The sequence below is a fragment of the Peromyscus eremicus genome, unplaced genomic scaffold (genome assembly GCF_949786415.1).
Source record: "Peromyscus eremicus unplaced genomic scaffold, PerEre_H2_v1 PerEre#2#chr22_unloc_1, whole genome shotgun sequence".
In the NCBI taxonomy this organism is placed as follows: Eukaryota; Metazoa; Chordata; class Mammalia; order Rodentia; family Cricetidae; genus Peromyscus; species Peromyscus eremicus.
Genome location: NW_026734286.1, coordinates 6305271 through 6431325, shown reverse-complemented (window position 1 = coordinate 6431325; position 126055 = coordinate 6305271). Strand labels below are relative to the sequence as shown.

General features: G+C 55.3%; 5 protein-coding genes across 13 annotated transcripts; 1 reads left to right on the top strand and 4 right to left on the bottom strand.

Annotated features, from left to right (window-relative positions):
* Positions 1-25126: 25126 nt before the first annotated feature.
* On the bottom strand, positions 25127-26402 carry Znrf4 (zinc and ring finger 4). Its single transcript, XM_059251941.1, is given in 5 exon segments — positions 25127-25742; positions 25744-25821; positions 25823-25888; positions 25890-26033; positions 26035-26402. Coding segments are annotated over 5 exon segments (984 nt in total). The 5' UTR covers positions 26194-26402; the 3' UTR covers positions 25127-25205.
* Positions 26403-56160: 29758 nt separating this feature from the next.
* On the bottom strand, positions 56161-60067 carry Tincr (TINCR ubiquitin domain containing). 4 transcript variants are annotated; one of them, XM_059251858.1, is made up of 4 exons: positions 59780-60067; positions 58099-58218; positions 57131-57257; positions 56161-56631 (listed from the first exon to the last, which is right to left on the bottom strand). In XM_059251858.1, exon 1 carries the CDS (start codon positions 60065-60067, stop codon positions 59804-59806), a length of 264 nt encoding a protein of 87 aa, XP_059107841.1. In that variant the 3' UTR covers positions 56161-56631; positions 57131-57257; positions 58099-58218; positions 59780-59803. The 4 variants fall into 4 exon arrangements, with proteins under 4 accessions (XP_059107841.1, XP_059107840.1, XP_059107839.1 ...); XM_059251857.1 differs by lacking the exon at positions 56161-56631 and having other exon boundaries at positions 57059-57257; XM_059251856.1 differs by lacking the exons at positions 56161-56631; positions 57131-57257 and adding an exon at positions 57322-57624.
* An 8575-nt stretch (positions 60068-68642) lies between these two features.
* On the bottom strand, positions 68643-90739 carry LOC131900839 (scaffold attachment factor B2-like). Of its 5 annotated transcripts, none has more exons than XM_059252180.1 (21): positions 90371-90739; positions 89136-89223; positions 85056-85120; positions 84773-84979; positions 83943-84002; positions 82765-82795; positions 81290-81926; positions 80833-80882; positions 80026-80126; positions 77455-77604; positions 77265-77374; positions 75077-75204; positions 73812-73903; positions 72504-72643; positions 71993-72283; positions 71434-71571; positions 70821-70863; positions 70147-70280; positions 69274-69389; positions 69131-69197; positions 68643-68956 (listed from the first exon to the last, which is right to left on the bottom strand). In XM_059252180.1, the coding sequence occupies exons 1-21, from the start codon at positions 90539-90541 to the stop codon at positions 68812-68814; spliced, it is 2964 nt and encodes a 987-aa protein (XP_059108163.1). In that variant the 5' UTR covers positions 90542-90739; the 3' UTR covers positions 68643-68811. The 5 variants fall into 5 exon arrangements, with proteins under 5 accessions (XP_059108163.1, XP_059108165.1, XP_059108164.1 ...); XM_059252182.1 differs by having other exon boundaries at positions 82765-82792; XM_059252181.1 differs by having other exon boundaries at positions 72504-72640; positions 90371-90735.
* Positions 90740-91207: 468 nt separating this feature from the next.
* On the top strand, positions 91208-118999 carry LOC131900395 (scaffold attachment factor B1). 2 transcript variants are annotated; one of them, XM_059251624.1, is made up of 21 exons: positions 91208-91573; positions 94991-95075; positions 102158-102222; positions 102304-102510; positions 104003-104065; positions 106118-106145; positions 107016-107601; positions 108021-108070; positions 108594-108688; positions 114180-114329; positions 114406-114488; positions 114649-114788; positions 114871-114959; positions 115951-116057; positions 116442-116732; positions 117060-117197; positions 117304-117346; positions 118056-118171; positions 118281-118381; positions 118518-118584; positions 118687-118999. In XM_059251624.1, exons 1-21 carry the CDS (start codon positions 91385-91387, stop codon positions 118814-118816), a joined length of 2823 nt encoding a protein of 940 aa, XP_059107607.1. In that variant the 5' UTR covers positions 91208-91384; the 3' UTR covers positions 118817-118999. The 2 variants fall into 2 exon arrangements, with proteins under 2 accessions (XP_059107607.1, XP_059107606.1); XM_059251623.1 differs by having other exon boundaries at positions 118275-118381.
* Positions 119000-120586: 1587 nt separating this feature from the next.
* Micos13 (mitochondrial contact site and cristae organizing system subunit 13) lies at positions 120587-122351 on the bottom strand. The gene is made up of 4 exons (XM_059251846.1): positions 122106-122351; positions 121447-121624; positions 121228-121282; positions 120587-120811 (listed from the first exon to the last, which is right to left on the bottom strand). Exons 1-4 carry the CDS (start codon positions 122132-122134, stop codon positions 120714-120716), a joined length of 360 nt encoding a protein of 119 aa, XP_059107829.1. The 5' UTR covers positions 122135-122351; the 3' UTR covers positions 120587-120713.
* Between the last annotated feature and the right edge of the window lie 3704 nt (positions 122352-126055).

Sequence of the window (126055 nt, the reverse complement as noted above, 5' to 3'; positions counted from 1 at the left end):
GAAGTTTTAAAATTTCACTATCTGCACGCCCCGGCATACAGTAAGTGCTCAGTGAATGCGGGCTCTTTGGAGGCAGCGGAGACTAGTTCCTGTGTTCCTGTACGCTGCAGGCCCATTTCGAGAATGTTCTCACCCACAAAAGCTAAGGAGACCGTGGGACTTGCTGCACAGAGGGAGGTGGGGCTCACACTGGGTCCCACTCTTCTCCCCTGCAGCTTCCTTCCCAGATCCCACCTCAGAACAGTTTCCTGTATCTGGAATGCTCTCTGCCTACTTGACACATCTGGTCAAGGCAGACAGGCGTTCCTTCCCCACCAGGAACCCCCTCATCACTCACAGCACCTAGGACTGCAGCCCTCAGGTGAATCTGGCCCCTGGCTTGTTTTTAAAAATAAAGTTTTTTTTTTATAATTTTTTTAAACTTTATTTTATGTGCATTGGTGTGAGGATGTCAGATCCTCTGGAACTGGAATTACAGACAGCTGTGAGCTGCCATGTGGGTGCTGGGAATTGAACCCGGGTCCTCTGGAAGAGCAGCCAGTGCTCCCAACCGCTGGGCTATCTCTCCAGCCCCTAAAAATAAAGTTTTATTGACACACAACCCTGTTGTTTTTCTGCAGCCGGTGGCTGCTTTCAGAGAATGTCACAGATGGGGTGGGAGGGTAGGGTGTTCTAGAAACATCTCCTTTGCTAGTTGACCTCTCTGTCCATGGAACTTGAGCTGACCCATGTGATGGACTGAGACCAGGTCTCACCTGGCCCCTGCCCCAGGCTGGTGACATTTCAAGTTTATCAGTCCCTGAAGTCCGTTAATCGTCAGAACCAAGTGATTAGCGTGGCTTTATGTATATGGCCCCAAGTCTAATTGTCCAGACCATGGTGGAAAGTGTTTTAATGTCACCCCGCACATCATTATATACGGTTCGTGGTCACCTGGCAGCTGTGGTCTCCCGGCTCGGCTGGGGTCCTAGAGAGCAGCACGGGAGCCTGAAGTCACAGCCCGTTCTTGGGGACAATGTCCAGTGGGGATGTTTTCTCCAGAGTTGCAAATCCTGGCTGTAGAGTGTCACATTGTGCTCAGAAAGTCTCTCTCTGCTGCTTCTGGGGCCATGGAAGGCGGGCACTGCGGGATGCTAGGATTTGGTAAGATAGAAGAGCTTTTTGGTGTTTTATTTGCTCTGTTTTCCTTAAGATGGGATCTCACAGCATAGCCCTAGCTAGCCGGGAACTCACTATGTAGACCAGGCTAGCCTTGAACTCAGAGATCTGCCTGCCTTGGTTTATTTCGAGGGTCTCTCACTCCTCAGGCCAGTGAGGTCCAGGGACTCACCCTCCTGTCTCCTCTGCAGTGTTGGGGTTGGATGTCTACTGCACCCAGCTTTTTACATGGGTTCTGAGGGTTTGAACTCGGCCCTCACACTTTACCCAGTGATCCATCTCCCTAGCCTCAAGGTTGTACCGACTGGAAACCCATGAAAGAATTGGAGTGAAGCGTTTGCTAGAAATTCCTTCAGAGGACAGAGAGCGAGCACCTGTGAGCAGGAGGCCGACCCGCGCTGCAGCCTGGAATCTGAGAGTGTTTTTGTTACACAGGCTGTCATGGCCTCACTGACTACTACACATCTCCACAAACAGCCCATGCACCCCCAGAGGTTGGTTCCCTCCTGCTGGGTGCAGCAGCAAAAGCGGGGACCCACACTCTTGGGCTCGGTTCTGTGGACACAGCGCAGAGCTCTAGAAACTGGAGAGGTTCCTGTGTGTTCCCTGGTAAATCACCGGGAAAGCGGCAGAGCAAAAACAGCTGGGGAGTCGAGTGACAAGCTCCTCCGCCCCCCCCACACCCGCCCCCGCCCCCGGGCCTTTGCACAGCTGCTGAGTCCAGCGACTGCCACCTTGCTCCCTTTCTATCTGACCCTCACAGCCACCGGCAGAAACTTTTACCGCTATTTTGTTCACTGTCTGGTCCTGGGACTGTGTCTGGTATACAGTCGGTGCTCAGTACCTGGATGGATCAAAGACAGAAGAAGGAGAAGGTTGCTGGGTTCTGGGGCCAGGTCTGCCCCCAACCCTGCTGCGGGCTTTTCTGTCAGCAACAAGCTGCTGCTGTGGCGCTGCCTGACAGATGTCCCCGGGATGGAACTTCTGGGCTACATGTGGCTGGCAGCTGGAGGGAGCCAGAATGGCGGGATGCCCAGCGATGACGTCCGCACCGTGACACCCCACGACCACGCAGACCCTGCTTTTCCCCGCTGACCCCTAGCCCGGGCCACGCGGCCATAGTGGATGGCTCGTGTCCCGCATCAGGTGCAGCCTCGGGGCCTTTGCTGAGCCACACCCCGGCCATCTTGATGTTTTTGGGGGTGGGGAGCACAGAGTCTAGCTGAGTAGCCCAGGCTAGCCCTGGTCCTACTGTCTCCCCAGACTCCAGTGCCAGATAAAGGTTCTAGAAGCAAGAGAGGTCACCTGGAGGCCCAGACTGTTCCTGAGCGTCTGAGATTTGAGGGTATAGGGGGCGTGGCTTAGGGTCCCCTAGACAAACTCTCCTTTGAGGCAGTTTTATCCGGTCCCTGGGCCTCCTGGGAGCCAAGGAGTTAAAACCGAGATTCCCATCCAAACCTTGGAGGGAGATGCGGGGCCCTAGCAGTGACCCCCTGGGCTGACCTTTGCTGGCAGCAAGCTCAGCCAATGAGGAAGCGCAGCGGGTGCCGAGGAAACAGTTGCCATGACACCGGGAGCCGCTGGTCCCTGGAAAGGCTTGGTCCGAGGGTGAGGGGCTGGGGGGTTGTGGGGGAGGGTGCCTGCTGCGTAACCATGGCAACCCTGCAGCCTTCGGGCAGCCCATTCCCCCACGAATACCAATGCTCTGCCTTGACTCAGATGGGGAAACTGAGGCCCAGGGACACCTGTCACTTCCTGCTACCTGCTCTGGGTTACGCTCCTGGGATAAAAACCCACCCTCGGTGTGTGCCAATGTCAGAGAGCCCCGCGGGGGACTTGGGGGACCGATCTGAGCCCTTGAGGGTTAGCTGGGGCAATCCCAGAGGGCTTCATGATGGAGGTACCTCCACAACCCTCCCTGGGGGCTGCGAGGTCCCAGCTGGGGCCACGTTCGCACCCACCGACTTCTCCCCACGGATGCTCCAGCTGGGTGGTGGTGCACACCTTTAATCTCAGCACGCAGGAGGCAGAGGCCAGCCTAGTCTACAGAGAGAGATCCAGGACAGCCTGGGCTACACAGTGAGACTCTCAAACGAACTAAATGAATACCAAAACTTGCAAACGGCCACTCCAGTCCCTTCCGGCTCATCCGAATCCTCCCATCCTGCCAACCATCCTCTCCCCACAGTGCAGCAACAAGAAGGGTCACCTCCTCCGCCCCCCGCCCCAGGCCTGGGACAGCACGTGCAAAGGCTCTGAAAGCACAGTGGGACACAGCGGGGACTCACATGTCCAGTGGCAGGACGCAGGCCGAGTGGGTGGTGTGGGACACGAGGGGACATGGAGCGGCTCTCGTGCTCAGACTCACGTTTTGTGCTAACGGCCCTGATAAGTCAGGCAGGTATCGTATCCGCCTCTGTCAGGGTGTCTGCTCCGGCTGTGACCCAAGACCGACCAAGGGCGACAATGACATGACAACTGAGATGCTGGGGGCTCCCTGGTCAAGAGTGCCCGAGGCTCTTTGCAGAAACCCTGAGTTCGAGTCCTGACACCCGCCTTGGGCTGCTCACAATCGCCTGAGATGGGAGCTTTGCATGCGGAGCCTCTGGCTTCCGCGGGCGCCCCCGTCACAGATGTAGTTAAAAACAAAGTTTTTAAAACCTGGATGATAATCACCATTATTTCCTGCGGAGAAGTCTCAGCCAGGGTTTCCAGAAGTTTCTGTCTTCAGGACCGGCTGACTCCATGAGCCAACACCATGTGCCCCTCGTCGTGTGGGGTGGCCTCTGGGTAGTGGCAATCCTCCTGTCCCAGCCTCCCCAGTGCTGAGAAGCAGAAATTGATCTTTTGACTGTTTATGGCTTATCCTGGTCAGCTTGGCCCAGGTCACATGGTCACCCTGAACCAATCATGGTGATATTCCTGCTAATCACCGTAGGGTGGAATCAGACCAGGATCTGGAAGGAACAGAAGTTTTCCCAGCAGTGGTCAGTCAATATTTGTCACTTGCATAAATAGCCAGAGCCTGGAACTTCAGCTCAGTATAGAAGGCTGTGTGACATTCAGACAGTGTCCTGCCCTCTCTGTTTCTCCATTATCAGAACAAGAGAGCAGAGAGAATCTGATTAGATGAGACATAGTGCTTAGAGGCCTGTGGGGGTCGCTGCCTCTTTCCCAGCCCAACCCAGCCCAGCTTCTTCAGTGTGAGATGGAGTGAACAAGCAGATGTGGTCCTCATGCCCATTTCCTGGATGAGGCAACTGAGGTATGGAAAGGCCAGGTTTTCTGGGTCGAAAGCTGGGTTTTCATGGACTCACTGTGCACCATGAAGCTGCTTCTCGCTCTGGAGCCAGAGATGGGCCGGGAGGGGGGAGCCAGAAACCCCCTAGTCCTGACTCACCAGCCTGGGTCACTCTGTGCCTGGTTCACACATCTGTTCCATGGGGGGGGGGGTGCTTCTTCATCTCCATGGCAACCGTGTTGTCGCCTTTCTGACTAGGGCTGAGTGACAGCCGTGGGGACCAGATGAAGTCCCTCACCGCCCACGCCAGGAGGAGGGGGGGAGACCTCTCATCACATGGTGGGCTTCCCGAGACAGATGGGTCCTGAAGGAGAGAGCGCTTTGGGTGCATTTCATAGCGCCTACTGTGTGCCCTGGGGTGGTACACAGTATGTGCTAGATAATGCTTAGGAAGGGATGGGGGGCAGGAGATTGTGGGAAATGCTTCTCGCCAGCCACTGCCAGCATCACCTCTTATCAGTCAAATAACCACCCAGGCCATCAGCACCTCACTATCACTCACTCTCACCTCTCCCCAGATATGGAAGGAGGGCTGGAGGGGGCTGGAGGGGGCTGGAGGGGGCTGGAGGGGGCTGGAGGGCTGGAGGGGGCTGGAGGGGGCTGGAGGGGGCTGAAGGGGGCTGGAGGGGGCTGGAGGGGGCTGGAGGGGGCTGGAGGGGGCTGGAGGGGGCTGGAGGGGGCTGGAGGGCTGGAGGGGGCTGGAGGGGGCTGGAGGGGGCTGAAGGGGGCTGGAGGGGGCTGGAGGGGGCTGGAGGGGGCTGGAGGGGGCTGGAGGGGGCTGGAGGGGGCTGGAGGGGGCTGGAGGGGGTTGGAGGGAGCTGGGGGGCTGGAGGGGGCTGGAGGGGGGACTAGAAGGTGGCTGGAGGGGGCTGGAGGGGGGACTAGAGGGGGGCTGGAGGGGGCTGGAGGGAGGTTGGAGAGGGACTAGAGGGGGCTGGAGGGGGGCTGGAGGAGGCTGGAGGGGGCACTAGAGGGGGGCTAGAGGGGGGACTAGAAGGTGGCTGGAGGGGGGACTAGAAGAGGGCTGGAGGGGGGACTAGAAGGTGACTGGAGGGGGCTGGAGGGGGGACTAGAAGGTGACTGGAGGGGGCTGGAGGAAGGTTGGAGAGGAACTGGAGGGGGCTGGAGGGGACTGGAGGGGGCTGGAGGGAACTGGAGGGGGCTGGAGGGGGGACTAGAAGGGGGCTGGAGGGAGGACTAGAAGAGGGCTGGAGGGGGGACTAGAAGATGACTGGAGGGGGCTGGAGGGGGGACTAGAAGGGGGCTGGAGGGGGGACTAGAAGGTGACTGGAGGGGGCTGGAGGGAGGTTGGAGAGGGACTGGAGGGGGCTGGAGGGGGACTGGAGAGGGACTGGAGGGGGCTGGAGGGGGCTGGAGGGGGCGGGATTCCTGCCTCATGCCCTACCCCAACTGATGGCTGAGAGTCTCACAGAAGAATTTTCCCAGGACCAGAGCTGCTCAAAACTGACTGCTTGCTGTCTGTGGGAATGAGGTTCCCATCACAGGGGCAGGGCAACACCTAAGCCTGGGGGATGACAAGGAGGGCCAGTGTGTCCCCTGTGTGAGGCTGACACTTGAGGCTGCAGAAACAGACCATACATGGTGACATGAGGACTTGTCTCCTGCTCAATGGGGTGACGTTCAGTAGGACCGCCAGTGTGACAGGGTACTGGCCAGTGGCAGAGACTTGAGGGTGAGGGAGACATACCATGTGAACGAGTATGTTCCCGCAGAGGGAGAGTGGGGCGAGAGGAGCCAGGGGCTTCCCAAGCAGAGAGCCCTGTACCCCAAATTGCTCAAAACCCTGTGGTCTGTGGCCTCAGCCTAAGGACAACACAGTCATATGTGAGAGCGATTCTCTCCCTGGTACACACACACACACACACACACACACACACACACACACACACCGGGCAGAGAGGAAGTGTGACTTCCCAAGGGCATTGCATAGCAGTGTCACGTGACTGCAAAGTAGGGCCCACCTGGTGGCACTGGGTTCTGAGATGGAGTCTGTATCAGCCTCACTTTACTCAACAGTAAAGAGGGGGCAGAGCTCCCTGGCATGGGTGACAGTGAGTGGCTGCCCGTGATGCTGAGGGACTGGGACCACGTGCCAAGGGTTGTGCCTGACCCAGGTGTGCAGTGTGGAGCCATTGGGGACGGGGCTCCATCCAGTCTCTAGTGTGTGCAGTATAGCTGGGGGTCCTGGAAGCCCCGTGTGTCCCCTGCTTCCTGGTGGCCTTGAAAGGGGTTTTCCCTGCCCAAAGTCAGCTCCCAGCTGATGCAGGAGAATTCCTGGGTTGACACAGTCCAACTGCTCAGCCTTTGTGACTCATTCCAGCTCAGTGGCTTCCTCTCTGCCCAAGTCTGTCTGTCTGTCAGTCTGTCTGTCTGTTCTGTCGGTCCCTTCCTGATGCTCAAAGCTCCGTGCTCTTCTATATGCATCCTCAGGGAAGGGGAAATCTCAAACTCCGCTCATCCACCCCACCTCAACCAGTTTGCTAAGATTAGTTGAGACGCAGAAGGTCATGGAGCCAGTTGCCTGCCCAACTTCCCCTGTGCCTCAGTGTCCCTGTGGTGTGAGGTGTGGCCCATCCCCATGGCTCTGATTCCTGAGGACCCATCTCCATTCCGCACCAAAATAAAACCCTCATTAGCCCCTAAACACCTGCAAGAAGGAACATGAGGAGTGTGAATAATTTATTTTGTGAGTAATTTTAATATTTTATAATAACTGTGTTGAGCCCTTTGGTTGTGTGTCTGTGTGAGTGGTGTCAAGACAGAGTCAGCACCAGGTCCAGCCACCACAACAACTGCCAATGGGCTCAGGTGACAGGTTTCTGAGAGAGAACCTGGGAGCTCAGGCCACTGGATGAGGGGAGACAGACTGAGTCCTTCAAATGCACCAGGCGATAGTGAGCAATGGCTGCACTAAGACATACCAAAGCCATTTATGTTCATCCATTCATTCACTGTCTAAAAGCCCTTGTTGCATTTAAATCAAGGTCTAGCCGGGCGGTGGTGGCGCACGCCTTTAATCCCAGCACTCGGGAGGCAGAGCCAGGCGGATCTCTGTGAGTTCGAGGCCAGCCTGCGCTACCAAGTGAGTTCTAGGAAAGGCGCAAAGCTACACAGAGAAACCCTGTCTCGAAAAAACAAAAAAAAAAAAACAAAAAACAAATCAAGGTCTAATTTCTAGGGCTGGGAAGTTCAGAGGTAGACCCCTTTCCCGGCATGCTCAAAGCCTGGATTCTATCTTTAACTTAAAAAATATCAGCAGACCTGGTTGCATTTCTATCATCCCAGTACTTGGGGGGTGGAGGCAGGAAGATCAAGAGTTCAAGGTCCATTCTTGGCTATGTAGCAAGTTCAAAGCCAGCCTGGGCTATATGAGACTCTGTTTCAAAAACCACAAATGAAACATAAACAAAAACTTTCCCACCATTCCAGTCACACAAACTGCCCTGCTGTCCTCCTGGTGCACAAGTGCATTCTGCCCCAAGACTTCTGCACTTGAATCACCCTCCAACCCTAGCTCCTTCGGTGACAAGTCCTCGAATCACATTCCACCTCCATATCTTATCATGGTGAAAGCTGAAGAAATGGTGACCAGTAGGAGGCTGTGCTTGGCAGGGAGCACCATGTGGGCAAGGATTTGGTGCCAAGAGCTAGAGACTGAATCAGCTGAATTCCAGGATGAGCAGGTGGAGGGGTGGGCAGGGCTGAGAGAAACAGTTTTGGGGGAGATGGTGATAGGAGAGAGGTGAGAGGCTGTGGGAAAAGGCTAGCGGGTGGAGAGACAACAGAAAGAGGCCAGGCTTGGGAGGTCTCAGGGATTGAGATGAGTAATTTGGGCACTGTCCTGGGAAAAAGGGCATGGGCCCATTCCCTGTGTCCCCACATGGTTGGACTATGTTTCATCTTTCCTGACACGGCTAACTCCATGCGGCTGAGTTTTCTGTGCTCCCTTAATGATCACCAGTTCAATTTCTTCCCTCCTGAGGATCTCCTCATGGCCCACACTCCATCACATAGCCCAGGCTGACCTTGAATACAGAAGACCTGACACCCACCAATAATCCTCCCCCATCTCACAGAGTCAAATCGCCTGGGGTGTGACAGACTAGCCATGGAATGCACTCCCGAGATTCTGTGATCTTGGGTGTGATCATGTGATATGATCTGGCCAATTGGATGTGGGTAAGAGTCATAGCATTTTTTTTCCCCACGTGGGATCTGTCTTCATCTCCTGCGGCTGCAGCGGCCAATTCTCACAAACATAGTGGCTTTGAATAACACATTTCTTATCTTAGACTTCTGGAGGCTGGAACTTTAAAATGTGTTGGGAGCAATGTTTTCTGAAGCTCCAAGGGAGTAATGTTCCTTGTATTTTCCAACTTTGAGGTTCTGCCTATGGTGATGGGTTTAGAGTCCCTAAGCAAGCTGATCTCTGGGATGTTTTATTCTAGGGTGGGAACCTACAGCCTCCTAGTTGCCAGGTAAACTCAGTGCCAGCTAATATCTCTGCCTTGGCTGCTCTTTGGTCCTCTTGCCTCCCTGTGATGTCACTGGGCCACCACATACTCCAGGATGGCTTCTTGTCTCAAGAAGTGGTATAAAAACCCCTCCTTCCTTGTGAGGTGATGTTGTCATGAGTTGGAGATATCAGGATGTGGATATCTTTGAGGGATCATGACTCAGCTGACATGGGAATGTTAACAGTAGGGGGGGGGTTGTCCCAAGCCACCATTCCCATATACCTGCTGACACAGGTGATCCCCTGTGCCCCGGAAGACCAAGCCATAGATAGGATAGAAAGAATTGAAGGTGGAGGATGGAATCTGTGGCTTTGGGCCCTTATGCGGTATTGTAGTTGAGATGTTGAAAATGCACCAAGGGCACAAATGTTAGTGGCTTGGTGTCCAACCCATGACATTATTGTAAGGTGGGGGTGAGTGACAGGAAGGTAGGTCACTGCTCTTGAAGGGGGTTGTAGAATCCCATTACTGTCTCATCTCCCTTCTTCTCGTCTGTCCTTCTGTCTTTCTCTTTCTCTCTCTCCCCCCTCTCCACCCATGTCCTGACTCTCATGAAGTAATCAGCTCTCCCCATCACATTTTTCTGTAATGATTCATGGCCTCTCCACACACCCAAAACAACATGACTGACTGACCATAGACTAGAACCTCCGAGACTGTGAACCAAGATAAACAAACTTCCCTCTTTCTAAACTGAGTATCTCAAGCATTTTGTCACAGCAACGGAAAGCTGACAGACGTGTGAACACCCAGTTGGTGCCAAGCTTGGAGGTAGAGTAGCAATTTAACAGAAAAAAAAGCCAACTTCCCTGGCCTTGTGCAAGCCACCAAGCACAGGTGTGCACACCTGCCACCCAGCCCTCAGGAAACAGAGGCAGAAGGACTGTGATTCTGAGCCCAACCTAGCCAGGCAAGGTGAGCCTCTCTCATGAAACCAAGAACAGATGCTATTCTGTGGTTATCCCGTTGCCTGGAATCTCCCAGTGAGGGGCTGTGGGGCTGGCTGGGGTCTGAGTTTGCCCAGCCCTGTGATGACAGCACGTCTCAGTGCCTTCTGTGTGCTGTGCGTATACCCTGTCCTGTGATGCTGTCTCCTAAGTGGTGTCTGAACAATGCTTTCTTTCCTCCTTGCCAGGATTTCTATTGCCTTGTTTTTTTCCTTTGAGCTTTTTGACAGGTGCATAGTAATCCCTCCTTGTGGTCTCCATTCCCACCAATCCTGTTCACAGTGGTGGGGCTTGTATCTCTGTCTGTCATTCTGCATGTGTTTCTAACCTCCCCTGGCGGTTTCCAGGCTCCTCCTTCTTGGAGGTGCGATTTGTGAACCTGTGCTCCTGGTTCATCTTCATCAGGGGTTCTATATTTTCACTATGGTCACCCCAGAGACCAAATTCGGGTTTCACGCTTACTGCCAAGCGCCTTGCTTGTGGGGCCACTTCTCAGTTCTTGTTTTCAGTTTGTATATTTGCTTTTAGTTTTGACTTCAGATCTTACTACACAGTCAGGCTGGCCTGGAACTGACCATCCTTCTGCCTCAGCCCCAAGGGCTGGGATGACAGGTATGGCCCCCACCACACCCAGGTGTGAAATGTAACCTTAGTAGACTTCTCCCAGGACCACGAGAGCCCATGAAAGCTCTTGTGTGGGAGCAGGCTGTGAAACAGAGCCATATTGTCCACGAGGACCTCCCTCCAAGCCTCAGTTTCCCCAACAGTAAGCCAGCTGAGGCCGCAGGATGTCAAATGGCTCTTCAAGCCTCAGCGCCCAGCGCCCGGTCCCCACTAGATCCAGGGACAATGACTCAAAAGCAACCACGAGGCTCGGAAGGCGAAATCGGGTCATTTGTTCAATTCCGGTCGCCCTCCTTCATACATAACTGTACCCAGAGCACTTTCCGAAAATCTAATTGAAAGTAAATAGCACGGGAACAATTTTGGGTGATAAAACCGGCGATTCCAGAGCTTCTTCAAGTGGTATTTATCCTCCCCTCTCACTAATGGCTCCAGCCACCTCCACAGGTTATTAAGTGATGCACTTGCTTAACCTGCCTGGGGCCGAGACCCACCTGGCGCTGATTGGCCCCCGTGAAGCCATGCAGCCCCCCCCCCCCCCCCCCGCCACCAACGCTTCTTTCAATGACTATAAATCAAAACGCTTCCCATTCTGTACTGAAAACGCTTAAACTTTGTGTTTTACCAACATCACTGTCCCAGAACCAGGCTGAACTTTCTTTGACACCCCAGGGATGGAAGGGAAGGTTTACTGGGGAAATGGGGCCAGGAGATGGTCAGTTTCCAGAATGGAGAAATGGAGAATCAGACGAGGAATTCTGCTTGTCTGGGGTCCACAGGATTGCAGCTCTACTGAGTTTTCATTGTCTGTGTTTTCCCTCTGCTAAATCAGGCCCGGGCACACCAGGCAGGCACTGGGCCACTGAGCCATGTCCCCAGCCCTTGCTTTCGTGAGACAGTGGCTCATGCTTCCCTGGAACTCACCATCCACCTGCCTCAGCCCCCTGAGTGCCAGCATGGCCGTTATACAGGTTGGAATCTTGCCTTTTTCTTTTCTTTACTGTGACACCCACTCGGACCTCACTTTCAGAGTGCACACTGATCACCTCTGCGCTTGGGAGGTGGAGGCAGGAGAGTTAGCTGTTTAAAGCCAGCCTGGGCTACATAGTCCCCAGAGTGCAGAACAAACCTAAATAAAGGAATGAATGAATGACAGTTCAGATGTGGGCCCAAGTGTCCAGCAGAATCCTGGCTGGTCAGGTGCCTGTGGCCACTGTCCTGGGCTGCAACACGATTGTGCAGTGACCGCAGGGAAGTGGACATTTCTTGAAGCAAAACTAAGTGAGACCTCCCAGGTGACTGAAGGCCCCACAGAGGCAAAGCGCTCCATCAAAAATAAATCGCCTGATTACCATAACGTATGCAAATGTATGCTAATGTGACAGCTATTAAAAGACTCCAAATGTCATCGAGGGAAAACACACCGGGTCCAGGCTGATGGGAGTGGGGGAAGGGAGGAGAGCCTGGAGTCGAAAGGTAAAGGAAGGTCGGGGTGTCCGAGGTTGGACCACAGGGGTCCCATGGACACACTGGCACATGCACATAGTAGCCATTCCCAGTGTACTGGAGGCCCCAGAGCTCAGCTTGGGGAGGATGAGGGCTCAGCCCCTGGAAGCCCCACCGCAAACCTTGGTCCCCTTGCCAAGGAGGTGGCACTTGCCTGTCATCTTGTCCACCTTTGGCCACACTAAGACTTTGACAGACAGACAGTGGGTATTTGATGGCACAGGGTCAGTGAATGTATTTCCAGGGATGAAAACTAAGGAGCTGGGAGGGTGAGTGGCTTGGCCCAGGTCACACAACAGGGAAGCAAAACTATACACATCTTTTGCCACCTGGGCATAGCCCAGCCAGGACTACCTGGATATTTTCTTTCAAACTTCCCCTCGTCCTGAAATCTGGAACCTGTTATAAAGGATGTTGTTGGCTGTGAATGAAAAGCTAAACTCACAGATGGAAGCGGAAATGAATTCAAAGGAAATAAACATGTGTGTTGGCGATCTACACAGATACGGGTGCCTCCGATGAGGAGGATTCATCGATTCATTCATGTTATTGACACAGCTTCTTCTGTAGACAAGGCTGGTGCTGAACTGAGGGACCCCCGAGCCTCAGCCTCCCAAAGGGTGGGACAAGTGTGTGTCAGCACACGTTGCTGGGACTCACTCAGTCCAAAAGAGAGTCTGGGTGGTAGAGAGGATCAGGAGGCTGATTAGAACATGAAGATATTCTTCTTATAAAAAATTCATGAGGGCTGGAGAGATGGTTCAGAGGTTAAGAGCACTGGCTGCCCTTCCAGAGGACCTGAGTTCAATTCCCAGCAACCACATGGTGGCTTACAACTATCTGTAATGAGATCTGGTGCCCTCTTCTGGAGTGCAGTCATACATTCAGGCAGAACACTGTATAAAAATAAATTGATTAACTTAAAAAAAAAAACGAAAGAAAGAAAAGTCTGGTACACATCAGAATTTTACATTGTCAGTAACCGTGACAATTAACTACAGATCACATACCCACCCATCCACTCATCCACTCATCCATCCATCCACCCACCCATCCATCCATCCACCTACCCATCCATCCACCCACCCACTCACCCACCCACTCATCCATCCATCCATCCATCCATCATCCACCCACCCACCCACCCATCCACCCACCCATCAGTCCATCCGTCCATCAGTCCATCCGTCTGCCTGCCTGTGTTCACCATTCTTCTAATACAATCCACCTCTGCTATAACTCAACATCACTCTCTACTGTGGAGCCACAGCTGTGACTTCCACACCCATGTCCCATCTTGAAACTTCTTAGCCTGTGAACCATTCGCCATCCCTTGAGAGACATCACGAGATATCCCCTCATCGTTTCTGTGTGGCAAAGGCCACTCTTCTGACAATTCCCCGCCTCTTCCTTCTACACCTTCTGGGAGTGAGGTCCAGTGCTGCTGTTACTGGGGAACCTCACAACCCTGACCCCCTTTCCTCTCTGCATCCAGCACCCCTCTGAGCAGGGCAGATGAGCAGCCAAACTGTGAGCAAATGCAGGAGGAGAGTTGTGACTTCCAGGCTGACCCAGGCATTTTCCCGAAATTTCAGTTTGAAGGTGGAGGAGGGCCCTGCTCCCCTCATCTTCCTCCCGCCACTAATCACTGAACCCTACCGCTCTTGGACTGTTTCTTGTTAGGTTCACATGGGTCTTACTGGTCTGGGACATGTGACCCAGAAGGATTCAGACAGACAGATATTTGAAGAGCTTCAAGGTCTGACCTTATTGAGGGCTGCTGAGGATGAAAGGAAGTACAGCCTCCACCGCCTCCTCCTCCTCTTCCTCCCCTCCTCCACTTCCTGCTCTTCCTTCTGCTCCTGCTCCTCCTCATTGCCTTCTTCTCCACCTCCTCCTTTATTTATTGCTAATCTCCCGCCTTTAATTTGGGCCTGAGATATTCAAGCTCAAAGCTTGGATCTGTTAGGAGCATGCATCTTACCCTGGCCCGGTCTGTACATGCTTAGCCACAACCCTCCCTCCAGCCCCCCTGACATCTCCTTCCGGGTGACTCCCAGGGACCGTGACCTGACCCCAGCACAGCCCTTTCCCCCCAGTCCCACCTCAGCTCCTCTTTGTGTCCTCACCCACAGTAGCACCATGAAAAGAAGACTTCTGATCTCTCCTACCCCCTCCGGGTTCCACGGCCACCACAAGGGTGGATCCCGCTCAGACAAAACACCCTCTTCCCAGGCATCCTGATGGCCTCCAGGCATCCACACAGCAGCCAGAAGGATCAATCCATCTTCAGTGAATCCTGACCTTCCCCTCTCTCCCTCCACATGTCTCTATGGCTCCCTTGTGCCCTCAACAGAAAGCATAAACTTCTTGCTCTTTTCAACATGCCTTACAAGCTCATGACTCCATTCTTCCCACCCCACCTTTACTCACCTCCCTGCACCTAATGCTTCTTGAGCCTTAACTGCCCCCCTTGGAGGAACCTCCCGTCCCGACAGCAATCATTAGGAAGGAGTGACCTCCACAGCAAAAAAACAAGCAGCCTGGCACCTTACAGTCCAGACCGTAGAGTGCTGGCAATGTGTCCCTGAGCTCCAGGAAGATGAAGGCTGGTCTGTCTGTTAACTAATGTCCCCAGACCACAAAAGCTCCATTTCCTCCTCTACCTCCTCCTCCACCTCCTCTTCCATCCCCTCCCCCTCCATCTCCTCTCCATCTCTTCCTCCATCTCCTCTCCATTTCCTCCTCCTCCATCTCCTCCTCCATCACCTCCATTTCCTCCTCCTCCATCTCCTCCTCCTCCATCTCCTCTATCTCCTCCCCCTCCATCTCCTCCTCCATCACCTCCATCTCCTCCTCCTCCATCACCTCCTCCTCCATCTCCTCTCCATCACCTCCTCCTCCATCTCCTCTATCTCCTCCTCCTCCATCTCCTCCTCCATCGCTTCCTCCATCTCCATCAGCTCTTCCATCTCCTCCTCCTCCATCTCCTCCTCCATCTCCATCTCCTCCATCTCCTCCTCCCCATCTCCTCCCCCATCTCCTCTCCAATTTCCTCCTCCATCTCCTCCCCCACTCCTCCCCAGCCCTAAGTAAGGACTCAATCTGTTAAATGGAGAGACAACTGACTGTGGGACGCAGAGGTCTCATGAGGCTGCTCTGTGTTGCAGACCCCTGGTCAAGGCCAGGCTGCTCAGAGTGGTCCGGCCACTGGGGGAGGCTGGACCACGGCCGTCCATCTGTCCCTGTCAGAGGGTTCCCGAAAAAGAACTGCACTGCTGGGCTTGTCTGTGTTGCTGGAGCCCACACTGGAGAGGAGTTTCCTTTGCCCCTGCTCCTGTCAGCTGGAACCCCGTCTCCTGCAAAAGGCAACATTTGTGCTGTGTATTAATTGCCTGGGTTTTTTTTTTTTTAGACATGAGATGCTGTCTGAAGCATGCGAGTGAGTGTGTGTTTAATGGCTTTCTCATTTGGAGATTTGGCCAGATAGCTTTTTGAAGAAAGTCTGCCGAGCGCCTGAGACAGAGAGAAAATTCCACCAGCTTCCTCACACCCCCGCCCTCATCCATCACCAACGCTCTGCAGATCGAAAACACAGGCATCGATTGGACAAGTTTCAATCACAGCCGAAAGGCAGGGCGAGGCCTCTTCCTATTTCTGGAGGGCTGGGGTCTGAGCTGGAGGGAGCGATGGGGACGGTGGTCCTCCATGGGAGGACGGTGGTCCTGAGGAGCACGGGAGGAGTGTCAGCTCGGTGCTGTGTGGCAGACTGGGTTCATGAGGACGTGAGGCTCTGGTGGCCGGTGGTCCATGGCAAAAGATGTTTTAATCATATGTGTGTGTGAACATGAGCGCAGTTCCCGAGGAGGCCAGAACAGGGCGTCGAATCCCCTGGAGCTGGAGTTACAGAAGGTTGTGAGCCACTTTGTGGGTGCTGGGAACCGAACCAGGGTCCTTTGAGAGAGCAGAAACAGAACTGGGAGACACCTTTAACCTTTGGTTAAACCCGCTCTTGGGAGGCAGAGGCAGGCAGATCGCCGAGTTCGAGGCCAGCCTGGTCTACAGAGCGAGTTCCAGGACAGCCAGGGCTACACAGAGAAACCCTGTCTCAGAAAAACAAACAACGAAACAACAGGTAATAGAATTATTATATGAGGGTTGGAGAGATGGCTCAGAGGTTAAGAACACTGGCTGTTCTTTCAGAGGTCCTGAGTTCAATTCCCAGCACCCACATGGTGGCTCACAACCATCTGTAATGAGATCTGGCTCCCTCTTCTGGCCTGCAGGGATACATGCAAACAGAACACTGTATACATAATAAATAAATCTTTTTTTGTTTTTGTTTTTGTTTTTGTTTTTGTTTTTGTTTTTGTTTTTCGAGACAGGGTTTCTCTGTGTAGCTTTGCGCCTCTCCTGGAACTCACTTGGTAGCCCAGGCTGGCCTCGAACTCACAGAGATCCGCCTGGCTCTGCCTCCCGAGTGCTGGGATTAAAGGCGTGCGCCACCACCGCCCGGCAAGTAAATAAATCTTAAAAAAAAAAAAAAAAGAATTATTATATGAACCAACGGTTCCACCTTTTAGGTGTTGACCGTCAGTGATGGAACACAGCTGTTGTAACAGATGTGCTGCAACATTCACAATAGTAAACAGCTAGAAACACCTTGCACACAAATGACTGTGTGAGCATGATATGGCCCATTATATAGTGAAATATTATTCAGCCATGAAAAGGACAGAAGATATGACATGTGCTACAATTTGGATGAGCCTTGAGGGTTTCATATTCAGTGGCAGAACCTCATAGAGAAGCCCTGTCTTGAAAATCCAATATACATAGTGTGGGGGTGGTTTAAAGATATTTATTTATTCTGTACATTGGGGTTTTGCCTACATGTATGTCTGTGTGAGGATGCCATATCCCCTGCAACTGGAGTTACAGACAATTAGCTGCCATGTGGGTGCTGGGTATTGAACCCGGGTCCTCTGGAAGATCAGCCAGTGCTCTTAACCTCTGAGCCATCTCTCCAGCCCCTGTGTGGGGCAATTTGAATGAGAACAGCCCCCATTGGCTCATATATTTTTAAAGCATGGTCTCCAAGTAATAGAACTGTGTGGGAAGGATTAGGAGGGGTGGCCTTGTTAGAGGAGGTGTGCCACTGAGGGAGGGCTTTGAGGGTTCAAGAGCCCACAGCAGGCCCAGTGTCTCTGTCTGGTGCCAACAGAGAAGGATTTAGCTCTCAGCTACTGCTCCAACACCAGCCTGTCTGCTCCCCACCATGGAGAACATGGACGAGGCCTGTGAAACTGTAAGCAAGCCTCCGGTTAAATGCTTCCTTATAAAAGGGTTGCCATGGTCAGGGTGTCTCATCACAGCTGTAGAACAGTGACTAATACACTACGACCCAACTTATAGAAAGGTGAGGGTCTGGGGGCTGAGAGGGACGATAGGAAGTCATCGCTTAAATGAGAGTTAGAAGCAAAGCCAGGTGGCGGAAGTCTGTAATACCAGCTACTTAGAAGGCTGAGGCAGGAGGATCATAAGTTCAAGAAGAATGTAGGCAACTCAGTGAGGCGCCATCTTAAAGTAACATTGAGGGGCAGGAGAGTTAGCACAGCAGTTATAAGCACCGGCTAAGGACCTGGGTTCGATTCCCAGCCCCCACAGAGCGGCTCACAACTGTCTGTTACTCCAGTTCCAGGAAACCTGAAGCCCCTCTTCTGGCCTCTGTGGGAACCAGGTATGTGTATGGGGCACAGACATACACATGGAAAAAAACACCCACCCGCTAAATTTAAATTCAAAGAGCTGGGGATGTGGTCACCGGTGGAGCCCCGCCTAGAATCCCCCAGTGAGGGTTAGGGCCCCTTGATGCTAATATGGCTGGGCCGTCTGAGATGAGGTCCCTCCCCGTAAAGTCGGAAGAAGTGAGTGTTGCCTGGGTTCATCCACTCACCTTCCAGATGCCTGGATCTCCCCATTCGACCTGGGGCCCTGACCTTTGGAGTGCCTGCACTAAGTACGAGCCCAGATCCCCAAGAGGGACTCCACTCTCCTTTCTCGGTACAAAGAGGCACACGCAGTAAACCCCCTCGCTGTCCGCGTCCTTGGCCTTCTCCACGTGCTGTGGTTCACACCGGGCAGATGTAACACCTGCTTTTAAATTCAATTAAGTCAGCCTCCGTTCTGCGTCTGGAATACATTACCAGCCCGAGACAGCAGGGAGGGGGAAAGGCAGAAAACGCAACACAGGCCTATTTAGAGATTTCCCTCTAAACGGATTTTAATTCTCTCGATTTATCAGAGTTCCGCCGAGCTGGTGACAAGTCCGTGAGCATCTGCAAACCCGGCTCCAGCCACGTGGACAGGGATGTGGCGCAGCTCCCGACCGGCTGAGCGGCCTGCCATCGCTGGCTCTCAGAGCGAGTCTCACACACCTGATGTGATCCAGCTGTGTGCCCCCTCTCAGCATCAGTATGCGCGTCAGTAAAATGGGAACAAGGACCACAGGAGATCCCGAAGGACAAAGGCCTGGGCTGGTCAGCCGCGTCCAAGGTCCACTCTGAGCAATGTCTCAGGGCGCAGTGAATGCTGGGTAGACTGGAAAGGTGAAGATGATGGTCGTGGTGGTGATGGTGGTGATGATGGTGGTGATGATGGTGGTGATGGTGATTGTGGTGATAATTGTGATTGATGATGGTGATGGTGGTGATGGTGATCGTGGTAGTGATGGTGATGGTGATGATGGTGGTGGTTTGGTGATGGTGGTGATTTGGTGATTGTGATGCTAACGGTGATGATGATGCATGTTAAGGGCACCAAGACACTGAACAAGTAACAAGGCCAGACAGGTCAAGGGGAACACCAGATGCCCAAAGAATCTGACTCTTTTCCACAAGCCTGAACCTGTCTGTACTGCTCCAGTCCTGAGCCATGGAAGAGCAGTGCCAAGTTCATGGCTCCAGAGCAGACTCTGGTGTCCCTCTCTTGGGGACGCTTGGAAGCACTTGTCTTAAACAGGGGCCGTAGGGGAGACCCTGCCACTTGTCACCCCAAGTTCAGACAGAACGTAGCAGACAGCCACTTCTGCGTCACACCTACGTCAACTGCCCGTGTCCATCACACACGTGGGGAGACAGGCTTGCGAGCCAAGAAGAGGCCACAGGCCGGGGTCTGGCCTCACTCTAGCCTCTGTGGAGGAGCATCCCTGTGGGGTCTCGCTCTCCTGCCACACGGATGTGGGAGAAGTGGGGACCCCTGTGCTCCGAGGCCCACATGGGACACTGGGGCTCCTGGGACAGGGTTAGTCTTCATTAACTCCTGAAGAGAGGACTTTCCTACCCCAACTGGAAAGGGGCTTAGGAAGAGGGTGTAATGACGTCTGGGGCTTCAGGACACTGGGAGGACAGACAGGAGGACACAGAGCTCGCTGGGAGTCAGGTCAACCCTCAAGCTCCAGAAGCGGTGACGGACCGAGTCGGGATGACAGCGGAGGGCGCTGAGTGGAGGGCGCACAGGGACTAGTGAGGACGCGTCCCTCGGTGCGGACTTTTGAAGCTAAGTCAGGACGTGTGCGAAAGGAGTGTGCCTGGGCGGGCGCTGGGGAGTTGCCCGCGGGGGCTTCAAAGACGGTGGCCCGCGGGGACAGGCGCAGCTGCAGGACAGCAGAGCCTTGCGCAGGCTTGCCCGAGGCTGGGGTTGGCAGGGCTGGGCTTGGAGACGAATTGGAAGTCACTGTGCAGACGAATGTCAGTGGCTGGTGCTCCGGGACGGGAGCCAGAACCTAGAGTGGTCACACACAAGCTGGACTCCACGGAGGACAGTCGGCTTTGTGGGAAACAGGGAGCCAGGGAGGGTTCAGGGCAGACACGTAACCACACCGAAGCCGTACCCCAGCTCAGGCTAGGACACGGCTGCACCTGGGAGGCTTGGGGAGGGTCTAGGATGAATAGCCGCTGAGGCTGGCATGGCGGCATCGCAGGGGTGCATGTGACTCAGTAGTCACGGCAGCCGCCACGGGCAGCACTGAGTCAGCCGCACTGTCGCCTGCAGCGGCTTACTCATCAGTTTGGCCCGGAGCACGGAGAGCTGCAGCCCCACTCATGTTCACGGGGAGGGGGCCCACGACCTACTTCCTCCACCACAGGGAGCAGAGCACGTCTGCACCGTCATCTACTTCCTGTGACCACGAGTCAACTCGCCCCCTCCTCTACCCACAGCCCTCCACTGCTCCTTCAGACCAAAGGCCGGAAGCCCGCGAGGCTCTCTCCACCCTGCCCTGCACCTCCTGCCTCTTTCCCTGCCACATCCACTCCACAGGCCTCCTCCCTGCTCCTCTAATTGTTAGGCTCTGTCCTGCCCCGGGGCCTTTGCACAGCTGCATCCCCTGCCCCGGGGCCTTTGCACAGCTGTATCCCCTGCCCCGGGGCCTTTGCACAGCTGCATCCCCTGCCCCGGGGCCTTTGCACAGCTGCATCCCCTGCCACTGCCCCGGGGCCTTTGCACAGCTGCATCCCCTGCCCCTGCCCTGGGGCCTTTGCACAGCTGCATCCCCTGCCCCAGGCACAGTCTCCAACGTAAGGTGTGACTGGGGCCAGGGTGTCTCCAAGCAGAATTTGGGACCACAGGGGCAAGGAGCGGGGTTCTAGAACCTCCCGCACGCTAAGCTCCTTTCTGAGCTGGAGGAGGGGCGCCCACATCTCCCTCTGGCCCCCAAAGCTGCCCGCAGAGGCCTCGGAAGTCTGCGCAGGCGCTGTGGTGATTCAGCCGCCGCAGGGACTCGCAGCCAATGGACGTGCTTCGCGATGAGGTAATGCCGGGATCCGCGTCCTGATTCGTCGCTGTCAGGTCACAGGCTTGTCCTCCGGGGCGGGACTCGCCGCTTTGCAGAAGGGGTTGCACGGATCTCTCCAGAAAGAAGCGCTTCTAATTTTTAAGTTCTGAGTTTCTGAGGCCAGGTGTCCGGTAGCCCAGGCTAGCCTCGGGAGCACGGTGGAGTCCAGCCTGGCCTGGAACCCCTGACCCTCCTGCCTCCGCCTCTCTCGGGTGTGCTGGATGACACGTGTGCGCCGTTATGCAGCACCTACTGTGTGCCCGCTCACCACCCGTGCCGCCACGCCCCACACACTTATTGAGCGCCTGTGGTGCGTCAGTCTGACACCTACGTGGCATGCAGTGCCCAGACTGCCAAGTGCGCATTTTGTTTTCTGCTTTTTATTTTGTCTTTAAAATTGGTTTATTTTGTACTTTATTCCACTTAAAAATTTTTTATTAGTATTATTTATTGGGGCTGGGGGCATGTGCTCCACCGCTCACTTGTGGAGGTCAGAGGTCTCTCGTCCCACCTTGTCATGGGATCGAACTCAGGTCGGCAGGCTTCACGCACTGAGCCATCTTGCCAGCCTTCATTTTATTTTTTTTAAACGACTCTCAATTATTTTTATGCTTTGTTTTAGATTTATTTTTATTTTCTTTCATTTCATTTTGAATGAACACACTTTCCTATCGTAGGCCAGGCTGACCTTGAACTCATGACAATCCTCCTGCCTCAGCTTTTCCAGAGTGCGGAACACAGGTGTAAGTCACCGTGGAGGCCAGGGTAGGCAAAGTGAAAGATCCGGCCACCTCTATGGCGCAAAATTTTAGGAAGCAGTGAATCTCGCGGGGCTAGTCCTGAGGTTTGTCTCTCCTTGGTCTGTGACAGGGGGTGGGACCCCTGGCCCTGCTGGGCAATCGCCGGCCACTGGCTCCGGGCTGGCCCTCGGGTTCATTCATTTCTTCACTTTTTGGGTCTTTCTGGCTTTGTTTTTGTTTTGAGACAGGGTCTCCCTGTGTAGACCAGGCTGGCCTCGAACTCCCGGAGATCCTCCTGCCTCTGCCTCACAACCTGCCTGGCTCTTTCACTGTTTTTTTGAGGCAGGATGTCACACAGCCCAGGCTGGCCTCGAAGTCTGTACGCAGCAGCCGTGACTCAGCCCTTATGACCCTCCACGGGTGTCCTGTGAGCTCCAGAACGCTCTGCCCACTCAGCCTCCACGCACATACGTGGGGCCAAGAGGGATTTGCATCCTGGAACTCGGTGCAGCACCCCCGGGTCTGCTAAGGGCGTGAGTAAAGCCCTGTGAAGCTCATTCCTTTTTGACAACTGCATCGTATTCCGACGCACGGGCAGAGCTGATGCTGGGTGGGGTAGACCCGCGCACACTGTGTTGCGGGAGCAGCCGCTGGTCATGGTTTCACACGTGAAGAAACTGCCCCCCACCCCCCACCCCCCACCCCCCACCCCCGCTGCGTCCGCAGCAAAGGCAGCGTTTAAGGACTCGGATGGGGCCGCTGCAGAAGCTCAGAGCCGCTGAGGAGGGAGGGAGACAGAGACAGGAGAGACACCGAGACAGAGACAGGAGAGACACCGAGGCGGAGCGCCTCCCGGGTGCTCCCCTCGGGCCAAGCTTGATCCCCGGCACCCTTGCCCCCCACAGTGCCCGCGCACAGTAGGTCCTCAGTACTCGGAAACAGGAAAGCGCGGCCCCGCCCCCCTTAATTATCCCGTTGACAAGATCAGGAGAGGACGGCTCCCTTCAGCGACGCTGACAGCTAATTTGTGGGAAGTTTAATTACAGGCGGCGTTAATTAACTGGCAAAGCGCCGGGCGAGGACGGCGGCCATCTGCTCCGAGCATGTCCTCCCCTTCTGGGCCTGGCTGGGGGCTGGGGGAGCGCGGGAGGAGGGGGAGGGAGGGAGGGCGGGCAGGGGAGGAGCCGGGAGGAGGGCGGGGGAGGAGCCGGGAGGAGGGACGGGGGGAGGAGCCGGGAGGAGGGACGGGGGGAGGAGGAGGGGGGTGGGAGGAGGGACGGGGAGGAGGAGGGACGGGGGAGGAGGAGGAGGGACGGGGGAGGAGGAGGGACGGGGGAGGAGGGACGGGGGAGGAGGGGGGGGGGGAGGAGGGACAGGAGGGAGGAGGGACGGGGGAGGAGGGACGGGGGGAGGAGGGACGGGGGAGGAGGCGGGGGGGGGGGGGGGAGGAGGGACAGGAGGGAGGAGGGACGGGGGAGGAGGGACGGGGGAGGGAGGAGGGGGTGGGAGGACGGACGGGGGGAGGAGGAGGGACGGGGGGAGGAGGAGGGACGGGGGGAGGAGGAGGGGGTGGGAGGAGGGGGTGGGAGGAGGGGGTGGGAGGAGGAGGACGGGGGGGAGGAGGGACGGGGAGGAGGAGGGGGTGGGAGGAGGGGGTGGGAGGAGGGACGGGGGGAGGAGGAGGGGGTGGGAGGAGGGGGTGGAGAAGGGACGGGGGGGGAGGAGGGACGGGGGGAGGAGGAGGGGGTGGGAGGAGGGGGTGGGAGGAGGGACGGGGGAGGAGGGACGGGGGGAGGAGGGACGGGGGGGGGAGGAGGAGGGGGTGGGAGGAGGGACGGGGGAGGAGGGACGGGGGAGGAGGGACGGGGGAGGAGGGACGGGGGAGGAGGGACGGGGGGAGGAGGGACGGGGGGAGGAGGGACGGGGGGGGGGAGGAGGAGGGACGGGGGGGGGGAGGAGGGATGGGGGGAGGAGAGACGGTGGGAGGAGGGGTGAGGGGGTCGGGTGAGTGCTTGGCCTGCACCGGATCTGACTGGACCCCGAAGGGAGAGGTCCTGGACCGGAAGCACCCCAGAGCTGCCCGCCCGGGTCCTTTGCACACGCTGCGTGCCCAGACCCCCGGGGCCCCGCAGCCCCTGGCACCCAAGCCTGGATCCCCGAAATCCGGGGTGCGCGCCTGTCCGCGTAGACCGGGTCTGGGTAGCCTTGGCACCCAGTTCAAAGCCGGCTCCCTTCTGCTTCTGCGCCCGAGGTCCAGCAGCAGCCCGGGAGACTCAGTTTCCCTTCGGCACGGGTGTCCTGGGACCCCGGGTGGAATGAGCGACGCCTGTGCCCGGAAGGCTGCCCGTGGTGCGCGGCCAGCACGCTCTGCAAAGCCTCAGTTTCCCAAACCCCTGCCCCTCCGCAGGCGGACACAGATGGCGCCGCCTGGCCGGGCAGGAAGGGGCCCCCGCCGGAGCCGGGGTGGGGAGCTGGCACCGGCGCCCCGGCAGCTGGGACTCTTGGCAGCCGGTGGCAGCCGGAGGCGGCTGGACATGCGCCCGGGCTGGGGTGGGGGACCCCACTCACAGGGGGAGGGGAACCCCGTGTGCACTCGCCGGGACCTCCAGGACGGCGGTCACCTAGTCAACAAATGCCGGCCGCTCTCCCAGGCCTTTGCACATACTGTGAAAAACCATCCTTAGACTGGGTGAGGCAGGTGTCACTGCTGAGCCCATTTTACAGATGGGGACACTGAGGCTCAGGGAGGCGAAACGGTGGAGTAGACTGCCTGGCCTTGGCCTCAGGATGCAGCTGTTCAAAGGGTCCCTCCCCCCAACACCCTGTCCCCCCCCCCCCCCCCCCGTGCCCCCAGGTAGGACGGGAAGTGGCCATGCTGGGTGTGGGGGCGTGGCTATGCTGGGGCGGGGCAAAACGAGTACTAGTTATGCTTGCCAGGGGGTGGCTGTGGTGGGGATGGGGCGAGGCTACGCTGAAGATGGGCGTGGCTACGCTGAAGATGGGCGTGGCTGCGCTGAAGATGGGCGTGGCTGCACTGAAGATGGGCGTGGCTGCGCTTGACGGGGAGAGGCTGTGCTGGGGCGGGACGGGACAGGGCGTGGCTATGCCAGGGCGGGAATGCAGGGCGTGGTTATTCTGGGGCGGGGCGGGGCCATGATTAATGAATGGACGGGGCAGGACGGGGCGTGGCTATGCCGGGGCGGGGATGGGGCGTGGTCATTCTGGGGCGGGGCAGGATAGGGCGTGGCTATGCCGGGATGAGGGGCGTGGTTATTCTGGGGCGGGGCGGGGCAGGGCGTGGCTATGCTGGGGTGAGGGGCGTGGTTATTCTGGGGCGGGGCAGGACAGGGCGTGGCTATGCCGGGGGGGAGGGGCGTGGTTATTCTGGGGCGGGGCGGGGCGGGGCAGGACGGGGCGCGGCTCTTCCGGGGCGGGCCCCCGGCGGCTGGATCACCCAGCGCAGTGCGGGACAGCGGGAATCAGATCCAAACACACTTTATTGGGCACTACCCACCCGCACCCCTTTCCTAATGTCTGCCCCTCCCGCACCAGCTGGGGTCAGGAGGGCTCGTAGGTCTCTTCTGACGGCTCCACGTTCTCGGCCATCCCCAGGGACGTGGTGCTGCTGCAGCGACGGCAGGGGACTGTCCGGGCTAGCAGCTCGAGCCTGCGGGAGCGCAGCCGGGCCTGGATGGCCCAGATGGGTGGGCAGTGTTCGGGCAGGGGTGGATCGTCGCCGCCCACGCTGCTGTCCGTGGAGCCGTCGTGCGTGCTGGCCACCGACTGCTTGCACAGGGGGCAGGAGCGCCGGGCGGCGCGCGAGAACCAGGGGTCGATGCAGCGGCAGTGGTACGCATGCGCGCACGGCAGGATCTTGAGCCGCTCCCCTTCTTCGTAGTCGTCCAGGCAGATGGCGCACAGGTCGCTGAGGCGCGTGAACGTACGCACCTGCGCCTTCTGGCACGTCTGCGTCTTCACCGTGGTGCCCCGGCTCCCCCAACCCCGGATCCACGGCCACAGCTGCCTCAACACGAACAGCGTGGACGCGGCCAGGGCCAGGGCTCGAACGAGCGCCCAGGACGCTGCCACCGCGGGGGTGACACTCGGGGTCCGGACAGGGTCCCCCGTGGGGCAGCAGGACGCGCGCTGGCCGGTCGCAGCGCACGGTCACCTCCCAGGTCGTCGTACACGCGCAGCTGCCCTGGGTCCTCAGTGCGCGCGGAGGCTGCTGTGGTTCCAGCCCCTCAGCGCGCGCCGCCCCGCGCGTTCCCACTTGCATCCCAGGGGCCGGACCAGCACGAGTGGGTCCAGTGAGTTGTTGTCGGGCCCAGGGCTGTCGATGGCGAGGCAGGCGTCGGCCGGCCTGGCCACCAGCAGGTAGCTGCGGTGCGCCCTGGGGGTCCAAGGGGACCCCGAGTAGCGCCGGGAGCTCCGAGAAGTCCACGGAGCTCAGGTTAACCTGCGCGTCCGCGGACGACGGGGACAGGACCAGCCAGAGGGCCACCAGGGCCACCGGGGCTACTCGGGCCCACGCCGACCGCGCCATGGCCGCCCCTACCTCCAGCTGTCGCGCGCCGCCGAGTCCCGCGTGGGACGGCACGGGAGCCCCTCGGGCATCTCCGGAGCCACCCGGGGAGCCGGTGGCGGGGGTGGGAGCGGCGCCTGCTGTGGCCAGACTCAGGGCCTCAAGCGGAAGTGGCTCCTGGGGACAGCGCAGCCCACCTGGTGTCCAGGAGACCAGCTCTGAGGATGACACCTCCAGGTTCTAGAGGCTGCCGACCTCTGTGACGTCAGTGTCACGCATGCCCAAGAACACTCCGCTGTGCGGACTCCTGGCTGATGGAGCATTACTTAACCCCGACTAAGGTCATTACCAAAAGAGCCCAGGAGATGTGCGCATGTGACATCAGTTCCTGAAAGGAGAAACTGGCATCCGGGCACAAGGGTAGAGACCAGGGCCTTGAGGCACAGGAAAGAGCTCCACAAGGAATTCTTGGGGTTCCCTGCTGTTCCGTCCACAGCACAGCCGCTCAGCCACCCCAGGGAGGAGGAATCTTGTCGTGTCGTCCCCCCCCCCACAGGCCCCATGTCAGTCCTTGGCTCATGTGATGGCCACAGGGACTCAGGGCTCAGATTGAGCCCTGCTCAGCGTCTCCACCTCAAAGGACGAACAGAACAAGCCAGGAGATAGGAGCTTGTATTTTGGTGAGGGGACACACCCTCCCACTCACACAGATACTAAGAAGGAGCCCCACTCTGGGCACCTTAGAGACGGATCCGGATCCGCTCTCGGGCGTTGGCACCAGTGGGCCATCATCTCCACCGCCAGCGTCACTTTGCGGCTATGGAGAATGGATGCGCTACAGCAGAGGACTTGGGGAGATCTTCAAGAAAACTGAAACTACAAGGTGCTGCCTCTGCCTCCCTCAAACCCGAAGACTGGCTCCCCACCTGCTGTGCCACCCTTGGGAAGGGCCTGCCCCCCTGGCCCTTGCTCTCTCCCCTCCTGTGACAACATTTGCCTTGTCCTCCATCGTGAGTCTAGCAGAGTGGGGTGCAGGGAGGGGTTCAGGTCTTCCCTTGAGGGGGAAGCATGTGACCAGCGCTGGCCAATCAGAGCTCTGGCCTGCATGGCACGAGGACACGTGACCAGAATGGTGTGGCCCAGGTAATGTCTGGTGCGGTGTGACTGAAGTTCGGAGACGGGGGCGGTGCCCAGCCTCTGCTCGGGTGGGAAGGAAGTGGGACTCGCTCCTGTCCCAGCGTCGCCGCCCGCCAGCCTTCCCAGCCAGTCCCGCAGGACTGTGACGCAGTCTGATGAGAAAGAGGGAGGCCGGTGGGCCTGTGTGGTTGGTTATTTGTCATTTTCTTGGTTTTGTGAGACAGGGTCTCACTACGTAAGCCCAGGCTGGCCCAGAACTCAGCGATCCTCCTGCCTCTGCCTCCCAAGTGCTGAGGTTAAAGGCGTGGGCACCAGGCTGGATTGTCTCTGGTTCATGGCGTCATAGGGTCCGTCCCAGAGGTGGACGGATCCGAGAGAGAGAAAAGACGGGGTGTGGTGGGGCACACCTGTCACCCCCAGCACGCAGGAAGCTGAGGCAGGAGCATTGCCTGGAGTTCAAAGCCAGCGTGTATAGTCAGGCCTTCCCTGTTGCAGAGAGAGAGACAAAGAGAGTGGGACAGAGGGGAAGAGGAATCTGGGGTCCCACGAGCCCCTTCTCAAGGACACCCCCCAACCTACAGCCCTCCCTTCAGGCCCCGCCCCTTTAAGCCACCTGCCAATAATCCCCGGCCCCACCCCGGCCGACAACACCTGGGCCCCATCTCTCACCTCTCGCACATGACTGACAGCGGTTTCTGGGAGAGCTCGTATTGTGCATAAACTGCACAGCAGCCCCAAGCCGGGCACCGTGACACCTGTCAATCATCGTATTGCTGTCTGGACTCCGTAACCCAGGAAGTCACAGCAATCCTGTTGCCTCACACTCGTGCTTACAAGAGCAGGCTGACGTTGACCTTAGAGCCCCTGGCCCTCCCCACACACCACTCATTCCGAGGCAGGGCCTTGATCGTGGCTGGGCCGCCCTGCGAGGCCCAGGGACCTCAGTGCTGGGTGCGAGTTCTGGGGATTCGAACCCAGGTCCCTGAACTTGTGGGAATCACACAGTGGCTTGTGAGGACATGTGTATGCACACTGATGCTAGGCAGAGCCCAGCGCTTGACAAATTGCACCTGGGGACACTGAGTCACTCTGAGCCCCCGGACTCCTGACCAGGCGGCTTCCATCTCACACACACTCCTTATTGGACTCCAGCTGTTTGCAGTCACAGGCACCCAGGGGACCAGTAACCTTAACAGTTACTGGGAGGCCACAGGGCGAGTCTCTCTGACAGGAAGAACACGGAGGTAATGGGAAACTGAGGCAGTATCAAAAAGGGATGAGTCTCTTCAGGTGAGGACAAACTGTTCTTAGAGCCCCCAAGAGACTCTCAGGAAATGTGAACTCTGTGTGTGCAAAGGTCCTGGGGTCCAGCCCAGCACCACCAAGAAAAGGGCACAGAATCACTTGCATGCCAAGCACTGGGAAAGCTGAGGCAGAAGGATTGCTGTGAGTTCCAGACCAGTCTGGGCTGCAGATGGAGACCCTGTCTTTAAAAAAACAAAACAAAACAGGTGACTTGTGGTGAAGTAGAGGCCCAGCTGCTTGGCCATCTGGCCGCCCTGCTGCGATCGGGAGGGGGGCGGCAACCAAGCACTAGTTCCTGTAAGTTTAAAATTATTTCACAACAGAACACTTTTAAATGCAGAAATCTTCAGAGGGGGGAAAAACAGGGGAAAAGCAGCTGGAACTCGGAGTGGGGAGGGCTGTCAATCAGAGGAAAAGATCGGGGAGTCACAAGTGAAATCACCTCTGCCTGCTCCATTGGTCAGAAGCAAATTCACTCCTGCTCACACTCACGGGGAGGGGGCACAGGAACTGAGGGCCACAGCGCCACTTTGGGGTCTACAAGAGAAAGGATGTGTCTTCCAATGGACCTTGGCCCTGACGGGTGTCTAGGAGGAAAGACGAAGGAGGGAAACTGAGGGGCTGAGGGAGACTGGAGGGGGCAAGAGAGGGGAAAGACATTGACTCTATACTCTGTGGGTGGCTCCCCCCCACCCCCAGCCTCGCATCCCACAAGAAAGGCCAACCAAGGAGTCCCCCGTGTGGAGCACAGACGTCCTCAGGCCATGGACAACCGCAGAGGCAGAACTCCGCAGGGAGGAATCCCCAAGATGCTGCCCCCAAGCACAAGACGGGTGTGCGGTGACAAGTTCCATCTGCACAGCCAAGGGCCAAGGACCTCCTGGTACTTAATAGAGAAGTAATAAACTGGGACGTGGCTGGAGGGAACTACAAGGCAGCGGTGGGACCACAAGCCAAGGCAACCAGGCATAGCGCCACTCAACCCAGCTCTGGAGAGGCTGAGGCAGGGGGATCCGGCGTTCAAGGCCAGCCTGGCCCCACTTCCCATGTTTGTGCTTCAATGCTTTCCATCTACTCCTAGTGAGATGTGATTATCTTCCCTGAGAAACACACTTGGGGAACTGAGGCACCCACCACATAAGCAGCTTTGCCAAAGTAGTACTAGTTAGGAGGTCAAATTGGTTTGGTTTGTTTTTTTTGTTTTTCAAGACAGGGCCTTTCTGTGTAGTTTTGGTTCCTGTCCTGGAACTCACTCTGTAGACCAGGCTGGCCTCGAACTCACAGAGATTCGCCTGGCTCTGCCTCCCAAGTGCTGGGATTAAAGGCGTACGCCGCCACCACCCGGCTAGGAGGTCAAATTTCAAGAGTCAGGCATGGTTCCTCACATTATGTCCAAACTGAACTTTGCAGCCCAAAACTACGTGGAGGACACCAAGCAACCTATCGGCTCCCCCACTGGGGATGCTGGGAATGAGATGAAATTTGGGCAGAGCCACGCCCACAGCCCCTCACTGGAGGGATTCTAGGCGGGGCTTCACCCTGACCACGCCCCCAGCCCCCGGGAGGCTGCGGGAGGATTGGGGTCAGACGATCTCAGAACAAAGCTGGAAGAAGCGCTCTGCCCCTCCCCCCAACCCTCTGGGAAAGGCGCCAATTAAGAGCAAATCAATTAAGCAAACTGTGCTCTGGCTTTGCCCTTAGCACTCTGCCCTCAGCCTCCCAGACTGAAAGCGAATGCATCTGCGGTCAGAGCTGAGGAAGGATCAGGACTCTCCAGACAAAGCTCTCACTGGCCCCTGGGACGTGGAGCCGGTTACGTGATCCGAGAGTGGAGGGGGAACCTGTGAGGAAACACTGGAGGAGCCAGTCTGCTCCTGAGGACCAGCTACCGCGTGACAGGAGTGTGAGCAGCGACATGGGAAAAGAAGGCTATAATTTGCCCATTTTACACGTCAATCAGGCACCCGAAGTCGCTGTGGCTTTTGTGTCATGCTGTCTGGGCGATTTGATATTTGAAAAAGGAAAGATGAAAATTCAAGCTCCCGCCGGGCGGTGGTGGCGCACGCCTTTAATCCCAGCACTCGGGAGGCAGAGGCAGGCGGATCTCTGTGAGTTCAAGGCCAGCCTGGTCTACAGAGCGAGTACCAGGACAGCCAGGACTGTTATATAGAGAAACCTTGTCTCAGAAAATCAAAAAAGAAAAGAAAATTCAAGCTCCCCGTGTGGGGCTCAAAATCGACAGCCATCTCTCCCCAGGGCCTCTGCAGGGAGCCTGGAACACAGCAGACTCTGGAGAAGTGAGCAATTGGATCCAGCCATTCCTGAAATCGCTATGCCAGGGGATTTCCCAATTGCAACCTGGGTATTGACGTTCATAGCTCCTTGGAGGCGATTTTTTTTTTTTTTTTTTTTTTTTTTTTTGGTTTTTCGAGACAGGGTTTCCCTGTGTAGCTTTGCACCTTTCCTGGAACTCGCTTTGGAGACTAGGCTGGCCTCGAACTCACAGAGATCCGACTGCCTCTGCCTCCTGAGTGCTGGGATTAAAGGCGTGCGCCACCACCGCCCGGCTGCCTTGGAGGCGATTTTAAGACACAGATATATCCGAACCATGACATACCCAAGGACAGTGACAGACTCATGCAACAGTATCCACGTTTCAGTGAAATCCAGCTGGCCTGAGGCCAGGAGAGCAAGTGCAGGCTCACGATTGCATGCCAAAGAGATGTTTGTTACCCAGCAGAAGCTGACTGTTACATCCACACACCCTAAGACTGCCTTTCCTGGCTTTTGTGATCAGTTGGATTACAAGGGGCTGCAGGACTGGATGTGGTCAACAGGAAATGACCTGTGTCACTTGCGTGTCATATTCCTGGAGTCAGGTGGTGTGGGCTAGACCAAAGCACCATGGTGAACATGCTAATGTGGGTGAGAAGGGAGCCCATGCTGTTAGCCCCGGAGACATGGGCCAGTTTGTTACAGCAGCAAAACTGAGCTGGTACTAACTGAAGATGGATCTTGCTCTGTAGCTCAAGCTGGCTCAGGATGAGTAATCCACCGGCCTCAGTCTCCCGAGTGCCAGGATGACTCACAAACACCAGCATGGCCGCCATGATGCTAAGTCTCCGAGTATTGCACTCCTTGTCCCCACACACTGACACTAGCACTAGCCACATTTTACAGACGGGAAAACGGGGTTCCAAAGCAGAGACACCACCCCCCCCCCAGTCGCTCTACTGAGTTCCAGCTGGGCCCTCCCTGTCCCAAGGCCTGGAACCAACACCCGGCACCCTCACCACCAGTCCGAACTCTAGAAGACCACTGAGTCGCAGACACCCTGGTCCCTGGCCCAGCTCCGGGGGAACCTGTTCGGTAGAAAGTCTTATAAACATGCACCCCGCGTCAACACCAGGATGACTGCCGAACCCTTGACTCGGGTAATTAGAAGCATTCTGGGACGCCCTGCTTGATTAAAAGCACATCATCCCTTCAGAATAAAAATTCGGGAGCAAATTGCTTTTGTTGCTACCACGATGCTATTTTAAACCCACTAATAAAGCCCATCACTCGGCTGTCACAGTACGCCCTGGACCAGCCATTTGCATGGCTCCTGCATGGCTGTTGACTGCTGTCCCCGGCATCTGCACAGCCTGGAGAGGCTCTGTCAGGCTGTCACACCCGGAGAGGCCCTCACTGGCCTCAAGGTGACCCCCATCTGCCCCTGGGACCGCAGAGATGACTGAGTGGGGGAAGTGTCTGGCATGCGCGTGTGAGGCCCTGAGTTCAAAGCGCCAGCACCAACGTTAAAAAGGACAAACGTGGTGAGGTGTACTTTGTGATCCCAGTGCTGCGGATGGGGGACGAACATCCTTGGGGCTCATGGCCAGCTAGCTTAGCCACCTTAGGTTAGACCTTCTCTCAAAAACACGGGCGACTAACAACTTAGGACGACGCCAGATGATGACATCTGCTTTGTGGTCCCAGTCAGGTATACCATGTATCCGTGATCCCCAGATCATACTGAGTCCTTACTCAGTCTGTCTCCACCTACTAACTCCTCCCTTTCTCCTGCTCTCTCCTCCTACACCTTCTAGCCCCAAGTACCTCACAGCAGCTGGTCCCCACATTCAAATTCCCCAAAGCCTGTGTCACTGGGAACCAAGTCCACGCCTGACTCGCTCCACATGCTGCCATCCAGGGTTCTCAGAGACGCTGTGACCCACAGTTGCCTCTTCCCTTATACTGCACAGCAATCAGTCTGACTGCCTGTGCTGTTCATGTCTCTTCCCATGCCAGACATGAAGCCTGTGGGAAGGTGGGACAGAAATGCATTGTTCACAGAGGTGTGGCCAGAGCCAGCACCAATGACATGAACATAGGGGGATATGTGCTGATGGATGGATGACACATGAGTAAGGAGACAGATGAATGGGTGGAAGGATGGGTGGATGGGTAGGTGGATAGATGGGTGAATGGATAGCTGGATAGATAGGTGGGTAGATGAGTGGGTAGATGGATGGATGGATGGATGGATGGATGGATGGATGTGAGGGGGGATGGATTGGTGAGTAGATGTGTAGATAGGTGGTGGATGAAGGAATGGGTAGGTGGATGGACAAGTGGATGGATGGATAGATGGATGGGTAGTTGGAAGGACAGATGGATGCATGGGAAGTTACATGAATAGTGGATGGATGGGAAGGTGGGTGGGTGGGTCAGTTGGTGAATGGGTGGGTGGGTGAGTGAATGATTTGATGAAAGGGTGAGTGGGTAGATGGGTATACACAGAGGGTGATATGTAGGCAGATGGATGGGATGAGTGGATGGATGGTAGTGGAGTGTAGTGGATGGGTGGATAGTTGGATGGAATGATGTATGGGTAGAGGAATGGATAGATGTGTGGGTGGGTGGATGGTTGGATTGATGGCTGGATGGATAGGAGGATGGATGGATTGGTAGACATATGAGTGTATGGATGAGTGGAGAGGTGGATAAATGGAGAGGTAGATGGATATAGACAGATGGTTAGGTAGATGGAGGGATGAATGTATGGATGGGTCAATGGATAGGTGGATAAGTGGATGAAAGGATGTGTGGGTGAATGGATGGATGGGTGAGTAGTCAGAGTGATTGGTGGGTGCAGGGGTGGATGTGTGGATGAATGTGTGCATACATGAATGGACAGATGGATGGATGGATGGTGGGGATTGGAAGATTGGTTGTTTGGTGGATGGGTGCATGGATGGATGGATAGGTGAATGGATGGATGGATCATTGATGGGTGGGTGAATGGATGGATAGATGAACAGATGGGTGGATAGGTTAATGGGTGGATGGATGGGTGAATGTGTGGAAGGATTGGTAATGAGTGGATGGTTGGAGAGGTGGATGGATCAATAGAAGAGTAGATGCATGGGTGGATGGGTGGGTGGATGGGTGGATGAATGGATAAGTGGGTGGATGAGTGGATGTTTGCATAAATGAGGGGAAGGATGGGTGGATGGATGGTTGTGTGGTTGGTGTATTGGTTAATGGATGTATAGGTGGGTGGATGGATGGATGGATGGATGGATGGATGGATGAGAGGATGAAATGGAAGGAAAAATATGTGGGTGGGTGAAATGATAAGTGGATAAATAGGTGGATGAATGGATGTTTGGATAGATGGATGTGTGGGTGGGTGAATGATATGTGGTTGGGTGGGTGGACACATGGATAGGTGGATAGGTGTTTGGGTAAATGGAAGGATGGATGGATAGGTGGTTGGATGGACTGGTGGAGGGATGGGTAGATGGGTGAGTGGATGTATGGTTGGGTAGATTCTTGGTGGGTGGATTGATAAATGGATAGACGGATGGGTGGGTGCATGGGTAGATTGGTGAATAAATGGATAGATGGATGGAGGGATGAATGAACAGATGGATGAGTGGAAGGATGCATGGTGAATGGATGGATAAATGGGTGGGTGGACAGATGGATGGGTGGGTAGACTGATGGATGGGAGAGTGGATCGAAGGGTGGGTGGGTCAGTTGATGAATGGGTGGGTGGGTGATTGCATGGATAGATAGGTGATCAGATGGGTGAATGGATTGATAGGAGGATGGGTGGATAGATGGGTGGAAGGAATGAAGGATGGATGGATGGATGGATGGATGGATGGATGGATGGATGGACAGATGGATGGACAGATGGATGGATGCATGCATGGTTGGTTGGGACAATGGATTTGTGGATGGATTGGCTAGCTGGATAGATAGGTAGGTAGATGGCCAGATGGTTGGATGGGTGATTAGATGGATGGATGGATGGATGGATGGATGGATGGATGGATGGATGGATGGATGGATCAATGAGTGGAATTATGGGTGGATGGGTAGGTGGATAGGTGAGTGGGAGGCTGCAAAGTTGGAAGGGTTGTGGGAGGGTGTGTAGATGGATAGATGTGTGGATGGTTCAATGAGTGGATGGATGTGTTGATGGGTGCATGGATGGGTGAATGAGTGGAAGAGTGGGTGGATGAATGAATGGATGGATAGATTGGTGGATGCTGGAAATGATGGATGGATGGGTGAGTGGATGTGTGGATAGGTGGTGGATTAACAGATGGGTAGGTGGATAGACAGATCAATGGGTGGGCTGTTGGATGGATAGATGGATGGGTGGATGGGTGGTTTATGGATGGGTGTACAGATGGACAGATGATGCTTGGATGGCAAGGTGAGTGGGTTGGTTGATGAATGGGTGGGTGGGTGATTGGGTTGATGAGAATGTGGGTGAATAGATGGATATATAGAGGGTGAATGGGTAGGTGGATAGATAGGTAGATGGGTGGGTGGATGAGTGGATAGATGGACGGAATGATGGATGGATGGATGGATGGATGGATGGATGGATGGATGGATGGATGGATGGGTAGATGGATGGGTAGATGGATGGGTGATTGGATGGATGGGTGATTGGTGGGTGGGGAGGTGGATATGTGAATGAATGGGTGGGTGGATGAATGGGCAGATTGCTGTGGGATGTTCTGTATGGCAAATGTGTTGCTCTGATTGGTCAATAAATAAATCACTGATTAGCCAGTGGCCAGGCAGGAAGTATAGGCGGGACAAGGAGGAGAATAAAGCTGGGAAGTGGAACGCTGAGTCAGAGAGTCACTGCCAGCCGCCACCATGACAAACAGCATGTGAAGATGCCGGTAAGCCACGAGCCATTTGGCAAGGTATAGATTTATAGAAATGGATTAATTTAAGATATAAGAACAGTTAGCAAGAAGCCTGCCACAGCCATACAGTTTGTAACCAATATAAGTCTCTGTGTTTACTTGGTTGGGTCTGAGCAGCTGTGAGACTAGAGGGTGAGAGAGATTTGTCCTGACTGTGGGCCAGGCAGGAAAACTCTAGCTACAGCAGATGGATGTATAACTGGATAGATGGATGGATGAGTGGATGGGTGATTGGCAGCTCAGTGGTTTGGTGGATGGGTGTGTAGATGGATGGATGAGTGGATGGATGGATGGATGGATGAATGGGTGGATGGAAGGATGGGTGGATGGGTGGATAGGTCAGTAGGTGGATGGATAGATGGGTAGATAAGTTGATGGGTGGATGGATGGATGGATGGATGGATGGATAAGTGGGTAGATGAGTGAATATTTGCATAAATGAGGGAAGAATGGGTGGATGAATGCATGATCAATGAATGGGTGGCTGAATGGATGGGTGGGTAAATGGGTGGATGGATGGCTGTGATGTTGGCGTATGGGAAAATGCATGGGTGGGTCAGTTGATGAATGCATGGGGGTGACTGGGTTGATGGGGTGGGTGGATGGATGGAAGTGGAGTGGGTGGATGAGTGGATGGGTGAATAGATGGGTGGAATGACAGGTGGTGGATGGATGGATGGATGACGGATGCTTGGGTGGGTGGATGGGTGGATGGGTACATGGATGGATGAGTGGATGGATGGATGGATGGATGAATGGGTGGATGGAAGGATGGGTGGATGGGTGGATAGGTCAGTAGGTGGATGGATAGATGGGTAGATAAGTTGATGGGTGGATGGATGGATGGATGGATGGATGGATAAGTGGGTAGATGAGTGAATATTTGCATAAATGAGGGAAGAATGGGTGGATGAATGCATGATCAATGAATGGGTGGCTGAATGGATGGGTGGGTAAATGGGTGGATGGATGGCTGTGATGTTGGCGTATGGGAAAATGCATGGGTGGGTCAGTTGATGAATGCATGGGGGTGACTGGGTTGATGGGGTGGGTGGATGGATGGAAGTGGAGTGGGTGGATGAGTGGATGGGTGAATAGATGGGTGGAATGACAGGTGGTGGATGGATGGATGGATGACGGATGCTTGGGTGGGTGGATGGGTGGATGGGTACATGGATGGAAGGATGGATGGATGCATAAGTGAGTGGATGAGTGCATGTTTGGATAAATGAGAGGAAGGATGGGTGGATGGATGATCAATGGATGGGTGGCTGAATGGACGGGAGGGTAGATGGTGGATGGATGGTTGAGTGGTTGGGTGAATGGGTGAGTGGATGGATAGGTGGAAGGATGGATGAATGGGTGAGTAGGTGGATGGACAGATGTTTGGATGGATAGTTGGATAGGTTGTAGTGGGTAGCTGTTCCAGCTTTGACCTTGAAACACTGCCCCTAGAGTGACAGCAGGTAACTGCCACACCTGCCTATGACCTGCCTCTGCCCCTGGGGTGTGGCTGAGAGGGAGCCCCTTAAGACTCGAGGTGTGTTCGTGTCTGACCCCTTCTGGATACCTCGTGGTCCTGGGAGCTGGATGGGACACCAAGCCAGAGCTCTCCGCTCGATGATACCTCATCTTTCCCTGATCCTGTAACAAATCCCTATTGGATGTAAGTTATCCCAGAAATGAACCTCTCTTGATTACCAGATAAATTACGTGGAAATTAAATTGCCTCGTTAATTACAGTAAAAATGGATGGTGGATGGATGGATGGATGGATGGATGGATGGGTGGGTGGATGGATGGATGGATGGGTGGACGGATGGATGGATGGGTGGGTGGATGGATGGGTAGGTGGATGGATGGATGGATGGATGGATGGGTGGATGGATGGATAGGTGGATGGATGGATGGATGGGTGGATGGATGGATGGATGGATGGGTGGATGGATGGATAGGTGGATGGATGGATGGATGGATGGATGGATGGATGGATGGATGGATGGATGGGTGGATGGATGGATGGATGTGTGGGTTGGGTGAATCAATGGTGTCAAAATCGTGAAAGAGTTCAGTATCTTGTGGAACTACAGTTGACATCCTGTCTCCAGTGTAAATTCAGTGAAGTCAATATGTGATTCTCCTCAATTACAGATTCCCCTTTATTTGGTTCCCGTGTCTTTCTGTGAGGTTCGCCATGTTTTAAAATGTTTAAATTGCCTCCAAGGGTGGAAAATGAATGGGAGCCGTTTACAATAGTGAGTCAAGATTTTTTTTTTTTTTTTTTTTTTTGGTTTTTTTGAGACAGGGTTTCTCTGTGTAGCTTTGCGCCTTTCCTGGAACTCGCTTTGGAGACCAGGCTGGCCCCGAACTCACAGAGATGCGCCTGGCTCTGCCTCCCGAGTGCTGGGATTAAAGGCGTGCGCCACCACCGCCCGGCAGTGAGTCAAGATTTTAAAACATGGAGATGCTTTAACTGAACAAAATTATATCAAAGAATCGTAATATCCTGCCAGTTCATTTGGAAATTGTGGTTCCAGATGGCAGAGTCTTGGCATAGAGCTTGTCGACCCTAGGATCACTTCCCCACACCCTCTAGAGCCCAGGATGCCCCACACGTTCGGACTGATTTCACCTCCACTTAGTGACAGTCCGTGTGAGTGACAGTCCGTGACTCTGGACTGAAATATTAAAGCATTTCGGATGCTTTGGTAACTCCCGGGGACCCAGGTCCACATCGCTCATCTTTCAACTGCAGACACCTCACCCCAACCTCGGGTCACACTACGCAGTCCTTCTGCACCTCCACATGCACAGACAAAGTAGAGTTCCTGGGTCCCCACAAACCCCAGGCCACTGAGCCGGAGTCTGGGAGGCTCTAGGGACTGGGAAGCCTGGCCTGGGTGAAGGGAGTGGGGGCCCCAGGGCACTTGGAGAGCCTTTTTGTGACTATTGGACCGCTTCTATTCAAAACTCTGAATTCCACCTTCCACTGTCTGCATTCCTTGTGGGGGAGAAATCCCTTTCTACCCAAAGGCGGTGTCTTTGTTCAGTCTTTTCTTGTTCTGTTGAACCTTCATCTAATCGCTTCCTCCCCGCACTGCTGGGAGGAGCGAAGCAGAGAATAAATAAATACAGAGGAGCAAAAGGAAAAAGGAGGAGGAAAAAAAAAAAAAAGCTGCAGAAGGCGCTTCGCCGGGAGAGGGATTTCGCCTGCCAAGTGGAGATAGGGACAAAGAGGGACGCGACGCTGCACCGGGCCGCATTGAGATATCCAGAAAAACAAGTTTATTCGGTTTTGCGCGTCCCCGACTGGCAGATGCTCGTGAGCCGGTGCCAAAGAGAGGCGTCCGGTCCTCCGGTGCCGGTGCCGGGGCGTGGGAAGAGCAGCGGGGGGAAAGGAGGTGCTGAGGCCGCCGGGGGTGAGGGGCAGCTCACTGTGTGACCTTCAGAAGTTGTCAGCCGTCTCTGTACCGTGATGCTTAGTCGCTTTTCTGTAGGGTTCGGGGGTGGGACTGGGCAGGATGAGGGAGATGAGGCCCTCGTCCTGTCGCAGCGCTGGTGGGCTGGCCAGGGTCCACAGAAAACTGAAGTCACTAAATCCCAATTGAGGTAGGGACAGGAGGATGCCCGGGTGCCACAGCTGCCGGCTTGTTTGGGAACATTTAACTTGTAGAAGTCTCCAGGCCTCGGCACCCACAAATGGAGGCAACTAATCCATCGGCAATGACGAGATTTATTTTGAAATATTAATCCAAAGTGCTTCAGAGGCGAGCCGCATCCAACCAGCAACAGGCGTGCATTAGCCGCCTACTGTGTGGCAGGCCCTAGTTCAGACCCTGAGCGCAGCAAGCACTTCAATAACTAAACAAGGGATTTGGGACCAAAAGTTCGTTTGGAGGTTCTAATGCAGGGGGAATGGGGTGTTCTAAACTGGGATGGGTAAGCCTGAGAGAAATGCAGGAAGACGCAAGTCGTGCAAAGACCTAGGCAGAGGACACAGCCGTGCAAGGGCCCTGGGGCAGGAGGGAGCCGGCGTGTTGAAGCACAGAGGCCTGTGTGGCTGAAGAAGAGAGAGGGACAAGGGTGAAGGGCAGAGGAGGGAGGGAGGAGGGTTGGCGCTGGAAGGGCAGAGTCCTGGGAGCTGCAGCGAGGACTTGGGCTTTGTCGTGGAGAATCATCTGTGTGCCCTCAACAGTCTTGGGCGGAGCCTGGAGTCAGAGAGAGGAAATTCGGGGCATCCTATGTCCCATTTATAATATGACCACAGTCATCCTTGAATCATTGAGAGCATCCGTTATTCACTCAATACACACTACCCTGACGCCATTTTGAAATTATTCTAAACTGAATTCCATTCTAGACTGACCACAGCCTCAGTTTGGAACTTGACCTCAAACTCCAAAACAGTTCTGACTTCCCAGACTGACTCCCAAGGAATGACTATGCTGCTGAGCCCAGACTGAGTCTCAGGACCAACAAGGCCACAGCTAGGGTCTGAGCACTGACCTTGGGTGTGACCCCTGGAGCCTCAGTTTCCACATCCATCTCTAGGGACAGTCAGTCTTCCCCAGCCCCATTCTGCCACCTGTAAACCTTGAGAAATGCTGAATGTCACCCAGGGCCAGCCTTGCCTGAGGGCAGGGATCTCCCTCACCCCCACCCAGGACCAGAGCTTTTGCGGGGGCTCTGGCGGGTTCTGGCCAGCAGCTGGAGGCCTTGAAGGCTGGAGCCTGAGGCCCCACCAGACACAGTCTCTTGCCCAGCAGGGGCCGCATTAACCGCTCAAAACCCATTCTGGGAAATTAGACCGGAGGCCTCTTCCACAATCACGGGTCATTCTTGTCTGTGCCTCCCAAGCATTCCCGCTGAGATGACAGCCTAGCAGCGGTCTGGGGGGACACAGGAGGATTGGGGGATCCCAGCCGGCCGGCCGGCACAGGACAAGGGCTGCCTCCGAGTCACTGCAAATTGTCAAGACTTTCTGGATCCCAGCATCCTGTGTCACTCTCAACAAGTCCAGGTGTCCAAAGACAGGGATAGCAAGAAGAGAGTCATCTCTGCCAGGCCTCGGTTTTGTGGGCTTCCTCAGTGGCCGAAAGCCTGCGTGGCTCAGGAGAGACAGGGCCAGGTCCACATTGATTTTAGAACAGGAGCGGCTGCAGGTTTGAGCTGATCCAGCATGGTCAAGCCACCACAGAGAACCAGGATTCGCTTCTGAACTCCCAGTGCCCACTTCCCACCCCAAGCTCTGCATTTCATCAATGAGACGAGGGACCAGGGTCATCCCTGCTTACACAGTGAGTTCCAGGCCAGCCTAGTCTACATGAGACCCTGTCTCCAAACAACAAATAAATCACATCCTCCACCAGTCTTCCCATATTCCTGGCACATGTGTCTCCATCCTTTATAGCTGTGGGGATAGGTTCAGAGAGGGAGATTGTATTTCCTAACACCTCAGCACACAGCATCACCAGTGGCTGGGTCAGCTGCACCAACAAACCCCGATGTGGCCGGGGGAAGCTCCTTGATGGCACTGAGAATTCTGCGGAGTCGTCCCTCCCTGCACTGAATTGGGGTTGACCCGTGGGACTAAATGAATGTGGCACAAAGGACAAGAAGGACTAAGGCTGAACCATACAAGGCTCTCCAACTTCCTCTTCATTCTCCCTCAGATCAACACTCCTAAGTCATCTGGAACCCATGTTGGAAGAACATTTAGGCCGCATCAGGTAGAGAGAGCGGTCAGTCACCTCAAGAGCGAGGGTGCACTGCTTCCTCTCACCAGGGACACCCCATTGCCTGACAGAGCAAGAGTGCAATGCCTCTTCTCACCACTAGGGACACCTAATTGCCCCATATAACAAGGGTGCAATATCACAGTTTACCACTAGGGGTGCCCAGTTGCCCCATAGAGCAAGGGTGCAATGTCTCCTCTCACCACTAGGGGTGCCTGATTGCACCGTAGAGTGAGGGTGCAATCCACCACTCACCCACGGGGAGGCGCCTGCACTTCAGTCTGATAAAGCCATGCTTCTGCCGGTTGGGCTCCACGGTTGAGCGGGGTCCCAACGCAATCTCCAGGTCACATGGCTCCAGACTGACACTTTGACACCTGACTACTTTGTGGAAGATTCCATGCAAGACTCACCCAGCTAACCCAGTCCCAGGCTCCTGACCCCCAAAACAATGAGAGGAATAAGTTTAACTTTTTTTTTTTTTTTACTTATGTATTTATTTTTTACACGTTTGGGTAATTCACTCAGCCATAAAAACTGGCAGGAGCGCTGGGTGTGGGAGGATCAGGAGTTGAAGGTGAGTCTGCCCTACAGAGAAAGGGCCTGTCTTAAGGATGGCTACCCACAGGCTGAGTTCCCAGCACCTGAGTTCCCAGCACAGGACAGCTCACCACCATGGGGATGCAATGCCTTCTTCTGGCCTTCCTAGGAACTGCAGTCATGAGCAAACAATACAAAATCTAAAATAAAATTTAATGATGTAAGGGGGCTGGAGAGATGGCTCAGAGGTTAGAGCACTGACTGCTCTTCCAGAGGTCCTGAGTTCAATTCCCAGCAACCACACGGTGGCTCACAACCATCTGTAATGAGATCTGGCGCCCTCTTCTGGCCTGCAGTCATACATGCTGTATACATAATAAATAAATAAATCTTTAAAAAATTTTTTTAATGATTTAAAAACTGCCGTAGGCAGAGGCAAGTGGATCTCTGTGAGTTCAAGCCAGCCTAGTCTACAGAGCGAGTTCCAGGACAGCCAGGGCTACCCAGAGAAACCCTGTCTCAAACAAACAAACAAACAAACAAACAAACAAACAGATTTAAAAATTAAGCGAGGGTGGTACTGGTGGTGATGGTGGTGGTACTGGTGGAGGATCAGGCCCCCAGACTGGCTTCGCATCCTCTGTACAGAAGTCTCCACTGAACTGGTCTCTGTGGGGTGTCCCAGCCCCTGTGGGGTGCTGGGCCCACTCTGGCCGCAGTTCTTACCTGATTGCAGACTCAGTTTCCCTGCCTTTCGGGCCCTCCCCACACAGTGCAGACCCGCATGGGACACCCTGACAGTCCTGCCCACCCCCAGGCCCCACCCCCGCTGGACCCTGGCAGACCAGGAAAATGAGATTAACTGCGGGGTATTGGCCACCTGAAGGACGGCGTATTGATCTCCACGGCTTGAAAATATTAAATGATATCGTGTTTTGTTATTAAAATGCTGCCCAAGCAATTCCGTAATGGAAGGAGTCGGCCAAGGTCCAGGAAGTCCCCGGCCCGCGGCGGCCACTGGGGTGGGAGACAGGGGTGGGCCGTGTCATGAGGAAAGGCTCCAGAAAGCGCTGCGACTTATCAAGCCCTTATCAACTACGGCCACCTCGGGTGTGCAATCAGCTCACCTGGACTCCACGTGGGGGTGGGTTCAGCGGGGCCGCAAGGCAAGGCGGGGATGGGACGCAGTGGGCGGGACAGGAGTGGCATCCTGAGTCAGCGTGGGAGTCAGGGTGTAGCAAGCCTTGCCAAGGGGGATGGGGTGTATGTGTGCTGGGTGTTCATACATACCCGGGTCCCTAAGAGACAGCTGGAGGGATCACACATTCTGGGTGCTCTGGAGAAAGGCTGCACCAGAGAAGCCCTCACTTCCGGGAACTGAGTATGCAAATAAGGTCCAGAAACCTGTGAGGGTCTGGGGGCGTGGTCAGGGTGGAGCCCCGCCTAGAATCCCCCAGTGAGGGGCTGGGGTGTGGTCAGGGTGGAGCCCCGCCTAGAATCCCCCAGTGAGGGTCTGGGGGCGTGGTCAGGGTGGAGCCCCGCCTAGAATCCCCCAGTGAGGGTCTGGGGGCGTGGTCAGGGTGGAGCCCCGCCTAGAATCCCCCAGTGAGGGGCTGAGGGCGTGGTCAGGGTGGAGCCCCGCCTAGAATCCCCCAGTGAGGGGCTGGGGGCGTGGTCAGGGTGGAGCCCCGCCTAGAATCCCCCAGTGAGGGGCGGGGGGCGTGGTCAAGGGTATTGTCTTGCCAACATTCAGAAGGTCCAGGGTTCCACAGCCCGATGTTTAAACACTCATACAAAGGTTCAAAGCAGGAGGTTGGACACTTCCAAACCGTGAAGATGGCACCTTGCTTTCAGAGATCGACAGGTACAATTTTTTTTCTTTGGTATAGTGTGGTGTGGGAAGTCTCCAGTGACAGACAGATGTGGGTTCAAAGGTCCCTGCCCCTCCCCCAATTCCATCTCTTCTTTGCTGTGTTGCTGTGTGACTTGAGAAAAAGATCTTTACCCCTCTGGGCCTCATTCTCCAGCACAGTGAAATGGGTACAATCTCAGGGTATCTACACAAGGCTCCCAGGATGAGGAAGGGAGTTGTGGGCACTTGGGGCTTTCCAAAGCAAGGGAGGGAGAGAAGAAAACCAGGGACCGGGGCTGGAGAGATGGCTCAGAGGTGAAGAGCACTGGCTGCTCTTCCAGAAGCCCTGAGTTCAATTCCCAGCAACCACATGGTGGCTCACAGCCATCTATAATGAGATCTGGTGCCCTCTTCTGGCATTCACCAAACATGCAGGCAGACAGAACACTGTGTACATAATAAATTAATAAATCTTAAGAAGAAGAAGAAGGAGGAGGAGGAGGAGGAGGAAGAAGAAGAAGAAGAAGAAGAAGAAGAAGAAGAAGAAGAAGAAGAAGAAGACCAGGGACTGAAAGCGGAAAGGGGGCCGGATCTCCAAGTGTAAGGCCTGTGCAGCTGGGATTGCCCTGAAGCGGGTGCAGCATTTGCACAGCGCACAACCCTGGCGCCTGGCTGTGCCTAGTGCCCGTGACGGCCCTGGCTGAAGATGAAATCAGTTTTCCTGCTCTGAGCCCTGTGTTTGTCATGGTCACTGGCGAGACGGAGGCGGTGGGGTGTGGGGAAAAACGTACCCTGCCCTTTCCTGAGACGTGCCTGAAAGGAAGGTCCTGTGCTGTGATGGCCGGAGGGGGCTGGGGGGACCTGGGTGTTCTCAGAGTCTCTGAGCCAGATAACCAGGACCGTGCCAGCTTTTCATCCGGGCGTGTGAACTGGAGTGCCCATGTTCGCTTGGAAAGCACTTTCCCCACCCAACTCTCTCCTCGCTCCAGACGCCGCCATCTTTGTTTCTTTGGGGGGACCCTCTCTGGGGTGACTTGGTTCGGTCACCTCCAGCTTCCCCCAGAAGCCAGGAAAGAAACGCTGGACCTGAAAGGGTGGACAATGTCCCGGGGGGATACAGCAAGCCGGGGACCTGGGGACGCAGCCAGGGTTGAGTCAGTCCATGTCAAATTGGGGAAGGGTAGGTAAGCTCCTCCTGGGGGAGGGAGGGGAGCAGAAAGATCAGGCCCTGGACACCCCTCCCTGGGGAGCCTTGACACCCTGCTAAGGGTCCTGAGATTAGAGGCCATTGCTCTGAGCCTGGCCTCCGGGGTCGGGGTGCTTCAGGCCTCTCAGGAAGCAGGATGAGGGACCTGCGGCGGGAGGCGGGGATGCTAGAGATGGCCACACTGTGCACGTAGCCCTCAGCCCCACCTGCCTCCAGGGCAAGCCGCCTTGCAGCCCAGTGGGCCCTGCCACTCCACCGATTCCCTTCCAATCTCAGTGACTTTGAATGTATTTGAGACTTCAAAGGAACATTCCGGCGTGCTGGCGGAGCTTGGATACCTCTCTAGCTGGGGTGCTCACTAGCTCTCCACAGTCCCCCTGCAACTGTTGCCAATCTCCTCCCCCATAGAAAGTGTGGCTGTGATGACTCTCTTATGGGGTGTGTGAGAGTCTGTTTGTCTGTCTGTCTCTGGGGACTTGCCTGCTGATCACGAGGGAACATGTGTACTCTGTGAACAGGGTGCCTTTGGGATGGGGGGGGGTCTCTGAGGCAGGAACTGTCTCTCACTGTCTCTGACCTTCCCTCTAGGTCTGTCTCTGGCCCCCCCTCCCTTCTTTTCTGTCCCCCTGTCTGGAGCAGTTAAAAGTCACAAAGACACAGGAGCTGCTTCTCACAGGAAAGCAAATTGCCCACACCCCGCGATCTTGTAATTGAATCTGCAGGCGGCCTGGATGGAATCAAGCAAGGGCTGGAAGGCGGGGACAGAGCAGTTGAGAGGGGCCGTTGCCAGGGGGGTGCTGGGTTCTGTGCAGCAGTGAGGAGTCTGTGATATCACTGTCCCCAAATCTCGGCTGGTCACAAAATGGTGTCAGTACAGACACAGTATTCATCACCCATTCCAGCCCACAATGGCACCAAACCACCTCTTAATGAGGAGAGCCGGCTTCCTCTCCATCCCTGGCTGGGTAAACAAACATCACTCAGCATCAGCAACACTCTGAGGAACAAAGTCAACACCTTCAAATTCTTCTATACATGCATAAAGACAACCATTCATTCCTTATCAGAGACCCCACACCTGGAAATGCCACACCAACGGCCTCTCCAGCTAGACACCAACACACACACACACACATTCACCCACCCACCCACCCGCTGACCCATTCATCCACCCATCCACCCACCCATCCATCCATCCATCCATCCATCCATCCACCATCCATCCACCATCCATCCATCCACCATCTATCCATCCATCCACTCACTCAATCGTCCATTCATCCATCCATCCTCCCACCCACCCATCCATCCATCCACCACCCATCCATTCATCCACCCACTCACTCAATCACCCATTTATCTATCTGTCCACCCATCCATTCACTCATCCATTCATCCACCCATCCACTTATCCATCCACCCACCCATCCATCCACCCATCCATCCATCCACCATCCATCCATCCATCCACCCACTCATCCATCCATCCACCATCCATCCATCCATCCACCCACTCATCCATCCATCCACCATCCATCCATCCATCCACCCACTCATCCATCCATCCACCATCCATCCATCCATCCATCCATCCATCCATCTACTCACTCAATCGTCCATTCATCCATCTATCCACCCATCCGTCCACTCATCCATCCATCCACCCATTCATCCATCCATCCATCCATCCATCCATCCATCCATCCATCCACTCACCCAATCGTCCATTCATCCATCTATCCACCCATCCTTCCACTCATCCATCCATCCATCCATCCATCCATCCATCCATCCACTCACCCAATCGTCCATTCATCCATCTATCCACCCATCCGTCCACTCATCCATCCATCCATCCACTTATCCACCCACCCACCCATCCCCCCATGCCCCATCCATCTTCCATTCAAGCAGTGTCTTCTGCAGACCCTGTCCATCACCTGAGCCACTCCCCTCTGGGCTGGGTTCTTAGACAAACAGGCCCGAGGCTCAGCTAATGAACTCTCGTGGGCTAAGAGCATGCATGTTAACCCCCCCCCCAGCCATCCCACCATCACAAAGCACCAGCTGCCCCCTCTTAGATTAGTCCTGGGGCACAGTTCTTGCAGGAGTATATGATAGGCAATGGAGCTGCATGGTAAGGGGAGTCACTGCCCTGTGGAGGGGACCCGGGACGGGGAGCAGGCTGGATGGAATTGTCGGCTTCAGCTTTGAGGTCTCTGTGCACAGTGTGGGAGAGTAAGTAAGAGAGGGAAGGGGGTCCGGCCAGTGGAAGGAGAGCAGCACTGAGTCATAGCCACCTGGAGTGCAATGGAGCCCAAGGAGGGAGACCCCAAGCCCAGGACAAAGAGACATGGGAAGGGTGGCCACAGCTGCCTCTTGTTCAGGTGGAGAAGTTATGGTGGGTCTTGGGATGAGGGCGTCCCGACTTCTAGCCCAGGATCCAAGATGATCCTCTGCACTCATTTCTCACCTCAGAGCCCCTGTGGATGCCTGAAGCAGTGGCCTGCAAAGCAGCCTTCTGACCCCAGCCTGCTCAGCTTCCTGGGGCTCCCTGACCAGGCCACAAGCCCCTATAACAGTCTGGATGCTCTCAATCGAGAAATGAGGGCATTTGGCCTACATGACTCAGCCAGGATTTCAGCTTGTTCCGGCCTCCTGCAGACAAAGCCATCAACTGCGGCAGCCAATGTTTATGAGCCACCCTGGGAGGAAGACACAGCCCAGAAGAGATCTCTGAGAAGAATTTTCCAGGCAAAGGACATGGCAAGTACAAAGGCCCTGAGGCAGGGTGTCATTACTACAGGGCAAAAGGCCACCCCAGACCACGCCCCCAGCCCCTGACTGGGGGATTCTAGGCGGGGCTCCACCCTGACCACGCCCCCAGCCCCTCACTGGGGATTCTAGGCGGGGCTCCACCCTGACCACGCCCCCAGCCCCTGACTGGGGGATTCTAGGCGGGGCTCCACCCTGACCACGCCCCCAGCCCCTCACTGGGGGATTCTAGGCGGGGCTCCACCCTGACCACGCCCCCAGCCCCTCCCTGGGGGGTTCTATTATACCACCAGAGGCAACAACCTCTTCAGGATCCCCGGCTAACTCTCTCAGTCTTGTCTCCTCCATTCAGATGGGAGCTTTCTCCCTCCTGCCTGTTCTTCCCACCCAGGCTTCCAGGACGGACAGCAGTGCTTGGCACACTGAGTATGGTTGAATGAATGAGACAGGGAACAGCTGTCTTGCCCATCTCTCCAGAGGCCTGCTAGGGAGGTGGTGCCAGGACCCTGGGGTCAGGTCCTGTTGATCCCTGTAATTCTCTTTAAGTTGGGGGCGGGAGTCTCCAGGACCCAGCTGCAGGAATTAAGAGGTGGAGCCACACTCCCCTTCCCACCACCACCCCCACCAGCTGGCCCAGGGACCAGACAGCAAGAGGCTTATTTGCATATGCAGGTAATTGGTTTTGCAAATAGATCTGGTTCTTGAAGTTTGTAGATTAGCCATAAATACATCTCCAGATGAGAGAGAAAGGTCACGGATGAATAAAAGAACAATTAAACTTTCTGGAGATTATTAAACTAAACAGAATCCTGGCACAGGGCAGCCGTGGTGTGGGGAAGGTGGAGGAGGTGTGGGATGCGGACTCTGCAGGGCCTGGGTGGAGTGGGACATCGGGGTGACCTTCAGGACAGCAAGGCACCCCATTTCTCTGGAGAATCCTCATGCCTGAAGAGGAAATGGATGTTAATTTTGAAGCTAACCAGGGCTACATGGCAAGACTCTGTCTCACAAAGAAAAACAGAAACAAAACAGGCTGGGAATGCGGCTCCCTGAGGAGAGCACTCTCCTGCACCCAGGAGGCCCTGGGTTCCAGCAGATCAGGAGGGCATCCTGGGCTACATACAGACTTCTAGGCCAACCTGGGCTACACTGGACCTGTCTCACAATGACTTCTCCAGACTGTGTGCCCAGAGCAAGCTTGACGGACACCTGACCACATCTGGGGAACGCTCCAGTCAGATGGAGTCCCGTTTTGAAGTGGGAATCTCATCTCACAGGGTGGTGATTCAGTGTGGCGACCAGCACGGCCCTGGAGCGCTGCCGGTACCTCCTGGGTCATCCTGGGCTCTTCGCTGTGGGTGAGCGACACAGACATTTTCTGTTTCAAGAGGCAGAAGCAGGGCTGAGGCCTTGCCAGATACCAGGGTAGAAGGGAACGGAAGGCAGAAGGTGGTTGGGCAGGAGGGAGAAATAGCAGAGATTCAGTGGAAATGGGCACCCACACCCCACTCCCATTTTCCACCCACCAGTAGGGAAGGGAGTCAGAAGGGCTGTGGAGGGAGGGCAGGAGAGACTTAGTGTGGTCAGACAGCTGTGAGGAAGGGAATGTTGGAGCAAAGACCTAAATAATGTAGAGGGAGCCATGGGGGGGGCACCCATGCAAAGGCCCCCAGGCCAGGATGGAGCCTCTAACTCCCAGAAGTCGGGGTAAGTAAGATGCACCCAGGATCCAGTCCCCACTTTGTCTTTTGAGATTAGTGAAGACTACATTTCCCAGCCTCCCTTGCAGTGAGAGGTCATTTGACTGCGGACAATTGAACTAGAGAAGGAACAGTGCCCACAGCCCTTTAACCTCCAAAGACGCCGCAGACGAGTCTCCCTTTAACGTTTCTGGTTTTGCTTCCCCCGCCACCAACAAGCTACGACGGTGGCCATGATGGCAGGAGCTGGGCAGCCGTTGTGTGCCCTAAGGTGCAAGTTGGGAGCTGAGAATCAGAGCCTGGGCCCTGTGTCATTTTGGAGTGTGGAGTCACGGGACACGGGAGCTGGGACTTGTCTGTCAGTTAGACTGTGGCATTATGGGTACCTGCACCAACAGTTGCAAATACCCAAGGATTCTGAGCTCTTCTGACGCTCATAGTTTGAATTCTAGAAATCCCTCTTCCCCGCTGCACTGCTGTTGATTTTTTTTTTTTTAAAGACTTTTATTTATTTATTATTTATACAATGTTCTGCCTGCATGTATGCCTGCAGGCCAGAAGAGGGCATCAGATCTCATTACAGATGGTTGTGAGCCACCATGTGGTTGCTGGGAATTGAACTCAGGACCTCTGGAAGAGCAGCCAGTGCTCTTAACCTCTGAGCCATCTCTCCAGCCCGATTTTTTTTTTTTTTTTTAACAATATTGTGCAGGTTCTCTAGGTGGAAAAGGGACCAGAGAGGTGAGTCACTTGCCTAAGGTCACACAGCCAAGCCATCACCTGCAAACTTGCTCCAGTGACTGCCTGGTTCTGGTGGCATGGAGCTCAGTGCTTAGAGCGCTGGTGGGCGCGAGCAAGTCCCGGGTCCCACCCCCAGCACTGACTAAGTAGGCAATGGTGGCACTCAGAGGGTGGAGGCAGTTGGATCAGGAGTTCAGGGTCATCCTCGGCTACACAGTGGCCTTCGTGGCCAGCCTGGGCTGCATAATACCCTGTCTGAAAGTGAAACGAAGTCCGCCGCTATTTCTCCCAGCGGAACCATTTTTCAGGCACAGTGTTGGTTCCACATTATTAAGCTAAGTATTGTGTGCCAAGTCCTACTCAGAGGAGCCAGGCCCGGGACTCTCGGACTCAGTAGAGACCCGCAATCAGCTGTGGTGAGGGGGGACAGCCAGGACAGCAGAGCCGGTCAGCTATGGGCAGAGCATCACGGGAAGGAGAGGGAGCCGGCAGCGGCGGGGCGGGGACCGTCGCCGACCTGTCCCCTAGGCGGGGAGGGCAGCCAAAGCCCGGCTGAGGAGCCCCGTGGGGCGCGCGCTATTTTTAGCGACTGCTCCTCAGGACGCCTAATCGCTCCGGCCCGGCCCCTGCCAGGTTCCCATGGAAACACTGGGTACCGATGCGTCCTGGTGTCCCCGTCTGCAGCCGCCAACCCCGGGTCACAGCCTGGAAAGGCGCCAGGCCTCTCAGAGCTGTGCAGCCCAGGCGTGGCTCGGGCCCTCTCTGGGCCTCGGAGATGGAGCTGCCCCATGCGCACTGAGCTGAGTCCCCCCCCCACACACACACACATTTGCTAGCTGCTCAGGTGCGACCTGGGACTGAAACATGGCCAGCCAGAGGCGACCGACCTCACATGCCTCTCCCACCTCAGGGGCGCTCTCAGTCCTGAGAGACAGGACTGATTTCAGACAAGTTTGGAGCACCCACTGTGCGCTAGTTAGTGCCCCAAGTGTCTTTGCAATTTATTTATTTATAATTGTTCATATTGGGACAGGGTATGTCTACATAGCCCAGGCTGGCCTCAAACTCAGAGATCCTTCTGCCTCTGCCTCCTGCTGAGATGAAAGCTGTGCACAACTACCTTGCCCTTTTGTCTTTTATGGAGCTAACAGCTCGTTAGGAACATGGCTGCTCTTGGTCCCCACATCCTGTGACTCCAGCTTAGTGGACCCAATGCCCTCTTCTGGCCTCCATGGGTAACTACACCCACAGTGCACACCCCACAAGCAGACACACCTGTGATCTACACAGACTAAACCTTCTACATGGTTTCATCTCTTTGATTTATTGTGTGTGAGGGTGAGGCCACACGGGATCTGTCCTGTCCCTTCCCGCCTCTGTCCCTGGCTCCTCGGTACCTGCTGCTGACACACTCCCCTGTCACCCAGCCAACTCCAGGGTGGAAGCCCCACCTGCTGACCTACCTGTACGTGTAACACACTGGTCACATGACCCGTGTGTGTGTGTGTGTGTGTGTGTGTGTGTGTGTGTGTGTGTGCAGATGGGAGGGGGGAATGTGTCCCTCAGCTCACAGCATTGTCCCCAGCCCCCCACGTCCCCTGAAAAGATGCCCCATAGTTGGAGGATACATACCTCCACCTGGCAGCCACCTCTGAGCACACTGGCCAGGAGCAGAGGGTCCAGGTCTCCGCCCTCCCCTACAGCTGTCATTAGCTCAGGATGAATTAAACATGAGGTCTGTCTGTGCAGCGTCTGGGACACTGTAATTGTCCCCTGGCAGCTGGCAGAGGACAGGCTGGGCAGGAGCTTTGAGTGGGGACACAGTGGGGCAGGGTTCCCGCCAGCCACAGCATCCTCATTTTCCATTTAATTATCATGTGTCTGGAGGTCAGAGGAAGACCTGCAGAAGTCAGGTCTCCTTCCATGGTGCCGGTCCGGGGATCGAACTCAGGTCGTCAGGCTTGGTGGCAAGCCCCCACTCAGCCATCTTGCTGATCCTGGTGTGTCTCAGACAGGTGGCCATGTGTGTGTCCTCAGGGTGGCCTGGGGCCTGTGGAAGGCTGAGGACTCTGGTGATGTTGATGACGGGAAGCTGCGGCTTCTACCCCAGGTGGCCCTTTAAGTGTACCCTGAGGGTACAGAGCCTGGGGCTCAACCCACAGGCTTCTGGCCCCCTTGAAGTCTTTGTGAGGTAAATAAATTTGAGAGTATAGACATTTAAATAAATATGTAACCGGTAAGAGGCCATCTATACAGCCTGGTGGCCATGGCAACAGGACCAGGTGCTTAATTTTTTTATTATGTTTTTATTCATGTATTTGTGCCTTTGTGTGCGTGTGTGCGTGTGTGTGTGTGTGTGTGTGTGTGTGTGTGTGTGTGTGTGTGCGCGCGCGCGTGCCTGTGACCAGTCATCAGGGTCATGGTGCCTCATTTTCCCCATCTGCACTATGTCAGGGATGGGGTTGTGATTCAACAAGCAAGGGAGCAGAGACAGTGTCGTCCCCCCCCCAGGGCCCCAGCTGGCCCGCTGCTTCAGTGGCTGCCCTGTAACATGGAGGAGGAAAGCCTGTGACTCCAGGCCCCGGCCACAGCGGGTATTTTATGTGTCTAGGATCCCAGCCCCGACCTGAAGGACGCCCCCTCGTCACACACACACACACACACACACACACACACACACACACACACACACACATGCTTTCCATCCCTTAGGATCCAGACCCCCTGCCCCAGAGGGGCTGCTGTGGCTCCAGCACAGGGAACAGACCACTGCATTCCCGGCTGAACAGGAGCCTGAGTCCAGCCGCCTCCCTGGCTCTGTCTCAACTTTTTTGTTTGTTTGTTTCTTTTTTCCAAGACAGAGTTTCTCTGTGTAGTTTTGGAGCCTGTCCTGGAACTCACTCTGTAGCCCAGGCTGGCCTCGAACTCACAGAGATCTGCCTGCCTCTGCCTCCCGAGTGCTGGGATTAAAGGCGTGCGCCGCCGCCGCCCGGCGCTGTCTCAACTTTTAAACAATCTCAAGTTCAAACCCACCCTGTTCAGAAACATAGACCCTGGAGTTAGCCAAGTTCTTGCAAAATGTGGTGATCACAGCCCCTCACTACTGTTGGGATGAAATAAGAAGCGTTTAGCTGCTGGGTGCAAATTCAGCACTCAGAGACGGCTCAGCCGGGGCTTGGGGCCAAGCCCGATGGCCTGAGTTCAATCCCTGGGCCCGACTCCTGCAGGCTCCTGACCTCCACCTCCCTCCACTGAGAACGAGACTTGCTTTCCTGGAAAGAGATAGGGAAGAGAAGATAGAGGTAAGAGATGGGGGACGTGCACATGATGATAGGACAAATGGGGAGCCCAGTGGTTAACTCTGCCGGCTTCCACTGCAGCCACAGACGGCTGTGGTGTCCGTCACGGGGGTGGGGGTGGGAGGAGGGGGGGCCTCCAACAGGCCAGACCATCCTGCCCCAGGACCTTGGCATGTGCTGACTTCGCTGTTTTCCCTTCTAGATATTTTCCCTAGATCCTTCTCTGCTCTCCAGACACGTACCACATACATCCCGCCTGCTTCTTTTAAAATTTTGGCTTTGGGCTGGAGAGAATGGCTCAGAGGTTAGGAGCACAGGCTGTTCTTCCAGAGGTCCTGAGTTCAATTCCCAGCAACCACAGGGTGGCTCACAACCATCTGAGATATGGCGCCCTCTTCTGGCCTGCAGTATACATGCAGGCAGAACACTGCATACATCTAACTAACTAACTAAATTTTGGCTTTTTTAGGGTCTCAGAAGTGCAGGCTGACCTCGAACTCACAGAGATCCGCCTCCTTCTGTATCCTGAGTGCTGGCATTAAGATATGAGCCATCATGCCCTCGCCTCTAAATCCTTATAACTCAGACTGACCTTTGACCAGAGCCCCCCTCAATGAGGATACAGAAGTTCAGAGAAAAATTACAGCCACACGGGATCTTTTTGATCAAAATTTTGATCCCAGCACTCGAGAGACAGATGCAGGAGGATCTCTGTGAGTTCAAGGCCAGCCTGGTCTACACAGTGAGTTCCAGGGACAACCTGGACTACAGAGTGAGACCTCTCCAAAAAAAAAAAAGTTTTAACTGAGGGACCATGAACCATTTGGGAACCTCCCCCCAAAAGTGCTTTTGAAGATAAGGGATAAAAGCCCAGGCTTGGGTTCCCCTCAGTCACGATCCTGAGGCAGAATTGTTGCCCGTTTGAGGCCAGCTTGGCCTACAGTTACAACCCTGTATCAAAAAGAACAACAACAATAAAAACTGAACACAAAGGAAAAGAAAAATGTGAAAGGCAGGGGTTAAAGAGCAGAGCAAATTGTGCAAAGGTCCTGTGGCCCCAAAAGAGGCTCAGTGTGTGAGGGGCGGCGAGAGCTTAGACCGGGCAGAAGAGCGAGGTTTAGGCTGGGTGTCTCTCAAGATTAGGCCGGACTGCAAACCCCAAAGGAGGCGTGGGTGTGGCCTCCAAGAAGGGGCCCCGCCCTGACCACGCCCCCAGCCCCTCGCTGTTTGGCTCGAACTGTTTGGGGGGCACCCAGGCAGGGGGATCGGGATCTGTCCCTGGTGCCTGTGGTGTGACACCTTGCACACCCTTGGTGCAGTGGGAAGGGGCTTGGACCTGCCTAGGCTCAGTGTGCTGGGCTCTGCTGACTCCCCATGGGAGACCTCGATTTGGGGGATGTGGGGATGCGGGGTGGCTTGGGAGAGAGGGATGGGGGATGGAAGAAGGGAGGGGGGTCTGTGGATAGCATGAAGAGTGAGTAGAAAATTTCTTAATAAAGGAAAAAAAAAAAAAGATTAGGCCCGACTACAAATCCCAGAGGGGTGGGGGTGGCCTCCAAGAAGGGGCTCCGCCCTGACCACACCCCCAGCCCCTCACTGGGGGATTCTGGGCGGGGCTCCACCCTGACCACGCCCCCAGCCCCTCACTGGGGGATTCTAGGCGGGGCTCCACCCTGACCACGCCCCCAGCCCCTCACTGGGGGATTCTAGGCGGGGCTCCACCCTGACCACGCCCCCAGCCCCTCACTGGGGGATTCTAGGCGGGGCTCCACCCTGACCACGCCCCCAGCCCCTCACTGGGGGATTCTAGGCGGGGCTCCACCCTGACCACGCCCCAGCCCCTCACTGGGGGATTCTAGGCGGGGCTCCACCCTGACCACGCCCCAGCCCCTCACTGGGGGATTCTAGGCGGGGCTCCACCCTGACCACGCCCCCAACCCCTCACTGGGGGATTCTAGGCGGGGCTCCACCCTGACCACGCCCAGTTCTCTAGTTTTTGAAAACTGCACAGATGACGCTCAGGTACAGAAGCAGAGGGACGCGCTTGGACGGGCCGCTGTCCCTGGCAGCCCAGCTGGGTCTCCAGCAAATGCTCCGACCTCAGAGGGAGCACCGTGGGATCCGCCCCTCCTCCCCCCCACTGTCGGGACCCAGCGTGGGTGGGCCCCACGGCGGGAGTCGGCCCCTCCCTGGATGCCACAGGCCTCAGTGAGACCAGAGAGGCTGCCAAGTCTCATGGAAACTTCCTGCCCCAGCCAGGGCTTGCTGGCTGGGTGGGGCCTGAGGCCTGCCAGGCCCTGGAGGGAGAGTGGGCAGCTGTCCGGGTCACCAGCCCGGGAGCCGTGGGGGATGATGGTACAAAGACATCGGGAAGGGAGCTGTCACCGCAGGGACCACCTGCTTGTCTTTTATTTGATACACGTTCAAAATGCCCCCTGCACCTAGAACCCAGACTGGATGACCTTGGAGTGAGTTCACCCAGGTGGAATGCGCCCGACACCACCTAGTCTCATGACTCAGGCCTAGGACCGGAGCACAGTGCTGGCATATCAGGGCCCAGAGGGAACTGGGGGCTATTATTGGAGTATCAGGAATGGCTCTGTAAAAATGGGGCACTGAAAGTAGGCCTTTGTAGGATAAATAGGAGTTTGAAAAAAAAAAAAAAAAAGCAGAAGGGCCTGTGGGCAGAATTCAGGGAGACCTCAGGAGGAAAGGAAGAAGGATGAACTTGTGGGCCGTACACACTCAGCAGCCCGACCCTCAACACCTCCTGGGATGACTGCAAGCCGCCACAGGCCTGGGGCCTCCTCGGCTGTCACTTTTCTCTGTGGGTCACAAGTCCTGTCCAAAGTGGCTTCTGATGACTGTTGGAGAGGGGCCACATGCTTTCCAAACTGTGGCTTTGGGACCTCAAGCCAGACCCAGGGCCTCCGTGGGCCTGGGTTCTACAAAAACAAGATGCGGGTGGCCAATCGTGCTGTTTGTTTACACGCAGGACAGGCTGGGAGGCCTTGGATCAAAGATGGGAAGAGGAGGAGGGAGGGAGGGAGGGAGGAGGGGAGAGGAGGGAGGAGAGCAGAGGAGGGAGGCTGCTGGACGGGCACCAGGGGACAGGCCCTACATTATCATTTCTGAACATGCCAAGGCTGTCAGGCTTAAGGAATGAGTGGTGATTTGCATGCAATTTGCATGCAATTTGCATAGTGTTTGTTAAATGTCAAAAAATGCTTTCTCTTGCCCCCAAGCCAGCCCTCCCCCCCACACACACACCATCTCTCCCTGTGGCTAGGGCCAAGGAAACCCACGGGGACTGCAGCTTCCCCCCACAGTCGAGCAATGGAGACTGGGGAGGCAGAGAGGAGCCCAGACCCCCCCCCCCCCGGGCCTGGCGCAGCTGCACGTGCCCAGCAACCCAGCTCCCCAAGGCCAACATTCAGTCCCCACCTGCCCAGCTCTGCACCCTGAGCCCTGTACGACTCTTAATTAAAACGCAGTTTCCTTCTGGGCTCACCGTGCAGTCCGCAGCACCAGGGGGCACACGAAGGCCCAGCACGGCACCCCAACACCGAGGCTGCGGAGCAGAGCAGCCACAGTATGTGTCAGATTTTGCACATGCGTGGGGTCACCAAGGACACCCCCCCCCCCCCCCCGATCAGAGTCTCCTTGGTCAGGAACCCAGCAGATCCTCCTGGAGCCGGGGTTGTTCCCAGCTGGAGCCCTGTGGGTCCCCAAAGAAGGAACTGCATCTGTTGACTGGAGGGCTTCCTGGATGCGGGGGTGGCAGAAGATCCAGGTGGTGGAGGCTCCCGGGAGAGGGGGAGGGTTCCAAGGCCACGGAGAAACCATAAGTCTCCTCGCTGGAGGGCTGGATGACGGCATCTGGGAGGCAGTGGGCATCAGCAGGGCCGGGGTGTCGCATCTACCTGGGAGCCCAGCACCTGGATCCGCAAGGGACATGTGGTCCCGGGGATGAGAACCAGCAGCTCTCAGGCCAATGGCTCTTCTTCCCTTCCCCCAGTGGCCTGGATCTGGGCATGTAAGGCGAGTGTAGTGGTCACCCATGACCCTGGACCGCTTCTCCTGTAGACAGCCAGAGTGCTTGCAGCCCCTTGGTGGATGCCCCAGGAATTGCAGTGCAGCTGCCTTAGCGCACCCTGGTGGCTGTGACAGGAATTGCAGGCCGAGCACACGCGGACACTGCCACCCAAGCGTGGTCAGCCTAGGCCTGCATCCCGGGAAGGAGGCCAGAGGGGAGCAGGGAATTTCTCAAGGTCACACAGGAAGTTGGGGGCAACAGTGCTGATGCAGCGTTAGGAAGTGGGAGAGTGATGACAGTGTGTCCATCCTACAGGCCCTCAGTTTCCCCCCCTGTGGATTCCACCATGTCTAAGGCCCCCATTTGAGCGGCTTACCGGGAATAAGGCTGGGTTCCCAGGAAGAGAGAGCTGTGGTTCCCTCTGGCCCAGCTTGCTCCCTCAGCCAGCACCTTGCGTTCCCAAAATCATGGCTCCATCTCCTCCAGCCCCAACTACCTGAGGGGCAGACAGAAAGACTCGAGGTGAGGACTACAGCACCCATCGCTCGGCTTCCAGGCCTTTCCAGCTAGCCCAGGGCCCAGTGTCTTCGTACCCGTGGGGACCCCCAGGACCCCTGGCCCCACTAGAGACACTCTGAGCAGTCTCCCCACCGGGTTGTGACAGGCTCGAATGCGCAGCGGCCCCCAGGGCTGCTGGCCCAGCCCACCTCCAAGGTGAACAGACAGACACTGAATGAGAGATGGAGACAGACAGACAGATGGACACATGAAGAAACATGGCGGGGGTTGGGGGGGGCGGTGCAGAGAGACAGAGACCAGGCAGGACGGAGAGAGACATGCAAAAACAGAGACAAGGACACAGAGAGGAGGGCAGAAAGGGGAGTCGCCAGGGCCACCGCTGGAGCCAGCACCACAGACCACAGAGCTAATGAGGTAGAGAGGAAGAGGACCTGGCTACCGGGGTCCCCCTCACCCCGTCCCTGAGCCACCACCACCCCACCAGGACATCCTCCATAAGCCAGAGCCCATGATCCCAGGCCCTCTCCAGGACCCCAGCTCAGGTCCCCAGCTCAGGTGCTCACCCAGGTCCCCAGCTCAGGCTCTCTCCCAGGTCCCCAGCTCAGGTGCTCACCCAGGTCCCCAGCTCAGGTGCTCACCCAGGTCCCCAGCTCAGGCCCTCTCCCAGGACCCCAGCTCAGGTGCTCACCCAGGTCCCCAGCTCAGGTGCTCACCCAGGTCCCCAGCTCAGGCTCTCTCCCAGGTCCCCAGCTCAGGTGCTCACCCAGGTCCCCAGCTCAGGTGCTCACCCAGGACCCCAGCTCAGGCTCTCTCCCAGGACCCCAGCTCAGGTGCTCTCCCAGGACCCCAGCTCAGGTGCTCACCCAGGACCCCAGCTCAGGTGCTCACCCAGGTCCCCAGCTCCGGCCCTCTCCCAGGTCCCCAGCTCAGGCCCTCTCCCAGGACCCCAGCTCAGGTGCTCTCCCAGGTCCCCAGCTCAGGTGCTCACCCAGGTCCCCAGCTCCGGCCCTCTCCCAGGTCCCCAGCTCAGGTGCTCTCCCAGGACCCCAGCTCAGGTGCTCACCCAGGTCCCCAGCTCAGGCCCTCTCCCAGGTCCCCAGCTCAGGCCCTCTCCCAGGTCCCCAGCTCAGGTGCTCACCCAGGACCCCAGCTCAGGTGCTCACCCAGGTCCCCAGCTCAGGTGCTCTCCCAGGACCCCAGCTCAGGTGCTCACCCAGGTCCCCAGCTCAGGCCCTCTCCCAGGACCCCAGCTCAGGTGCTCACCCAGGTCCCCAGCTCAGGTGCTCACCCAGGACCCCAGCTCAGGCCCTCTCCCAGGTCCCCAGCTCAGGTGCTCACCCAGGACCCCAGCTCAGGCCCTCTCCCAGGACCCCAGCTCAGGTGCTCACCCAGGTCCCCAGCTCAGGTGCTCACCCAGGACCCCAGCTCAGGCCCTCTCCCAGGTCCCCAGCTCAGGTGCTCACCCAGGACCCCAGCTCAGGCCCTCTCCCAGGACCCCAGCTCAGGTGCTCACCCAGGACCCCAGCTCAGGTGCTCACCCAGGTCCTTGCCCAGGTCCCTGGTCACCTGGGGTCGCTGAGCAGCAGCAAGACGGAGCCGTCCTGCAGGCGCGCCTCCCGCACCGTCTGGTGGTCGGGCAGCGGCCTAGCGTTGTAGTAGAAGGTTCTGCGCCACGAGCTCACGCCCTGGCCCACTAGCTGCGCGCGCAGGTCGCTCAGCGTGTCGCGGGGCCGCACGGTCAGCGGCAGCAGTAACGCCTCGTCGGCCAAGTGCACCTTGATGTGGTAGCGCTTCCAGCGCGACAGCCCGCGACGCAGCCCCTCCATGGCCGCCGCCAGCCCGAGACTCCGCAGGCCAGCACCTACCTGCCAGACCGGCTGGGCCACCCGCCCCCGCCCCTCCGCCCCTTGCAGGCACGCCCTGCCGCGGGAGCATCCCACCGGGTGGGTGGGAGGAGGGGGGGGCGGTGACGTTGGCTGGCCCAGCCCTGGCCTCCACGGCAACCTTTCCCCCTGTGCACAGCATGCACGCGCAAAGGCCCTGGGGCAGAGAATGTAAGCTATGTAAAGACCCCAGAGCAGGAGGGGTCCTGGTGAGTTGGAGGAGCTGGGAGTTGGCCCTTGTTGCTGGAGAGGAGGGAGCAAGGCCAGAGAGAAGAGGGAAGCAGGGCGGGCCGTGTGCCCACCCATTACCAGAGCTTTCTCCCTAATGGGCACTGCACTGGCTGTGGGCTGGTGGGCCCCAGAGAAACCTCAGTCTCGGGCCTTTGCCGTCCGTGGTCCTCTAGCCGGGGACAGGGGACAGATTCTCCAGCCTATGTGGTCATGGCCTGAGTAGGGGGGACAGACCCCAGACGGGTTTGGGCTGGGAGAACGTCATTCACGTGGCCATAAAAACTAGGTCTTCAGGGGGTGGCTAAGAGTTCACAATCCCATTTGCCCACGGTCACTACCCAACATAGTTCGGCAGGGGCCCGGTGGGGAGGCGGAGGCCCTGCCTCCTGATCCGCACGGCCGATTTGGAGGTGCTGTCACCTCAGGGCGCTTACACAAGCACACCTCTTCCCCTGCCCTCCCCCGGACAGGATGGAGCAGTTTGTCCTCTGACACACTAACTCTGGGCCTTGTCCCCGGCAATCCTGTTTCTTCCCAAGTCTCAGTCCACTGGTGCCTTGTAAGACGATGTTGTCACAGGACTTCTGACGCACACTCACCCAGGAATGGCTGTCGAGAGAACATTCTAGAAGGTGTTAAATTTGACTCCACAGAGAAAAACAAAGAAAACATTCTAAAAATTCAGCACAAGTGACATTTTGGTGGCCCAGCCTTTAATCCCAGTACTTGGGAGGTAGAGGCAGGGAGATCCCTGTGAGTTTGAGGACAGCCTGGGCTACAGAGTGAGATCCTGACTGCCCCCTCCACCCCCCCAAAAAAGCAAGGAGACTACACAGGAAAAGCATAGATCTTTTTTTTTCCAGCTTTGTGTGTAAATATTTTAAAAATCCTTTAGCTTGGAATGCTTTTATATTTACAGGGAAGTCACAAACAGCACAGGGGACCTTTCCTACCCTAGTCTCCCCATAATGACCTTATATTAACAGTGTGCTTTAAGCATACATCTCAGAGTGCGTGTAGGATGACATTAAATCCAGGAGCCTTTAATTAAAAGATTAATAACTGACAACACATAAATATAAAACACCTGTCCACAAACACTTCACACAGGAAAACAGGAACTAAAGCCAATGAAAACTCCCAACAGTCAACAGACAAAGGCTGACTTCCACAGTATATAAACAGCTTCTGGAAATCAACAAGAACCAACGATAGATTTAAAAAATGAATAGAAGACATAAAATGTTTATGAAAAGGTCATTCATATCTTCTATGTAAAACTTGGGATGGAATCCAAGACTGGGCATATCATAGGAAAATGGCAACCCTGACCACGCCCCCAGCCTCTCACTGGGGATTCCAGGCGGGGCTCCACCCTGACCACGCCCCCAGCCCCTCACTGGGGGATTCTAGGCGGGGCTCCACCCTGACCACGCCCCCAGCCCCTCATTGGGGGATTCTAGGTGGGGCTCCACCCTGACCACGCCCCCAGCCCCTCACTGGGGATTCTAGGCGGGGCTCCACCCTGACCACGCCCCAGCCCCTCACTGGGATTTTCTAGGCGGGGCTCCACCCTGACCACGCCCCCAGCCCCTCACTGGGATTTTCTAGGCGGGGCTCCGCCCTGACCACGCCCCCAGCCCCTCACTGGGGAGTCTAGGTGGCGGGGGTGGGGGAGGCTCCTGCAACCCAAACCAGCAAATTCCACCAGCGCTGGTGCTGGTCCTCTTCGCCTTGCCACTTCAGGAAGCTCACCCAGTCACTGGGCTGAGGATCCTGGCTCAGATAGCTGTGTGGTCCCTGTGTGGACAGTCAGACCAGGGCACAATGCACCAACTGAGCTATGAACATTCAACCTGCAGCGCGGGAAGACGGCGTCCTAGCAGGGGCAGTTGGTGGGTGGCTGGCTCCATCTGCGGGACCAGGTCCCCATGGCCCCACCCATCACCCACAGGCTGAGCTCTTGAGTGTCACGCATCACACCTGTGGGCACCCACTGGTTACAGCCAGGGCCAGAGCCATGGGGCTGCAGCAAGTGGAGGCCACCTGAGCTGAGACGGGCCAGGTGGTTGTGGCCCGAGGGCTCTGTGCTTTGACTCTTTGGAGAGATCATGGCTTTTTGTTCTGACCCAGGCAATGTCAGGAAACTCAGAGAATCTCTGAAAAGCCAGACAGGCTCAGGTCCCAGCACTGCTGAAAGGGCCAGCTCTCATCTGGTAGGGACATTTGAATTTGCTTTTCTAAAAGTCACTTAAATAGTTCACCCCTTTTTCCATTGTACTGTTGTTGGTTCTTATTGATTCACAGGCACTTTTTACATGTGAAGGAAAGCAGTCTGTCAGGCCTTGGATAATTATCTTTGTTGACATTCTCTACCTTGAGAATGCTCACTGCTCATGTTGAATGTTGTAGCACCCCAGGGTGCTACATGTATAACACAGTTTTGTTGTGGTGTTTGTTGAAAGAGGGTCTCATGATGTTGTTCAGGCTAGCCTCAAACTTACGGCCTCTGCTTCAGTCTCCCCAGTGCTGGGAGACAGACTCCCACTACCTCTGCCTTACGCCTTTTCCTCCCTCTTCCCCTCCATATATATCCATCTGGATAATAGCCATGTGGCCCTGGCTAGCCTGGAACTCACAGATCCTTCTGCCTCTGCCTCCCGAGTGCTGGGAGGCATGTGCCACCATGCTGGGCTTTTTCCTAATTTAGAAAATTACATTTATGGTCCTGGAGAGATGATTCTGTGGTTAGGAGCACTGACTGCTCTTCCAGAGGACCTGGGTTCAATTCTCAGCACCCACATGGCAGCTCACAACTGTCTGTAACTCCATTTCCAGGGGATCTGACACCTTCACACCAATGCACACGAAATAAATTTAAATAAATTTTAAAAATTACATTTACTTCTTGTGTGCGTGTATGTGTCCCTGTGTGAATGTGTGTGTGCGTGTGTCTGTGTGTGTGTCCCTGTGTGAATGTGTGTGTGCATGTGTGTCTGTGTGTGTGTGAACCTATGGGAATGTGTGTGTGCGTGTGTCTGTGTGTGTGTCCCTGTGTGAATGTATGTGTGTGTGTGTGTCTCTGTGTGTGTGTCCCTGTGTGAATGTGTGTATGTCTCTGTGTGTGTGTGTGTCCCTGTGTGAATGTGTGTGTGCGTGTGTGTGTGTGTGTGTGTGTGTGTGTGTGTGTATGTGTGTGTGTGCTTATGAAGTCAGAGAAGTCCCTGTGGGATGGAATTCGCGTTGTCAGGCTTGGTTGCTGAGAACTTTTCCTCACAGAGCCAGCCCAATGCCTCCCCTCATTTGTTATTATGATTATTGTTATTTTGAGGGGGGGGGCTTCATGTAGCCCAGGCTGGCCTCAAACTTGTGATGTAGCCAAGGATGGACAGAAACTCTGGATTCTGAGGCCCAAACCTTGTTGGATCCCAGGGCCTCCAGAGACCTTGGGTACAGGGGAGGACCCATGCCAGCTGCTACCGAGGTCACAGGGCCTCAGGCAGTGGGGACCCCTTGGCACAGTGCGGCTCTCGGGCACCACCTGGTGGCGATGTGGGGCAGAATCGGTAGGCCAGAAAACTAGGGTTCCCCCACCCCACCCCACCCCACCCCTAGCCACTGGTCTGCGCCTGTGAGTCTCCCTTCTACTTGTATATTTGACAGTGGGGGATAGTTTTGCTGTTACACAACCCCAGCCCACACCTGTTTTTTAAGGCAGGGTTTCCCTCCGGGGCCCAGGTCAGATCTTGGGCGTGTAGATCCTGAGATCTGAGGCTGCCCAGGGAGCTTACCTTTGCTCCTCAACATTGGGTCCCTGACCCTGGCAAGGCAGTGCCACAGAGAAGACATGGGAAACCTTTCAGTCTTTCCCCTCCAGGGCTGAAGGCTGTGGGTCCCTGGAGTCTGCAGGTCTGCACCCTAGTCTTGCACATTTCTGCTTGCTCCGTTCCTCTATAATCCTGTACTGTCTTTCCTAGAGGTTCCTGCATATGCTGTTCCCTCTCTGGGAATACTGTTCCTGCTGGTCACCTCCAGGAAGGCAACCAGCAGATGTCCTAGTCACTGACATGTTCCCAGTGCACAAGAAGCATTTGGGAGTTAATGACAGAAAGTGGGAACAGAGGGGAGCATGTGGGCCTGGGTTTCCCCTTCTCAGGGGATCCCAGCTCAGGGTCACTCCAGTGACCTCAGGAACCAGGAACTGGAGACACTGTGAAAGCCACTCTACTGGTTTCATTCCAGAGAACTCTAAACGCTCGCTCATGCCTGGGGAATGACCAGTGCCTCCTGAAGCACACATGAAGCTCACATCATTTCCCTGGCTCCTGGTGGCTTCTCAGTCCCCATGGGGTGGGTGTGATGGGTCTAGAAGATGAGACACCTTTAATGCCACCACGGGCAGCAGAGCCCCAGGGGCTGGAGACAAGGCGTCGCTTTAAAGATTGCTGACATGACATTACAGATTACAGCAGTGTGGAGACCCTGACTAAGAACACCTGCTTGAGCAAAGAGACAGGAGGTGTGAGCAGGAGCCACCGTTGCTGGATAGGGTGGCCCGGAATCCACAACCCTGACTTACAGCCTTCCGAGGTCAGCGCCCCCGCCCCCCCCAGCCATCGGGGAAGCTCTCTCCCACAGCAGATGGGAACTAACGGACCCACAGCAGGACAAGGTGCAGAACGTGAGATTTCGGGCACTCAGTCATAAATGGGAGTTCTCCACCACACCTCAGAAAACTATGGCACGAGGAGGCGGGAAAATCTCCAAGAAAACTGTCTTCCAGACACAACAGGACCGACTGACACACGTATGAACTCCGCAAGAACGGCGGCACACTCAGGGAAGAGGACTGGCGCTCCCACCCACGAAAGAAGCTGTCTCCAACTGACACCCGCAGAGAAGGAAAAGCGGTCTCTTCAGTGAAGTGTACTGGGTTTATTAACCACGCCTCGGGGCAGGCCCCATGCCCAGTAGTTGGCCAGTGCAAAACGAACCTAATGGTATTATTTTGCTTTGCTTGGGATTTTTTTTTTTTTTTTTTTTTTTTTTTTGGCTTATTGGTCGTTTACTTGTACATTTTGGTTTTTAACTTTGTGGTTTTTCTCTGTGCCTGGTATTAAAAAAAAAAAAAAAAGGTTCAGCAGGTAGGGAGAAGGGGAGGATCCAAGGGATGGAAAACCATGGTCAAAATATATTGTATGAAAAACTTAAGTTTCAGCTGGGCGGTGGTGCTGCACATCCCAGCACTCGGGGCAGAGGCAGGCAGATGTCTGTGAGTTCCAGGACAGCCAGAGCTACACAGAGAAACTTTGTTTCAATTTAAAAAAAAAGAATAGGGGCTGGAGAGATGGCTCAGAGGTTAAGAGCACTGCTTGCTCTTCCAAAGGTCCTGAGTTCAATTCCCAGCAACCACATGGTGGCTCACAACCATCTGTAATGAGATCTGGTGCCCTCTTCTGGCCTGCAGGGATAATGCAGACAGAATACTGTATACATAATAAATCCTTAAAAAAGTAACTTGAGGCAGGGGCCATGGTCAGGGGTGGAGCCCCACCTAGAATCCCCCAGTGAGGGGCTGGGGGCGTGGTCAGGGTGGAGCCCCATCTGGAATCCACCAGTGAGGGGCTAGGGGCGTGGTCAGGGTAGAACCCCGCCTAGAATCCCCCAGTGAGGGGCTGGGGGCGTGGTCAGGGTGGAGCCCCGCCTAGAATCCCCCAGTGAGGGTCTGGGGGCGTGGTCAGGGTGGAGCCCCGCCTAGAATCTCCCAGTGAGGGTCTGGGGGCGTGGTCAGGGTGGAGCCCCGCCTAGAATCCCCCAGTGAGGGCCTGGGGGCGTGGTCAGGGTGGAGCCCCGCCTAGAATCTCCCAGTGAGGGGCTGGGGGCGTGGTCAGGGTGGAGCCCTGCCTAGAACCCCTTAGTTGAGGGTCTGGGGACATGGTCAGGGGGTAGAGTGACAGACAGATATCTGGAAAGGGGTAGGCATGAAGAAGCTGAGACCAGGAACAAGGTGATGCAGGTCAATTCCATAAAGAACTGTGGATACAGCAAGCTCAAGGGGCAGGTTCATGAATACTTGTTCCAAACCAGGTGACATTTGTTTTTGGCCAGGGGATCCAGCCTGTTTGAACGGAAACAGGGATTGGGTCATGTGACTGGTTTCCTGGGAGCGTGTGTGTCACCAGCCTGAGTGACCAGTGTTAACTGATTTTGGTGTCCCTGAGGGCTGTGACACACTTGTCTGTGTCACTAGCCAGTGACTGACCTGACCAGTGTTGTCAGGTGTCTTTTTTTTTTTTTTTTTTTTGTTTGGTTTTTCGAGACAGGGTTTCTCTGTGTAGCTTTGGTGCCTGTCCTGGATCTCACTCTGTAGCTCAGGCTGGCCTCGAACTCACAGAGATCCACCTGGCTCTGCTTCCCGAGTGCTGGGATTAAAGGCGTGCGCCACCACCGCCCGGCCTAGGTGTCTTCTTTTGTCCTGAACTTGTAGTCCAGGCTGGCCTTTGAACTCCAGCGTGTGCCACCACACCCAGGGATCACATGTCTTAAAAGTGGACTGTACAAGGTGTCACACAAGGGCAAAATGTCCCCTCTGCTTCAAGGTACCTCATCATGACCCCACACCTGGGGCAGGTGACGGGATGGGGGTGGGCAGGGCTTACAGGATACAGGCACAGGTCAGCCCAGCACGTCTGCTTCTCAGCATTTATTAAGCACCTGCTGTATTTGAGGCACCATAGGCCTTTTGTGCAGTGTAACAAGTCCTCCAGCAAGCAGGACAGGTGTAGTGACACACACTGTAGGAGGGCAGGGTTGTGAGTTCGAGGCCAGCTGTCCTACATGGAGGGTGGGCCCCTTCAACATTACCCCAAACATGAAGTTTGCCACCTTAGGACAAGACTGAGGCAGGAAGCTCATTCTCAAGCTCGGGTAGCCACTCCTATCACGCCATCTCCTGGATTCCATCTGTCTCAGCACAACAAACCAATATCCACGGTCCACAAATCCTCTCCCAACTCCCAGCACCCACAATGCCGCTTTCTTTCTGTGGGGGAGGCTGCGGTGTTCAGCAGCAGGCCCTGCCGTGTGCACCTGTGTCTGGCTTCCCACTGAGCACTGTGGGCTCAACGTCTGCTGTCCTATCTGGTTGAGGCAGGGTCTCCCGGCTAGCCCAGGCTGGCCTGAACAGCTGGTGCTGGGATGACATGGGAACTAACACTGCCTAGAGCAGGACTGCTCATGCGCTCAGCAGCCCCCAGTACAACAAGGAGCACATCCCACCTTCCTCCCCACTCTTTAATAGAGCTGAGCCAAGGCTAGCCCAGCCATTCCAGGGGACCAAATACAGCCTTGGGGACAGACCATGCCAGGCCAAGGTCTGGTGTAGCAATGCAGGGTGCCCACGTGAGCAGAGCCAAGTGAAAGGGGAGTGCTGGCCTGAGATGTAGTGGCAAGATGGGCTCTGGCAGGCTAAGGGACACAGAGGTGGGCTTGGTGCCACCCAGCACTGGAGGGTGGACACAGGACAGATGGGATCCTGGCCTCAGAAATGGTCCAAGGCAGGCTTGGATGCCTTATTTTGGCTCCGAGAACCCAGTGACTTCCCAGCCAGCGTGTGGTGGGGTCAACTGCTCAGGAAAACCTGATCCAACAACCCTCAGCCACCACACAGGGACCTCTCAACCCTGTTCCACAGCACGGGGGTTTGGATACTCTCACACCTGAGCTGAGAGGGGTGGGGAGGGATGTGGAGGAGGGTGGTCCTTCAGCCAGAGCCTGGCTGGCAGTGCCTGACCGGGCACCTAGTTCCTGCCCCCATCAGACTGTGGCTTTTCAAGGAGGCTGCTGGGAAAGGCAGCTCGGGTTTCTGTACCAGGCCTAGATGAGGAAAGGCAGCTGGGGGCGCTGCAGCTGCTCCCTCCCCAATGCCACAGCCCTTCACCACCACACCCTGTCCCTCAAACCCTGTTTGCGGCCACCCCTGCAGGCCCTGGGGCTCTCAGGCACTGCAGGCCAGCTACCACGGACACCTCAACAGCGGTTGACAAAGAAAACTCCCAGCAGCCCAGATACGGCCTGCCAAGGGACCCTGTCACCCCACCCTCACGGCCAGAGGCAGGTCTGCAACAGAGCGCCCCCGGCTTAGATTCCAATTCCGCCACGACTGAGCTGAGGGGCAGACGATCTCGACCCTGAGCACGGGCCAAGTGTGGGGACACAGCTGTAGCAGAGGAGCTGGGCAGGGTGGAATGGGCCATTGGAGGGTATGGAATGCCTGACAACAGAAACCTTGTCTTACAAACGGCAGAATAGGACTGTGTTTATTAAAAACACCAGGAGAGTGAGTTCACATTGACACGTAGCAGAACCTGTGACTGCTGGCGGCGCCCCAAGTGTGAGGTGGATTGGGCCACAGCCTCTGCCTGTGTGGAACAGCAGGGTTTGGTCTAGAGCAGGGCTCAGTAGCGGCGGGTGAAGTGGGGGTGAAGGTGGGGGTGGAGGACTCTGCCACTCTGGTCCTGGCTGGTCACACCACCATCTTCTAATCCACCAGCGGGCACCACGTGGCCCTGGGAATGTCCACCGTGTACAAAGCTGCTTTGCCTAGAACAAAGGTAGATGGTCTGCAAGGGTCATGCCTGGTGCCCACAAGGTGCCACCCTGCAGAGCCCAGGGCCCTGTACAGTTCACTCAGAACACCAGAGCAGCCAGTGTGCACTCATGCAGAGGGAGGGAGAGAGGAAGGAGGGGACAGTGGTTGGCACTGCAGCTTCTTACCCAGCCATGCCACCCCGGCCTGCTGCCACATGTGCATGCCCAGATCCTGCAAGGGCCCGCTCAGCACCTGCAAGAGACCGCTCTGTGGGCTCTGCCTGCACTGTGGACCCAGTGTCCACCCGCCCCTTGTAGCCGCCTGGTACCTCGCCACCGTATGTGCTCATGGCCTGTTGTGTTTGTGTCCGCAGCACCGTGCCAGGTGGGAACCTGCTGCTGCTCCTCCAGCTGTGAGCGGTGCTCTGCCCAGTCTCTGCCGACCCTTTGCCAACAGAAGGAGACAACGGCTATCCCCACTCGCTTCCATCACAGCAGAAATATGTGAGCCCAACTGCAGGGCGCCTTCAAAGATGGGCCAGAGGTGGGCAAGGAGGATGCCAGGCACCATCAGGGAAAGGACAGTCACCACCAAGGCAGCCACACAGTAAGGCCACAAGAAGCCACGGTGGTCCTGGCCAGGCCAGGGGTCCACACTTGGGCCTACCCACTACGTGGGAACACGCTGACACAGACACATGGGCGCACATGCTGGCAACATGACCCACAGCTGAAAGGGGGCACAGCACTCCTTGCTTTCACGGCCCAGTGGGGAGAAAGTGGCAGTGTGCACAGTATGAAATTCTGGGGTGGACAGGAGCACCACCCCAAAACACACCCCAGCATGGAGGGGATCCCAAGGACAGTGTTCAGTGAGATCCAGACAAAAAGGGTCACAAGTGTGTGAGCATATGTCTGCAAGACGGGAAGCATCCGGGATGGGGAATCCAACCAGAAAGGTGGATTTGTGGGTGCAAGGTCCGGGTGGGTGAAGCGCAGGCTGCTGTGGCATGGGCTTTTCAGTTTAAACACTAACATGGGCTCCAGTGAGGGACTGCAATCAGACAGTGTTGGAAGCCAGTCCGTGCTCCACCTCAAACCACCTAAGCCCGAGTGCTCCTGCTGGGGTGGAGATTCCCACCCTTCCAGGGGGTCCCCTTGTCAGCAGCTCATCCCAGGCTCCTCCTGCAGAGGACACTTACCTGGGGGGAGGCGGCAGCCCTTGGCCTTCGTTCCCCTTCTTGTCGAGGCTGTAGCCACGCCAGCTGTCCCGGGAGTAGTCCCAACCGTGATGCTCGAGGGAGCCTCCATGGCTGTGGTGGTCATCTAGGTAGTGCTGCAGCAGGGCACGGGAGAGACGGGGGTCTTTCCTGGTCCCATGCACACACAGGGCCCAGCTTCAATATTCCATCGAGCCTCTGCTCCCACCGAGCTAAAGCCCGTGTACCCGAGACAAGGCCGGGTGGCCAACGTGCCCACCAGGAAGCTCTGCAGGGCTAGCATGGCAGCTCAGCCTGTGCACACCCCACCAAAGGTCTCCTGTTGACGAAGGAACGCTCTGGGGACCCCAGGAGACCGGCTGTTTTCAAAGCCCTGTCCTGACCCAAGTCCACCCCGCAGGACCTCACCTCCTCCCTGGAGACTCAGGGGCCACGCTGTATTCTCATGGCACCCAGCACCAGCACCCGGCTCAACCGGAGGGCCACAGCCTGGACCCTCCTCCCCATGGGCTGCAAAGCTGCCACTGCCACGGAGGTCCCCAGAGCAAAGACACTAGGCTCCCCAGCAAGTGGCCACTGAGCCGCTGACAGTCTCTACCGGGGAACTCAGAACGGAGCAGCTGCCCCTTCCTTCCCCCTACAGCAGGGCCACTCACCTGCCCATCGAGGTCCTCCATTCTTGGTCTGGACCCATCTCTCCTGCAAAGGGAACAGGGCGCTGGTGTGGCCGAGTGTAGGAGTGGGTGGAGTCAGAAGTCTCTGCCCCCCCCCCCCCCCCAGCACCTGTGTGCTAGGACACAACACCAGGGCTGGAGTGGTAGGTGGAAGGCTTTTCTCTGGAGGTGGGAGTGAGGGCAGAACAGGGGGCAATGGGAGAGCTGCCCTGCACCTACAATGGGCAGGAGTGAGATGGTCTGGAATACAGACAGCCTGGGAAGTCTGAGGAACAGCCCTGACAAGACCCCAGAAAAGAAGGGGACTGCAGTGTGGTGGCAGCCCCAGGAGTGCAAGGTCAGCGACCTCTTACCCCTTACAACTTGCTTCCTCCTCTAGAATATCCAGGCCAAACAACTGGCCCAACCTGAGATCCTCTGGGAGGCATGAGGCCTTGGTAGTCAGGTCACTGAGGGTTGGGCACGGGGTGCCTGGGGTTCCCCAGTGACACCTGCAGCTGTCCTGGGGAGGTCCCAGCAGCTTTTCAGAGAGCACTAGGACCCACCTGCCACGCACCTGGTGACCGTGGGGAGCAGCTGCAGGGGAGGAGCTGACCTGTCTATGACATGCTCCTGGTAGTGGCCACGCTCCCGGTGGTCGAAGTCGTGGAAGCGGTGATCCGGCCGTGGGAAGTCTCGGTACCTGTCTTCCACGGCTGCACGCTTCCCTTCAGGCCAGTAGCTGTCTTCTCTCCTGATTTGCAGTTTGCAAAAATACTTTATTCAAGGTGGCAGCAGCAGCAACCCAGTCACCAATGGCGCTGTCACCTCAGGATGGAGGCAGGCTGTTGGGAGCTCACTATCACCAGTACCACCGGGTGAGCACAGTGCTAGACCACACTGGGGGCCCCAATGCCTCCCTCTCCCTGTCAGCTTCTCCTATGGACCGTGCGAAAGCGATGGGAATTGCAGGCATCTGAGCCTCCTCCAGGCTTCCTCAGCATGCCTGCAGTGACTGTCCAGTGGCTGAGGGCCGGCAGCATCTTGCCCTCTCCACAGCTTTTCACTGCCCTGAGCACAGGATGCCAGGCAGGGTGGCCACAGCACAGAGGGCTGGTCAAGGAACTGCACCATGTGGCTTTCCACGGGGAGGCAGCACGGGGCCTGGCACTCACCGAGCATCCAGGTCATAGGGTCTGCGTAGTGCCCGCCGCTCCTGTTCAGCCCGCAGCTGCTCCTGCTGCCGCCGCAGTTCCTCACGCTCCCGCATAATGCGCTGCTGCTCTTTGCGCCTTTCGCGCTCCACACGCATGCGCTCGCGTTCTAGCCGCTCCCGCTCTAGCCGCTCGCGCTCCAGCCGCTGGCGCTGGCACTGGAGCTGCAGGCGCTCCCGCTGCACACGCGCCTTCTCACGCCGCTCCTGGAAGGCGTCCAGCCGCTGCTCCCGCTCCCGCTGCTCCCGCTCCCTGCAGGCAGGTGGCTGTCAGCCCACACTGCAGGCGGCGGCCTCGGCGCTGCCCATGCTCGGCCTGTGCCCCCTATGCAGACTTCAGACGCCGCGGCCGAATCGGCCAAGTCCAGCCCTCCCCACTAGGGCTCCACAGAGCCAGGCCTTGGCCTGCTCTGCCAGGAACAGGCCCTGGCTCTGAGGGTCACTGCTCTTCACTACTCACCCCCACCCCTCACCTTCGCCGCTCGGTCTCCCGGATCTCGCGCTCCCGCTGCCTCTGGCGCTCCCGCTCCCTCTGCTCCTTGATCTTGTCGAATGACAGGATCTCTCTCTTCTCCCGGCCCTCCGACTTGCGGTCTTGACTTTTGGAGCTCTGCTGACCAGAGTGGCTCGGTCAGCTGAGCAGTGTGCAGAGCACCAGGGTCTCACCGTGAGCCTGGCAGTCAGCCTGGCACACGCCATCCTGCCTAGCTCCTGACTACTGGGCTTTTGGTTTTCACCACAAAGCAGTGACAGAGGCCTGAGGACATCTGAACCAGCCTATTCTAAATCTTACAGAGCTGCCCGTAAGGACATGCGCCCATGACATCAGCACTCGAGGGGGTGGCGGCAGGACTGCAAGTTCAAGGCCAGCCTAGGATACAGATGGAGCAGTGCCAAGCCAGACCTTCCGGTCAGAAGGGAGGCCGCACCTTAGGCTCAGACTGCAGCTCTTCTGTCCCTGTGACTGTCTCTTTGCTTTACTGAGACAGGGTTTCTCTGTGTAGCCCTGGCTGTCCTGGAACTCATAGACATTGGCTTGCTTGTCTCCTAAGTGCTGGGATTAAAGGCAGGTGCCACTACTGCCTGGCCGTCCTCCCAGGGTTGGCCAAAACCCCACAGACCCTGAGGGTGGCATCGGCACGTCTGATTAAAAACCACCAGAGCGCTCTAAATTCAGAGGACCTAGGCTGGCAGCTCACAACTCTAACTCCAGCCCAGGGCATCCCTGGGCTGCTCCACAGGCGGTGCACACGTGTAAACGGGGAACAACAACAGGAGCAGGGCTCTGGCACGAAGCTGAGCCATGCTGAGTCATGCGCTGAGGGGCTCCCGCCGCCGCTGCCATGCTTCTACAGTGTGAGCACCCCGCACAGCTGCACAGATCAGAGCCCCTCCACAGTCTCTGCGGGCAGCTGCTGGCTCTAGGACTGTACTTGGGTTTCAGAGGGCCCAGGCCACACAGCCCTGGCAGCTCCAGGCGCTTCCAAATGCTCCCTCACTCCTCCTGCACTCGTCACTGGATGCACTCTAGCTGTGCCTGGTGGGGCACACAGTGTGCCAGCCTGGCTCTTTTTGGGTAGAGGCTTCCAGGGTGAAGAGTGTCGTGCAGGCCCAAACACCACCCTGGTGTTACCAAGGACAAGGCCAATAGCAGAAACAGATATGTTATTGTTACACTGTAGCATGCCGCATGGGCCCATCTCTGCCAAGGCTGTCCATGCCCCAGTCCCTGGACAGAAGATGAGTTCGGGCCCAGCCCAGCCCTGTCTATCAATACTTACTCTGTCCTTTGACCTGCTTGCGGCCTTCACGCTGATGACGGGCTCACCCTTGGACTTGTCCATTACAACTGTACGTTCCGTGCCTCTGCTTCCTGCATGAAAGCACAGTGAGCATGTGGGCTACAGCTCAGCCTTGCAGCCCCCACAAGTGTGTGTAGAGTGTGGCCGTGGCAGGTGTATCACCCAACAGTGGCCATGTTTCCTCACTGTGTGGACGGCAGGGATATTCCCTCTGTCCCAAAGGAGCTGGCTGGGCATCTCTGCACTGCAGGCCCGGGCTGTAAGCACCTGGACAATGGTGTCTCTGGGGAGGTTCAACACATGGAGAAGCTGTAATTTCCTTTCCTTTTATTTCATTATTATTTATTTTTTTCGAGACAGGGCTTCTCTGTGTAGTTTTGGTATCTGTCCTGGAACTCACTCTGTAGACCAGGCTGGCCTCGAACTCACAGAGATCCACCTGTGCTGGGATTAAGGGCCTGAGCCACCACTGCCTGGCTCATTTTACTTTTTTCAAGACAAAGTTTCTCTGAGTAGCCCTGGCTATCTTGGAACTCACTATGTAGACCAGGCAGACCTTGAACTCAGATATCTGTCTGCCTCTGCCTCCCGAGTGCTGGGATTAAAGATGACTGGCATTTTTAGCTTTACTTTAATCTCTTAGTTTCTGTTGAGAGGACTGTCTCAAGCTGCTGGTGAGGAGTGACCGGTACAACCCGCTCTTCTCTCAGCACTAGGGAGGGAGGGAGCTGCGGCGTCGGCTTGTCTTCATCTCCTGGCCAGCTCTGAGTGCAGCCTGTGCTCTAGGCCATGGGCCGTGCCCTCGACAGGACAGGTGCCTGGAGGAACCCGACTGCACACAGCCCCAGGCCCAGGCCTGCCCCAAGCCTGCCCTCTCCTGTGGAGCAAGCTCCCTTTCTTCCTCCTGTGTGGGCAGTGCCTACCCTGGACTCCACCCACCCTCAGTCTGGTGTACACCTGATGCTGTGGTTTTGTGACGGGGTTCACTAGGCTGTCAAAGCCGGCCTTGATCACAATCTCCCTGCCACCGTTTTGAGTGTGTGGGGGGGGTGACACAGGCCTTTGCTACTAGGCCTGATTTGAAGACTAGAAACCTCTTTTCTATCACATGGTCTGTGACTGTGGCCTATCCACGACACAGGAGAAAACCCAGCGAGTGGAAAATCTTGCTTGCCTTCCGCCCTTGACCCCCCCCCCCTTGCTATGCCTCCACCCCTTCCACTGGTGTCCAAGACACGGCTCACCTGATTTGGCGACTCGAGACCGACTGGCAGCTCCTGGTGTGAGCTCATCTTGATCCTTCTCCTTTTTAATGTCTTCCGGCCTTTTCTCCTCTCTTCTTTCCAACTTCTCTTCCTTCTTGATCACAGTTCTGTTGAAAACAGTAAGCTGTAGCCTCCAGGTGACCTCCACAGGAGCCGCTGGCCCCACCCACCAGCGAAGGGGAGGATCTGAGGCCTGCACCTCTTTGGTGGCCTAAAAGCTGGAAGTATCAGAGCCAGAGTGCTGTTGGATCCCCAGAACCTCAGCTAAACCAGAGACTCATGAAGTCCAGGCTGGCCTCAATCTCCTGACCTTCCTGTCTTTGTCTTGACATTGGGATGGCAGACATGTGCCATCATACCTGGTTCTCCACGGTGCTATGGATGGAAGTCAGGGCTTGAACAACATTCCCAGCCAAATTATTTACTGTTTCTCTGTGTGGGTGTACTCATAGTGCATGTGTAGGGGGCAGAGGACAACTTGCAGGAACCAGTCTCTCCACCGTGGAGATTCTGGTAATCAAATGCTGGCCGTCAGGCTTGGCAGCAAGCACCTTTACCAGCTGAGCCACCCTGCTCACCCTAAAGCTACTTCACAGAAAAGTAATCTGAATCAAGTGTAGTGGATAAGCCCATCTCTCCAGCTTTTGGGAGACTAAAGCAGAGGGATTGAGTTCTGTGCCAGCTTAGGCCACAGGTGAGATATGACCTCTAAATAAATCAACACCAGCTAAGTAACCCCTATGTTGACAAGCAGGACAGAGTCCATGATGCCAGCCCAGAGAATGAGCCCGGCCTGGCCTCATCTGCTCCCCATACTTTCTAGACTCTTATACACAGGCATACACCATGTTTACTCAGCCATGGCCCTCTTCCTTCCCAGAGCCCCATCCCTACGGAGCTGTAGGATGGGCTGCATCTGCCTCCTGTGGCCTGCCACAGAGCAGCACATTGCTGCTGCTTCTCTTCTCCCCTGCCTCTTACAGTGCCGGCCAGAGCCTCAACGTGCTCTTACACTTCCTGCCGCTCTGGGTCCCTTACTCTTCTCCACTCTCCTTCCTCCGGGCAGCTGCAGATCTCCAGTGTTCCTGCCCTGGGTTCTCCCTTTAGACTCTAACATGTCACCTTCAGGCTTGCTTTTGTGTCTGTTCTTAAATGCATTTATTTATTAGTGAGACTCAGAGCCCCAAGAGGGGACCCTGATTTCCCAGGCATCATGTAACAACTCTGCTGGGATTCCCCACGATTTTTGGTAATACTTTAATCAGCAGAGAAAACCCACTCTTCTGTTACCATGTCCCAAGATGGTACCACCAGAATAAGCCTCGGAATGCCCTATCAGCAGGGCATAGTCGTGCCACCTGCCACACCCAGCCAGAGCCACAGCCAGGAGCCTCCTAGAGTGAGTGCTGGCCCCACCTATGCTGCTGGGCACTTCCCCAGAGACCACAACTTCCACACAGGGCCGACTGCAGGGCCCGATGCATGGTCCCAGTGACGCCCTCATTCTCAGCCCTCTGGTTCACTGCTACCATCCTCACTGGGGGACTTGAGGGACAGTGCTCCCCACTGATCTGGGGAGCCATTGTGCAGCTCTGAAGCCCAGCCCCACCTGTACCCTAACATCACCCATGTGACACCTAACAACCACTTTCTCTACCACGGAGCCCTCCTGCCAAAGACCCTCAACAGTGGTAACACAAACTGCCAGGCACTCGCCAGGCCTGTGTCTGTCTATGTCAGCTGAAAACATAAGCCACGTCCCTTGGCAAGAGCATTCCCGAGACCCTGGCTCCAAAAGCGCTAAGGCACTGCAGGCTGCCATGGGGATGTGCAGCATGCCTGGGACATTTTTAACATCTGCATGAACGTGGTGATGAGTGACATCTGTTAGGAGGGGCTGTGAGCTGGCAAATCTGGTGCACATCTGGATGTCAGCCCAGGAAGCCCTTCCAGGTCTGATGTTCTCACGGCCAAGAGGTAAAGGCTGGCCACAAGGCCGCTCTAGCCGCACTGCCGCAGCTTAGGTATGGAGCCTGACGGGGGGGCTGCTCAGCTACCTGGCTCTGGGCTCTGATTAGGGACTGCACTGCCTTGTGGCTACCAGCTGGGAAGCGGGGGTTTGGAAGGGCACTGGAACCCAGGGGTGAGGGCCGCCACGTCACTGTACTTCTCCATCTTGATCTCCACAGGGTGAGGCCTGTCCGGCCCTGGCACCTTCTCCTTCAGGTCACAAGCTCTCCTGTCTGCCGACTTCTTCCCGGAGGGCTCGTTTTTGGCCTAGAATGTAACGGGGTGGTGGTGACTTGGGGGGGGCACAGCCCTGCCACTGCTGTGGGTGGCGACAGCAGGCACCTCACCTTCTCCACAGAGATCATCCTTCCATGCAGTTCGGTTCTGTGCAGGTGGCTGATGCATTTGGTGGCCTCATCTGACGAGGACATGGTCACAAATCCATAGCACCGAGCCCCAGGACTTCGGGCGTTGGTGACCACCTTGGCCCCGACAACCTCCGAGGGAAAGGATACACTGGTTTAAGGACACACTTGGCCTCTGTCACGAGACCACAAGGCTGACTAAGGACCAAGCACCAGACACCTACTGCTGCCATCCTCAGCACTGGGCTCTGCCTGGTGACCCTGGTGACCCTGTGGGTCCTAGAGAACCCCCACTGGTCAGGGCACAGCAGCTAGCTAGCTCTCATGGTGACGAACAGTACGCAGAGCCAGTCAAGTGTCACATGGAGAGGTATGGAGCCTGATCAGACCTCACACAAAGGTGACCCCCACTAGGCCGCAGCTTCTGTGCCAGGCCCTCTCCTCTGCCCGGGGGTGGCCGTCACTGCACTACAGAGAAAGGCCGATGCTTTGCAGACCCAGACACAAGCACAGCATCCGGATCGCTCACTTTATGCCTGGAGTTTCCAGGGCATGGGCAGGAAGGGAAACTGAGGCAGGTTAAAGGTGAGCTGACGTTGCAGAGGTTCTGAGCTGGATGATAATGCCCTGACCCATGCACAGGGAGGCTGGCGTTCAGGGGCCCCTCTCAGGTAGGGGGAGGCCCTGCGGGAGGCAGGTCACTCACTGCTCAGACAGAACAGCCAACAGCTGACACAGGCCCATAGGGACAGGGTGCACTGTGAACAGGCACAGGTGACACGCCACAAACTAGATGCCAGAATCTGCTCAGGCAAGAAGTGGCCCAGCATGTCGGGAAAGTGTAGGAACCCTCAATTCACCAGGACCCACGTCTGGAGGTGAAAGACTGACTGGTGTTACAAAGCAGAGTCCAGGAAACAAAGTGCAAGAGAAGCTACCAGAACGCAACAAAAGCCCGGACTCCAGCCAGGCCTGGGGAGGTGGGAGCTGGGCACCAGAAAGAGTGCCTGCCTCAACCCCATGAGGGCCACAATGCTGAGTCCTCAAAGACAGGAGCACGAGAAGCAGCGCCCAGAAAACCCAGTGCTCTCCTAAAAATGCTGGGAGAAAAAGGTCGTGGGTAGTTGAACAAAGACAGGAGTCAAGCCCAGCTGGACAGGGTGTATGAGTTCGTTGAAGAGCAAGGCTGTTCTCCTCAGACACCTCGTCCCCACCAGTCACCTGTGTTGCAGGAGGGAGGAGCCCTGAGGGGGGAAGAGCATGGGCTTAAGGCTGCTGAGCTATCTATGTCAAGCCTAACTAGAAAAGCAGCAGGAACCGGCATCATGCTGTGCTCTAGGAAACCTGGGGGAGGGGGCTACACTCCAGCACACAGGACATCCCAAACATACACCCTCGTGCTCAACAGCATCCAGGGAGTCGGCCAGAGGGACAGCTGCACCAAAGGCTCAGTCAGACAGACAGGGACAGGGGCACAGCACCCTTGGCCACTGTGTTAAAAACCCGACTGACCCCCACCCAGCCCCTGCTGCTCTTGTGCCTCTGGCCTTCTTGAGACTTATGCAGATATACCAGGCTCACTGGCTCTCAAGGCTCTGCTGCATGCAGTAGCTGGGACACACTCACAGCCTCTGCACCCTGCAGGGCATGGAGGAGAGCAGCACCCAACCACCACAAACAACAGTGGCTTCTTCAGGGCTTGTCTTATGACACCACCTGTCACAGCGGGTGTGACAGCTGTTGTGAGTGGAGCAGCTGCCTAGGCCTGCACCAAGGGATGATGACTTCTGCGGGACCAGAGAGCTGTGTGTCCCAGTGCTCCAACCCCTCCAGTGCAGGGCAGTCTCCCCTCCTGTCCCCAAGTGCCCAGGGGAAGTGGAGAAGCCCGCACTGCACTAGTGAGAGGTTGGACCTACTCTCCTGCTCAAGTTTCCAAGATGCTCCAGGCTGAAGGACACAGAGCCAACAGCTCCCTCACCACACACAGCCCTGCTGTGTCGGCCTTAGACTCAGAGAGGGTAAACAGCCTCTCTGGGGTACCCTGGGCATTCTGAGCAGAACCAAGTGGGTGTTCCTTGTCTTCCGTAGTTCAAGCTGGCCTCTAACCCACTAGGTGCCCAGGATGACTGAATGACTGTGACTCTGATCCTCACGCCTCCACCTCAGGAGTGCTGAGATCGTGTCCAGTTTATGTGGTGCTGGGTGTAGATCCCAGGGCCTCCTGCCAGCCAGGTGAGTGCTTTACCAACTCATCTCCACCCCCAACTCTGGAGCACAGGCCTGTCACCACAGCTGTTCCACATGTGGAAGGAGGGAGACAGTTCAACTCCAAGAACTAAGCACAACAAAGCAGGGAGCTGAGTATGGTGGTGCAAGTCTGAGGCTAGCCTGATCCATACAATGAGCTTTAGGCCACAAGTCCAAACCAAGAGGGGAGTCTAGTTAGTGGCAAACACACAATAAGCCCCAGCTCCGTGTTCAGCATGAGAGAAGACACCAACACCTGAGGAAAAGAACACCAAGAGCTAGGTGGCCAGATGTGGGGCACCCTACCTTCCCGTGCTTGCTGAAGAGGCTCTTGAGGTCAGCAGCACGTGTGCTGGAAGACAGCCCGCTGACCCACAGGTTCCTTCCCGAACTACAGCTGGTATGGCCTGGGGAGAGGAGGTCATCAGCACCACTGAGGTAAGACTCATCCACCAAGCTGGACAGCCACCACATGGGGCAGAAGCTGCAAGATTCCCTGTGCCACGAGTTTGTGTGCATGTGGAGGTCAGAGGTCAACATCCCACGTCTTCCTCATTTTCTACCTTTTTTTTTTTTGTTTTTTGAGACAGGGTTTCTCTGTGTAGCTTTGCGCCTTTCCTGGAACTCGCTTGGTAGCCCAGGCTGGCCTCGAACTCACAGAGATCCACCTGCCTCTGCCTCCCGAGTGCTGGGATTAAAGGCGTGCACCACCCATTTTCTACCTTATTTTGAGACACAGCCCAATGAGCCTGCAGCTCACAGATCAGGCTGGACTGGTGGGGCAGCGAAGCTCAGAGCTCATCGTGCCTCTGCCTCCCCAGCGCTGGGGTTCCAGGAATAGACAGATTCCTCAGGCTCATACCCCAGTAATAATCAGAGGAACACCTGTGGCAGATACAGCTTTGCAAGACGGCTCAAGGGCTCTTGCAGGTGCCTGTCACTCACAGAGCAGGTGTTCCTGTCTGGGTATGCTACCCTGTGATGCACAGACGCTCAGAATCCCGACAGTGGTTCAGGGAAGGGCCGTGCACAGGGGCAACTGGTACACATGGCAGCCTGCAGCCCACCTCCTCCCCGGGTCCCCACATGGCAACACAACCAAGGGAGGCCTACCTTTCTCGTCTTTAATGACTGGCTTTATATCCTGTTCTTCCTTAACTGAGCTAGAGACAAAAACAAATGTTACTGCAACAAGAAAAGCCAAAGTGAACTAATTTCAAAGAATGTGCTAAAACTGAATACCTACCAGGGAATTAGTCTCAAATTAAACTGACAGACACCTTTTGCGAGCTTATGTTGGAAAATCTGACTACAACAATACAGTGTCAGATCTACAGAGCAACTCAGTCTAGCTGGCGATACCGGTCATCAATTTAAGAACCCAACCATGTCAGGTTGAGCAAGGGAAAACCAATCACCTGTTAACCATACGCAGAGACATGGAGCTGCCTGAAGGAGCTAGTGCTGGGCAGCACGGCGGCTGCCCACTGCAGGCTCTAAACAGCTCATGTGTGTCACTAGTGACAATGAAAGGAGATAGCGTCTGGTCTAGGACTGAGAATCAACAAACCTCATTTTCTGATCAGCGCCCTCACTGGCTGAGGACTCTTTAGGAGCTGCAGGGACGTCATTACAAGCGTCAAAAGCAAACTTCTTCACGTCGTCTTTGCTATCTTGGGGCTCGGGGCTCAGGGCTGCTGTGGGCGCTCTCGCCAGCTCCTGGCTGGCGGCCTCCGCGAGATGGGCAGCTGTGCTACTCTGCTCAACTGGCTCCTCTAGCCCTACAGGCTCGCGGTCCGTCCCGGCGCCTCCACCTGCCAGCTTTGCCTGCCCCCGGCGCAGTCGAGCCTGCTTGTACCTCCACCTGCGCTTGGCACCTTGGCTCATCACCTTCACCGGCTCCCTTTTCACTACTGCTAACGGGGCGTCTGCCTCGCTCCACTGACACCGAGTGCTTGGAGACTCAGACTCGCTGCTGCGGACCAAAGCTAAATCTCCCTCCTCCTCTTGCTCCTCTTCCTGCTCTTCCTCCTCTTCTTCTTCCGGGTGTCCGCAGCTCTCAAATAGGTCCTCTTCCTCCGCCAGCTTCCTGTCTGGCCCCACACTACTCGTGGCCTGGGCAAAGGGCTGCTCCAGCTCCGAACCTTCTTCTTTTACTGGCTCAGATTTACAAGTTTCCCCCAAAATGTCGAGTATTTTCTCATTTTCTACGGATTTAACAGGAATAGAATGGCACAAGGTTTAATCACCAGGGAAATAAAGCAATCACAACTGCGGCTCGGGCGCGGCGGCCCCGCTCACACCGACAGAACTGCTGGCTACACAGAGATTGGAAAACCCGCTACACAGCGCCTGCACCCTACCTGCGCCCTCGGCCATGGCGCCCCCAGCCTGTGCTAAGGGCAGAGGCGCCCCTCCCATCCTCCCCACAACCACGGCGCAGCTTCCATAGCTTTCTTCAATTTCAATCACATCTGTGTCTTCGGACTTGCTCCAAATGTCCACAGTGCCAGCCGTGGCAGTCACCATTTACTGAGGAGCTTGCTTGCTCCCAGGGTGAAGGCTTGAGGCCAGCACCACAGTCCAAGGCGACTGGAGCCGCTCTTCGCTTGTGAGAACGTTGCAGTCCAGAGGGGCCCAGGATGAACATCTTGGCAGAGACCCACTTGTCTTCTGGCATCGGTGGCTTCTGGATTAAGTGCCCTACCAAAGCCTTTGTCTGCCTCAACTGCCTCAACCCCATGACTGTGACTCAGTATGGCATCACAAGATCTGTCTCGTGTGTGGACACACAGCCTCACCCGGTGGCCACTTACAGCCACTCTGCATGGCCTGATGCAAGTGATGCATCTGCCCCCAAGGCTGCCCTTGGGCTGCCACAGCACGCACAGATCTGGTGATACAGTGGGTTTCCAATCTCTGATCATGTGCGACTGGGACCATCCACCACGGGGGTGGTTTACATGACACATCTGGAGAACAGACAGGACTTAAGCGCGAGCAGCAGGGCGCCAAGCCGCACTGGTGTGCCTGCCTCAGCAGTACCTGGTTCCAAGGGGGCTCCTTCATCAGCCTGCTGGAGAGAACAGAAGGGCGCATGTCATCTCAACAGCAAAGCCATGGACCTCTGGATCTGTCCATGAGTCCGAAGCCATGACCTGTCGCCAGGGCCTCGTTCATTGACGCTTCCCATCGAAGAGCAGCCCCATGAAGAAACTCCTGTGAACCAGGCTGAGGTGACCTTCCAGGCCTGAGACTGAACCCCACTCTACCCCATTTTCCAGGTAGCAAAGACACAGAAGGGCACGGCAGTGTCTCCCTGTCCCCTCCCTTGAGCTCAGGACTTAAGAAAGCCTGCCTACTCGTTCATTCAGGGTGGCCACACCCTGCAGTCTTGGGACCCCACAGTCCCCAACACTGGCATCCCTGAACCCCAGGAACTGTACCCCTTTTTGCCGCAGGGCCACCACCACACCAAGTTCATCCTTGAACTCAGCCACACTAACTCCAAGCCTGGATTTCTCTGGGAACCTTCCAGGCACTTACAACACTCAGCCACCTGGCTCTCTGGTCCTGATCACAGCCCCCACCTCGCAGTACCTCCACAAACCACACACCAGCCTCCAAATTCAGGTCCAGCCAGCATCTGTTCCACAGTGTTAAGGTTTGGAGGTGACTGGGTCAAAGGGCTCTGGCCCTATCAATGGCTCCTTCCTCTGGTGGTTGTGAACAGACAACAGGAAGGTGCCGGCTGGGGAAGGAGCCTGCACTGTCTCTGCCTGTCTCTGCCCCTGGCCTTCATGAGGTGAGCAGTCTCCTCTAGCAACTCTCCCATTGCCATGGTATTCTTCCTCCTCTCAGACATATAGCAAGTCACCTGACCTTGGACTAAAGCCCTGGGAACTGTGACCTAAGGTACATTTGCTGCCCTAACTGTCCCTTAGGCAACTGCCACAGGGTGAATAGCCAGTGCACGTGACACACACACATACACACACTCTCTCAGATGCACACCTGCACATACAGATGTATAGAAACAATATGTACACATGCACGCACATACTCATAGATGCACACACACACTCACAGATGCATATACAGACACACTCAGGTGTACACACATGCATATACACACGCGCGCACCCCCCCCCCCCAGAGATGCACACAAAGACACTCCCAGTCTTGTCTCCCACACTGCAGAGCCACACAGAGACGCCACTCACCAGAGTTACTTTGAGGTCTGACACCGAAGCTTCCAGAGTCTTAAAGACATCCTCATTCACCTGGAAAAATGAATCAGAACATGACTTCGTGGAGGCCAGAGCAGTGAGCACCTCTGTCCACTCCTCCACAGCACCTATCACCGTGACTGCTCAGCTGAAGACAGCATAGTCGCCCTTGACTCCAGGCTGAGGCTAACAGCAGCTCTCAGGCTGCAGACGCCCCTGTGCTGACTGACTGAGGGAGGACTGACTGCCCCAGCCATTTCTAAGTGCGGGAGACTCACACCACACGTGGAAATCGGGTGCCTCTTCAGCTCTGCTACCTCAACCTTACTTGGACTCAGACTGTGCTGAGTAGAGTTCCTCCATTTTATCCAAGACCCACTAGGTGTTCATACATGCCCTGACCTCAGCTAAGGCTGAGTCCCAGCAAGTCCCTCAGGAAGAAATCACACCACCACATTAAATCAAGTAGCTGTGAGCGCCATGCAAAGCCAGCCTGCACAGAACAGCGGGTGCCCATGGGACAGACTTGTGCTGGGCTCCGGCCTTCAGAGCTGACAGCAACACCACCAGGTGACGGACAACAGCCTGTTCTGTTGAGTGTGTTTCCGTAGCACTTAAAAGCCCTTGGGACCCGAGGAGCCTTCATGCCACCCACACGCCCCTCTCCCTTGAGTTCACAGCACTCCCTGCACTATCCCAGAGCAACGGCCACCGGCACCTGACTGTGGAGGGATTAAACTCAGGTCTGGTTCTACCAGGACCTGGGCAGCCCTGATGCTGAGCCCCCAGGGCCGCTGGCGCACACGTGGCTGCAAGTTACCTACAGCATGCTCCAGGAGCTGAGCTGGAAGCCTTCCCAGCTGCGCGGCCACGTACTCTTTACTGTCACCGAAGGCATGAAGAATGTGGTCGTCGGTGTCACCCTCCCCCAGGCAGGGCTCACTGAGGTCCTCAGCCTCCGTCCCATCTGGCACACCTGTGTCCATGGTGTCCCTGTCCTGTGAGCTCTGCAGAGTCACAACCCCGTCCTCCTGCGAGGGGAGTGAGGATGTCAGTCACCAAGACCATGGGGTGTGGGAAGGTGTGCCGCCCCCAGGCCCAACACACCTGCCCATCTCTGGAATCTTCTTCCAGGCTGTTGTCCTCGAAGCCCTCCTCCTCCATCTTGAGTCCTAATTATAGAATAGTGTCAATTGGGTTAGAGTCCAGAGCCAGCCTCAGAATTAGTTGACAGGGGACAACACAATTCCATGGTGTTAGCCATTCCTCCGTATCGCAGAGATCTTGTCTGGGTGGGTATCTTTCTAAGCCAAGACTTCAATCATCCTAACACAGCGCTCAGGTTCTATATAAAAGCCTTAGGAAATCTCAAAACCACCCCAGACTAAACACCTCAAAAGACAGAAGAAAAAAGTATGCTTGGCTGGTCTGGAACTCCCTATTTACGAAGACTCAGATATGCCTGTCCCTGCCTCCCATCACCCCAGGCAAGGGTGTGGGACACCTGCAGTGCTGTCTGTGGACACGCTGGACTGCTGACAGGGTCCACTTGCATTCTGCTCCCTACAAGTGCTTGCCTGCAACTTAGCACTAGTCTTGTGTGGCACATGCATGCGGTAGTTTGAGGTCAACAATGGGTGTCTCCTGTAATTGTTAGCAATGTCACTACCTGGTACAGGGTCTTATTGACCTGGAGCCTGCTGATTTGCCTGGCTAGTCGACCATCAAGCCCAAAGGATCCTCCTGTGTCCACCTCCCAGCACTGTGGTTATGGATGCGCACCACACTTGGGTTTCCTGTGGGTGCTGGGGATCTCAAGTCAGGCCCACCCTCGTAATTCTGTGGCAACAGCTCAGTAAGTCTGTGGTCAGCTGAGTCCCATCAATGGTTTTGTGAAAGAAATGAACTCTGTAGGGGTGTCCTAACTGCACCCTAAGGAGAGAGGGCAGTTCTTGAGGGTCAATCAAAGTTTGAGACCTGAGAGGAGGGAGCAGCATCCTCGGCATGGGGGCGCTTTTGTGTATATTTGTGTATGTGCACATGTGACCCAACACCCCCGATGCCTCTTACAGTAACATGAAGTGCCCAGGATGCTTCATGACCCAGCACAGTGGAAACACAGTGGGCGCTTGTGACCTTGGGGCCTTCCGTCCCTCCAATTTTTGGTTCCCTATGCCAACACAGCAGGTAACCTCCAAAAAGATTAAATACCAGGAAAGTCATAAAACCATCAACAAAACAGAAGAACTGCTCAAATTCAGCCCTTAGCACCTATGTAGATGCTGGATGTGGCGATGTCTGCATGCTCATCCCAGGGCCAGGGAGGTGTAGACAGAAGTGCTGGCTGCTTTCTTTCTGGTCAGACAGTTTAGCTGAACCAGTGGTCCCAGGCTAGCAGATAAAAGCACTTGCCAGGTGTGATGTGGACGACAAGCGTCAGGTATTTGAGCATTTTGTGTCCAGGTCACTGTGCTGTTTGGGAGATTATGGATGGACCCTTCAGGCTGTGGTTCTCAACCTTCCTAATGCTGGGACCCCTTAATGCAGCTCGTCATGTTGTGGTGACCACCAACCATACAATTCTTTTCGTTGCTACTTCCTAACGTAATTACCTGTGTTTTCTGATGGTCTTAGGTGACCCCCCGTGAAAGGGTCGTTTGACTGTAAAGGGGCTGCCACCTAGAGGCTGAGAACTTTGGGAAGTGGAGCCTCGCTGAAGGAAGTCTGTCACTGTGAGAAGGCTGAGAGCCAGCCTCACCCCACTTCCGCTCTCCCTCTGCTTCCTGTATATGGATGAAAATGTGACCACCCAGCTTCCTGATGGCATGCCATGCCCCACCATTACCAACTCTGACTCTGGAATCAAATACCCAAGTTCCGCCCTCAGAATCCTCTGTATAAAGCTGTCCTCTGATTCCACACGTGGGTCACCACACTCAGAAAAGGAGTGAGATGGCTTGGTGAGTAGCTGCCGCCAAGCCTGACGGCCTGAGTCTGATTCCTGGATCACACACGGTGAGAACACTGACTCTGAGCAGCAAGTCCTCTCTGACCTCTGCACTTGCACTGTGATACTGCATGTGTGTATATGTTCTCGTGGGCATGCGTGTGCACATACACACACTAAATAAATACGAACACACAAAAACGTCAGCTAGGCAGTGAGAACCTGTCCCAGGAAATAACATGGGCAACAACTGAGGCCAATCCATTCCTGATCTAACCTCTACATGAATGTGTACCCCGATCCACACAGACACAGACACAAAAAGAAACCCCAACTTTTAAGAACTCTCAAGTCTTTGACCAACAATCCAAAATCAGTCCACAGCTGGGTGGCTGGGCATTGCCTGGTGACCACGGTTCAATTCTCAGGACCAAATAACCCCTATGGTGCCTACAGCATCTCATTTGGCTGGAAAGTGGGAGGGGACTCAGAATACTCAGGCCCTCTGTGGTGGCAAGTGGTAGCTTCACAGGACCCAGCAGGAGTGCCACACTGATGGTCTCTGAACACTGGCTGAAGGAACACATCCCCTAGCCAGCCAACACGAACCGCGGGCTTCGCATGGGTCACATCAGTCAGTGATTTCACCTGGTTTTGGGGGCTCTGGGACAAATGCTGGGTGAACACTTGCCCACCCCACCCCCTTGCTTGAGCCACGCCCACTTCTGAGAAGCAGTGGCTGTGACTTTCCCGAAACTTCGTCCCACTCTGCCAGAAAGCGGTGTTCAGAAAACCGTCAGTGCCTCCTGGGCAACTCCATCCTGTCGTCACAGGACCTTGCGCTGGCGTGGAAGCCAAGGGCCAGCACATCACACTGCAGACCACTCCTAAGCACCTCCACAAGTGGACCAGCACAGCTCTGCCCATGGAGGCATCCTCTCAACCAAGCAGAGTGCCACCTCCTCCAGGCCTATCTGACAATGCTGCCCACTGACCTGATATGCTTGAGTCCAGTCAGGCAGATGTTTGTGACATGCAACCAGGGTCACTAGGCCTCCAGGCCAGTGCTTTGAAATAAGAAAGTTACTGTATGACACACCTGTAGAAGCCGGAAGTCAACTTTTGGGAGCCAGCTGTTTCTTTCCGTTATGTGGCCCTTGAGGATCAAACAGCTCCTCAGACTTAGCAGCAAGCCCCTTTAGTAGCTGAACCATTTCATCAGCCCTTGGTTGTTTTGTAATAAGAGTCTCCATAGCTCTGCCTCCCTGGAATTGGCCATCCTCTTGCCTCAGCCTCCTGAGTGTTGAGGAAAAGTTGTCCTGCTAGAAGCTACTGGTAAAAACTGACCTCAGGGCAATGGGCAGATGGCCCGGCTGGTAAAGCACTGGCCCTGTGAGCTTAAGGGCCTGGGTTCAATCCTCAGCACCACGTGAGGAACTGGTTTGAGGGCACTTGTAATCCCAGAGCTGGGGTGTGGGGACAGGTGGACCCCAGGACTCAGGTCAGCAGCCCAGCCAAACACTAAGGTGGCCCAGGTAAACCCAATTTCAAAGCCAAAGTAGATGGGCTGGACACATAGCTCAGTGGTTAAAAGTACAGGACAGGCTTCAGCTTCCAGCATCCACATGGAGACTCATGACCATCCCACTCCAGGTCTAAGGGATCCAAGACCTGCTTCTGACCTCTGTTGGCACTGTACACATGTGGTACACTCACACACATAAAATAAACCCTAAAACAGACAAAAACCAAAGAGGACAACGTGACACCAAGGCAGCCACACGCATGCCTGTGTAAGTATACACACTGCAACATACATGCACACACAGACCACAGCCATCAGAAACGCTAGGAATTTCTCTACACTTCCTCAGCAGCCATCCTACACAGCCTGATGTCAGTGCACCTCGGATGAACAGACTGGATAGCTGTGAGAACTTCCCTGTGGCATCGTTCAAGAAAGCACGCTAGTGCTGAGGCCATGGCTTGGAGTAGAGCACATACTCTGCACACCAGAGAGCGTATCCCAGCACCTCGTCACCCCCGTGAGGTGTCTGCGTCATATATTTCTCTTCTCCTTGGCTCCTGCCCTGCTCCTCCTCCTGCACGTCTGACACTGGCCCCTTGTCCAGTGGGAGCAGCCAGCCTATGTGTGTGTGTGTGTGTAGGAGGACACCCTGAAGGCCAGCAGCCCAGCTTGACACCCATTCCCCAGGCCCAGCAGCGAGACAGGCAGGTACCTTTGGTGCATCTCTTTATGGCCTTCTTGCTTGTGGCTCCCCAGCTGATGCCGATCTCCTCAGGCTCTTGTCCTTCCTCCTTAACTGCCTGCCAGGAGAGGGTGGATTTTTAAACAAAGTTATTTATTAAGAGGGCCTGGCACAAGCTGTTCTTTCTAGCAGCAAAGCCATCCGTTCAGACAGCAAGTGCTCACAATCTGGGCTTCGGGCCTCACCCAGCACAGCGGGCTCCCTTTCATACTCAAGGCCAAAGAGAGAAAGGGAGGCTGAAAGTCCAGGCTTCCGGGTCAGGGCCAGCAGGTTGTGGTCATGCATGACTGGCAGCATGTGGCCCTGGATATAATCCCCAGCACTGGCAAAAATACATCAAATCCAAGTATTACCCCCAAAGCAGGGCTGGTGACCATTCACAAAATGATCACTCGAAGTGGGAGGATGGCAGGACACCTGTCCTTGATTCAGGGAGGGCAAAGGGCTGAGTGGGGTTCAAAAGGCTATCATCAGCCTGCCACGACGGTGCACACCTGTAATTCCAGCATGTGGAAGGCTGGGGCAGGAGGATTAGGAGCTCAAGGCTAGCCTGGGCTACACAGCAAGTCTGAGGACAGACTGGGGTATGGTTGATCTCCAAAATAAAGGGGGGGGGGGCGCGGGGAGGAAGATCGTTGACTTTTAATGAGGAAAAAACATAACATGGGCTGGGGAAGGAAGCAAGCTGGTCAATATTCACTCAAAGTATTCTGGCGCCTTCCACCGGCAGCCAATCACAAGGCCCTAACCCTCAAGGTCCCCGCTCCACAGACAAGTTCGTGTCAAGTGCTTAAGTGCACGAGACAAAACAGAGTGGGGCGGGGAGGTGACACCTCGTGCTGGACCAAGATGACAACCAGGCTCCAGGCCAGGAAAAGGCAAGGGGACCAGAACTGGGGTCGGCCTGGACTGTGCAGAGGCCCTGGGGAGAGCCAAGCACGAGGCTGACTGACAGTCTCCAGACGAGTGAACCAAAGTGGCAGAGGGCAGGGAGTTGATGCAAGGTCACGGAGACCTGCCCCGGCCCACCGTGCAACTCGTCAAGCCCCGGCTTCGTGCAAACCCCGGGGCAAAAGGAAAGCGAGACACAGAGGGACAGCGACCGGCAAGGTCACACAGCCTCGGCTCCCTCGGCGGCTGACAGCTCAGACCGGAATGGGGGCCCGGGCTGGGAGGCCCGGTGACGTGCCCGGGTCCGCCCTCACCTTCCTCAGCCGCTCCATCAACACACTCTTGTTGCCGCCGGTATCCAGGTTCCGCTTCTTTAGCTCCGCCCTCAGGTCGATTACCCGCAGGTCGCTGAGCCGCCGCGTCCCGGTTTCCGAGGCGACCGGACCAGAGCCGGGGTCGCCCGGCTCGGTCACAGGTTCCGCCATCCCCGCTTCCGCGACTTCCCCACCCGCCCGGCAACCTCATACACACGCCGCCCGCTGCCGTGGCGGCTCTGAGCACAAAATGGCGCAGCGTAAGAGGAAAAACGCACTCGCTTCCTCCCGCCTCCCTTTGCGGCTGCGCAGGCGCACCGCTCTGACGCACCGCTTCGGTCCCACGTCCCAGCTTCCGACAACCTCGCTCCGCTGATACGCATGTGCAACCGCTCTCAAGCGCCGTCTGTTTTTTTTTTTTTTTTTTTTGCTGAATGCACATGCGCACCGACCTGACGTGCGCTTCGGTCGCACGCCCGAGCTTTCGCAAGCCTCGCTCGTAGGAATGCGCATGCGCAACCGGCCGTAAGAGCCCGTCCACGGCTTCCTTTCTTTTCGCATGCGCACCGCGTTGATGCGGCGCTACTGTCCTAAATCTGGAGTTCCTCTCGCTTCGCTTCACGGCTGCGCACGCGCACCGCTCGACGGGCCGCCGCTCTGAAACGGGCCGGTCGCCCCTCACCTCAAGGCGCAGGCGCAGGGGCTGCAGCACGCATGCGTCGCGGCCCGCGCCCGCGGGAGACCCGGCGAGACGCGCCTGCGCCTTCTCCGCCGACGCGCTCACGGCGCTTGTGCAGAGGCGTCTGAGCGCGCTCGCCTCGCGCCGGTCGCGCCTGCGCAGTGCCGAGTTGCGCCTCAGGGGAGGCTGGAGCGGTTCCCTCTCTGGCGGCGCCATTTTGTGGTAAGAGAGCCGAGATTCAAAAACATAATAATAATAATTTCCAAAAAGCACACCCACGCACACCCACCGACCCGGTTCTGTGTGAAGTGGGCGACGGAACCAGGGTCCCTGGAATGGCGGAGACTCTGTCGGGTTTAGGAGACGCGGGTGCGGCGGGCGCGGCGGCCGTGAGCTCCGCGGCGTCGGAGACCGGGACGCGGCGGCTCAGCGACCTGCGGGTGATCGACCTGCGGGCGGAGCTGCGGAAGCGGAACCTCGACTCGAGCGGCAACAAGAGCGTGCTGATGGAGCGGCTGAAGAAGGTGAGGTTCGCGGAGGACCCCGCGGTCGCCATGGCGACGCCCACCGCCGGGTCCGGGGCGGCCCGCGGCCTCCGCGCCGCGCGCTTCCGCTCCGGCCCCGCGGGCGTGGGGCGTGAGTTCGAATCTCAACGCCGCAGCGACGCGACCAAATGAAGTAAGACCACGGGCGGGAACCCGGGTGTCCCTGACGTCGCCTTCCCCGCGCTGCTTAGTCCCAACCCCCAAATGGGATGGGGGGGGGAACGACTCGGCCAAGGTCACCCGGCGGGGTCAGATTGTGGCAGGATTCGAACCCAAGTCCCTTTTCGGCCCCCGAGGCCGAACGGGTGGTCGGTGGTTTTGGTTTTTTTATGGGAAAATACACAGTGACCCTTGGGGACACGAAACCTCAGGGACCCCTCAGAGTTCGTAGACAACCTGAGGAGCTAGCCCAGGGGGTGAAAAGGAAAAGAAAGTTTTGTAACTCTTTGCCAGGACTAGACTAGGGAAGGTGGGAAGAAAGAACGTTTTGTCAGCGATAAGTCAGATGTGAGTTCAAGGCCAGCCCTGGCTACAGAGGAGTTCAAAACCAGCCTCAGTAGCAGAGTTCAAGGCCAGCCAGAGGGTGTCCAAGGCTAACTCGGACTAACGGGGCAAGGGAGGGGGCGTGAGGCAACCCTGGGCAACTTAGCAAGCCTGTTTCCAAATAAAAGTAGGGACCAAAGGCTACTTAGTTGGTAGAGTGCTTGTCTTGCGTCCACCAAACCCTGAGTTCTGCCCCAAGCACCTCCTAAGGCCAGCAGTGTACACCTGTCAGGAGGTGGAGGCAGGAGGATCAGAAGTTTGAGGCCCTGTTGTGATGAACGAGGCCTTGCCTTGAAAAAATAGTAGGGTCTTGTTTTGTCTCTAAAAAGAGGGCTGGGCACATAGCTCGTGATAGCATGCTTGCCCAACCTTGCAAAGGCCCTCAGAGCCACCCCACCATGGCACACACAGTCGGATGTGGTCAGGTTGGGGTCGGAGGACTCTGGGACTGTGCCCCAGAGGCAGGTGGAGGGGCATCTCTACTGCCCACCTGGTGGCCTTGGTCTTCTGTCGGGAAGACCTTTGACCCCTTCTGAGTCTATCCCTTCAGAGTAAGTGGGTAGCGGTTCACCTGTAGGGTAGGGCAGGGGTCACGTGGACACAGGCTTGGCGTGCAGCCTGGTGCAGGTAAACAAACTCAGTCTCCTTGGGCCACCTTTTGTCGTTTGTATGTGGGGACTCGGAGCCCCACCTTGGAAACGCATACATTGTGTGTCACACCTTAGGAAGCTGTCCCTCTAGCTTTCGGACATTGCCTCCTGCCTGCACACTCCTGCACACAGGAGCCGGAGATTGAGTCCACCCTCCTGGATCCTCAACTGTTCAGAGAAGACGGAGGGGAAGCGGGAGGAGGCAGTGATGTGAGGGCCTGAGTTCTGTCCCCAGCATCCACAGAAAAGGCCAGTTGCAGTCCAGTGCTCAGAGAGAGAGGTGGACCTCGGGGGCTCACTCACTGGTCTGCCCAAGTCCTTAGACAGAGTGGACGGTGCCTGAAGGACACCTGGGCTGGCCTCCTGGCCTCCGGGCCATCAACATGCTTATAACATCCATGTATTTGGGAGGAGGCCAGGGTGGGCATCAGTTACCTTCCTTCTCTGTGTACATTGCGTCTTCACTGGAGTAGGCAAGCCCCTCACTGGTGTCACTTATAGGACATTCAGGGTGTGGGGCTTGGTGGTCAGGGTGATGCCAGCCCGCCAGGGAGGCACCTGGCAGCCTTGGCAGCACCAAGCTGAGGGTGGGCTTCTGGACACTGCCCTTGTAGTGTGTGATCTGTGCTTGTCCCCACTCAGCCGGCTTGTCAGATCTGAGAGCAAGTCTGCAGTCGTGTCCCTCTGCCTCTGTCACCCAGTTGGTAGCATCTCCTGTTGTTTTTAACAGGCAGAGGAGCAGCTGGTGGAGGGATTTGCTGAGGTGGCCTGGGAGGAGAAGCCCTGTCACACCACCCCCAAGGGATGAAATGAGACACCTTCATCAGCTTGTCCCTCACCCTGGGGATGTTTAAAAACCGACTGTCCCCAGAGACGGGGCAGGGGCTGCTGATGGCACTTGTCTCTTGTCCCAGGGCCTTGCCCCTGCTGCCTTATGCCGTTCTGCACCACAGGAGGCTCCTGGGGTTTGGGAAGAGTTGCCTGAGCTTGGGGTCTAATGGAGGTCTGAGGACACTGTTAGTGCACTCGCTTGTGCTCTCGCTCGCGCTCTCTCTCTCTCTCTCTCTCTCTCTCTCTCTCTCTCTCTGGGGACAGCAACTTTCTTTCTTTTTTTTTTTGAGACAGGGTTTCTCTGTGTAGCTTTGCGCCTTTCCTAGAACTCACTCTGTAGCCCAGGCTGGCCTCGAACTCATAGAGATCCGCCTGCCTCTGCCTCCCGAGTGCTGGGATTACTTTCAAACATCACCAGGATGAGGGGCATGCTGCAGGAAGGTGTCTCATTTCATTCCCTGGGGGCAGCGTTGATGGCCATGCGGGGAGAGAGGCCTCAGAGCCCCAAACAGTCCTAGTTGAGACAGTTGATAGTGAGGTACTAGTGTACTTGGTGCCCCCTGACTGCGGGGGCCACTGCTGAGCAGATGACATCCTTGGGTGTGAAATGGACTTGTAGAGAATTTCCACTACAACTCATAGAAGGGGACAGCAGGGTCTGAGGCCATGACACAGCCAGTAGGTCAGTGTGCCTTGAGGGCAGTCATGGTCTGGAAGTAGCCATTAGGGTTAAGCCAAGGAAGTTGGAGAGTTGTCCCTCAGGGACACAAAAGGTGGAAGAGCCTGCAGCTCTGAGCACTTGCCTCCATGCCTCAGGGAGTTCCCAGGAAAGCCTCACAGCAGTGCTGGCCACTGTCATTAGGGGCCATGAGTGCTCGCTGGGAAAGAGCACTTAACAGCACAGGTGTGAGGACCTGAGTTCAAATCCCCAGCACCCTATAGAAATCTGGGCTTAGCCACATGCGCCTGTGACACTAGGTGCTTCCTGGCTGCTAACCTAGTCCCACATTCAGGAAGAGAGTCCATGTTGAGGCCCAGGGTGAAGAGGCCACAAGTACCCCCACAGGAAAAAGACAACCGAGGAGCTGAGCAGAGCTGCCTTCCTTCAGAAAAGCCGTCAGGTGATGACGCCAGGGCCCTGGTTCCATGTGCAGCAGGGTGGCTGACGATGGGGTCAGGGTGGCAGGTTACAGCACCTGGCTCCAGATCCTTGAGAAGCAGCCTGGGTACAGGCTGTCCTTTGTGGTTGGTGTGGAGCTGGACTGTGCAGGCTGTTCAAACTGCAGGCTCAGGTGAGCCCCCAGCCCTGGAGCTATGGGGGCTGCCTTGCCATCTGCTGTTTGATTGGTTGGCCTTTCTGCTGTCCCCTCAGGCCATTGAAGATGAAGGCGGGAATCCTGATGAAATCGAAGTCACCTCTGAAGGCAACAAGAAGATGCCTAAGAGGCCCAGCAAAGGTATGGAACCTCTGGGCCACTCAGTGCTATGGGTGTCCTGTGGGTGCAGAGCCCTCAGGACGTCCTGCCTGCTTACCCACCATTCCCTCTGTCACACAGGACCTGAACATGTAATGGGGATGGGTTGGGCAGTGTCCTTCGGTTCCATGTAATGAGCCTCTCACTGCCTATCTGCCAGAAAATAAGGCCCTGTAATACCAGACCACACAGTTCATTCAGAACTTCCACCAGAGGGAAGGTCTAGGCCCCTGACATAGCAGGCTCCCCATCTCACAGCCCCGCCCCCGCCCCGCCTCCGCTCACAGCTGCTGTCTCCCGCCTGTGGGCACTTCTCCCCCAGTGTCGCCTATCTCATCTTGCTATCTGTCCTTGTCATCTTTCTGAACTCAAGTCCCAGGAGCTTGACAGAATCAGGTGGGTTGAGGCTGCTGGGGATGATGATGTCTTGGTCATTGTGCAGTTGAGCTCTTAGCTGGTGGGGTAGAGGTGGGGTGGCACAGTAGCAGCCATGCTACCCATGTGGGCCGGTGCCTGAGTGAGCTCTGCTGACCTCACTGCGGCCTAAAGCTCTGCTTTGGCCCATCTGTGGGAAATGACTTAAGATGGTCCTGCTGGGGAGTGCGCCCAGCCAGCACTCTCCTATTTTACTTGCTTTTTGCTTTTTTAGCGAAAGCAAATGTTTGTTCAAGTGTTTTGCTAGATGCATGAGTTTAAATGCAGAGTTGACATTCCTTCTCAGTTGGAGTTGGCACAGTAGGGTGTGCCCACCTTCCTGTGTCTGGTCACTTCTATGCATGTGCTTTCCTTAAAACCTCAAAGTAAAAAAGACCAGAGCGTGGTGGCGTGTGCACTTGGGTGCAGAGGAGGAGGATCTCTGAGTTCAAGGTCAGCCTGGTCTACACAGCTGGTTTTAGGCCCAGACCTCCATGTTAAGACCTTGTCTCAAAACAGAAAAAACTGTTCATGGCTTCAGCCTCGGTGCAGCGAGTGAGAGTACTGCACAAGTGTGAGGGCGAGTTTGAGGCCTTAGCGCCCAAATATAAGCCAGGTGTGGCTGCATGCAGCTGTGCCTCTGGCGATTGGATGATCCCAGAGGCCCCCTGGCCGGCCAGCCTAGCTTCAGACTGTGTGGGAGACACTTGCTGTCCTGCCCCCTCAGGAATGTGCATCACACGCACACACACATGTGCTTTACCCAAATTGGTCTTGTTCTGCAGAATCCTTAGTTTCTGTGTGTTCTCTCTGCGTGGCAGGAACACTTCTCCAGCAGCTGGCTCTGTGGCATAGTGGCTGGAACTTGCCTAGCATTCCCAAGGCTCTGGGTTTGACTCCAACACCACACCAAAACCAGAAGGTTCACTGGGGGCAGAGGCAGGGTAATTGCCATAGTTTGAGGGCCAGCTGTCTCCACACTGTCTCAAAAACAAAAAACATCGGGGCTGGAGAGCTGCCGTGGTTAAGAGCACATGTGTTCTTGCTGAGGACCTGATTTTGGTGCCCAGCACCCGCATCAAGTGGCCCACAGTCGTCTCTCCGTCCAGGGGACCCAATGCCTCTCCTGGCTCAGTCAGCATGGGCACTTGAGGCAGACACACGAGTGAAAACAAAAGTGTAGAAGAAATGTTACTTGAGCCTATGGACGAATTATCTGAGCCCTGTTTGTTTTGGTTTTTTTGAGACAGGGTTTCTCTGTGTATCCCTACCTGTCTTGGCACTCGCTCTGTAGTCCAGGCTGGCCTCTTACTCACAGAGATCCACCTACCTCTGCCACCCATCACTGGGATTAAAGGTATGTATCACCACTGCCTGCCATATTTGTTTTTTAATTATGTGTATTGGGGGGCAATGCAGATGAGCTCAGTCCCCACAGAGGCCAGAAGACAGCGTCAGGTTCTCCCTGGGTGTGCGAACCCGGAGCTGTTCCCCGCAGGAGCAGTATGCGCTCTTAACCACGGAGCCTGCTTACCAGTGCACCATGTTTTTCATACGTACTTTATATTCCATGCTTGTCCACATGCTGTGGCTTGTATGTGGAGGTTGGAGGACAGCTTTGAGGAGTCTCTTGTCTCCTTCCACCATGTGGATCCTGGGACTTGAACTCAGGTTGTCAGAGTTGGTGGCAGCCACCTTTACTCACTGTCTTAGTGTTCTGTTGCTGTGAGGAGACCCCATGACCATGGCCACTCTTACAAAGGAGAACATCTAACTGAGGGCTTGCTTACACTTTCAGAGGCTTAGTCCATGATCATCATGGCGGAGAGCCGCCAAGTGTGGCGCTGAAGCAGTTACTGGAGAGTTCACTGGGCCTGCTGTGGGCTTTTGAACCCTCAGAGCCCTCCCTCAGTGATACACCTCTGCCAACAAGGCCACCCCTCCTAATCCTTCCCGCACAGTTCCACTGAGGACCAAGCTTTAAAAATAGATGAGCCAACGGGGGCTGTTTTTATTCTTACCGTACCTGCTGTCCCCTTACCAGCCCTGGGCCTCATTCTGTTTCAGCAGCCTGACACCTGTCCTCTGGGCATCAATAAGCCCAAATGTCACCATATTGTCCTGAGGTGGCGATGCACCTCCTGAAAGTTTGCTGTTACCATTCTCTGGCTGGTCTGTGGTCTTGAACCTCTGGGCTCAGGTGCTCTTTCTGTCTCAGCCTCCCAGCTAGCTGGGATGGCAGGGGCCTACTGCCACATCTGGCAAAGGAATATGTATTTTTTGCGAACTCATTAAAGAGAGACTCAGGATTGGGAGAGCTGGCATGCTAAAGTAGGTGCTGACACAGAGCCTGCCCAGGCTGTCCTAGTCCTCTGGCCTCTGCCTCCTTGGCCTGTGAGATCTGGTGAAGTGTGCTGTGTTCTTCCCCGCCCTTGCCGCCTTCGGTGGTTGTCTGTGGTGAGCTACGAGGGTGTGGGCACTCTGCAGTTTGGCCAGGCTGCTGCAGCTGGGCATGTGTGCTGTGTTGTGTGTGCTGCCTGCCTGCTGGGGTTGTGCTATCAGACGGACTGGCTGTGACTGACAGGGGATCTACTCTGAGCTAGGAAGGCCCGAGCCCTGTCACCAGGTGACAGACTGTTCGTGATCTTGATGGTTTAATGTGTGTGGTTTAATTCTGCACATTGTGTGAGGGCATGAGTAGGGGAAAACTAGAGTTATAGAAAGATCGCTCCTCCTTGCCACACACTAGGATACAAGGTGCCAACCACCCCCATTGGCTGTTGGCTTTGCTCATTATAGTACCTCACTAACACAGAACTAGAACCTCAAACTGCTGCAGCCCCTGCTCACCTTGCAGGGCTGGCTTTATCTGGACCTATGCACAACTTGACAGGGCTGCTTTGTGTTTTACCAATGTGTGTTGTGGCCAGAGGACAGGGGTCTGTTCTTTCCTTCCTCCAACTGAGTGCCTTGCCACACAGGCTGAGTGTAAGTGGCACTGAGTTCTCGAGTACCTTGTCGTTGGCTTTTGATCAAGATTTTTGGCTGAGAAGCGTGACCTTGCTTCACAAATGAACTCAATGGTTTAGAGTTTTACAAGGGTCTGTCTCAGGTTAGCATGGTGTTCCTCCCTGGTAGGTTTTGCAGAGTTTTACAAAGTCAGCGTGAACCCCTCTGCAGAGGATGGAGTGGCTGGAGGTGAGTGTGTGTGTCCTGGCCTTTGATCCCAGCACTCAAATCTATGAAGAGCAGCCTGGTCCACATGGCGAGTTCTAGGTCAGCCAGGGCTGCAAGAGAGGCTCTGTCTCTCTTGGGGAACAAGACCGGGATGCAAGGCCACTGTGTCCCGAGTGTGGCCTTGCCTTGTGCTTTGCTTTGAGGGTTGTGTTTAGGGTTAGTTTCATGCTTAGGAAAAAAAAAAAATCTCAAGAATCATGCACGGATTCTATGGTGGTTTGAATGAGAATGTGTCCCCCCCACCCCACCCCCACAGACTTGGGCATTTGAGAACTTGGTCCCTAGTTGTTGCTGCTATTTGGGGAGGTTGAGGAGGTATGACCTTGCTGGAGGTAGTTTATACTACAGCGAGCTTTGAGATTTGAGTCTGTCTGTTGATGTATGGTCATGACTACTCCCTGCCTCTCAGCTTGGCTGCCTGCCCCTTCCCCCTGTCTGTATGCCTGCCCCGCTGCCATGCTTTCCTGCAGAGATGGGTACCTCTGCAGCCAGTCAACTCTCCTTTGGTCATGATGCTTTGTCACAACAGAAAAGTAACTAAAAGGGTTTTGAGGTAGGGTGTTGTTATGTAGTGCTGACTGGCTTAGAACTTACTGTGTAGTCTGGCTGGCCTTAATATAGAGCAGGACACTCTGGCTTCCACACATGTGCACATTCATGCACACATACAAAATTTCTTGGGTTTTGGTTTTTGTTTCTTTTTTTTTTTTTTTTTTTCAAGAGAAGATTTCTCTGTGTAATAGTCCTGGCTGTCTTAGAATTAGCTCTGTAGACCAGGCTAGGCTCAAACTCACAGAGATCCACCTGCCTCTGACTCATAAGTGCTGGGATTAAAGGTGTGTGCCACCACCAGCTGACACAAAATTTAATAAAGAAGTTAAGGAGTCCAGCAGCCCCACAGAAATTACTATAGTAGAGATAAGGCCAAGTGCCATAGCTAAGAACATTCCATATTGTTCCAGAGCAGAAAGGAAAAACCCTGAGACTCAAGGAGTCCATTGCTGCTCACTCCGTGGAGGGAAGAGCTATGATAACAAAATGGCACTTTCCCAGGCTGTCAGAGCTGGTGAGTGCATGTGGCCAACTGTCCACAGGATGGAGTAAAAGAACAGAAGTGCATAAGATCCCAGGGCCTGGTGTGCATGGGCAGTGAGGTGAGGTTCCAGCCGGGCTTGCTGGCTCATTCTCATGACCCAGCTCCCAGGAGGCAGAGGCAGAAGGATTGCAGCAAGTTTAAGTTAACTGGGCCTACATACCTCAGTTCTGTCCGGAGACCTTGTTTCAGCCCCTCAAACTGAGTCCAGGAGTGTAGTGTGTCTCCATGGTAGAGCATCTCCAGCACTGGGGAGATTGGATACTGCTTGAAGACAGGCCATTGCTGGGTGGCCTGCCCATGTGATGGCATGCTTAGGTGTTTCCTTATACCCAGAGTCATGTGGGCTCTGACGCAGAGTCCTATGGTGGCCACGCAGCTGCTGTTTCCCTGCTCCACTTCCAAACTGGCTTCTAAACTGGTTTTAAGGTTCAAAGTGTGTGTGTGTTTGTCTGTCTGTCTGTCTGTCTGTGTGTTCCCAAGTGTGAACCCATGCTCAACACCATAGAACAAGAGACAGGCATGATGAACTCTTCAGTTGCCAGCCCTGGGTATTCAGTGTGGTGACTAGTGGGATTCTGCTCAGGGCTCTGGAGTGCCACAGAGCTCACAGTGCAGGCTGGTCACTGCCATGGGGCTACCAGGTCTGCACAGCTGTGTGACCCTTGCCAACCTAAAAACTATGTCTTGCCCGCACCCTGCTATTCTTAGATGTGTTCTTACAGATCTGTGAGATGGCTCTGTGGGTAAAGGTGCTTTCAGCCAAACCTGGTGGCCTGAGTTTGATTCCGGGGACCCACCCAATGGAAGGAGAGAACCAACCCCCACAGATTATCCTAGTACCTCTACAGGATACACGTGTGCTGTGGTGTTTGTCATGTAAATGTAAATGTGAAAACCAAAACTTGAAAAAGTATTTTCTTCACAAATAAGTAAAATGCAAACCCTGAAAGAACTTGGTGCACATGGCTGGTGAGGTGAGGAGAATGGGGAAAAGCCACTTGAGGTGGGGTTCGCTAGAAGCTTTCTCAGTCTTTACAGGGGTGGGAGTGAAGCTTGTAGTGTGAGGTGGGATTTGAATGAGGGACATACTAGAAGCTGTCACCTGAGGAGGGAGATCACTTGCACAAACTACTGGTCTGCATAGAGTTGAAGTTAGCCTGACCAGACAGATTCAGATTGCAGCAGATGCTTTCAAGCCAGCGGAGAAGGACTGGGGAGTCGGCTCAGTGGTTAGAAGGCGGGCTGCTCTTCCAGAAGACCCAGGTCCCATTCTTAGCACCCACATGGTGGCTCACAGCCATTTCTGATGCCTCCTTCTCGCCTCCACAGGCACCCCACACAACATGGTGCACACATATTCTTGCCAACAAAACACCTATGCACATAAAAATAAGTAGATAAATGTTGTTGTTGTTGTTGTTTGCTTTTTAAAGAGGGCCAGGTGGTGGTGGCGCACACCTTTAGTCCCAGCCCTTGGAAGGCCAAGGCATGGGGATCTCTATGAGTTCCACGCTGGCACGGTCTTATGTAATTAGAACCTGTCTCAAGGAAGGAAGGAGGCTGGAAGGTGATGATTATCTGTGTTTTCAAAACAAAACGTGTCTTGCCCAGAGCCTGTCCTCAGTGTTCACTTCAGTTCACTGCACCTGTGGGTGGCCAGCAGCTGACGGCAATGCTGCCCAAGTGGTGCTGGTTTGCTTTGTTGGTTTGGGTTTTGAACACAGGCTCAGTATGTAGCCCAGGCAAGCCTCCACCTAACTATCCTTCTGCCTCAGCCTCCTGAACGCTAGGGTGATAGAGCTGGGGAGGCAGGCCAGGTCAGGATGTGAACAGTCAAGATGGCATCTGATCCCCTGAAACTGGAGTTGCAGCTGATGGTTGTGTGTCCTGGGAATTGAACCTGGGTCCTATGCAAGAGCAGCCAGTGCTCTTAACCACAGGGCCAGCTTTCTAACCCCTATTACATTTATTATTTTATTTATTGGTGTGTATGCATATGTGAGTAGAGGTACACTTGCTGAAATCAAGTCTCCTTCCACCATATGAGTTCCAGGGATTGAACTCGGGTAGTCAGTCTTTGGTGACATGTGCCTTTTCCCTGCTGAGCCCTCTTGCTGGGCCAGTGTGTGAGTCCTTTGCTCGCCTGTGGTCCATCTTAAGGTGATTCTCCATTCTGTCAAGTTGACCCTAAGCATCCTGACAACAGTGCACTGAGACCTGGCTAGGGTGAGAGGCCAGGCCTGTGCAGTGAGCTGAAGAGCTGGGGACCTGCAGAAGCTCAGACTATTGGCCTCATGCCCACGTGCTGTCTCTTCAGGGAGGAAGCCAGAAGACGAGGGTGTGGAGGACAACGGGCTTGAGGAGAATTCTGGGGATGGACAGGTATGTATCACCTTTTCAGTGGATGAAGAGAAGGAGAGCCATGGTGGTGGCGTGGCCATGACAGTGTCCTCTGTGTTGCAGGAAGATGTGGAGACCAGCCTGGAGAACCTGCAAGACATGGACATGATGGACATCAGTGTTCTGGACGAGGCTGACATTGACAGTGGCAGCGTGGCAGACTGTGTGGAGGAAGAGGAGGAGGCCACACTCCCCGAGGGCTTGGCAGATAGCACTGAGCTGGTGGAAGGCGACCTGAAGGGGCTCCCGGAGCAGCTGCAGGAGCATGCTGTAAGCAGCTCATGCTGGGAGGGGCACCATGGGGCCTGGGTGGCAGAGCAGGGTAACAGGGTCACTGCTGATCACTGTCCCTTAGGGGAGCCTGGGCTGTAGTGTGCAAGGACAACCGGCTGGAGCAGTCACCAGCTCTCAGAACTGCTGCCCCCAAGGTGTTCAGCCCTATACGGATTCTCCACACAAAGACATATGTGAGACCATAGCAAGGTTGTGATGGCTTAGACAGGCGTGCCAGGCACTGGGCGCCCTGTGTGTCCTCAGGCACAGACACTGTCGTCCGTAAACCTGTCAGGACGTCCCCAGATAATTCACGTGGCTTTGGTGAGTGACAGTTCAAGCATTCACTGCAGGACACAGGCTCAGGGCCCCAGGCCTCCAGGCAGTCTTGTGCTGAAGGATTGTATGGTTGATGTCTGTCTGGAGAGAGGAGAGTGGGCCTCTGGCCTTCTCAGGACCTCAGATGGCCTCCGTGAGCATTCTGTCCCCTGCTGTGAGAACTGGCTGGGCCTGTCTTTGTAGGCAGCACACTGGTTTTGAGTGGAGCATTTGATCTTTGCTGTTAGGATACAGACAGGGTCTCAGAATCTGCACCTAAAAGGCACAACCCAAGTGCCCACCCTGTCGGAGTCTCCCTGTTGCAAAGTACCACGGGAGACCAAGGTTTTGGAGTGGACTGGCTGGTGGGGGCCAATTACAACGTGAAGGAAACAGCAGCCTGGGAACATCAGCATGAAGTGCCAAGTGCCAGGTCTGTGTGACCTCAGGCCGTTAATCCCTTCTGGGCTTTGGGCACCAAAATTCCAGGTTTGATGAGTAAATAGTATGGTGCCCTTGCCACACACCTGCAATTGTGATGGATGCTCACAAGCAAACTGTGCCTGCCACTGCCCCTCACTGTTGCTCTGTAGGGCCAGAGGTCAGTGTCACAACCAGGACCAGCCCCTCACAGCCAAGCAGACTTGCCAGCCCCTGACCTAGAGTGGCAGCCGTGCCTGTCACAGCAAGTGCTACTGTTGCAGTCACAGAACAAACCCAGCACCCATAGCCACAAGGATGGTGCCGTGGGGGACAGAGGCAGACTGGGTGTACATGGAGCTGGGATGCTCTTTGGTGTACGTGGCTCTTGTGGTAGGAGACAGTTGCATTCAGTGAATGTTCTGTGTACCGTCCTGAGTGTGGGCAGAGAGCCCCATCTTGGAGAAGGGGGTCCCTCATCTCTGTGGCTGGGCTACCACTTACTCTCCCCTGCTCCTGTAATGTGAGAGGCCGGGTACCTGGCGCTAAGGGCCAGCAGGCCTGGCTTCACAGCACCTAGACCCAGGCAAGTGGAGGGACAGCGGCTCCACTCTGCAACCCACTTCTAGAGCTAGAGAGCCCTGGCAAGTGGTTTCTTCCACCTCACCACACTGGGCGACACTCAAAGCCACAGAAAAGATGTTGGGATGGGCACTGTCCCCTCACCTATGGCATCACAAACTTTCAACAGGTAGACGACAAGGAAGCCATGAACAACGTGGATACGTCGTCATCTGACTTCACCATCTTGCAGGTAAGTTGTCACACGTCTCAACTGTACACTCAGTAGTCCCTGCTTCTAAAAGCCACCTCAGCCACGCCACATTGCTTGGCAGCTGCATCAGCTAGGGTCATCTGCTCAGACAGTGAGTTCTGGAGCCCTTAGAGGACAAGCCTGCGGCCTTGGCGAAGCTGGAAACACGCTGTACTCTGGCTGCAAGTGGGAAGGACCTTGCCCGAGTCTCTGCCTAGAAGAGGCTTAAGGCCAGTGTTCCCCTGTGGCTGTCAATGAGGGTGAAGCCCCTGGCCCATCCCAGCGTGGCAGAATACACACTGGGGTAGATGTAGGCCTTTTCCTTTTGATTGTCCTCCAGAGTTTGGGATTGGGTTGCCTCTGAGATGAGGGTCAGGGTACCGAGCTAGTGTTGGGGCTTCCTCAGCAGTAACCACATGGCAGCCTGAAGGCTTGCTTGGTTTTCAGAAGCTGTGGCCACCGCCAAGCACCTCACTTGGCTGGTGATGTATATACTTGTGGGGCCAAGCTTCATGCATTTGGGACTGGGGCCACACGGTCTGTAGGTTCACTGTTAGAGAAGGACATCGGGGTAGGAGGGGTGAGGGTTGTAGCACAGCCTTTTCTTGCTGCTTGTGGGGGGCAGCTCCTCACAGACACTGCCCAGGTTTTCCAGGTAACTATGATGGTTGATGTTTGGTGATGTCCATGCAAATATTAAACTTTAGAATCAGCTGGGTGTGGTGGCACACACTTTTAATCCCAACACCCAGGAGGCAGAGGCAGCAGATCTCTGAGTTCGAGGCCAGCCTGGTCTATATAGTGTGTTCCAGGCCAGCCAGGGCTACATAGTGAGACCCTGACTCAAAACAGGAGAAAAAACGAAGAACAAGGTGAGCACTAAGGGGTGAGGTGGGTCCATGTGGGTCCTGTGCTCCTAGGGAAAGCTGTGAGGAAAAGAGCCTCAGTATATGCTTTTCTGGTGGGCAAGTCATTGCCTTTGTTTCACGGAGATGGCACTACTAAGAGCCTGTGCAGTGGAAAGGAACACCTGTGTCTGTCTGCCTTAGCTTCTTGTTCACATGAGACACTGCAGGATGTTCCCTCAGGTGTCGCTCTGCCGCACTGCTCCTGTGTCCAGTTCTAGAGCTTAGTTCGCTGTGTAGGCTAGTCATGAGGGGGAGCAGCCACACCCTCGGCCTCCTGAGGTGTTCAGCTTGGACCCAGCATCTCCAGTGAGGGCTGGGACACCAGGGACAGGGCTGAAGGAGTGGCTATCCCAGCCCACTCAGGCAGCCTCCTTTCTAAGAGCACACAGGGCACCAGCTTGGGGTACAAACCCACTCACAACCCTTGCCTCACTCACTGTCTAAAGGACACTAACATGCCTGGAGCTCAGGGCCTCGCATGCTTGACTGGCGTTCAGAGTGGAGTGTCTCCTTGTACCCTGGGTGGTCCTTAGAAGGCAACAGGCGGAGCCTGAGTCAGAGTGGCCACCAAGAGAAGCCCAAACTTTCTGTGCAGGCCTGAGGGCATGAGACCTTGCCTCTGGAGCCAGGGAGTCCATCGCCATGTGGCCAACACTTGTGGGGCCTAGAAAAGGCACCATTGGGCAAAGCAGAGTGCAGCTGGGAGGACAGGGTTCTTGGGACAAGTTGGGTCATCACTGAGGGAGATGGGAACTGCCATTGCCTATTCTCCCTTGGCCCTAAATTTTCAGAAAGTCAGTTCGAAGCTCCTGCAGGTGGAGGCTTGTCCCCAGCAGTTAGACATACGTGGAGATGGGCGAGAGCCCTGCTCCCGATCTCAAGTTCAGTCCCAAGGGACTCCTGACCACCGGGGAGACAGGAGGGCTGCTGGGTACCCTGCAACAGGATCAGCAGCAGGTCTAGGGCTTCGTAAGGCTGAGGCCATCAGGGCAGGGCTTGCCTTGTGCAAGCAGGGCCACTCCTCTGGGTCCAGATTATCCCCTGAAGTCCCAGTGGGTGGTCAGCCTCCCTTAGTCTCCATGAACGTCATGGTGGAGTGGGGCTGGGCCTCTGGGCAGCATCTTACTTGTGCTTTCTGTTGCAGGAAATGGAAGAGGCATCCCTGGAGCCAGGTACTGTCCAATGCAGGGCTCAGCAGCGGGTTCTGCCCACAGCGGGGAGGCTCATGCTAACCAGTGGTTGCACTCTAGTGTGCATTGCTCTAGTGCTTTACAGTCCAGAGCACATCAGGACCATAGAGATTGGAAACCCAGCCGTATCACAAGATCTGTGCACGTGGCCAGCAACCTGTGTTGCATCCTGCCCGCATGGCGAAGACTTTGGTCTCCTGCCTTTAAACATAAGCGGTGGCATGAAAATGACCTTGCTCCAGTGAACAGAGCTCTGTGCCGCCAGCAGATCTTGTGATTCCGGCAGCATGTCACCATGTGGTGTTAGTACAGGCAGTGCAGGTAGCATAGGGAATGTCACGTGACTATGACATGACCGGATCCCCCCCGAAGAGGAGTGCACCTCTGAGAGAGAATCTCAAAAATAAAAACAAAACACTGTCCCTCTGGGCTGCCAGCCTCCACACGCCAGAAGACCCGGCGCTCCGCACGTTAAACGATCTGTAAGGAAAGCAAAGCATCAGGCAATTAGTGATGCATGAAGGCCAGGCGCTCAGTTACGCACTTGGACGCAAGCTGAATTGAGAAGAGTTGGTTCATACATTGACACAGTGCACAGAACGAAGACTCAAGACTCAGAAGGTTGTGGGGTGAAGTCTCCGGGATGCTTGCCTCTGCCCTTAGCACAGGCTGGGGGCGCCATGGCCGAGGGCGCAGGTAGGGTGCAGGCGCTGTGTAGCGGGTTTTCCAATCTCTGTGTAGCCAGCAGTTCTGTCGGTGTGAGCGGGGCCGCCGCGCCCGAGCCGCAGTTGTGATTGCTTTATTTCCCTGGTGATTAAACCTTGTGCCATTCTATTCCTGTTAAATCCGTAGAAAATGAGAAAATACTCGACATTTTGGGGGAAACTTGTAAATCTGAGCCAGTAAAAGAAGAAGGTTCGGAGCTGGAGCAGCCCTTTGCCCAGGCCACGAGTAGTGTGGGGCCAGACAGGAAGCTGGCGGAGGAAGAGGACCTATTTGAGAGCTGCGGACACCCGGAAGAAGAAGAGGAGGAAGAGCAGGAAGAGGAGCAAGAGGAGGAGGGAGATTTAGCTTTGGTCCGCAGCAGCGAGTCTGAGTCTCCAAGCACTCGGTGTCAGTGGAGCGAGGCAGACGCCCCGTTAGCAGTAGTGAAAAGGGAGCCGGCGGAGGCGCCGGGTGAAGTCGCGGGCGCAGGCGGAGGCCCTGGGACGGACCGCGAGCCTGTAGGGCTAGAGGAGCCAGTTGAGCAGAGTAGCACAGCTGCCCAGCTCGCGGAGGCTGCCAGCCAGGAGCTGGCGAGAGCGCCCACAGCAGCCCTGAGCCCCGAGCCCCAAGATAGCAAAGACGACGTGAAGAAGTTTGCTTTTGACGCTTGTAATGACGTCCCTGCAGCTCCTAAAGAGTCCTCAGCCAGTGAGGGCGCTGATCAGAAAATGAGGTTTGTTGATTCTCAGTCCTAGACCAGACGCTATCTCCTTTCATTGTCACTAGTGACACACATGAGCTGTTTAGAGCCTGCAGTGGGCAGCCGCCGTGCTGCCCAGCACTAGCTCCTTCAGGCAGTTTCATTTCTTGTTTATTTTACACTGGTTCTGTAATCTTTTTTTTTTTTTTGTCAACCTGCCACGGTTGTTTGCTTTTTAATTCTTCTTAATTATTTTTAGCCCGGCAGAAACTTAATTAACTCCTGTGGGTATGAAATCTTATGTTAGGTCAGATTTCCAAAACATGTTTGTCGGGGTGTCCTTTTTGAGAGCTAAGTGCCGGGTAGGTATGCAGCTTTGGCGGGTCCTTAGGGCTATGGTTTTGTCTCTTGCTGCTGCAGCCCCCTTGAATGACACTGTCTCTTGTCTCTAGTTCTGTCGAAGAAGACTCGGATACAAAGAGGCTTTCCCGAGAGGAGAAGGGTAGGTCCTCTAGGTGACACTAGTCTCCTAGAGCGTGTGGGCCTCAAGTTCATCATGGCCTGTGTTTCGCTTACACGTGTACCCATGCAGCCCACTACAGTTGCAGGTGCTAGAGCCTCTGGTTAAAGTCACTTACTGAGTGGCCTCTGGTGGTTAGGCCCTTCCTTCAAGCACTGGGGAGACAGAGACGGGGAGGGTGGCAAGTTCCAGGCCCCCTAAGCTGCCTAGTAAGGTCCTGTCTAAAAAAAAGTTTGTAGGCTAGGAAATGGCATACACCGACCTGCAGTGGCTGCTTTGTGGGCAGAAGCCATCTTGAGTTTGGGTCAGTTCAGCCATTCACAACTGCCTGGCTGCTGGATGTCCTGAGGTCCATTTTCACTGCCCTCTGTGGCTAGACCAACACTGTTTTCCTGGACCTGGCCATGCTGTTGTGTCCTGGGCACATGTCCTTAAGTGCTGGGGATGGCTGAGCTCTGGAGCTGTCTGGACATTGAGTTTCTGACCAGAACTTCCTTTTGCGCAGGTCGAAGCAGCTGTGGTAGGAATTTCTGGGTTAGTGGCCTTTCGTCCACGACTAGAGCCACTGATCTGAAGAACCTATTCAGCAGATACGGGAAGGTGAGCAGCCACTGTCCAAGAGTGAACAGAGACGATCTTGCTTTTCCTAAATGTCAGTTGTTCAATTTTACCCATAAAGACTCGGGAACCAGATGCTGGGGTGAAAGCCTGCCAGCTCAGAGAGGCTGAGAAAGCATCCCACTGACCTTCCTCCTCATCTGTCATCCTAGAAACCTCCTCTCTCCTACCATCTCAGTCAAGTCCTTTCCCACTCCATGTCCCTCCCCTCCACTTCCTGTGCGTGTCTCTCTCCATCCTCCTGACTCCCCCTCACTCTCTATGGTTTTTTATATAATCTTATGTTCACTCCCTGTCAGCTTGTTGCTTACTCTGCCTCTAGACCTATGACTGACTTTATTTAATCCTGTTTACAATATTCAAGCAGAAAGCTCTTGAATTAAAGGTGTGTGCTAGGACTGAGCCACACTACAACCAGAAACAGGTTTCTCCAATAAATAATGCAATCTCAGGGTTCACAGTGTGATCAAATATCCTGCAAGATTTCCCCCTTTTTGTATATAAAAAGGAACGGTTTTTTTTTAACTCTTAACAGTAAAACTATTTACAATAGTGAAACTATTTCTGCCAAGCTTTTCACAGTGTCCAGCTTGGTTGCATTTAGCAGTCTTAGGATTAAGTACTTTTTAATTGAAAGTTCTGGAAATGTCAGCCTCATATGAACTCAGCAATTTGAATGTCCTAAAATGTTTGTAGTCCAAAGCTGATCTTTGGGTGGTGTTTGTCAGCTTAGTGGCAATCCTAGCTCGATAGAACACCGCAGTCAGCCCAAAGGCGTCCACTGTTTGCGCAGGGCCTGGTGGCAGAAGCGGTATGGTGCAGTTTACCCAGTGGTGAACCTTACCACAGTCCAGGTGTGGACTCATCGTAACAGGGCCCCATCATCTTGGGGGCCTCAAGGGAGTGGTCATGGCTTATTGTAGAAAACTTGAAACATTTTAACTGCCATATTCAGCAGATCTCTGGAAGATCTGAGGACCACAAACTAGTTCCTAGTTACCTGATTCAGACTCAAACTGAAAAACACATGCAGGAAGCTAGATGAAGCTTATTTCTAGAATGAGTTAGTGCTCGGTATGACTACTAGTATCATGACAGAAAGTTTATATGTACATCATAATCTTACAAATCTGAGATAATATTCAGAACTTAAGAAAAATTTTAGAGAGTCGAATGAAAACGAAAAGATTATGAGGTTAGTGATAATAGATAATATCTTTGGTTTCTTCTGTCCTCATACCAGTTGGCTCTTCTGATATGAGACAGAGATTTTGGATTTTCCTTTAAGAAGAATGCATGGCTTCAGAGAAGGAGAGCCACGCTCAAACTCCAAAGCCAGCTTTTATTTTTGATTGATTTGTGACCACATAAAGACCATTTGCTGCTTATGTCTGTAGAGGGCAGCAGAGACAATTTGGGAGTACACCATGGGCAGGGTAGGCACATGGTGGGAAGAAAGAAGGGAGTGCCTGGCCGGAGTCCCGCCTCTGGTACACGTCAGGTGACTGTTGGGCACAAAGTGACAGCCACTCGGGCAAGAGAGTGGCATTGGGGCTCTGAGCTAGGATTTCAGGCCGGTCAGCTAAGGCGGGCAATACCACGTGGGAAATTTATTCTTTTTCTTGGGGCATTTTCTCTTAATGATCCCTCCTTTTTCTTCAGATGTTTCACTTGTCTAGTGGTCTTCAGATTGTGTGGTGTACGTGTAATGTGCTTTATACTGTAATATGTAAAAGCCTGTTTCATATTCTAGAGACATGGTGGAGCATTGTCAGTCTTGATTTCTACAGATATCTCCATAATAGCCATAACTTGAATCAGCCTTTTCAGTACTTAAAGCAGCTGCCCATTGAAATCCTGAAAATGTATCTATGCTATGATACACAATTTTAATTTCCCAAACTCTGCACAATGAAACACATCCATGTGCCAAATTTCATTTCTTTGAGTACCTTTTGGGTTACTTCCTGCAGGTAATGGAGTGTGGTTATACAAGGAACAAGTAGGACGTGGTCTTATAATTTCCTTTGGCTTGTTGCCAAGTGATATAAAAAAATCTTTTTTCAAATCTTTGCTGTTAACATGGTATTTCTTATGGAATTCCCAGGCTTCTACTACATTTCCTATTAATAGCTGATCAATTTCATCATTACCTTGTGCTAGAAGGCCTTATTAGATCCATATGGGATCTGATAATGTGTTTTATATATAAAGGACCATTCCTATTTCTGATTACTTGTTGTAGTTGAATAAATAGTGAAGTTAATTCTAAATCATCTGGAATAATTTCAGCAGTTTCAATATGTAAAATAACTCTGCATATTTAGAGTCAGTAACTAAATTAAGAGATTCAGGAAAATCTAATAATACCGTAAGAATGGCATAGAGCTCTAATTTTCTTAACTGAATCATAAGGGCTTTGAGCCACTTTACTTATTTTTCCTGACTTATAACTTGCCTTTTCTGATTTATTATTTTTTTGGTTTTTCGAGACAGGGTTTCTCTGTGTAGTTTTGGTGCCTGTCCTGGAACTCCCTTTGGAGACCAGGCTGGCCTCCATCTCACAGAGATCCGCCTGACTCTGCCTCCCGAGTGCTGGGATTAAAGGCATGTGCCACCACCGCCCAACCCTGATTTTTATTTTTTTTTTGGTTTTTCGAGACAGGGTTTCTCTGTGTAGCTTTGCGCCTTTCCTGGAACTCGCTTTGGAGACCAAGCTGGCCTCGAACTCACAGAGATCCGCCTGGCTCTGCCTCCCGAGTGCTGGGATTAAAAGCGTGCGCCACCACCGCCCGGCTCTGATTTATTTTTATTTTTATCAGTAGAGAATGTACAGACTCTAGAAATTGGTGTCCCTTTTACTATATTAGGGAGAATACAGTTAGTTCCTTATGTCTCTTTTGGGATATTTGTTGTTAATCTCTCCCAAAGAAGATTATTTCAAGCTCATTATTTCAAATGAGGCTATTTCAGAATTATTGAAAGGTGCCACAATTTCTGCTGGGTCTATTCCTGCTAATTGAAAAAGTCTCAGTTTTCCTTTCAGAATTAATTCAGCAGGCATTAAGTCTTAATTGTTCTGTGGATGAGTTTCTCCAATCCTGACAGGGACTGATCAAACCAAAATTGATACTGGGGCTTGAGGGAGGCCTCCTAAGGCATTTCCGGATGGCAAAGGGTTGCCTTCCCTGTCCCTGATTGATCTGCATTCATTAGTCCAATGCCGGCCTTTACCATACTTTCTGCACACTCCAGAAGGCTAGTGCCTTCTGTTTGGATTATCACTGGAAAAAAACATTGTCTGTATGAATGCCTTTGCTCCTTTACTGGAACTCGCTTTGTAGACCAGGTTAGCCTTGAACTCACAGAGATCCGCTTGCCTCTGCCTCCTGAGTGCTGGGATTAAAGGCATGCACCACCACCGCCCGGCACCTACAATCCCTTTTGCTTACTACCATTAAAACACCTGACATTTTGATTTTTCTTAAAGCTTTTAGAAATTACTTTTATCAGAGTAGCATCATAAATGTGAAATCCAATATTAGCCATATTTCTACCACTACATTTGTATTTCTACTAATCCATTTGTCTATTGATGCTAATCTAAAGGCCTAATCACCCTTTTGCATTCTGAATTAGCATTTTCAAAAGCCAAAGATTCAATTAATATTTGTCTGACTGGATCTGATACTATTCTTTTTATAGCTGTAGTCAATCTTTGTAAAAAGTCAGTGAAGGCTTCTTTTGGGTCTTGTATAATTTTAGTAAATAACTCAGACCTCTTTCTTGATTCTTCAACCTTGTCCCAATCATTCAAAGCTCCTAAATGACATAGCACCAACATGTGACCATGAAAGTCAAGCTGCCTTTGTAACGCAGAATATTGATTTTTCACCTAGGCACTGATCTTGGGAAATATTAATACCTCTTTCTACCATGTCTGCCATTGTAACTGAGGACCAGCTTCCAATATTGCTGTTGCTAAATCTTTCCAGTCTTGGTGGGTAATTCTGTTCTGAGTTGCCCATGAGTTTAACGTCTGCTTCACAAAGGGTGAATGTATACCATATGAAATGACTGCTTCCTTAAGTCTCTTCAAATCTAACACTTCTTCAGGATCCCAGTTTGCATAGCCTTGGGGATGCCTGTCATCTGCTGGTAGTTGTTTTATAGTAACTGGTCAAACTAAGGTTGGTTTTCTAATAACATTGGGCTGCCCCTCTTCAGTTTTATTATGCAATGATGTGGTAGGTTCTTGTCTGAATTCCTCCGTCTGTGTCTGAGTATTTTCCTTAACAAGTCTTGTATCTTATCAATCCACTTTTCATATTTGGCACAGAAAACCACTGTGGCTATTAAGGATAAAATATGAATTATCAGACTGATAGCGATTATGTCAATCTCAGCTAAGTCATTGATCGTTTCATTTTCTGCTTCTATTTTTAAGCCATTTAGAGTAGGTACATATAGGGTCCTAAAGCCATATTTCCCATCTTTAATGTGGGAAAGATTTTCCCTTTTAATATTGCTTAACTCTCCTTAAGGACTTCCCAGGTGTATTAGCAAACCTTTTGACTTCTCAATTTGTCTGCAGCTGGCATGATTTCTCTGTCCATGCCCCACGTTGGGAGCCAAATGTTTTTAGCAAAATCTCAGTTGTTCAAATTTACCAATAAAGACTCGGGAACCAGATGCTGGGGTGAAAGCCTGCTAGCTCAGAGAGGCTGAGAAAGCATCCCACTGACCTTCCTCCTCCTCTGTCATCCTAGAAACCTCCTGTCTCCTACCATCTCAATCAAGTCCTTTCCCACTCCATGTGCGTCCCTTCCACTTCCTGTGCGTGTCTCTCTCCATCCTCCTGACTCCCCCTTACTCTCTATGGTTTTTTTATATAATCTTAGGTTCACTCCCTGTCAGCTTGTTGTGTACTCTGCCTCTAGACCTATGACTGACTTTATTTAATCCTGTTTACAATATTCAAGCAGAAAGCTCTTGGATTAAAGGTGTGTGCTAGGGCCGAGCCACACCACAACTAGAAACAGGTTTCTCCAGTAAATAATGCAATCTCAGGGTTCACAGAGTGATCCGGAATCCTGCAACAGGACCTGACTGCACAGATCTGTGTCCTGGGTTAATCTGGGGACAGACTGGAGCTGGCTGTCAGGGCTGGGTTCTACGTGTGCCATGAATGTGGTGCTGGCTGTGACCACCAGGCGGCTTGCTTCACTTGAGCCACCTCTCACATCACTGATAAGTGTCACCATCCTCTGTGTTTGCTTCCTTGTCTCTAGCTCTGTGACTTTGCCAAGATTCAGTCCGTGTGTGACTGTCACTCCCCCATGCAGTTTAACCCTTGCTAGAGGAGCTCGGCCAGAGCCTTGCATCACTCCCTCCCAACTCTGGAGAACTCAGAGTGCAGCAGCCCCTTCCTTCCCTGCGCTGTCCCTATCTGAGGTGGTCTGCTTTCTTCCAGGTGGTGGGTGCCAAGGTTGTGACAAACGCCCGAAGTCCTGGAGCTCGCTGTTATGGCTTTGTCACTATGTCCACAGCTGAAGAGGCAACAAAATGCATTAGCCATTTGCACAAGACTGAGCTGCATGGCAAAATGATCTCAGTGGAGAAGGTAACTGGCCACGTGCTGCTGTGGCTCTGGCAGTGGAGCCCGGGCATGGTGGCAATAGCTTTTGACTCTTCCACAGGCCAAAAGTGAGCCTGCTGGCAAGAGAGTGCCTGACAGAAGAGACGGGGACAGCAAGAAGGAGAAGGCCAGCACCAGTGACAGGTACTCCTGCAGACCACCAGAGCTGTGCTCCCACCCTCCTGCCCACCAACCACTAGCGTGTGCCAGAGATGCCCTTGAACTTGGTGCACACAGTGGGCCTCCTCCTTCACCCATGTCCTGGGTAGCCATCACCTCCTGAAGGCTTGCGGGTCACTCCTAGGTCAGCAAACCTGAAGAGGGAGGAGAAAGCCGACAGAAAAGACGATGCCAAAAAGGGGGATGATGGGAGCACAGAGAAGAGCAAGGACCCGGATGATCAGAAGCCCGGGCCTTCGGAGCGCTCACGGACCACCAAGTCAGGTAGGCAGTGACGCCCCTGCCCCTTCATATGCTGGCCTGCAGCGACCTTCCGAATTCAGCTCTTCCCTCCCTCTGCTCACAGGAAGCCGTGGCACCGAGCGCACTGTGGTGATGGACAAGTCCAAAGGTGTGCCTGTCATCAGTGTGAAGACATCCGGGTCCAAAGAGAGAGTGAGTGTCAGACCGACAGGCTCGATGCTCCAGGGATTCGAGGGAAGCTTGCTGCCTTTGAGAACGTAGAGAGATGGCGAGGCTTCTAGAGCAGCCTACCTGCTGCTCTCTGTGATGGCCGCCCTGGGCCGCTTCCTGTCCCCGCCTCCTGGAAGCCCACTGTTGGGACAGCTGCAGACCTTGGTGGGTTCTGAAGTCTCAGAGCCTGACCACCTTAGTAGATGGGTCTGGCATCCCCAAGACCTCCCCACTTGTGCCAAGCCACTAGAGGACCACATCACGTGGCGCCGGGGCCCCTGGGCCACAGGAGGCTTCGGAAGGCGGGCAGGCTAGAGTTGGCTTGTTTGTAGAATCCAGGGACTGTGGGGTTGGCGAAGCCCAGCATGGCACACTGCTGAGTGAGAAAGGCCTATAGGTAGCTGTCGCCCAAGATTTCCGGCCATTCCTACTTGTGTTGGTGTCGTAAGGGGGTGGCTTCTTACTTCAGTCTTACTGAGAGCAGCTAGAAAGTGGGAAGGGGAAGGGTGGGTTCCAGGGGGACGTGGACAGGTCTCCATAGGAGGAGATGGTGCATGTGGAGGAGCGCCCTGACCCTGAAGGGAAGGGCGGACGGAGTTTAGACACGCTGCCACACACTGCAGGCCAGCCAGGGTCAGGCCATGAGACGACGTCTCCAGAGTTAGAGTTCCATTGTAGTTGGGAAAGGCTGGTAGAGCAACAGTTCTGACTTAGCCAACCAGGGGCTCATGCTTCTCGGTGCGGCATGCTAGAGGCTGAGGCAGAAGGACCATGTGGTCCATCCTGGGCTAAACGGTGAGGCCCTGATTCAAGGGGAGAAGTGGTGACTATGTCCTTGGGGATGTAGTCAGCGCCGTTTGAGCTGTTGTGGTTTTGTTGAGCTCTCCTGTGAGCACCAGCCCCATCGGTGACTGTCTCTGTGCCAGGAGCCTCTGCCCCTCCTGCACTGACCCTCTCCTCTTTACTGAACCAGGCCTCCAAAAGCCAGGACCGGAAGTCGGCCAGCCGGGAAAAGCGGTCTGTCGTGTCCTTTGACAAGGTTAAAGAGTCCCGGAAGTCCAGAGACTCGGAGTCGCGGAGGTGAGCGGTGCTCGGAAGGGGCTGGCTGGGCGGCGGGCGGGTGGGCGCTTGGAGGGCCCGTGCTGAGATTGGCTGCCAGCAGATTTCACCCTGCGCAAAGAGCACAGAAGTGGCCGGCAGGGCGGGACGGTGGGGATGTTGAGAGGAGGATCAGGAAGGGGATAGCAGGCCTTTGGCTAGCCGTCAAAATGCAGTTTCTCAAGTGACCTTTGCCGCAGGGGTGTGTGTTTAAAACGGGCGGGCGTCAGGGCAGGCAGGCTCCGGGCACAATGGGGAAGGGAGGGTGGGAGGAGGGGACCCACTCGCCGGGTGCTGCCTTTGGCCCAGCGTGTCCCCAGCTCCTCCTCACACTGAGGTCTCTGCCTCGACTTGCCCTCCTCACAGGGAGCGGGAGCGCAGCGAGCGGGAGCAGCGGCTGCAGGCACAGTGGGAGCGGGAGGAGCGGGAGCGGCTGGAGATCGCCCGGGAGCGCCTGGCTTTCCACCGCCACCGGCTAGAGCGCGAGCGCATGGAGCGGGAGCGGCTGGAGCGCGAGCGCATGCACGTGGAGCAGGAGCGCAGGCGTGAGCAGGAGCGCATCCACCGTGAGCGGGAGGAACTGCGGCGGCAGCAGGAGCTGCGCTATGAGCAGGAGCGCAGGCCCGCAGTGCGCAGGCCCTACGATGTGGACGGCCGGTGAGCAGCCACGCCAGTGCACAGGCGGGCGGCGTGGGCCGGGCTGGCGCACAGACCTGAGTGGGCGCCTGCTGGGGAGAGCCTGCTGGGGCGCCGTGAGGCTGGGGTAGAAGGCAGGCAGTGCCCCGTGAAGTGGGTGCTGAGTGAGGCCTTTCAAAGACAGGGACACTCGGCACCCACGGGGCACCAAGGCAGAAGTGGGGTGTTCAGTCCAAGGATCTGTTAGACCGTCCACAAGGAGCGCTCTTGCCAGGGGCATGGTTGGGACTTGGAGCCCGGCAGGCTCTGTTCCGGCCCTAGGTGCCTCATGGCCTTGCCTCGTCTCAGGCGCGATGATGGCTACTGGCCAGAAGCCAAGCGGGCTGCGCTGGATGACCGCTACCACTCAGACTTCGGCCGCCAGGACCGCTTCCATGACTTCGACCACCGAGACCGGGGCCGCTACCCCAACCACTCCGTGGACAGGTGAGCCAGCCCTCGCGTGGGCTCAGGGCCGTGCGTGCGGGAGGGAGGGAGGGCTCTGTGCACACTAGCCCTCCCCGTCTGGTCTCACTGAAATCACCTTTTTCAGGAGAGAAGGTTCAAGGTCGATGATGGGGGACAGAGAAGGACAGGTGAGCATGGGCACCGCTTCACCCTGGAACCCCACACCCCAGCCACCGTCTCAGCTGCACGGTGCCACCCCCACGACGGTCTCGCTTACCGTCCTACCCGCTTGGTTTCCCATCACCGAGTTGGCCCCGGGGTCCTCTGCAGCCCTTGGATACTCATTCCTCAGCCCGATGGCTGATGTCACCATTTCCACACAGCTACTCTGTGGGAACTGGTGACCGGAAGTGGCCTGTGTGAGCGATCATTTGTACTTGTGGTTGTCACTCGGCAGAGGAGGACAGGTGACAGTGTCCCAGGACTGTTTGTGGTCAGGCAGGAGACTGGGGGCCTTGGGAAGCGCTCACTGCGTTTGGTGCGTCGGGTCTTTTCACCGTGGCCTTGAGCTTTGATAAGGCAGTATTTGAGCTGGATAGAATGGCTCACACTCAACCCCATTTGGGGAGTTAAGGGAGGAGTTGCTGAGACTGAGGTATAGCCTGGGCCACAGAGTGAGGCCTTGCGCAAGAGTCTGTGTGGGTGTCGGTGTCTCACACTGGTGAAGCGCAGTGCCGTGCATAGGCTGGGGCTCCTGTAAGGACAGGAGCCTTGTAAACCTGACCCTCTGTGAGGGAGGGCGCTGTGACGGTGGCCACACACTCTGGTCCCCGAGCTTTGTGTCCTTGTGTCTGGGGATCAGGGATGATGCTAACCTCACCCTTTTCTTGGGCCCAGCATTACCCTGAGCGCCATGGCGGACCTGAGCGCCACGGGCGGGACTCTAGAGACGGCTGGGGCTACGGCTCCAACAAGAGACTGAGTGAAGGCCGAGGGCTGCCCCCTCCTCCCAGGTTTGTGTCCCGCCCTCCCAGGGCCTGGCCTGCTGGACCTGAGCCCCAGCCACTGTCCGCTGCACGGGTGTGGCAGTGCAGGTCAGTGGTGTCTCTTTCCAAGGGGCAGGCGTGACTGGGGGGAGCACAGCCGGAGACTTGAAGATGACCGGGCATGGCAGGGCGCGGCTGACGGAGGCATGATGGAGCGTGAGCACAAGAGGTGGCAAGGTGAGGACTGAGTGGAGCCGGGGCCACGGGCTGAGGGGTTGGGGCCTGGGGGGGGGGGGGGCCGGCTGAGACCAAGTAGGGCTGTTGGCTCTACACCTACCAAGCTGCCCACTTGGACTTGTGCCTCGTCCTGCAGGCGGTGAGAGGAGCATGTCTGGACACTCGGGGCCTGGCCACATGATGAACCGGGGTGGCATGTCGGGGTAAGCGCCACACTGCCGAGTGGGAGCAGGGTTGCTCTGTAGTGGGAACTGGGGACCTGGGCTCGGTAGGACCTCAGGACAATGGTCCCGGCTTCTTCTTAGGCGTGGCAGTTTCGCCCCTGGTGGAGCCTCGCGTGGCCACGTGATTCCACGTGGAGGGATTCAGGGAGGCTTTGGAGGACAGAGCCGGGGCAGCAGACCCAGTGACGCCCGCTTCACCCGCCGCTACTGAGCACCTGTGCCCCCCAGCTGTGACCTCCATGTCCTGTCGGGACTTCTCCCACCATTGTACAAAGGATTTTTTTTTAATCTGCTGCCGTATTGTAGCTTGTTACAATGTGAATTTGTTTTCATTTTGGTTTTTGTTGCTGTTTTTTGTAATAAAGATGTTTCTGTTCATGTGCCCTTTACTTCAGACCGTCAAGCTTGGCCTCTCATTTTCCTCAGGAGAGAGAAGTGGTACTCCACTAGCAGCCAGAGGTGGTGGCTAGCTTGTCCCATTCTGTGTGGCTCAGCACCTGTGGCCTTGGCTGGCTGCCTCAGTCCTCCAGATGGGAAGACAGTCGGCCCACCTGGTCCCATGTTGTGAGCTCAGGCTTGTGCCCACCATGCTGGTTAGCATGAGGGACATGCAGGGCTGCCCTTCCTGTGGATAGACCTATGCAAGAACAAAGCTGGCCGCTGAGGGGGCAGCAGAGGATGGGGAGGGGGTGCACAGGCCTCACTGTGGAGGTCACAGGCACCCAGCCTGGGTTATAGGCAGAGGCAGCCCCTAGTCTTAGGGTGTAAGACACATGTCGCCAACTTCTGGACTTCAGCAACGTGACACAATGATAAGCCCAATGCCAGGTACCCTCTGCAGCCCAGGAGTGAACCTAGTGAGACAGTTGGGTTCAGCCAGCCATCACCCCCTCCCATCTGCCCACTGGGTTTGCCAGGTGTTCTGTGAATGTGCTGGGTGTCCTGTTGGGCTTGAGCTGCAGAGCTCCATGTAGCAGAAGCGGTGCCTGGAGGTGACCCAGAGCCCCAAAGTGGCCTATGCTCCTTCCACCTTAGCCCCACCCCTTCTGGGCCTGCCTGGCTGCCAATCACAGCCTTCTGAGATACTAATGGGGGAGGGCTTTCAGGCCTCAGACAGCTGGTGCAGCATGGGACAGGGTCCCTGGGAAAAGTGACCTTCAGGGGACAAGGTTTGGAGGCCTGAGTGGCTATGACCAGTCTGGGCAATAGGACTGTCAAGAACTGGTTTGCTGCAAATAAAACCTATTCAGGGTCTGCCCAAGTCCAGGCTCCCCCTCCACCACCACCCAGTACCTTCTCGATCCTTTCTGAGGATCGAGATGATTGAATGATCCCGGCACCCATGACAGGCAACTCGGGACCGCCTGGAAATCCAGCTCCAGGGAATCAGACGCCCTTTGGATAGAGTGGGCGCGCACACACAGGGAAAGCACACACTGCCAGTCTTTTTCTGCCAACTTAATAGTCATCTGGGAATAGCGACACTAAACTGAGGAAATGCCTCCATCAGATTGGCCTGTGGGACATTTTCTTGAATGCTGACTGATGTGTAAGGGTCCAACACACAGCTCCACCCTGGGCGTTATTAGAAAGCAGGTTAAGCGAACCATGGGGAGCAAGCCCACACACAGTAACCCTCCATGGCCTCTGTTTTGGTCCTGTCCCCAGGTTCCTGGCCTGACTCCCCTCAGTGACAGAGTGTGGCCTAAGAGGAACAAGCTGAAGCCAACTCTTCCCTGCCCAGCTGCTTCGGTCATGGTGCTTTATCACAGCGATAGAAACCCTAAGACACAGTTTTTTGAAATTTAAAAAACAAAAAACTTTCAGGGCTCTTAAGCATTACATCTGGAACACAGGGATCCCCTGAGGCCAGGACTTCCCCAACAAGCAAAGGCTGCCAGGAGCCAGGACCCCCAAAAGCGCAGGGCGATCCAAGTTCCTCAAGTCCACTCTACATCCTCCCACCAGAACACAGGTCAGGGACCATTCCCAAGTCCTTTATTGGACCAGCAATGCTGGAAGCTGCCCTCAGAGTGGGGTCCCCACTGTGGTCGAGTCTGCGGCATCCTGGGCTCACTCCCCAGTAACGCTGGGGCAGGTGGCATCCGTTACTTGCTGTGTTCTTTCACGTACTCCCAGCCCTCCTTGGAGTATTCTCGGGCCTTGGAGGGGGCCACGGACAAAGCTGCCATGACGGAGATGATGCCTGCAGAGACAGTGCATAGGTGCCAGTGAGACCCCAACTTGCCAGAACTTTCACAGCCAACCCCCGAGAAAGCCCAAGAGTGTTACCCAGAGCGGGAATGGAGCCACCCCTGCCCTACACCATTTTTCAGATTTCTTTTTGTTTTTTTGTTTCGTGGTTTCCATTGTTGTTGTTTAGACAGGGTTTTTCTGTGTAGCCCTGGCGGCCTGGAACTCCAAATCTTCCTGATTCAGCCTCCCAAATGCTGGAGTCACAGGCATGGGCCACCATGCCCAGCCCTTTCTATTTAGCTCCACAGGTGACATAAAGGCACACAAACAGGCAGACGGAGGAATGGAAAGGAACAGCGAGGCAAACGGGGCTGGGAGTGAGGCTGAGTGCCCAGGCGTCCCCCGAGCAGGGGCACAGGGGCCTACCTGAGTTCCAGGAGTCACGGAAGTTCGGGAAGTTAATCTGTGGAGGGGCTGGGAGCTGGGAAGAAAGAGGAGCACAAGGGCTGGCTGGTGCGTGGGGATAGGGCGCAGCCTTGTCACCCAAACCCAGCGACACAAACTCCACCAGGCAGAGGTGGTGGGGGCACCAAGGCCACCCAGAATCGACCTGTCAAGCCCCATCCTCACACCTAGCCAGGGTACCTGTGGCATCTCCAGACCCGTCTGCTGGCACACATACTGGCTGAACTGGTACATTGCTGGTGGCACCACCTCCTCGGCCTTCCGTAGGGCGGCCTCGCTCTTGTCACTGGGCCCCAGCAGCTCCTGGTCATAGACAAGGTAGACTGCTCCCCCTGCCACGCTTCCCTTGATGAGGAACCTGCGGGGGGACAGGAAGGGACAGAAGCTGTGGGGGCGGTCTCCGGGACCCGACAGTTCACCAGGTGGCATCCTGGGAGCCCCAGGGTACAAGGATCATTCCTTTTGCCTTGTGTGGTAAACCGAGACAGTGGGTCATTCGAAATTCTGCCGAGAGCAGGAGACAGTGGACACAAAACCCTCCAGGGAGGCCCGAGGAGCTTCCTTCATGTCACTCAAGCTCCGGAAAGGGGCGAAAGGCAAGATTTCCCACGGATCCCCTCTGCAAATTTGGGAAAATTGAAGCTGTAGGTGACAAGGGCTGGCTGGCAGGTAGGAGAGCGGCGATCCATTTGGCTTTCCAGTGTTCCCTACATGGGCCATGAGAAGAGGGCCGGACGCAACCGGAAGTGAGCAGTCACAGGACACCGAGCCGCAAGGCACAGACGCCAGCAGCACGGAACTTTCTCGAAGGCTCAGGGCCCACCCGAGTCTCCACGCACCTCATCAGCGACCACACTCGAGCCACCATGGTCCGTCTCTGGCCTCACTCCCCGCGCAAGGGCACGCAACTCGCCCGCCGCTTCCGGTGGGCGGTGCAGCTGAGGCTCCTGGGAAATGTAGTCGTCGCCGTCAGCTGCAAAGCACTCCGGGAGCGGCAATAGGGTTAGACTCAGTATAGCGAGGACGGTGGCTGCTGCAATTCTTTCTGGGAAATGTAGTCGGGAGGGGAAAAAAAAAAAAAAAAAGAGAGATATAGATAGATTGATGATAGATAGATGGATAGATGGATAGATAGATAGATAGATAGATAGATAGATAGATAGATAGATAGATAGATAGATGATAGATAGATAGATAAATGGAGGGAGGGAGGAAGGGAGGGAGGGGGAGAGAGAGAGAGAGAGAGAGAGAGAGAGAGAGAGCGCGACACACGGGCTAGGCCACGAACGCTTCTGGGAAATGTAGTTTGGAGGGACGATGGACGGAGCCCTCAGAGGACGCTGATGGGATCCCCGCGCCTGCGCGAAGGATTAAGCATCCCTGCCTGCAATGCAGGAAAGCTAGGAGGCGGTTACCACGGCAACGCGAGGGCGTGATTGTTCCGGAAAGGCGAGTCTTTCTTTCACGTCTGGGGTGTGGCTTTCACCTAGCGGGCGTGGCCGAGGCCGGGGCTGGCTGGTAGGAACCTGGCTGAGGTTGTTGACAGGGAATCTCGTCCCCGCACGCCCTGCTCGGGGTCACGCGATACGGGGTTGGCGGTGGGTAGTCCGGAGTCAGGGGCAGAGAGCAAAGAAGCGGGTAACAAGGGGAATGATCGTATAGATCCCTGTTCCGCTGCAAGGTGGGGGAAACAGGCCTAAGCGGATAAGTGGTTGCTGGAGGCCGCAGCAGGGGACTCACGACCCTTTCTTTGTCCAGCTTGGAACTCCAGAACTCTGAGATCATGGGGCAGAGAGTTCTTAGAGGGTTTTAATGCTACATTCCTGCATTCACTGTGCTGCTGCAGGCACAGGCCCATCCACTGTCCATCTCTCCACACACCCACCCGTCCACCTATACACCCACCGACCCATCCACCCACGCACCTATCCATCCGTCCACCCATCCACCCACGTACCTATCCATCCGTCCACCCACCCATCCACCCACGCACCTATCCATCCGTCCACCGACCCATCACCCACGCACCTATCCATCCGTTCACCCATCCACCCACGCACCTATCCATCCGTCCACCCATCCACCCATGCACCTATCCATCCGTCCACCCATCCACCCACGTACCCATCCATCCGTCCACCCACCCATCCACCCACGCACCCATCCATCCGTCCACCGACCCATCCACCCACGCACCCATCCATCCATCCATCCGTCCACCGACCCATCACCCAGGCATCCATCCATCCGTCCACCGACCCATCCCCCACGCACCTATCCATCCGTCCACCGACCCATCCCCCACGCACCTATCCATCCGTCCACCCATCCACCCACGCACCTATCCATCCGTCCACCCACCCATCCACCCACGCACCTATCCATCCGTCATCCTTCTGTCCATCCACCCACCATGCTAGCTTGCTATGGTCAGAACCTGGGAGTTTCATAGGTTCACATTGGAAATGGGAAGGTGAGTATTATGAGGAAGATTTGTGGACTTCCCAACCCCAGAACTTCTTGTGCTATCTCCCTGTGCCTTTTGGGTTTGGGAAACTTCCTCTCCTTGTCTTCTGGACTTAGGTAGAAATTCCAAAGTAAGAAAAACTTGTGTCATTTTCTGTGGAGATCCATTGTCCCAGTTACTTTTCAGTTGCCATGACCAAGCTCCATGGGCAAGGCAGCTTATAGAAGGACGAGTTTATGGGGTTTCGGAGGACGAGTCGGCGACTCATGGCAGGAGCAAGGCAGACAGACATGGTGCTGCAGCAGCAGCTGAGGGCGTGTTCACAAGCAAGAAGCAGAGAGAAAAAGAACACTGGGAATAGTGTGGGCTCCTGCAACCTCAAGCACACTCCAATGTCACCCCTATAGGGCCACACCTGCTAATCCTCCCCACACAGTTCTACCAACTGGGGTCCAAGTATTCAAACATATGGGAGTGTGGGGAGCATTCCCATTCACACACATCCACGACTCCCACAACTTTCATTTTATTTATTTTCGTGTTTCTTTTTCTTTTTTTTCTTTTTTTTTTTTTTTTTTTGGTTTTTCGAGACAGGGTTTCTCTGTGTAGCTTTGCGCCTTTCCTGGAACTCACTTGGTAGTCCAGGCTGGCCTCGAACTCACAGAGATCCGCCTGGCTCTGCCTCGATTTATTTATTATGTATACAGTATTCTGCCTGCATGTATGCCTGCAGGCCAGAAGAGGGCGCCAGATCTCATTACAGATGGTTGTGAGCCACCATGTGGTTGCTGGGAGCTGAACTCAGGACCTTTGGAAGAGCAAGCATTGCTCTTAATCTCTGAGCCATCTCTCCAGCCCCGTGTTTCTTTTTTAACACAGGGTCTTTTTCTGTATATCTGGCTGTCCTAGAACTCATTCTGTAGACCAGGCTGGCCTCGAACTCACAGAGATCCATCTGCCTAGGCCTCCTCAATGCAGGGATTAAAGGTGTGTGCCAGTGTTCCCTCAAGACTTAGAGAATCTATCCCGACACTTTCAGCCCCAGAACTAAAGCAAACCTGTCCTCATAACTAAGAGGGAAAGGAATGGGGGAGGAGGGGTCCAGAACATCTCAAGGTAGCATGTGGGTTGCCATAGTGCTTAGAAAGTTCATCTTTGAACCTAAGATTTGAAAGAATTATATGAGGAAAAAGCGTTCCAAGCAGAGAACGGGCCAGGTCAGACTGAGCAGGGAGGGCTGGTCCCTGGAGGACCCTTTTTCCTAAATGCAGCTGGGAAGTGCGGCTCCCAGAGGCCTCCAACTTCCTTGTGACCTTGGGCAAGTCACATCTGCCTGTTTCTTCCCTGGCTGAGTGTCCACAGGAATGTACCTTGCAGTGTGTTATGGTGTGCTGCTTGCTCAGAAACCCACAGAAGACAGGAGCAGCAGGGGTGTACCTGCGAATGAAGGGGGCACCGGAGGGTGGTAGCCTGGGCACCGAAGGTCTTCTACAGCCCTCCCACAGAACTGAAGCTTGCTTCTCCTACTCTAGGCCCCGCCCCTGTCTGTAGCTGGAGTTTTCCTGCCTGGCCCACAGTCAGGACAAATCTCTCTCACCTGCCAGTCCCACAGCCACTCAGACCCGACCAAATAAACACAGAGACTTATATAGCTTACAAACTGTATGGCCGTGGCAGGCTTCTTGCTAACTGTTCTTATAGCTTAAATTAATCCATTTCCATAAATCTATACCTTGCCACATGGCTCGTGGCTAACTGTTCTTATAGCTTAAATTAATCCATTTCCATAAATCTATACCTTGCCACATGGCTCGTGGCTTACCGGCATCTTCACATGCTGTTTCTCATCATGGCGGCTGGCTGTGTCTCTCTGACTCAGCCTTCCACTTCCCAGCTTTATTCTCCTCCTTGTCCCGCCTACACTTCCTGCCTAGCCACTGGCCAATCAGTGATTTATTTATTGACTAATCAGCAACACATTTGCCTTACAGAACATCCCACAGCACCCGTCCACATTGGCCACGCCCCTGGCTGCTGCGTAAGTCCCCCCCCTTCCTGGGTTCTAGGCTCTGCCCCTACCCACCTTGGTCCCGCCCCCGGACTGTTGCTCGTTTCCCCCGCCCTCCTGCGCCTGAGTTCTAGGCCTGCCCCTCCTTACCTTGGACCCGCCTGAACCGCGATGCCGGGCTCAGCCACCTTAGGGTACCGGGTACAACCCTCCTAGTACCCAGCTGACGACCACACCTTCCCACCTTGGCTCCACCTTGGGGAGATACTACACCCAGGCCCCGCCCCTCCGTGTTGGCTCCTCCCACTCCGGCC

What these genes read in the sequence shown, in the direction of transcription:
- Tincr (XM_059251858.1), bottom strand. Translation starts at nt 60,067, where the DNA reads ATGGAGGGGCTGCGTCGCGGGCTGTCGCGCTGGAAGCGCTACCACATC.
- LOC131900839 (XM_059252180.1), bottom strand. Translation starts at nt 90,541, where the DNA reads ATGGCGGAACCTGTGACCGAGCCGGGCGACCCCGGCTCTGGTCCGGTC. An exon ending in AGGAGCCCCCTTGGAACCAG is followed by an intron (nt 81,927 to 82,764) that starts GTACTGCTGAGG and finishes TTAAATCCGTAG; the next exon opens with AAAATGAGAAAATACTCGAC. An exon ending in CGGGAGACCGAGCGGCGAAG is followed by an intron (nt 72,284 to 72,503) that starts GTGAGGGGTGGG and finishes ACCTGCCTGCAG; the next exon opens with GGAGCGGGAGCAGCGGGAGC.
- LOC131900395 (XM_059251623.1), top strand. Translation starts at nt 91,385, where the DNA reads ATGGCGGAGACTCTGTCGGGTTTAGGAGACGCGGGTGCGGCGGGCGCG. An exon ending in AGAGGCATCCCTGGAGCCAG is followed by an intron (nt 106,146 to 107,015) that starts GTACTGTCCAAT and finishes TTAAATCCGTAG; the next exon opens with AAAATGAGAAAATACTCGAC. An exon ending in GCTTTCCCGAGAGGAGAAGG is followed by an intron (nt 108,071 to 108,593) that starts GTAGGTCCTCTA and finishes CCTTTTGCGCAG; the next exon opens with GTCGAAGCAGCTGTGGTAGG.
- Micos13 (XM_059251846.1), bottom strand. Translation starts at nt 122,134, where the DNA reads ATGGTGGCTCGAGTGTGGTCGCTGATGAG. An exon ending in CGGGTCTGGAGATGCCACAG is followed by an intron (nt 121,283 to 121,446) that starts GTACCCTGGCTA and finishes CTTTCTTCCCAG; the next exon opens with CTCCCAGCCCCTCCACAGAT. An exon ending in CCGTGACTCCTGGAACTCAG is followed by an intron (nt 120,812 to 121,227) that starts GTAGGCCCCTGT and finishes CTGTCTCTGCAG; the next exon opens with GCATCATCTCCGTCATGGCA.